Source organism: Barbus barbus, assembly GCF_936440315.1.
Source record: "Barbus barbus genome assembly, chromosome: 18".
Classification (NCBI taxonomy): domain Eukaryota; kingdom Metazoa; phylum Chordata; class Actinopteri; order Cypriniformes; family Cyprinidae; genus Barbus; species Barbus barbus.
The window spans coordinates 15535150-15679328 of record NC_136746.1 but is presented as its reverse complement, the minus strand read 5'-3'; the positions used below and the strand labels follow the sequence as shown (position 1 = coordinate 15679328).

Here is a 144179-nt window from a genome sequence, read left to right as displayed (position 1 = left end):
TAACAACAAACTGTTTTGTATATCATTGTAAAAACACCTCAAAGACATCATCTCACCTGCGTTGCTCGACTCGAGCGACAGGACGGGCCCAGGACAATGTTGACGGAGCTTGAGGACTGCGTATCGCTGGTGTTTCCCCCCTCAGCTGCAGAGAGGCCCGAGATGACCAAGCCGCTGGAGAAGCTCCGCTTGCCAAACAGCAGGCTCAGTGTGGAGCTGGAGGAGGACACCTGGCTGGAGCGATGCTGACCTGTGGCTGAAGCCAGAGGCCCTGTTGTGGACAAACGAGGCACCTGGGAAAAGACGGATGCAATGGAGGAGGTGTTGAAGGACAGCTGGCTGTTGGAAAGGCGCTGCACTAGCCCAGGGCCTCCAGAGCCCGAGCCGTGCTGGCTGTCCAGGATGGGACCCGATCGACTGGTGACGGGGGGCCGCTGGCCCTGAGGTTGCACTGAGCGACTGCGATACTCCCGGTGACCTGTGGAGAAACAAATTACTTTAACAAATATGTTACATTTCTTACAGGGTTTAGGACTGCAAACTGTACAGCTGCATATAGTATGTTCTGACCTCTGTGGTGTCTGGACTGGGAGCTGCGAGGGCGGCCGTGATAAAGGCTTAGGCTCTGGGATGTGGCGGAGTTATGATTCTGACTTAAGGAGGAACCAGCACAATCCACATCCTCCATGTTCATGCCACTGTTACAGCTGGTAAGGTTATCTTTCCTCACCCTAGAAAGTGCAAGGAAGGTTTAGAAAAAGACCTTTTCAGACTAGAAAGAAAAATTTGCTGAAAATGTACTCACCCTCAGGCCATCTAAGATGTGGATGAGTTTGTTTTTTTCATCGGAACAGATTTGGAGAAATTTAGCATTACATCACTTGCTCCTCTGCAGTGAATGGGTGCCGTCAGAATGAGAGTCCAAACAGCAGATGTTCCGATGAAGAAAAAAAACTACATCTTGGATGGAGTAAATCTACAGCAAATTTTCATTTTTGAGTTTAATTCAGTTTCAATTTAGTTCATTTTTCAATTTTGTTTCTTTAATGCCTCATACATACCGAAACCACCTGGAGAGCAGCCAGGTGCGAATGCTCTCCAAACTGAGAGGGCCACCCCATATGTTTCTGATCTGCTTGTGAGTTCCCATATATGAGGTGGTGAGTGGGGACACAAACATGGGGTAACCCAGGGGCTGGTCACAGGAGGAGTTGATCATGTTTCGCAGAGCCTGCTTTGAGTTCTGGATGCTTCCACGCTCAGGATTGCGGTTCCGAAGGAAGATGAGCTCCTGCTGCTGACCTGCCCACAGCCCTCGCACACATTCTTTATTTATCTGAATGAAAAAAAAAGAATAACAATCAGTGAATAGCCTGAATATGTTAATAGCAAATAATGAATAGTGACAAAATGATAAAATAATTTATTTCATTGTTAGGCTTTAGATCAGTTGGTTTATAGTGCATATTCTATTTCATCATGTATGTATGTATGTATATACTGTATATATATATATATATTCTAAAATATAGTTTTGCTCTCTTGCCTTTATAACTTTGAAGCTGATATGTCGCTTGTAGAGCATGATGATCTTGTACTCATCTGCGCCTTCATCTACCATATGCCGTAACGTGAGCAGTGTGTCTCGACTGGACAGTACTGCTCTTCTCCAGGCAGGGTCGCTCTCGTGACATATTACTAGACTGGTTCTGTAGTTGCTTATGGCCTCGTAAAGCACGGCAGGCTCCTCCGTCTCCTCCAGGCTTGTGAAGTGGTCCTGTATAAGTCAGATTATTGAGGTTATACCAAAGGTAAATGTGAACAGTCAGTAATGTTATGCAATATCCAAACATTGTCCAATCATCTCACCTGGTGAAGTTTCAGACTCATTCTCACGGCTGGGGCCACCACCGTCTGTAGCAGGTCCATGTCAGCAAAAACCCATTCATCCTTAGCAGCAATACGGAAGTCACCTTTGAACAGCGTGTTGAAGCCATAGAGGAATGACTCCAGACTGTAGAGGAAACCATTGAAATGTGCAGTCTATTATGGCGGTACAAATACTATTTGGTATTCTTCTTGATTTTGACTGACTTCCATCAAACTAAGAATTATTCTTTATTGAGCAGTCTTAATATGATTTATCTGTTGAGAAGTGTACCTGTTGGATCTGTTATGTGCTGCTGTGCTGAAAGATCTCCGTCCAAGTACAGATAGAGCGAAACACAGAGTAACCAATGGAGAATCTTCATCGCTGTCCACTGGCTGAGGACAAAAAACAAAACTTTAAGATTAAAGTTTAGATCACTTTATTGTGGAAATGCCAGAGCTCAACTGTCCTACTTTGGTAATTCCCAAGTTTTGCACCATTTGGAAATCAGGCGCTGTATTTTATTGCGTCCTTCAAGACTACCTTGTATCAGCTCTACTTTGTATCACTCTAAGAAATGGCATTTGTGTCTCCTCACCTCCTCTAGTTTGTTGGCACAGTATTGGATCCACTCCAGGTAGATGTTACAGTAGCTGGCTCTGGTGACCCCCTGCAGACAGTGGACATAATCCTCATCGATCTTCATGCTGAACACAGCCGGGTCCTTCTCGATGTGATGCCATTTGGTGTATGGCTGCAGGGCTTCCTGCATGGACTGGTCTTTAACCCATATCTGCAGCTTGGGGTTGATCACCAGGTAGTAGATGATACTCTGAAGATAGAAATGATTAAAAATCATATAGCACATCTGTGCTCAATTCCCATCTCTAGGTCCTTTGCCGATCCCGCCCCCCTCTCTCCTCCCTATACTTTCCTGTCTGCTCTCACTGTCAACTGCACACCCCCCCCCCCCCCACCCTCCAAAAAAAAATTATATATTTATATAAAAAATTAATTATTAAAAGTCCAGAGATGTGAGTGTTGTCCATCTCACTAACCACTGATGTCACATGGACTATTTTAATGATGTCCTTACTATCTTTCTGGGCCTTGAACATGGTAGTTGCATTCAGAAACTAGTAGAAAACGCTCAGATTAGTCAGAAAGCTCTCAGATTTCATCAAAAATGTCTTAATTCGTGTTACAAAGATGAACGAAGGTCTTACTGGTTTGGAACGACATGAGGGTGAGCAATTAATGACAGAATTTTTGTTTTTAGATGAACTGTCCCTTTAAGGCTGGAATACACTACAGGACAGATTTTTGCCCTGGTTTACAGTCTGAGGGAGTTGATTCTAGTTGCTTAAAGTCAGAACCAGTCTGCAGATTTGAGTTTGAGACAGATTTCAACACAGACCCAGACACAGACCCTCAGTCGTTTAATATATGATGCCCATTTTTTTCTCTGTAACCATTTACAAGATCAGTACGTTTATGATGCCTAGTGTTAAAAATAAGATGTAAAAAAATAAATGATTGGATTGCATTTACTGTATATCTTTAAAAAGTCATTTAAAAAGTTTGTGTAAACACCGTTTACAAGAACGATTTTAAATGTTATCTCATTTGGCTTTGAAATTGCATTTTTGCCCCCCTAAAACATAATTCTTTACAGCTAATAAAAGGACTGTTTATTAAACTGTCGTTAAGATTCATTTGAATGTAACAATTCTTATTCCTATTTGTATATAGCAAAAGTATACTGAACTATTACAACTGTTATACGCAACTATTACATCTCTTCTAAAATAAAGAAGTCTCACAACAGTGATAGTGGTACCTTAAGGTAGTAAGTGATGAGCAGCTTGCGCAAGTCATAAACTTGCAGCATGGTGGCAGCGTTGTTCTCGCTGATGCTGTAGCCCTCCAGCAGATACTTAGTGGTGGTCACCTCCCAGGCCAGCCAACGGAGGTTGAAAGCAGCATTGCAGGACAGCACATGGGGCAAATGACCCGGCTCACAGCAGCAGCAAGAATCATCCTCCTCTACACCCTCTGTGATGGCCTCCACCTCCCGCTGCTGACAGTAAGTACCTAAAGAAATGAGAAAGTCACTGTGATGAGAGGGAACACTGACATCAGTGTGACAATATAATGTTAAAACCATTTACCCCTGAACTCCAGGCCTCGTAGCTGGAAGGTGACCAGACCGTTGCCAACTTCGATGAGGTGAACAAGTGCATTAAGGTAGTCAGAAGCCAGGATGAAGCAATCCCCAGCACAGTAATTCCCCCAGCGGCCCAACATCAGGTCTCCACATAAAGAATGCTGCAAGGAGCGCGTCAGGTACTCGTAGAAGATTGAGTTGAGATTGTTGTCATCACAGCCTACATGGTGAGCGCATAATAACTGAACATTTTTATTTAAAAATGTATGAGGACACTGTTGGGTCTTCAGTAATAGTAGAGACATGGCATCATAAAATAAAAATGTCTAACATACTGAAAATGTTTGAACAGTGTTTACAATGAAACTGAACCTTCATGCATTATCAAAATCAAATCCTAAAAGGATAGTTCACCCCAAAATAAAAACATGATCATACTTTACTCTGTATGACTTTCTCTCTTTCATGGAACATAGAAGAATATTCTGGCCATTCTTTTTCATATAATGAAAGTGAAAGGTCTAGTAAAAAACAATTTAATAAAAAAAACAACAACAAAAACAAAGCAAAACTCTCAAACATCATAGAATATATTAAGCTTATAATATTAACAATTGAACATTATTGATAGGTAATGTATTTATCTATTTTATCAGTTAGAAATGTAGAATAAATAAAAAACTAAATAAATGTGAAATATACTGTAAGTAATACATACATAACATAAATGCATGTAAATAAAATATAAATAAAAGTGAGTAAAAATAAAACGTATATAAAATTTTGTCAAATAAGGCCAAAGTACTTTAGAGTGTAAAATATACTGTAATATATACATACATAAATACGTCTAAATAAAATATGAATAAAAGTAGTATAAAAAAAATAAACATAAAATTTTAGTGTATTTAATGTGACCAACTTTAAAACTTCCCTGAAAACAGTATTTTTGCTAATGTTCTCAGTAATTGCATATACGCATGTAACTTGGGAAAAAAACACAAAGCAATAATACAATTTTTAAAATGCAGTAATGCTGCATATATAATAAAAAATAAATAAATCAGTGGTTCTTAATCAGATGGCAGAATAGGTCTAAATTATTAAGTATTAATTATCTCAAGTCTTAAATAAAATCCAAAAAAATTCTAAAAGATGCATAACATTAAACTGTTGTATTTATTTTTTACATTTATTTTTGTTACAACAGAAGTATTAGAGGTAAATATCAGCTTAGATAGTGGCATCTTTGAATACTGTTCAAGGAGTCAAAAATCATGTAGTCATGTAGATCACTTTTAAGATGCTTTTGGAGCTTGACACCACTAGTGCTTACTCATTTAAAACAGTCATACAAGTTTAGAACATGACACAATTGTCTTTTTGGGATGAACTATTCCTTTAGCACAGATGGAAATTTTTGATACATTTTTCAAAGCAGTCAACTGTTTATTGCGTGTGTTAAAAGATGTGTATCATAGATAAAGACAGTATTTACCAGTCTCTTTGTCAACCTGAGACACCAGTCGGCTGTTGGAATTGTCAATTCGTTTGGTGCTGAAAAACCAAATGAAAAGTTCATGAAGTGAAATATTCAGTCATGTCAAACAACCCATTTAATCTGATGCCTGTGCCTGTACCACCATTCAAGTTTAATATCAACAACAGAAACATTCTGTGTCATCACATTTGTGGTTGGAAACTACATCAATAATTCAACATGGTTTTCTCTCTGCTGCTACAGACTGTTGGACTTCAGATAAAGCCCATCAACCATGAAGGAACTTTGTCCCAGAGGAAACAAGGCAAGTACATGCCAAACATGTCCAGCCTCGACAGCTGTTCTCAAAACAGTGAAATATGCTCTTATTCTTTCTAGTGCCCTAGAAGACAGAACCCTGCACTCAAGTGCATTACGTCACTCTTAAGGTTGAATGCATATTTCATGTACATGTGAAAATAACAGGCAGCTTACTTGTAGTTCCTCTCCCAGAATTTTACAGGCCGTGGATAAGAGGTGATAAAAATGGCGCTCCCGAGAAACGGGCTGAGCGGTGTGTAGAAGAGAGTCGTGATGAACGTCTGCAGCAGCAGCATGGCAGAGTCTGAGCTGCTCCGTCAAGGAACAAACTAAATATTTGTGCAACATTTGGAGGTATGATGACTGTCCTTAAAGATGCTGTAATCGTCTTATCTGACACTCTAATAGAGATCATGAGAAAACACACCTGACTCAGAGAAGAAAATTACATTTAAACAAATTTTACAATAATATTATTTCACTCTGCTTTGTAAGCACTGCCTGGAAATCATGAGATTAATGACAAATTATGTAATTACTGTATGTTGACAAAGATGAAATGTTAATGTAACATAAATATTATAAAATATTTTCTAGATAAAATTTTAAATTTGTTATGCTTTTAAGTTTTAACATACTACCACAGTCCTTTAAAGGCGATTTATTTCCCAGCTACCTGACACTAGAAGAAGTATTATGTAAAAAATTATGTAAAAATTGAAACTAAATATATAAATAAAATAAAGGGAATTACATTTAACTGAATTTTAAATTTTGAATATTACATTATTTTCATTCTTCTTTCTAAACACTGGCTGGAAACCAGTGTACTATATAGATTATATTATTATTATATTTCTGTGACTTAAAAAAAAGTTTGAAAACTCCTAGTTTATAGCACCTTTACTTTAACAGATTAAAATTAGGAGTGAACAAAGTACTTGGGATGTACTACCAATATAAACACACAAACTGGACAGATTGTAAGGATATGAGGTACAGCGAAGGGTTGTGCAAATGCATGAAATGCACTACCCCATGCTATCTGCCAGGGGGCGATATACACCAGAATGAAGTGTAGCTTGTGGAGAAGATCCCAAAGCTGTTGAGAAAACAAAGAGCTGTTGTAACAGTTCACAAAACAACAAAGGCAGTTATTTTGGGACTAGTTACTAAATGCACTGTCTGCTGTGAGCTATTTTAGACAATAGTCTGGCACAATAGACTTTTTTTTTCTCGAAGTTAGATAAAAAAATGTTACAGACTTTACTTTGATTCTTTTTTGTATTATTGTATTTTCTTATTATATTACCTATTTTACTAAATGTATCTAAATGAATGCTGAATCAACACAAATGTGTGGGGCCTTGTTTATGATGAGTGTTTCATTGCACTAATGTCCATCCAACCCTTAGCACTTACCTTGTTGAAGGCGATGGACATGAGGAAGAAGTTGAGCAGGAATGTCTCCGAGGCACTGCTGCAGTCGAACTCAAAGAAGATGATGGTGAAGATGAGCGTGAGGAACTGGTAGCTGGGATTGCAGAAGGAGGCACGAAGAAGCTTCATCCCAGCAACTGTCATCAACAAGACATCACAGCTGGAGCGAGACACAGACACCTGAGCCACTCAGGTGCAGAGGCAGCATACAGCCAAGCACAGCAAAAACCAATCAGGGTGACTCTGACTTCTGCTAACACCACCACAATGCTCAGTAACGTCTTATTAGGTACCAATTCTGCTCACCAAGGCAGCATTTATTTATTGAAAAAATACAGTAAAAACAGTAATACTGTGAATATTATTGCAATATAAAATAACTGTTTTAATTTATTTTGAAATAAATTATATGAATCTTCAGCAGCCATTACTCTGGTATTCATAATCATAGTCATCTTTCAAAAATCATTCTTATATTCTGATGTGGTCCTAATTTTTTTTCAGTGTAGTTTAGATTAGTCATTATCAATCAGTTGAGCTGCTTTTTTTAGCAAACAATTATACATTTGACAATTAAACATTATCCTTTTGACAAATATATATATATATATATATATATATATATATATATATATATATATATATATATATATAAAATACTGTTCAAAAACTTTTTTTTTACAGTTTTAAAAAAAATTATATATTTGAAATAGAAATCTTTTGTAACCATGTAAAAGATTTTTGATGAATGTAATGCATCGGATTTATATTTCAAATAAAACACTATTATTGGTTTCCACAAAAGTTTTAAGCAGCACAATTGTTTTTAACATAGATAATAATAAATGTTTCTTAAGCACCAAATCAGCATTTTAGACTGATTTCTGAATGAGACTTTAACTGTATAAACACATTAGCATTATATAATACTAATGCCAATATACAGTTAGGGTCATTTAATATAAATTATGGGATTGACTAAAGAGTAAAACATAAAAAAAAAAATTCAAAATCTTTGTTAAATTGTCAACAAGAATAAGGAGAAGGATACTTACTGTATTCCTAATTTCTTACGATGGCTGAGGGCGAAGCCATCGTTGGTAAGTGCACTGAGGACAATGGCTGGGTAGATGATATACTTCTCAAAAGTCAACAGCCCCACATAGAGACGCTCGAACCACATCATGTGAGCATCCTCTGAAAACATAGTATACTAAAATGAATTCATATTAATAACACAATATATTACAGCAGGCACACCACAGAAGTGCAGGGAACTGACCTCTGGGTTCAAACTGTGAGTACTCCTTACTCTTTAGCACAGGATGAGAGATCCACAGCCAGGGATGGTGTTTCCGTAACTGAGGGATGAGATAGTGGGTGACGAAGCCCACAGTGGCTGCTAATGCATACAGCACTATAGATACGAATGGCTGCATGTGATGAAAAAAATTGTTTGTCGATATGTAAACTGCAAGCTTTATTGAATATGTAGTCATTGTCTCATTATGTATAGGAAATTTAAAAGGAAGACAAACTTACCCGTAAAGAAAGAAAAACCGTGCTGGCTGTTATTGCAAAGGTCAAAACGGAGGCGAGAATACAGACAACCAGATCTGACAGTAAAATCTCTTTCTGCAACATAAAATATAAGCCATTAATTATAACTGATAGAAGATTCCTTATATGCAAATATTAGGCAAGGCAAGGCAAGGCAAGGCAAGGCAAGTTTATTTATATAGCACATTTCATACACAGTGGTAATTCAAAGTGCTTTTACATAAAAGAAAGTGAAATAGACATTAAAAATCAATAAAAACATGGAAATAAAAATAATAAAAACAAGGAATTTTAAAATGATATAGAAAATGATTTAAAATAAATTTAAAGAAAATGATTATACCTAAAATTTATTGCAGTCAGTTCAGACATATAGCACAGTGCTCATTCAACAAATGCACAGTTAAACAGATGAGTTTTGAGTCTTGATTTAAATGTGGCTAATGTTTTAGCACATCTGATCTCTTCTGGAAGCTGGTTCCAACTGCGGGCTGCGTAATAGCTAAAAGCAGACTCCCCTTGTTTTGTGTGAACCCTTGGTATTTCTAACTGACTCGATCCTAATGATCTGAGTGGTCTGTTCGGTTTATATTCAGTGAGCATATCTGCAATATATTTAGGTCCTAGGCCATTGAGTGACTTATAAACGAGTAAAAGTACTTAATCAATCCTAAATGTAACTGGAAGCCAGTGTAAGGACCTGAGGACTGGTGTGATATGCTCAGATTTTCTGGTTCTAGTCAGAATCCTGGCAGCAGCGTTCTGGATGAGCTGCAGTTGTCTAATGGTCTTCTTGGGACCATTACAGTAATCCACCCTGCTGGTGATAAAGGCATGAACAAGTTTCTCCAAGTCTTGACTGGAAACAAAACATCTAATTCTTGCAATGTTTTTGAGATGATAGTATGCTGATTTAGTTACTGCTTTGACATGACTACTGAAACTAAGGTCTGTCTCTAGAATCACCCCAAGATTTCTGACTTGGTTTTTAGTTGTTTGACCCCTAGAGTCAAGGTATGCATTCACCTTGAGAACTTCATCTTTGTTTCCAAATGCAATGATTTCAGTTTTCTCCTTGTTTAACTGAAGAAAGTTCTGGCACATCCAACTGTTAATTTCATCAATGCATTGGCAGAGGGAGTCAATGGGGCTGTAGTCATTTGGAGATAAGGCTAGGTAAATCTGGGTATCATCAGCATAGCTGTGATATGCAATTTGGTTCTTCCTCATTATCTGACTTAGTGGGAGCATATACAGGTTAAACAAGAGCGGTGCAAGAATTGAGCCTTGTGGGACTCCACATGTCATGGCCGTCCACTTAGACTTATGCTCTCCTATACTCACATAATAACCTCTCCCTTCTAAGTATGACCTGAACCATTTGAGTGCCATCCCAGAAAGCCCGACCCAGTTTTCCAGTCTCTCTAGAAGTATGTTATGATCGACAGTGTCAAACGCAGCACTAAGATCTAGTAGTACCAGCACTGATATTTTGCCAGAATGAGAATTGACGCGAATATCATTTATTATATTACAATTCCATTCGAAAGAAACTAATACTTTAATTCAGCAAAGAGCCATTCAATTGTTCAAAAACAATAAAAAACAAAACAGTAAAGACATTTATAATGTTACTAAAGATAAATAAATACTGTCCTTTTGGACTTTCCACAAAAATATTAAGCTGCACAGCTGTTTTCAACATTTATAATAAGAAATATTTCTTGAATATCAAAACTGATATGAAGGATCATGTGACACTGAAGAGTAATGGCTGCTGAAAATTCAACTTTCCCATCACAGGAATAAATAACATTTTATAGAATATTCAAACAGAAAACACTTTTTAAAAATTGTAATAATATTTCAAAATATTACTTTTTAAATCAAACACATGGGAGACATAAGAAACTTCTTTTCAAAACTCACCACTGAGCATCTGAGTTTCTCTGGAAGAGGGTCTGTGCTCTCAGCAGATATTTCCTCCTCCTCTTCCTCAATATGTCCAAGTGACGGCATCAGCTTGGACTTAATCAATGAGCTGAGATAAAAGAAACAAACAAATATGTGCTTACAAACCGAGTACTGGCATATTTTGAGGGCTTCAATGTTTGGCAGCAGTTCAAAATGTTCCTAACCAAATGATCTGTGGAAAGTGCATAGTGTTCTTACCATAACACAGATGGATCACTGCTTTGTCGACTAAGATGATAGGTCAGGACCACTAGCAGGGCACAGAAACCAGAGAAAAGTGCTGGAATATGCTGTTCATCCCAAGGCTCCTACACAGAAGATGCCATTACCATTACAAACTTACAATCTAGCTTGTATTGCATTAAAAAATAAACTATTCATACTGAAGATCTACTCATTTATGAAGTATTCTGCATCATTTTATTCCAGCAGATTATGCATGTTGGCATTTACAATACATAATTCCAACAGATCTTACCTTCAAAGCGCCAAGACAGAATCCGTAGAGTAAAGATAGCGCTATAAGACTCCTTACTATGCAGTACACCGCAGATGGGAGCCCAGTTGCAGCTAAGCAGAAATCAGAAACATTAGTATCCTCCAGTTCTGACTTGTATATTTATTTTGAATTATCCATGTTTGTCAAGAAATTGTCAAAAATTATTTAGCATGGATACGTACCTGTACCTCCAAAAAAGTGCATGTCGATTTGTTCTAAAAAGTATATAACAAAAGTGTTGATTTGCGGAAAGAGGCCAAGAAGGAATGTTACTGGAAAGCAGTGTGTAAACCCTGAAAAGATCAGATCAACATCAAGTCAAATGTCTGTCAGTCACATTTGAGTCCATCTGTAAATGTTCAAACATGCACAAAAACACATACCGACTAAAATGTCTTGCAGGTACTGAAGGGCATCTGATGTTACTATTGTGATGCCATAGACGGTGGACACAGGGAGGTCTGGTGTTCTCAACAATATCTCCAAAGTCCAAATAAGGCCACAGAACACACAGAAATATGCAGCACGACTGTAGATGACAATTTGATTATGGCCCTGTTAAAAAATAAAAATAAAGACTGTATCAGCTTTCTTCATCCTGTTAAACATAACTATATGAAATTTTCTTGAATGCTTATCTAGGAAACTCACATGAGTAGGTGAAGCTGCATCTGGCTGAACACTCTATAAAACATAAGAGGCTTTAGCAGGCAGCCTAGCAGCAGATTCATTTTCAGCAAAAACAGGCTGTAAAATGAGGAACACAGTACCTTCAGCAAGGAATACTGACAGCTAGCAATGACCAGGCAGAACTGAAAGACCCAGATGTCTTTGAAGCAGCCCTCATTTAGAAGCACAAACCCCATAAAAGCCACCAAGACAGCTAAGAATACAGCCACCATGTTTTCAGTCATATCCTCGTTCCTGCAAAAACAATGTGCATGTATTTGTTCTTAATGTTGTTTGAACAGCAATGCAATGTCTAAAAAGGGACACTTTCATTGTCACACTCACCTGTCTAGCAATGCCATCAAGGTTAAGCGATCGTACAATATGTTCACCCATTTCCCAGGAAAAACCTTTAGTTTATAGTACAGCTTTCTTGAGGGTTTCTCTTGGGTTGATGTCTCGGATGATTCATCTAAGGAGTCCTCCTCCTGTGTATGAGAAATATTTAAACCCTTGGTAAATGTAGGCTGAATTCTCGTTTTTGGTTGAACTATTGTTTAAGGGTTAGTTCACCCAAAAATGAAAATTCTGTCATTAATTACTCAGCCTCATGTCATTCCAAACCCTTAAGACTTTCATTCATCTTTGGAATACAAATTACGATATTTTTGATGAAATCTGAGAGCTCTCTGACCCTGCATAGACAGCAAGGCTATTACTATGATCAAGGCACAGAAACGTAGTCTCCCCGAGTTACCATCTTTCGCCATTTTGGAGAGTCACAGAACGTAATCAATATAATCAGCGTTGTTTATGTTCAGCATGTGCGTGCTGTCTACTGAATGTAAACAATGCTGATTATGTTGATTACGTTCTGTGATACTCTCCAAAATGGCAGAAGACGGTAACTCGGGGAGAAGTATTGCTGAATAAATTGTTATTATTGTTTTCTTTGTGCACAAAAAGTATTCTCGTAGCTTCGTAAAATTACGGTTGAACCCCTGATGTCACATGGACTATTTTACTGATGTCCTTGCTACGCTTCTATGCGTTGATCGCAATAGTATCCTTGCTGTCTATGGAGGATCAGAGAGCTCTCAGATTTCATCAAAAATATCTTAAAGGGGTCATATGATGCTATTTTAAAGATCATTATTTTGTGCATTTGGTGTAACAGAATATGTTGACATGCTTTAATGTTCAAAAAACACATTCTTTTTCAAATACTGTACATTATTGTAGTTCCTCTATACCCTGCCTCTCTCAAACGCGTCGTTTTCTACAAAGCCCCTCCTTCCGACAAGTGCAGTCCGCTCTGATTGGCCAGCTGACACAGTCCATTGTGATTGGCCGAACACCACAAGCGTGCGTCAGAAATGTAACGCCCCTTACCATAATCTATCGTGAGCTTCACCTTCCAAAGTAAATATAAAGACAGTTAGTAATGTCCTTAGTTTTAACATCAGTTCAAGCCTGAAAGGGCAACAGAGTCGCGTGACAGACACAGTGATGATGCTCGCATGTATTTGCAGTATACAAGCCGCGGTTAAGACAGCTGACTCTATTGTGATGTGACCCTGTCTCTCTCTCTTTCTCTCTCACACACACCCAAACACAGACGACGCATTACTCTACGCTTGCACAAAACTCCGCATTTGAACAGTAAATAACAAATACTTGAACTAATAACAAAACATACTTACAGTCGCTGATTCAGAAGCACCAGATTGTCATGGCAAAGTAGGAATTTACCCTTTTTTGTTTTTTTAGAAATAGCCTTCATGCATAGTCAGCCTTGTACACTCCTAGATTCACGAAACTGTCGTCCATAAAATGCGTTGCACAAATTCGACCATTTGGTTTGTACAAATCTTAACAATGATTCCTAATTGCATCTACTTTTGGAGGGCCAAATAAAGTGCTTTTTCTTTCGCACAGAAACACACAGCGTCTCCCTGACATGGCTGCATCAACACTACTGCAGTTACTGAAACCTTCTTTCTTTGCGTGAACATTTGGGCGGCATTACGCAAATATTTCAACATCGTGATGTAGACATGTGGGGGCGTGTTTCAATGAGGCGTTTTAGCCCGGTTTGGATCCGCCTTCTCTTTTAGATAGAATAAATCCTTTTGTGGGAGACTTTGAGCTTTGTAACTCTGAAAATTGTATACATGCACAAACAGCTACATAACACACTAAAGAAAAGGAAAACAAGAAATTGCATCATATGACCCCCTTTAATTTGTGTTCCAAAGATGAACGAAGGTCTTGGTTTGGAACGACATGTGGGTGAGTAATTAATGACAGAATTTTCATTTTTGGGTGAACTATCCCTTTAAGATACAGTATTTTAACCAAAACAACCAACATGTTTTCTGTGTTGTGTATTGTGTTTATTTAGAGCCAGCTTAATACATGGAAAAAGGGATTCTACACCTGGAAAATTTCTGGATGGGTTCTCCTGGGCCGGAGTCGGCGAGTTGGAAGGATGCGTCGCTGGAAGGGGCATTCAGAAGGACCTCCCACTAACCCGTCCTGGCACTCAGAGTTAGAGGATGTGGAGAGGAGATCACTAATGGAGAGATGGTAACATTACAACTAAATTCTGGTGTAGTATTAATTGATGTGATTGTAAAAGAGAAGTAGAATAGGATACTGTACCATATGTTGCCCGTGATGAGCTCTGCACCAAGGGGTAAGTTTAGAGCTCTTTCATTGTACAGTTTCCGAGGTCTCTCTCCTGTAAATATTATACATGTTAAAAGCCCAGCTCTAAATGCAAAAACACCAGAGAGATATGACACTGCACATAACAGACTACAATGGTTTCTGTAGTTGTCTGTCATTGTACTCACTGTGAACAGTGTGAAAAGTGTAAGCCTCCTCTTTGGATGTAGCCTCCGGTCTACAGATGACCTGAAGCATAGAGCTCTCTGATTGGGATGTTTGTGAGGGCAGAGAATCATAATCAGGGTCCCTCTCCTTATCTGTCTGTGGACTGTGAGGATAAAGAGAATATTAACCCTAAAGTGAAGTGAATTTGTATTGATAAATGTGTTTTTTATATGAGGTACACACACTACCATTCAAAAGTTTGGGGTAATATATATATATATATATAAGTCTCTAATGCTCACCAAGGCTGCATTTATTTGAACAAAAATACAGTAAAAAACTGCAATATTGTGAAACATTACTAAAATTTAAAATAAGTGTTTTCTATTTGTATATATTTTAAAGGATTTTCAGCAGCCATTACTCCAGTTTTCAGTGTCACATGATAGTTCAGAAATCATGCTAATATGTTGATTAATTATCATGGTGGAAAACAGTTTGCTGTTAAATTTTTTGTGGAACCTGTGATACATTTCTCAGGATTCTTTAATGAATAGAAAGTTAAAAAATAACAGCATTTATTTGAAATAGAAATCTAACATTCTAAAAGTCTTTACCATCACTTTTTATCACTTTAATAAAGAGCTCCTAAAGCTAATTTTCCTCCTATCCCAGTTTTTTTTTTATCACCATATGTCTGTCCTTGCTAAATAAAATTATTAATAATAAAATGTATTATTAATCAAATTAAGAAGGTCTACTGACTAAAACATTTGAAGAGTAGTGTGTACAGTATGTACATAATATTATACTTTAATATTATTGTCATATGTATTTTTTCATATGTTCTCTATATATACAAATGTCATGTTTAAGTTCAGGTTTAAAAAGAAAGTAAATAGCAGCAGCCATTTAGCAGATGCTTTTATCCACAGCAATTTACAGTGTGCCAGATGGCACGATACCCACCTCTCTGGAGAAACAATAGGAATGAGAGTTTCTGGAATGGTTTTCATTGTGTCTGTAGCCAGACTGTTTGGGGGATTTGGACGCTCATGTTGTTGTCCTGTGGATTCCGACACATCTGAGTTCTTCTCTGCCATCATACTTTGCTCTGAAAGTAGTTGGACCATTAGTCTGAGTTAAGATATTAAATCCAGTGTCATAAATCAGCACTCACCATTTCTCTCTTCATTCTCCTTCTCAGCCTCATTTCCTCCCCCAAATCTGGTGCTATTGATTGATTCCAGCAAAGACACAAACTCAACAAAGTTGGACTCATTGGGTATCTGTCCCTCCTTGGCTTCTAGGTCTGATTTAGAGGAGGTCATTGTACCGAGCTTATCTTTAGCTCTGTGGGTAATGAGGACAGCATCTCGTCCACTGTCGATACTGAGTCCCCTAGCATGTGCCCTTCCACTCTGAGTACACCTCATATACACTGGGGGGATCTGCAAGAATCCATCAGCATCCACTTTAAGCTCAGATGGGTCGTTTTCTTCAGTGTGGGAGTTCACATCAATGCCTGAAGAGCTGTTATTGGTCACTTGGGGGCTCAGGTTGGGCATCTCAAGCTCATTGCTCTCTATTTCTTTGCATTCTTGAGCAGAGTCAGAACTGATTGGCTCTTTGGCAAGAAGACTGTCTTGATGTTCGGACTTCTCCTGAACTGAGCTGTCTCCTGCACCCGGTGTATCTTCTTGTTCATCACCTGCGGAGGGGTCCTCCACTTCGTGAGGCGAATCGAAAGTGATGACAGGAATTTTGACAGGACAGTTGGATTCTCCCTGCTGGGACTGAGCCGACTCTAAAATGCTCTGTTTGACAGACTCCTCCAGTTCGGCTGCTGTCTGTGGGTCACAGCTCATTGTGATAATGATCTTCACCGTATCACACTCGTCCAGGTGGACCGAGGGACTCGAATTGTCAACCAGCACCGCGGAAATTTCATCTGAGCAATAATTCTCCTCGGGTGTTTCTCCATCATCGGCGTCTCGTGTGATTTCTAGAGAGGTATTATTGTTGTTGGGGTCTGTTGGGGGTTTGTCTTTCTCCTCTATGCTGTCTTCTTCATTCACAGGGGAAGGTGGTACATTATCCTCAGCTTTGTCCCTGTGGGCTGAAGGAATCTGCTCTCCCTGCAGGAGGGGGGCAGACTGGTCAGTGTTGGGACTGAACACATCCTCAGGTGTGAGTCGCTCCTCTGCCTCTGGCCTAGATCGTTCATCTCTCTGACCTGTAAAAGCCAGTCAGTACACAAACAGCATGTTTAAAATGTCAAATAGACATATGGTTTATGAAAGAATTTAATTCAATAGCTACCAGATAATGAACCCATTGGTTGATGTCACAAACTGCTTGTTTAGTTCAACCAAAGATTACATTTCTGTCATCATTGACCCAACCTCATGTCGTTCCATTAGATAAGATTTACTAAAACTTGAGATTTCTGACTCCATTGAAAGTCCAGGTAACCAAAACTTCCAAGAAGGAGTCAGATTAAATTACATAAAATGCATACACAAGCTTCCATGTTCACTATCACTATGATCATTATTTAGATGTAGGCAAGGCAAGGCAAGGCAAGTTTATTTATATAGCACATTTCATACACAGTGGTAATTCAAAGTGCTTTACATAAAAGAAAGTGAAATAGACATTAAAAATCAATAAAAACATGGAAATAAAAATAATAAAAACAAGGAATTTTAAAATGATATAGAAATTGATTTAAAATAAATTTAAAGAAAATTATTATACTTAAAATTAATTGCAGTCAGTTGTAAACAAAAGCCTAACTTAAATCTGTTCAACATATAAAGTGATCACATCACCTCACAAGATATAAAACTGCTTGATTCATATGGATTCATTTTATGATGCCTTTATAACCTTTTTGGATCGCCAAAGTTTTGGTGACAAGGACTTTCAATGAATGACTTTCAATTTATTCATATATTTATTTTTAATTTGAGTCTTTTGGGTTTGGAACAACATGAGGGTGAAGAAAGGATGACAGAATTTTCTTTTTTGGGTGAAAAATGAATAAATCCCTTTAGCCAAATGTCCTTAGTATATACTGCTGTATAATTTATCTCATTTATCTTATAAAATTATATTAGATACAATTTTTTTAATAATATATTAAATGAACAATTTACACTTCTTCATTAAATTCAATAAAATATTGTAAAAAAAAACAAAAACAAATGTGTGTTTTAGATGCAGTTGGAGACCCTCACAATGTAAGTGTGAAGCTGTGTTTGGGCTTTCTGACAGCTCTTTTTGAGAGGTCCTGGCAGGATGTCACACTCAGTGTGACGTGTAACTGAGGCAAGATAGAAAGTAGTCAAGTTATTCCTCAGTTCATATATGCAAGGCTCTGTGACAGAAACGTACAGTGATGTATCTGCACAGCATGTTCCCAGAATTGTGAGGATCTCTTGCACTTCAGTGAAACCAGGCCAGTGCTATAATTAAAGCTGGTACATACCCTCTATATTCTTCAGCTCCTCAGATTTTGGACACTCCTTCACAGTTTTGTAAAGCAGGTTAACAAAAATATATTATTTAAAGTGCACAAAAAGTTGTATACAAAACAATATCCACTGCAAGATTTGTGTAAAGCAGTTAAGTGTTGCTGTTATACTAATTACCATTAACATATTTGTGACATTCTGTAAAAATATGTATTATGCAAAGTAAATGTAAATAATTATGGTACATAAATTCATGAAAGTATTACTCACTCCAATCAGTCCAGGGTCTGTTTCAGTCTGTTTCACTGTGACTTGTATTACTGGACTCAGTCTGTTTTTGGTCAATACTGATGTGGCAACACTGTCAGGAACTGTGCTGCTCTTCCTGTAGATTAAAACAGTTCAGACTTTATCCTGGTTACGATACAAATACAGTCAGGTCCATAAATATTGGGACATCGACACAATTCTAACATTTTTGGCTCTATACACCACCACAATGGATTTCAAATTAAATGACAAGTGGGAGGCACATATGCAAACTGTTGTAATTCCTACACCGTTCACCTGATTTGGATGTAAATACCCTCAAATTAAAGCTGACAGTCTGCAGTTAAAGCACATCTTGTTCGTTTCATTTGAAATCCATTGTGGTGGTGTATAGAGCCAAAAATGTTAGAATTGTGTCGATGTCCCAATATTTATGGACCTGACTGTATATGACCCTGGACCACAAAACCAGTCGGGTATATTTGTAGCAGTAACTAAAAATACATTGTATGAGTCAAAATTATCGATTTTTCTTTTATGCCTGTCCTAACAAACCATACTTCAATGGAAAGCTTATTTATTCAGCTTTGAGATGATGTATAAATCTCAATTTCGAAAAATTGCCCCTTATGACTGATTTTGTGGTCCAGGGTCACATATATCAAAGTACTTTCGGCAGTAGAGTTTACATGCTTTGAGGACAGGAGGCATAAGACAATAACAGAAAATGACACTGCAAAAATAATATTGAAATCAGTAAATGGCATAAATGATTTTGGATCTTACCTTAGAGATGGAAGACAGGAATCAGATGCGTTGCTTTTCTTGTCTACACCTTTGCTGATGTCAGGCACACTATTCTGGGCTACAATGTCGCCCTGATCGAACATCAGATGGAGGCGATAATTTGTCATCTTAATGACAATAAAGAAAACTGTCACTGAGGTGCAGTAAATACTGAGGGTAGTAGTGGTGGGTGGAAGAGCCTGAGGAAAGAAGAGAGGGAAAACACATCAGAGCCATGACATCTTTGGAGCTATTTTAGATAGCCTAGATCAACTATAAAATAGTAAAGTAGATTTTTGGGGTTGTATTATTATTATTATCTCAATGATACTATTAATAATAGTAATTTATTTATTGTAATTTCTTGACCGCTGACAAAAACACCTAATATATCCTATGCACATATTCGTATACTGTAAATGCAAAACAATTGAGACGTTCATCACCTGTACAGGAGGCTATACAGAAGAAAACTGCGACAGTGACAGCACCAAACAAACACCAAAATTGATATAAAATACAATATATTTAACGCGTTATTCAGTTTTATTTATTCAGCGAAATATTTCGTGTAAGGTTTCTGCAGCTATAACGCACTGAATGCTTTCTAATTGCAGAACCCATATTATCGGCGGCCTGCGGCATTGTATCACTCACCAAATGAAGAGATAATGGAAGCATGAGCAAAAATATCCATAAATACAGGTGACATGAATTGTTGAATTTATTCTGCTCTGGATCATGATACCATCCTCCGGTCAGTGAAGCCCAGACTCCTTGGCGTAGCGTTTGCACAACTTGAGAGCCCATATTTTTGCAATAATGGTCGCTACAGATATGTCATGCTGCAAGCTGCAAATTCACACCACTGCCGTCCTCGACTCGCTACCCCTGCGCGCGATTACATATTTACAGAAGCTGCCTCTACATCCTTCCTTGAAGCCGTTTACTTTTCTTTTTCATCGTCCGCGTCTTGGCTCCCCGTTTCCCAGCATAGAGGCATTGGTTTTGTGCGGTGAAAGGCGCCTAGCAGCATCCTCCTGCGCCAGGCAGCTTCACATGAGCGGAGAGGAGGGAGGAAGGGACTGATTCATAGCGATGCTCTGCTGCTCACTGAGTCACGCGCGGCGCCCCCTCCCTGCGCTGCCAGTCCAAACACAAGAGCCACGGAGAATCAGCTGAACTGCAGCCAGACAAGCGGGACAGCATCTTCAACTTTTACTGAGAGAGATAGCCGTTCATTTTGACACGCACGCCAACATTTTAAGCCAAATTAACATATCGATTACCGCAATAAATGTGTGCGCAAAATTGAAAACGTTAACTTGCCTCACCGCCGCGCAGTTTTTTACACAGTAACAACAGCACTTTGGAAATATTCATGTCTTCATTACGGGAAGTGCAGAGGCCTATAATGTTTTTAATACTAGTATGTGACTCTGTACATCAATCATATTTATTTAATCCCTTTGTCAGAATTAAGTGAATAAAAATAAAAGTGAATAGGAATTACGTGAATAAGAAATACATAGGCTACATAAAAATACACAATAGACAAAATCGACTGTATATATATATATATATATATATATATATATATATATATATATATATATATATGTATGTACAGATATGCTATAAACAATTAGGCTATGCAAGGGAATGTGAATAAGATGATCCATTGTGATGATACTTTGTAATGATGTGCTTTAGATGCCATAAAGTATGCCAATAAATGTATGCGTATATATATATATATATATTGTATAAAATAAGCATTATTAATTATTGATAATTCTGCTTTTTTGCAATTTTATTTATTGTTATGTAGGTAACAAAAATATATCTTGATATATTCGTCATAATGAGATGAGGCATTTGCAGGGTGTATTAAAGTTTTGGGAATTGTATGTTTGTTTGTTTATTTTTCTCATTTGAAATCATCTCATTAATGTAATATACAGGTAGGCAGAATTGTTTAACAAGGCCAATCGGGTGCATACTAACATATTGTAAGCTGTATGTTGTAAAGTGTAGGGTAAAGCAGATTTAACCAATCAGACTCAAACATAAATCTCCAGACGTAGCATAACACCACAGATAAAAAAAAAAAGTAAAGTTCCCAGTTCCCACTTTTGTTTTGCGCTTACGCAGAGTGTCACGTGAACTCCTGTAACCAATCCATTTCCACCTTTTCCTTCTCTCCGCTGGGGTCAGTCGACTCGGAGGAGCGGAGAAGCGATGGCGGTGCGCTCGTAGACTTTGCCAAGTAAAGTTTTAGCTGCTCTGAAAAAGTCTTTGGATCTACCCGAGGGGGGAAAAGCCGTCATTTTAGTAATGCTGGTGAATGACTGAAGTGCGCACTGGACTGACTCTGCGAAACGTTTCCTGCTGCGCGCGCGCGACGAGACCTTGGCGACGGCGGAATTTTGGGACCGCAGTTACTGGTTTGTGAACTTCTGAGAGACAGCTAACGCGTTAGCACAGCTCTTTAGCCTGCTCGTGTAAAGTGTTTCAACTAGCCAGAGACTGTCTATGTGGAGGTTTTGTACATGTAGACACGCAAGTTAATTAGTAACTTATCTAGTCGTAGGTAGTGAATTAATCGTGTGTATGTTTAGCTTGATTCATTCGCTTGGGATGAGCAGGTACTTTGCACCTGTAGCCTCACGGCTTGAAAACTCTCGCGACTTTCCCGGTTAGGTATGTTGTTTACCTTCATTTTTACAAAGATTAAATTCGTTTGTCTATCTGGTTGCGCTTAAATCGATAAACTAATAATGTAGCGTTTACTCTCAAAAGTAAACAAAGTTAGCGTCGTAAATATACCGGCGAATGCTGATGTCCCAGCTTCAGAGGCACTTCGCACTCCCAGACTGGTTATCTGGTTTATGTGGAAACAAAGCAATGCGTCCCTTAACCTCGGATTTAACCTGACCGACTCTTCATTAATGATATAAAGTGACCTGGCTGTGGTTCCTAGGAACTTTTTTGTGTGTATGTGTCATTGGGGAATACGACTACAGGACTAGTTTACTTTGATTTGACACCACGGCATCCTATGGTGCTCCTGCAGGCGCCGAGACATGGATGTTCCCCAGGCCGTTTTCCCAAACGGTGAGGGGCGCCCGAGCCTCCAAGACCATGTCTGGACGGAGTCCTCCAGCTCGGGGACTTGGGCTCACTCTGCCCACGTGTGTCCCCGCTCGCTCTGGACCGCGGTGTTTGACTACGAGGCCAGCGGGGAGGACGAGCTCAGCCTGCGGCGAGGAGACGTGGTGGAGGTCCTGTCTAAGGACTCTGCCATCTCGGGAGACGAAGGCTGGTGGACTGGTAAAATTAACCATCGCGTGGGCATCTTCCCATCTAATTATGTTACTTACCAACCAGTCATTTATAGAGCGGTAGGAGCTCGCGAGAGTGACCCGTCCGCCCCTGTTCGCATACCGTTTTCTGAACTTGTTCTACAAGAAATCATCGGCGTCGGTGGGTTTGGCAAAGTCTACCGGGGGACCTGGAAGGACCAGGAGGTCGCGGTGAAGGCAGCTCGGCAGGACCCCGACGAGGACATTAAAGCGACTGCAGACAGTGTTAAGCAAGAAGCCAAACTTTTCTCGATGCTTCAACATCCCAATATTATTAAACTGGAGGGGGTGTGTTTGGAGGAGCCTAACCTGTGTCTGGTGATGGAATATGCCCGAGGAGGGACTCTGAACCGCGCTTTGACGGGCAGGAGGATCCCCCCTCATATCCTCGTGAACTGGGCCGTCCAGATCGCCAGAGGCATGCAGTATCTCCACGAGGAGACTGTGGTTCCCATTATTCACCGAGACCTCAAGTCCAGCAACAGTAAGAGAGAGTTACCACACACTCATTAATACCTCCTTATCTTGACCCATAATTGCAGGTATTTGCTCTACTATAGAAGCACACACAAGCTTGTCACCTTGGTATTTCCTTTTGCAATTAGCACGTTAATCATTAATCGTTTACAAAGCTCATCATTAGCACATCAACCATATATGCCTGTGTTTGGACCCGAATGGAGGGGAACAGATCACCCTTATAACTCATCCCTATAACATGGATCAGCTAGGAATATTCTGGCAATCTAACTGTATTTAATGCAACCTGTGTGTAGTGTAGTGTAGGGAACTGTGGTCTTCTAGCTAAAAGCAATATGATTCTCAAAGGAGGCCAGTAGCTAGTGAAATCTAACCCCAGAAGAAAAGCTATAAAATTGATGGATGCTCTTAGATTGAATGGAGCCTTTGTAGTTAATGTTAAAGACACTAGATCCGTCCAAGTCCTTCTGGCAACTTTAGCTTTCGCTCATCTTAGAGTACAACCTAAGCTGCAAGTTTTTAAATATTAAAAAAAACTTCTTTGCTTACCTTACACTATTTCTTAAATCGATAAGAAATAGTGTAAGGTAAAAGCAACTGCTAATTGAATAAATGTGTATTTATATTGCCAAATTTATTGCATTATCACACTGCTCTTTATAAAGTTGGATATATAATATCCAACTTTATCTGCATACATATCGTCACATACAGCGACATATAGTAAATCGCATTATATCTCATATAGTAAATAAAATAATAAAGCTGTTTTGAAACACTGTGTATTGTGAAAAGCACTATTAAAAATCAATTTGACTAAAATGTAAATTTTGCACATTTAGTATAAAATAACCTGTGGTTAAATGGCCATTGAACCCTCATTTCCCATCATATACATGTGGACCTACATCTGGGCTAAAATGCTTGAGATGGTGAAATTACCTTGCTTTGTAAATCAGAAGATTTAATGTTGCTTTTTTTTCTCCACACCCTAATTGTCACTGACAAAAGAGCAGGCTGTTTGAAAACTGCACCTGCACTTCAACGGTGGATTCGAGCCATGTGCATTAGCAGGGTTTCTTGCTCTAGAGTTGCACAGGCAACAAGTGATAAGCCACTAGCTATCTTCAAGCCTAGGAATGATTTCTTCTGAATGAGTGGGACACTGGGCAGGTTGTGAAGTTAAGAGGTTAGAGTTTGAACAGCTGCTGTGCTCTTTGAGAAACTGCTGACAAGGTTCAGAAAACTCTGATCTGAAAATTGGTCTGCATAAAGAGGCACTAATCTGAATATAAATGTTTTTTGATAATTAGATAATTAGTGTGTTAGTCTTTTAAATCATGATTATTTTTTTTTTGCATAATGACTTGTGGTGAGTATTGTAATGCATTACCTTAATGTTTTGCGGATGTTTATAAAGAGAGTTTCTTTCATGTAAATGGGGATATTTGCTTTTTCTCTAAAACAAAACTATAGCTGCAAGGGATACTGCATGACTATGGGATTGTCCTATCATGTTTCTTAGTCATAGATGGAGTTGGGAAAGACCCTAATGCTTCTAATCTGCCTCAGGTATGCTATACATTGGTTAACCAATACCTAAAATAGGCATTCAGATGTTGTTTAAAGTTAAGTAACTTGTCTAAGCCTCACAAAAATCTGTAAACTCTGTAGAATTTAAAGCTGTAGAAATTTGTTCAGTTAGTAACATTGACCTGATAATGTAAATCTATTCAGCAGCCATTGCACCAGTCTTCAGTGTCACATGATCATTCAGAAATCATTCTAATATGCTGGTTTCATGCTCAAGAAACATTTCTTATCAATAATGTTGAAAAGAGTTTTGAAGGATTGTTAACGATTATTTATGTTTAAGTGATGAATAGAAAGTTTAAACAGCCTTTACACACACGCACACACACACACACACACACACATATATATATATATATATATATATATATGTATGTTACGTTGTGTCTTTACATTGTAAATATAATTGTTACAAGGTAAGTGTCTTTACAGTCATTTTTGATTAATTTAATGCATCCTTGCTGCTTATTTAAAAAAAAAAAAAATTAACATTAGTTTAGTTGATTTCGGTATGCAAATCTGCAAATGCGTTATGTATCATTATTATTATTATTATTGTGTCGTTCTCTCTGTTAAATTAGCATCGTATATCCAGGACAATAAAATAGACCGCTTTCAACCATCAACAATAGATGCAATGTGGCACCCTGCCCCCGTTCAGCATGGCAGTGCTACTGTTAACGCAACTCAGTTTGTTCATCTCTCCACAGGATTGTGACAAACAACACTGGAAGCTTCCTGACATTAATTGAAAAAATAACGTGTTTGCTCAGTGCTGCACTCAAGGCATCCACCCATCATGAGCCAGACCCTTTCTGCTGTGTTCTTAAAGGGTACTCTTTGCCCATTCAGGTTACAGTACATTGTTTAGCAGGTTAAAGGTAGAGGGTAAATTTTTAGGGAGGCACAAACAGCAAAGTCAAATAGTAGTCTCTCAAAAAGTAAGAAGTGAAATCAGATTTGCTTTGTGCCCATTCTTGCTTATCTGATCAATGATTATGTTTAAGATATAGCAAATAGTGAGTGAAATTATGTTTTTGTGCCCTAATCTTTTAATACCTCACTCAAAGGAATGTCGCTAACGAGGGGGCAAAAGCTTAACATAAGTTTGCACAATGGAATGGTCAAGCACTGGTTGCTAGGTGACTGCCAACCCGAGAATGCTCCGACTCCTGGGCCTGAAAGGCTTATTTTCATTATTTTTAATCTCCTCAATGGCTGCTGTTTTCTCTCCAAGACAGGGCGCTTCCCCTGATTGGGGGTAAAGAATATTGCAGAACTGTAGCCAGCAGCCCATGTGAAACTCGGCACTGTGCCACACTTCAAAACTCAGTTTTGTAATTTCAGGCACATGAAGTGAAACGTTAAGGAATCTCAAGCATGTGTGCTCTCCAAAATACACACACACTCTCTTTCTCTCTTTCTGACTGACAGTGTAGAGAACAATGGCCTTGTTGGAGGGATTGAGAGGGACCGTGGCGAACATACTACAGGCAATGGTTATTGTCTCATGATCTAAAAATGATTTTCTGCCCCATAAAACGGACACCATAGAAATCTGAGCAAAGAAAAGACTCGTAAGAAAAGTGGAGGCAAATCAGAGCAGGATTGTTTTGAAGCACTATTAGTCTTAGAAGTTTTTAATTTTTATTTATTTATATTAATTTTTATGTTTATTTTATGTTTCAGGTTCACAGAAAAAGTGGATGATCTTTAGTAATAAGACAGCATTCATATCCAACCAATTGGTTTACTGAAATGTATAAAATATTAAAACTGATTGTGTAATAGGTTGTGGGCATGTAATTTCATTACATTTTAAACAGTTGTTTACTCTTGTGTTGTTACTTCATGGAAAAGAAACCTAAAAGTGCATGAGATTAACCTGAAAGCATCAAAACTGGTGAAACCTGTTCGAAATGGAATCCCAATATTCATGTTTGTCCCAACATGAAAGATTTTGTGAATTTTACATGAGAATTTTCTAACATGAAGGTCTTTTATCTTTTAAAAGACACTGTCTGGTTCTTTTAATTTGCAGTGTCCTGCGTGTTTATATATTTAAAGGAAATTAAGATAATTGTAAAGGAACTCTAAATTCTGATTATATGGCTTCCTATGGCTTATTGCATGCATAAACATTGTGAATTCTGATAACTGAATGAGTGAAAATGTTATAATAAAAATGCAAGACAGTTATACTAAATGTCTTACTTTGTAACAAATGCACAAACTGGGAGTGTAGTCAAGGCCAGTCCTCGCCACTGTACGTTAGGTAAAGGCTGGAAAAATTAGAACGTGTTTAATGAAATGTGTCCACAAATAAGAATACTTAGTTACCCCCTCAGGTCATGGTGGAAAGGGAGCCAAGGTCAGATTAATCAGACATGTAGTTATCAACTCTATTTATTACATACTGCTGTTGATAAAGGTCTCAAGTTGGATAATTGTCAAGGACAGAACTGGTGAGAAATAATACTACTCAAGACCTCAGGATCTCAGTTCCTCACTTCAAAGCGAGCTGGCCTACATTCTCATGTTGTTTGTCATTTGGTACGAGACTGTATTATAAACTAGAGCGACTTGTATGTCTCTTAGAGTTCTTCATGTAGGCCTCTGTCCTTGAAGATTCCACATGATAAAAGAGTGGAAATATGAGCATCCTCTTAGCATTCTTGTATTGTTATTCATTGACATAAATGCTCAAAGGCTAAGGCTCACACATTGAAAACATTCCCATCATACCTTAAAGTGGCTGATCTGAACAGCCCAGTCACTTCTTTTTTTGTGTGTGTTATTTCAGTGCATTTTTTTCGCTGCATAATATTACAATTATTTTATAACTAGTATAGCACAAATAACTAAAACATTTCTCCTTTCTTTTTTTTTTTTAGTTCTATTACTTGAAAAAATTGAGAATGATGACATTGGTCGAAAAATCCTGAAGATTACTGACTTTGGCCTGGCCCGTGAGTGGCACAAAACGACCAAAATGAGTGCTGCTGGCACTTATTCCTGGATGGCTCCTGAGGTCATCAAGTCCTCTCTGTTTTCCAAAGGGAGTGATGTCTGGAGGTAAGCTGTTATTTTAACTTAATTGCAGTGTTGAGCACAAAGCCTGTTATTATAGTGAATTAGTTCCTTGAGGTTAGACACAATCACTCGGGCATCATAGACGGTTTTTAAAAAATGCAAGCAGGGTAATTATCCTTCAATGGCACATCTTTTTAGCTGTTTTAATATATTTATTGTTCTTGATGTAATTAAGTACTGGCGTAATTTTACCCAATGTTTGTGTGCCATGATTATACACTCACATTAGAATATTGTGTCTTTAGCTTGCCAGCTCCAAACTGTATTGTTAGTGTTCCAAATCAGTCACTTAAAATAATCTGTTTTAAAAGGAATTCCGCATTAAAAGGAAACTCCCCATGTAGGCGGGTAGGTTTTGGAACACAGCTTATATGGAATGTGTAGTGGTTGATTTTGTTTTTAGGTTATCTGAAACGTTAGGTCAGTTGAATTAGAACAGTGTTTTGGAGATGATCCAGCTGCCCTTTTACCTTGTTTGTGAAAGCTAAATGTGAAGACTCCTCTTTCCAAACGTTCTCATGTCACTTTGGTCAAACATTGCTTACTGTATGCCAACACATGATTCGTTTCACTTCTCTCTTCTTTCTTTCCTGACATTGCTAGAACATTGTTTTTCCCAATTCTTGTTAGTATTGTGCATAAGCACTGTTCATTCAGCCCATTGGTGTGATTGGTACCAATCCATACCACACTGACGCCTCCCTAATGTATTCTGTTCTCTCTCCAGCTATGGAGTCCTCCTTTGGGAATTACTGACTGGAGAGGTTCCTTACCGTGGCATCGACGGTTTGGCAGTTGCCTATGGAGTGGCTGTCAACAAATTAACCCTTCCCATTCCATCTACCTGTCCCGAGCCTTTTGCCAAGCTCATGGAGGGTAGGTCTGTTGGTAGTTTACTGATGGTGCTCATTTGTGGCTCACTATATGTTATTAACGTTGCAAGACATTTTTTGACGTTTGAACACTGATGCCCTGTTCACACCAACAGTGTGTCTTTGTGCTTTAAGTTGCTTCTGTGGTGTCACTCTAAATTCATGGGTAGACTGCATATTGATGTATGTTGATGGTAAAACTAAGATATTCTAATATGGATAGGTATTTTCTTGTCGATCCTGCTGTTGTTACTTCTTTAGTGCTAGTTCATTAAATCATTACCCAGATGAATGATCAATTAAAATACAGTTTAAATGGGCTCCTACTGCCAAGAAATTGTCATTTGATTGTGTCAGTTGATATCAGTTTGTCTCTGATAATGAACATTATGCAAAGGAAACCGTTTTACCACAAACTGCATCAATACTAAACAGCTCATTGCAATGCATCATATAATCATTGTATCGATCAAACTCACTGAGTCTGCAGACAGTTCCACACATTATTTTATTATATCTATGTATGTTTTTACACACAAATCATATAGAACAGTAAAATTGCTCCATTCTGTCCTGTCTTGCTTGCAATTGAGAGAGATGTTCTGAGCTCCACTGGCACAGTCTTCATGTCTATTGGTTGTTGTTCCCAAAAGATGCTCTTCATTTGCGTAAAGTTAAACATTTCTCAACTTTGTCGTAACATTGGACATGCTTACTTTACCTAAATCGGCAGCTCTTGACATGAATAGGATCATGTTACTGTGTGTCGCTGGTGGTGTGAACGGGCCTTGAGTGTGAACAAGTCCCACTGCATTCAGCAATGAAAGGTGATTGTAATGACAACCAATAGGATTCTAACATATTTTGTGCTTCTAGAATGCTGGGAGCAGGATCCCCACATCCGTCCGTCCTTTGCTTCTATCTTGGAGCAGCTGACTGCCATAGAGGAGGCTGTGATGGCCACCATGCCGCAGGACTCCTTCCACTCAATGCAGGAGGACTGGAGGGTGGAGATCCAAGAGATGTTTGATGAGCTACGCACTAAAGAAAAGGTCAGTTGATCACGATTTTGTTGGCTTGTCTATTTCTGAGCTTGTTTTACATGTACTGTATAGTTTTGATTTGTGTGCCAAAGACTGTTTTGTAATGAGACAGTGGACCTATTTTGTTTTCAGGGTTACAGATTTTAACAGGGTAGCTGTGTTTGGTTGAACTTATCCTCTTAAAGCCATCTATTACCAATGAAATGGATTTAAGTGTTTCATAAAGTTAATAGGATAAGCTGCTTCCAGTCCTAGCAGCTTGCTACATTGAAAAGAATTTGCCGTTGGTTGATCAAGAAGGCCTTTTTCTGCAAGTCAGCTTAAACTTCATGTAGAAACTCTGACATTATGTTCCACATACATTCTTGATCAGTGAATTATTCCACTGGTGTAAGTAAAGCCTTCTTCCATAAATATTTACCTTGTTACATGAAGCGCCAAACTTTTCCTCATTAGTAAATAAACAAATTGTTCATTCATTAATGAATTGTCTAAATCATCTGCCCAAGTGTGTTTCTTGGCAGACTGCCCCAAAGCTTCTTACAGAAGTTATTCATAAGAGATTAGGCTAAACGGCTTTACTCCATGTGGCCAGAAAACTGTTTTGATTAATGCTTAACAATTCTGCCTGCAAGTTTTATACATGTGGATTATTCTGTTCAAAAGATTTGGAGAAGTAAACTAACTCCTCCATAAAAGGTGATTGAACCAAAAGGCAGATTTCCATTGCCATATCCAAGTTTAAAGTGTAAGCCAGAGCAAAAATGAAATGTAAAGAACGAGAAAACAAGCAGTTTTTAAGTATTTATTTACTATATGGCGCCATTGTTGTGTGAATAACTCACTCGCAGGTCTCGCATTATAGTATGTTTGAGGTGCTCAAGGGTAGAAGCAAGAAAAGAAGACTGATCTGAAATGAGCTGTTTAAGGCAGAGAGGAATCTGACCTGTGTCCTCCAAGGCCACAGGAAGTGAAACTGGCATTCATACCATTGTTTTTGTTTTTTTTCCTTCCTCTTGCAGACAGTGGAGTCATAAACATGAGAACTGTTCAATTTTGCTTCCCTAGGCAGTAGTTCAGTATATCAAAAAAACTTAACCATAGTTTGCTTGGTCAGAATTTCAAGGAACTGTTAAATCGAAAAAATAAATTATATTATTATTCCCAACCATCATGTCGTGTTTAGATGAACTGTTTACAGATTCTTTACCAAATCACGAATGTTCTTCACACCAACAGGAGCTCCGTTCACGTGAGGAGGAGCTGACGCGAGCGGCCCTTCAGCAGAAGTCTCATGAAGAGCTGCTGAAGAGGAGGGAACAGCAGCTGGCTGAGCGGGAAATTAATGTGCTTGAACGTGAGCTCAACATCCTCATATTCCAACTTAACAAGGACAAGCCCAATGTTAAGAAACGAAAGGGCAAGTTCAAACGCAGCCGCCTCAAGCTCAAAGATGGCAACCGCATCAGCTTACCCTCAGGTTAGAGCTGTATGAATTTGTAGTGTAGCGTGAATTTTACCTTTAGGGTATTAACATTAGGGGTGTGAAATACGTTTATGAGAAATGTTATTGTAACATTTGGCTGAAGTAGAAATGTTAAAAGTGATTTAAATACTACTAAGGGACAACCTTATTTGCATTCAACAGATTTTCAGCATAAAATCACAGTTCAGGCCTCTCCAACTATGGACAAGAGAAGAAGCCTCAACAGCACCAACTCCAGCCCTCCCAGCAGCCCTACACTGATTCCTCGCCTCAGAGCCATTCAGTGTAAGTACCTACTGTTTTACGCATTCATACAGCATCTGCTAGATTGATATTTTACAATCGATCAAGTTTTTCAATATTTTTGAGATTGAGTTAAAAAACATCAGATGTATCGCTGTTTGCAATAGGTTTAGAAGTTTAACCTTTTATTCTTTATTTTAATGGGAAGTTCTACCATTTCTTCTTACAAGAAACTGAAAAAGAAGTTGTAAACTAATATCAGGACTGGCCCATAGCCTTTCTCTTTTTAAATATTTGCCAGTTTCAATACAACAAAAATAATTAATGTACCAAAAGACCAATCCAGGTCATTACCAGTCTGAATCCTATGTCTGTCACACATTTGTAACATATTTTCTTCCCATCAGTGAGCCACCCAAGTGACACTAGCCAAAGGGGCAGTATGTTTGTGTATCACCAGGATGTGGATATCACAAGCGAGTGTAAACCACCTAGCGGGTTTAGGAAGAAAGGCAAGGACACTGTGGTCCTGTGAGACAAAGCCACCCCATCTAACTGTGTGTTGGTGTGATTCCTGATCACTACTGCTCTGGCTTCACAGCATCTCTGTTTGTTTTGATGACCTTGGGATACGAATGATTCTCATAACACATTGCTTGATGCTTTTGAAGTTTTAATGGTTTATAATGAGTTTGCTTCGACTGCCTTTGGGGGTCAAGTACATTTTGGTAGACCTTGAGCTGGTGCTTTAATAGTTTAAGGTCAAACCAATGATCTTCCTGAAGCTCCATTAACCATTTTTGAGCATGATTGCAATAATCTAACTCTTGTTCACAAGTGATAATTCCATCTCCTTGTTGCTGGGTGGTGGAGGTTGCCTTTATTCACTAAATAAAGCTTGTTGCTGATCTGCTGTGGAGGACTAATATATTGAATCTCATTCTATGGTGTGACAGATGCCGGGACTGTCAGTTAAGAAAGTTTATGTTAATATTAGCAATTCTGTTTCAAATTCATTGTGTCTTCATCTCTAGTGACCCTGGATGAGAGCAACAGGACATGGGGTCGAAGCACTAATTATAAACCCGAGGAGTTTGAAGATGTTAAGAAAGGGTTTAAGAAGAAGGGCCGCACATGGGGGCCAAGCTCTGTGCAGACCAAGGAAAGAGGAAATTGTGCTGAAAGGTTAGAACGGTTTGTTCATTTTTTTGAAGCAAAGACAAAAAAATCTTGTTTTTGTGTGTGATTCAAATGTGTAATGTTATCTTTTTTAATAATTCAGTGAATCAGATGATTCAGATGTGGTCTTATGAGTAATAAATTGTGGGTGTCACTGTCATTTTGTCTTCAGAGTTCGACCTCTTTCAGATGGAAGCAGTCCCTTGTCCACTAGTCTAATGAAGTCTCAGAAATCTGTTCCATTGGCCACATTATTTGCAGAGCAGGGTTTGTAAAGAAGACTCATCTTACTTTTTCCATATACTCAATTTTCATAACTGTTGTATGTTTTAATCATGTTACAAAGAACATGACATTAATCATCTGCTGTGTTCGAAATCACCCCCCATACCCCCATTCACTATTCCCTGTTGAAGGTGTGAATGAAAATGAGTGAGCAAATTCAGATGCTGAGTGCACCAGGAAGGGCTGCTGCTTCTGCATAATTTGTACTTGCCGTTTAATAATCATTTGAAAGTTACCAAACTGGCTGCTCAAGGGGTAGCAGAGATTTATCTTGAACTCTGTCATGGAAACTAGCATGTATTAACCTTAATTAAAATATTTAATACTCGAGTAAAAATACATTTGTACCTGTACCATATTACACTGAACGCACATTGGACCAGCGGTTTAGAAAATGGATGGATGAATAATTCAGCTGCAGGCGCCATCTTCAGGCAAGGCGTTGGAATTTCTTTCAGCACAACCCTCACAGTGCAATTTCGGTATTCTGTAGTTGTTAAGTGTACATCGGTTGTACACTCGTTATTGTGGTGCATTATGGGATTGAATGAGTGCACTCGATAACAGTCCCCTGTGGTTTCGGACACCACTACGAGTGGCTGTTCCCTCAAATAGTGCCCCGTTTAAGGGTGTAGGAGATTTCACAAGCAGCCTCTGTGTGACGGCACCCATTTATCTGCAGTGTTCTGCTATATTTTGGTGAAATGATTTAACTACTAAAATCTGCACAATTGATAAATCTGCACTTTTTAGATTCTATCTAGTCTTGTTTCTATCTAATCTTGTTTCCAAATTGCTTGTTCACGGCAGTCTTTTATTCATTTTTTTATTTAAAGTGTAAAACCCTTATAACCCTTTTTGTCCTCTAAGGCTGCATTTATTTAATCAAAAACGTAGTAAAACAGTAATATTGTGAAATACTATTTTAAATGTAAATTATTGTAAAGTATGGCAAAGCTGAATTTTCAGCAGTCATTACACCAGTCTTCAGTGCAATATACTAATTTGGCACTCAAACTTATCAATATTGTGCTACTTTTTGTGAAATTTGTGAAAACAGTGATTATTTTTTGCTGAATAAGTTTTTTTTTTTTTTTTTTTTTTTTTTTTTTTTTTTTTTACTTTAACTGTTCTCTTTATTAGCTTGTTTTATGTTGTTTTCCCAGGAACCAATAAAGATGAAGTATGCTCTGCTGATGGATCTGACAACAAACCAAAGCAACTCAAGTTCCCCAACCAGGTGTATATTGATCTACCTCTGTGGAAAGATGAACAGGGGGAGAGCCAGGGGCCAGCTGGTGGAGGTGAGAACCAGGAGGACCCAACAACCTCCACCAGTTCCACCAGCACCACACCGCAGCACACACCCACCAACAGCCTAAAGCGCACCACCACACGCCGACGCACAGACACTGTTCTCTTTGGCTGTGCCTCCATCCTGGCATCTGTCGCCTTCGGCTTCGACCTGCGGGAGGTTTGTAAGGGTGCTCCTAATGAGGAACCAGAGCCACGTGAGGAGAAGAAAAAACGAGAGGGCCTGTTTCAGCGTGCCACTCGCTTCCGCCGCAGCACCAGCCCCCCCGGTGGCCGCCCACGCAAGGATGAGGTTAGCCCAGGACCCGTAAACCTACTTGCCATGTCATCGATTTCTGAGTGCAACTCCACCAAGTGCCTCCTGCAGTCAGATTTTGAGGGGTCTGGGTATAACCTAGTGAACGAGACTCCAGCTAGCAATTCCCAGAATACAGGGACTAGTGACGTTCTTCCCTCAGCCCCTCTACAAGATCATCCTTCTGGATCCAACTCTCGTCTTAGGAGAAAGAAGTCCAACCCTGCTGTGTGTCAGACCAGTAAGTGATATGTTATTATTTTAGGAATGATCACAATATTATCATTATTTCTTATAACTGATAAATGGCCCATATTAAAATTTTATACCATTTTGTCAAAATAATGTATATATGTGTGTATATATATATGTGTGTGTATATATGTATATATATATATATCTATCTGATAATTTTAATTATAATTTAAACTATGAAAATGTATTTTATACAGTTTTTATATCATTAGCGTCTTTATTAGATGATAGCAAAGGTAATCTAAATAAAAAAGTGAAACACTGAATATCGGCCAATACAGATACATTTTTTTTTTTTTTTTAAATACCTAATATTAGCTGACAAACACACATTTTTACATTTTAGAATACCTTTGCTGTCATCTAATACATCAAATGCACCTAATACATAACTCTGCTGTTATCTAAAATAATTCATGTTTTCATATTTTACATTATAATGTTCACTTGTAGCATTTAAAATGATGAATTGTATATTTTACCTATAAAAATCAAAATTTTCTAAATTGTAAAACAGTTTGAAATGAGTATGTGAAATAAACTGTCAATACAGGCAGATAAAGATAATAGAAATATCAGCTGATTAGCAATATTTTGTGCATCTTTAGTGCATTTTATTTTGGTTGTTGATTTATGGGATTACAAAAAAGTAGAGGTTTTACTCTGCTCATTACTACATTAGCCCATAACAGTGTAGTTTTGTTTTCAGACATTGTTTATTAATGATGTTCCTTTCTTTGCTTAAGTTAATGGCAGCAGTAACTCCCAGGCTAGTCCAGTTGATTTCTCTACTACTTCCTTGAAAAAGAAGGCTGACAGAGAACCTGCTCAGGAGAAGCAAGCCTCCAGGGAATCAGCATCTAGACCCAGGCCGCTTTCCCTAAGAAGCAAACCTCACTCCTGGGGTCTTCTAAAGAGCCGCAATAAGAGCTATTCTCTCGGGCACTACTCTGGGGAGAAGAGTGCTCAAAACTTGGACATGGTCCTCCCCTCAGAGGTCAAAATGGGCCACTCTTTGCTGGATATGGACACAGAGGGTCAAAAACGAGACTGCACGGTTCCCCTCTGTCGAATACAGAGCACACCAAGTCGACCGTCTGTCTTTGAACTGGAGAAAGAGTTTTTATCCTGAAATAAGCTGCATCTGGAACAGTCTTAGTTTTTTCTTGATTCTGTCTGTTCAACATGACATTTAGTTGTTTTTATTTTTCCCTACGATTAACATCATGGCCTTTGATCAATATTTGAGCCATTGCTGCTGGAGATATTCTGTGGTACTTTTATTTATATGCTGTTTACTTTGATATGTAATTTAATATGAAGTGACATATATGAAGTGAATGATCAACATTCCATTGAATTTACAGTAGAATTGCTGGTTTGTAGTTTTTACAAAGTGACTTGATTTGTAAACCTTTTACACTTATGAACAAGATCTCAGATTCTGTTAGAAACTACAGATTTTTTTAAAGTGTTCAGGCATTTTTGTATCACGTAATGTCATATGAAAGGCATAAACAGGGCCCACAGTGTTTATATAAATAATAATATTTGTACAGATGAAGTGGCATAGCTAATGTGATTGACCAAACTAACAGACCTCATGTTTGCCAGCTCAAACACCGCAGTTCCCTACATAGCTCTTTATTTTTCCTGTACTAATACATTGCATTTTCAGGGTTTTGTCTATTTGAAACTGATTCCTACTCATTTTTTTTTTTTTTTTTTTTTAAGTTATATTGGAGAGAAGCCTTGTGGACTCTTTCCTTTTTTTAGCTTTAAGTCAGATGCATTTTATCTAATTATGTCTTTTAGAGGTGTACACATGCCTGTAGCTTTTTAGGTTGCATAACCCAAATGGGAAGCAAATATATATATATAGATATTGCATTATGCTGCCAAATAGTGATGAATGAATTAACTATATTGTTAGTGTCTGTCAATATTGCTATTACTCGCAAATCTTTCCAGTCTATACACAACCTAAAAAATGAATTTAATAATATTCATAAAGCACCAGGATGCTGCTTAAAGCTGTTACCATCTGAGTAGCTTGATTTTGAGATTTAAGCTGCAGTAGGTTCACTAAAAATTGAAAGCAGAATGTTTAGAATTATAATTATGTAACATTAAATCAGGATTTGGTGCTTTGAACTGTGTGTAAGTGATTTAATCTGTTTCTGCAAAACCCAAATGCTTTTTTTAAACTTATTCCATATATTCAAACTGTTTTCTCTATCGTTACCCTGGGTAAAAGACTGAATTATTAACTTGTTCATTGTCTGTTGTGGACTTTAGTTCGGTATCTTGCTTTTCCGTTTTCTCATTCTGTCACTTAAAATATTGTTTTGTATCTGTGGAGACTGTGATTTGAAACATACTTAATTGAACAAATTGAAACACAATTTTGTGGTTCTAGGGTGTCAAATACTCTTAGTTTGTTGGAGAAGATGTGTTTGAGAAACAACTCAGTATTGAAAAGGTTATAGTAGGGATTAGCATTATTTACTGTAATTATATCAGTCGGCATAAATAATCTGAGTTTTTCCCACTGACTCCTGTTCAGAAACACCCATTATGTGGTGCTGTTTTGAAGAAAGAAGAACAAAATATGGAATTTTCGAGTCATGATGATTGTTCATTACATTTATGCTGTTATTGAATTAAGACAATGATTACTGTTAGTTTAGATAGACAATTGCACATTAGGATTCATAAGAACAAAGGACTTGGAGAGACATTGTGGTGCCTCCTTTTTATGTCTTGCAATGATCATTACTAGATAAAGTAATAATATGATGCCTGTTTTTAAGGAATTCATCTGGTGTTATTGTCTAAGCACAATCATTTCTCCTATTATGGGAGAACTGCAGAGATCACACTTTTAAAGCAGTTTTATTTAGACCGATTTCCAAACGTGAAGGACACAGATGTGTGAATGACAGAAAACAGAAGATTGATGTTTTCACCAAAGTTGAAGTCTTGGATTGTGAAACGGTTTTGAAAGATTGTTACATGGTACACATGCACTGCTAATAGTTTTACTGGTTTTGCTTTTTAGTGTCTGCACAGTGTATGTTGTATTGAGCTTTGTTCTTATCCAATGTTTTATACTACCCATGTGACCAATTTAATGTTAAATGCTGTTCGGATGTGGACTGGTTATTTGCTCCAGGAGGGCTCAAAGAAAAAAGGGCTGAGCCCAGAATCATCTCATTTATATCAAATTCTACTATTTTACTGTACACAAGTGACCAATAAATACTTTATACAACATGTACGTATTGTTTTTCTTTCATAATTTATTTAGTTTAACTTAGTCATTTGTTGTATATTTATTGAGTTCCAACTCTGTGTAATACAAGATTCAACACCTGTCTGGTGTTCAGTTCTCAGCCCTAAACATCATTAGCCTTAAAGCTGAAGTGTGTATATATTTTAATAATAATAATAAAAAAAGCTAACTTAATACTAAATATCTTCAAGTAAGCCATTTGTTGATTTCCTTCAGGAAAAAAAAAAAAGTGTAAATACTTTCCGCTGCTGTTGGCTCAAACCAGTGGTGTGATTTGAGGGCGGCACTATTTTTTTGTCCACCCAATGAAAGATGAGAGTGTTCAGGAAACCTATGTGCAAACAGTCATTATTTTGCTGATGGTGGTGGTGCTAGTGGTGCAGAAATGACACACTTCAGCTTTAATATAACAAAGGCAAAGCCAGGCTTGACCTTGATGAAAAATTGTAGACATTCCACCATGTAGTGTGTATGTGTGTAATTTTCATGGTGAACAAAGGTCCAGAAGCAGCCTCACCCTGCAGGCAGATAAAACAGAAATGTTATAATCGAAACCAGAAATAATACGAATACTCTAAAAATACATGTGCATCTTGCATGTGCTCAAAATTCTCAGAACTGATACTCTTAGCAAAGTAGACAATCGGTCTAATTTATCCCAAGGTGTTTGGAACTTGATCTGAGGGTGTCTCAAGAGTGCAATCTCCGTCTCGAATAACAAGTAGCGTGTCTGTGCTCACTTTGTCGCCTTTTTGTTTTTTCTTTTGGTTCTACCAACCATCAATGCCCGGGAGGCAACTTGGAGAAAGCACAAAGGCGGAAACTTGTCATGGACACCATCATTTATCTCAGGTGTTTCCCTTACTAAAGAAACCATATCACGTGTTACGTAAGGCTTACCTGTGGGAGACACTAAGCCTTCAATGAGTGCTGATGCAGGTGCTGGGACTCCGTAAGCTTTTGCGGCCTGAGCGAGGGGTAATGGACACAGCCTGAAGGCAGTAGGTGGTTTTCTGACGTAAGCCCTCGATCACAAGCTCTTTGGAGCAACTGTCTGTTTCATAAACTTCCTATTGGTGAGAAATGGGATTGGTGAAGGTTTAGCATGTTGAATTTGAGGAATTAGGCCTATAATAATAATAGTAAATTTAGGATGTGAGCTGACAGGGTTATTAAAATTTCAAAATATTTTGGAAAATCTGCCAAATGAAGTGCAATTTGCTCTGTGCATGTCTTCATAGGCAGATTATTTCCTACAATGTAACAAATTGCAAAAAATAAATAACTATATATATATATATATATATATATATATATATATATATATATATATAATGGCATCAATCAATCAGCAAGCTAATTACCTAATCCAGTCATTTGCTCTCTCAAAATAATCAACAAATAGCTATTTTGAAGAACCATGGTAACCAAAAAGTTCTTTGATCACCGACTTCCACCGTATAGAAAAAATACATTTCTTAAAATATCTTCTTGTATGTTCCACAGAAGAAAGAAAGTCATTCAGTTTTGGACATTGACATGAACATGAGTAAATAATAAAGTGGTGGAACTATGATGTCACTTTGTAGGCGAAAACCCGGAAGCGAATTAGCATTTTAGCACTTCCGGTTCCATCATCCCAGAGTCAATGGGTTTTTTGAATGGGATTTTGGTTAAATCCCTTAAATAAGGTCCGTGGTTCACACAGGCTCAAGATACTTTCACGTTTTATTCTACGACATAAAACACACCAGTTACACCCCACTCGTGATTTTTTAAAGCTGTTACGTTTCTTTAAAAAGACGGTTGCTAACAAGTTGCTAAATGGGACTACAGGCGCTGTCGGAGACATTTAACGTCATCACGCCGAACAGGAACTCATTCTAGCCCGCTTTTACAGTCTCGTGCTCTTTTGGATTAGTTTGTTTATCAATTTATAGTGTTTTTTCAATTGTAGTGTTTTCTAATTTGTAGTTCAATAATTTGTAGAATAACCAATTAATAGTTTTCAGAATTTTACATTGTTCTTCAACAATGGTTTTTTGCTTTGCCCCGAATTGCAACCACAAGTCTTCGGATGGAAGATGCTCGTTTTACCGCTTTCCTACTGATGTAACCCAGCGGAGACTCTGGGTTCGGACCATAAGGTAAACCATATTACGATTATTCCATATAAAGCACATTTACCGGCTTTACGTGGTCACGGTTAAAGTGAAACTTTAATGATGCATAGTGCTTAAAGCTAACGTTACGTTCAAATTAAAAGTTTACGGCCATATGAAGCTGTTGGAAGGCAGAAAGCTTGAGGATTTTCTAGAAGCAAGGATAAAATACATTTTGTAGAACCACCCTTACAAAATGATAGCTGAAATGTGGTATTTTATTCACTAAAATAAATGTAATATTACCATATCCAAAAACTTTCTTACTGTACTAATTATTAGATTAAAGGCACTAGAATTGTATTAAATACTACTTTTTTTAATGAAAATATTCATATTAATCTAGGTTTATTTTTCTGTTAATGCACCTTATTTAGAAATGTACAGAAAAGGGTTTGATCCTACAGTACTTGTTGCAGTCTTAGATATGTGTGCTCCTATCAATATTAATTTGGTTATGTTAAATATACTATTATAGTTTTAATTGATGTTGATTTTGATAAAATTGAGCTTTTATTTTTAATTATTTTGTTAATTAGACAATACACAATTAAATGCTTTATTAATGCCTCATTCATTCATTCATTCATTCATGAGGTTTAATTATGAATATTTCATTTATTCACAACTTACTATTTATTATTAATTTGTTTCATGTACGTTTTAGTTTGGCTCTAGTTTTGTATTTTTTTCCTGTTTTTATATGGAAATGTTCATCTTTCATGAAATTAATATTGTGTGTTTTGTACTTTTCCCGCAGACGAGCAGACAGGAAGCCCAGTGCTCATTCCCGGATCTGTAGCTGTCATTTTCCTTCAGGGAAAAAAAGGCCCCTGCTTTGTTTGTAGCCCCAAATGATCCCACTAGATGAATTTTTGAAGATCATTCCTACGTACTCCGAGAGGAAAGCACTGTGAATGAAACCGTTCCATTTTTCATGGATGAAGGAGATATTTCGTGTAGTGTCCACGTGGGCATTCACATTGTGTTCATCACCTGTAGAGACCTGTGTCATGGCAAGATTAATGTTAATTGTTGACAGAATATAATTTATTTTAATAAAACTATTTTATGACGATGTGTCAGTTTTTTACTTATGTATTTTTTAACATTTGAAAATACTGATTGCTATAGTGCATTTATTCATCTCTGGTCAGCTCTCACTAATACAAATGTGTGGTAAAGGCTGAATTTTTATAAGCTACTTGTGCTATTATACCACTGGTTCTCATGTTTAGGGGTGTGGATAACCAGTCGAAAAATAGAAAACAAAATAATATTTAAAAAAATAAAAAACAGGAGAAAACAAACTTTAGAAAATATAGTTACTGTTGGGAAAATAACTTTGGTGATGATATTGGCCTCAACTGGATCATTTTAAATTATTATATTAACCTATAATTCTAAGTGATTGTTCATCTTGTTTAACAGCCTTTTATATATAAATTCAGTTATACACATTCAACACGTGTAACTAATTATTATAATTTATTCCTCCCTCCCTGACGGCACTTACCGACACTTGATAGACTTTGTCCCTCATGCTAGCCCTGACAACTCCGATAAGTAGACCAGCGTGTAGGCTGCAACGCTCTACATGCCCAGATTTATAATGATTCTCGCCCCTCTCTATGCTCTTTATATCATCTGTGAAAAAGGACATGAGGCTGTAAATTGACAGAGCCATAGCTAGGTTTCACAGAATTTTTGAATATTATGTTAATATTTTAATATTTGTATTCTATATAATTGCACTGTCCTTGGAGCGGACCTGACCTACAGTTCACTGCTGGTTATACCCTGTATAATTTTGTATGTGACAAATAAAAATCTTGAATCTTGAATTTTAGCTTCAGAAGAGGTAAGCGTGCTAAGCAGGAGTATGCATGCGCGCCATAAAATCATGCATATATGCATTATGATAATAAACTTAAGGATCAATTATAAAACATATGTATTTTTAAACGTTCATAACAACTGTAAAGCAAAATAAAAATTATTTTTTACCCAAAGGAAAACTATCTAAAAGCGCACGTATAAACATGTTTTTGTTTTTTATATATATAATGTAATGTGGATTAAAATTCATCCAGAGTAAATAATTATCATGGAAAATGTTTCTAAAAATAAGTTTAAAAGTGGTCGGAAACATGGTGGTGGTGACGTTGAAGGAGAGCGACCGTGGTGCTGTAGTTCTTTTTGTAGCCTAATGTTAGCTTTTTAGTTCTGGCGCTTGTATTTAGGCTTCAAAATTCATAAAATTTGTATTACTTTGTAAAGATTATCTCGATGGTCAAAACGTGTAAGTTTCATGAACTATGATTGAACACAGAGCTTATTTTTTGCGATTATCCAAAAGATATGGGAAAATCCTATTGGGTTTTTGTCGAGGGAACCAGTTTCATGCTAACAGCCGATCCGCCTACAGAGTGATGTCATGTGGGGGAACCGCTTCCGGGTTTTCGCCTACAAAGTGACATCATAGTTCCACCACTCTATTCCAGCATTTTAATTTTTGGGTGAACTATCCCTTTAAATTTAATATTCAACAGTTAGTTTCTGTCCTCGAATCTGATTGGCCGAGGAGCGTTCCAAGAGCACTGAGCCTACAACAATGCAAACCTTTCACTTGTTTTATCACTCGGTTTACCAGACAAACTGCCTATGTATTAGAGGTAAGGATTTTACACTGAGTATTTCTGCAGGTTAAATCCTTCCACCAGAAGTTGGCGACAAGTTACTGGCTTTATGATTGTGTTATTGAATCATTTTCTTAACCGATTTGTTCATTCCTTGATGTGTAGAGACATGCGACGGAACTCATAATACCGACTAAAACAGACGAAGAAACTGGCAATATTGTGTTTAAAGTGTGAGATCTTGTTTATTGAACTGAAACCCATATAATCTGAACAGCACCACTCTTGACCATGTAGTATTGTTTAAATCTATAATTTCACATTATAGACCTTGAATTTGTTGAAGGGTTTTCTTACCTCCTCTACATCATTGTGCATTAGGTATATTCTAAACGTCAGTTTCTGCAGTTTTGTCACTCGTATCCTAGAGCCCCTCTGTCCTCGCAGTGGAGTCCTCGGAGGTCTGATCTGAACTGAAATGGTCCTTCCTGTCACAGTCACCTTCATCTGCGGTGGGCTGAAATTGGCTGTAATTCAGAGGAAATTATTTGGTGATAAGTTCCACAGGAAGAAAAACCTAAATAAAATTGTGCAGTTATGCCATCACAATCACAGTGTGTAATCTTTCTTCCTCTTCGATTGGCAGGCACTTCCATATCAAAATCAACCATATGCAAATGGAAGATCATTTCAAATGTGTTGAATTATAAGTTTTTCTGAAGAAAAATCATAATTAAAATGATGCAGTATACTCACTTTCCCACTGAGGGTAAAACCTGTGGCTAAGAACCCAAGATGAGAAGCCCTCGGAGGACAAGGAACGGACCCTGGCATAGTACCACTCTCTGGGATCTGACGTTGCCTGGCTCAGGTCACACTCCAGCACCCGGATCCCCTGACATTGTTCAGAGATAGTCCACTCCTTGTCTCCGTATCTGAAATCAAGAGAGGTCACCAATATGAAACGTTTCATAAATACAGAAATGTGAGGATTCAATTTGGGTGGTGCAGCAGATATTGGCAAGTTAGTTTACGAACATAATTTATGTTATTTGACAAGAACTTTGTGCACTTACATTTTATGCTGAACAAAATATGTCAGATTCTTGACAGCTTTGTGTGGGTGTTTCCAGTGTAAGACATTTCTGAAGTCCAAAGAATGGAACTGCAATTCAAGGGGAGCCAAATCATCCTGCGCAGAGGGGCTGCCTTAAAGACAGTACAAATGAAACTTTACATGGAAATACTGAACATGTTGATGTTCATTGTTTATGCAGGCTGCCAATTATCAAGTTAAAGGCTTGTATCAAAGTTTATAATTTAAAAGATAATATTAACATATAAGATAATATTAAAAATATGAACAGTGCCATCATCGAATTTCAGTGCAAGAGACAAGCTATTACTTACAGTCTGCCCAACAGAGAAGTGACATCGCAAAAGCCAGTTCCAGGCATTTATGTCCAGTCAAGGCATACATGTTAACCAGTAAATGACATTGACATTAACTCTGAGACCTTTTAAACCTTATCATTGTTCCCCAATTTCCTGGAGAGCATCAAGATCCTCCCTGTGCCAACACCTGTCTCCACCCCCTGATCCCTAAACCCACCCATCCCCACCCCTAAACCTACCATCTTCACCCCCTGGAGCCCCAGGGTTCATTGCTCTGCTTTGAGGGGCCACTGCAATTTTTTAATTTATTTTTTCAGCTCTCAAAAATCAATTCATTGCTTTTTCTTAATTTGATTGAAGAAGGTTTTTATACACAATTTAATTTAGTTCATTCATTCAAAAAAAAAAAGTTGGGTCCACAATTAAATTTATTTAGGTCAACTTAATGTTATTTTGCAAAAATTATTTGTGGGACCATTTTTTTTCATTGATTTATTTTAGCTTAATTAATTTTCTAATGTTCTAATGCTTAATCAATCAGTTATGTATATCATTATGAACAATATTAATGAACAAACAAAAAGACTAGTATCAGCACTGACACTAGAATTGCAGTTATTCATTGAGTTCCCACAGCTTAAGCACAGGCCACACTTTTCTGCATAATGGTAACCACAAAAGGCAAAAACATTACAGAAACTCCTCTAATGTCAACATAACTGAACATTAAACACTTACATGTCTTTCCCTTTATTGAAAAACACTCCCTAAATTTACTCTTCTAATGCAGCCCCTACAGATCCACTACCCAGTTAGTTATGTCAACCAAATGATTTGTGTAGGTTTAACACTAATTAATTAATGAAACTTTTAGGGATGTAGCGATATTATCAATATCGCGATTGCAAAACTGCCTTGATATTATCATGGTCACATGACGATATGAAACGATAGGTGTAGTTTTTAAATATATTTGTTTTGGGCAATTATGCTTTGGCACTGTATCTGTCAAATGAACTAAAACCGAAAGCACAATAGGGCTTAATCCATTTTTTGCTCAAGCCCGTTTTTGCTGCGTGTTTTAAAGCAAAGTGCACATATTGTTCACGTGATTAGCTCGTGATCTGGTGTTCCCTATCAAACGTTCACTTCACATTGCATTATGGGTTACACTCCTGTTTACCCTGTTACTGAAGCTTGATTTGTTAACATTTGTGTAATTGCACAAACCAATGGCGCTTTAGCCCACCAGAATGGGCAGAGCCGACCTGTATATAAGTCGGCTCAGAGCGCCATTCATCAGAATCTTCTCCTTCAATGACGAGACCATCTCTTCGGTGACCCTACTACAAAGAAGCCAAAGAAGCTGCTACTCACCTGCTCTCCTCACTCTCTACTGTGGAAGGAGCCACCAGCAGTGGAAGAAGATGCTTCCCCTGCGGCCATCCAGCTATCTAAGAGCATGTCCAGTGCAAATTTCCAGTGTCATTGTTGCAAATGTCACTCCGCGAGTGCAGCGCCTGCAAGGACCCCTTGCAAGACGCTGATGGGCACAGTGAGTGCGTTGCCTGTCTGGGTAGCGCCCACGCAGAGGCTGCGCTCACTGAGACTTCATGTTCTCATTGTGGGAACATGAGTCTCTCCCTCCTTCACTCACACATTGCCTTCTTCCACGAAGGTGGTCCTCCCCATTCTGCTCTCCCGTTTTCTTTCTTGCCCAAGAGGAAGAAACAGCAGAGCAGTGGGCCTCATCCCTCAGGCTCGAGTGAGATTGCGTTGGCCCAGCGCCCACTTACCTCACTTTTTCTGTGGCGCCTCAGTTTGCTAGTGTGTTTCACATGTGAGGATCAACGCCCCTTGTCGGTTGCGAGTGGCCTGGTGTCTTTCGGTGCTTCTGAGGAGGAGGTGATCGCTGATGACTCTCTGTCCTTCACGGCATCTGACGCTGAAGAATGGGTGGGTTCCGGCGAGTTCATGACGAGCTCACCAAACCATGGCGGGCTCCCTACTCGGTGCGAGTAAACCCTTCTGCTGCAGCTGCTCTCACCACCATTGATGGGGCTGAGGAAAAAGGGTACAGCAACCTCCCTCCTTCTCGAAGAGGCTGTGGTGGCTCATCTGTATCCACCATTGACCCGTGATCTTAAGTCTGCAGCACACCCCTCTAAACCTTGCAGGATGATGTCAGCTCTGGCCAACAGAAACTCATAAGCCCTGGCAAAGTTGGACGAGTCTAGCAGAGATCCGGGCACCTTCAAGGAGCTGTGCACGGCGACTGATCTGGCTCTGTGCGCCACGAATGCTACAGCTCAGACAGTGGGCAAGGACATGCCCAATTTGGTGGTGTTGAAGTGCCACTTGTGGCTGAATTTAACAGAGATTAGGGATGCTTTCCTCTTCGTCCCGGCTGTGGACAATTTCACAGAGCGCTTCACCGAGGCACAAAAGACGTTGCAGGCACTGCATCATTTCTTGCCTTAACATCTCAGCTTGGTGGCTGTTTCAATTTGACCCAAGACTGCGTCCACTCATCAGCCGACAAAACCGGTGCCGCTACAGCCTCTGCCTAAAAAGGAGCCTGGGCTTCAACAGTGCCCCTGAACAGCTAGGAAGTACCCCTTCCCGAAGCGCCAAGGTCCCTGCCCTCGCGTAGTGTTGGACCCAGGGCCTCAGAAGCTGTCCTGATCTGCCAGACAGGAAGAGGAGAGGGCTTGTTCTAGTTGAAGCCGGATCCCCCTCGAAGAAAGCTCGCATTCACTCCTGCCTCTTCGAGCATCTCTGGGTGGTGGAGGTTTTCTAGCAGGGCACGTCCTGCAAGCTCAGCTTGCGCCCCATCAATTTAACACTGTGATAGCGGACCCACATATTATAAAGAGCTAATTTTCTCTCCCTGCACAAACAAATGCCAGTTCCGCGCTTTCACACGGTGAGCTGCCATTCATAAAAATAGAACATCTTGCCACCCGGCTGTTGGCTTAGAAGACCATTCCCGGCGTGTCAACTTGGAAACAAGACAAAAAAATCTAAGTAAGAAAAGCTTCTTTTGCAGTGTAATATGCAAAAAAAGCCCTCCCTACAGTGGACGGTGAACAGGATCAGAAATTATTGTGCCTGAGTTTACTTTGAGCGCTCTAAGTCATTCATTCGTTCAGTCTGAGCAGCTCTTTGTGTGCTATGGAGTTCTAAAGGGCTGCCAGTCACAAAGCAAACTTTACATTTTTTCCCAATTCATGTCTTTTTTTCTTTTTAAATATCGCAATAATATCGTATCGTGAGATTTTGATATTATTACATCCCTAAAAACTTTCATTTTAAATACAAGTAAATACAAATAAGATGGTGCAAAATGTTCAAAAATCATGTTACTTTATCTCATTTTAATTAATTAAACTGAACAATGGTGGTTGTATTTATTTAGTCGTGGCCTAATGGTTAGAGAGTCGGACTCGTAATCGAAAGGTTGCGGGTTCGAGTCCCCGGCCGGCAGGGTTTGTAGGTGGGGGGAGTGAATGTACAGCGCTCTCTCCACCCTCAATACCACGACTGAGGTGCCCTTGAGCAAGGCACCGAACCCCCAACTGCTCCCCGGGCGCCGCAGCATGGCTGCCCACTGCTCCGGGTGTGTGTTCACGGTGTGTGTGTGTGTGTGCATTTGTTCACTACTCACTGCTGCGTGTGTGCACTTGGATGGGTTAAACGCAGAGCACCAATTTCGAGTATGGGTCACCATACTTGACAATACGTCACGACTTACTTACTTATTTATTTATTTTTTACAATATTTTACTTGAATAATGATATCTAAATACTTCAAATATGTAAATCAAATGAATCTATGTATTGTTAATTACGTTCAGCTTTAGTTCCCAAAATTAAATAACTAACCCAAAATATGATCAAATTTGCTTAATGGAGATCTAAAAGCCACAATGATAGACTCACAAAACCCTTGAAGAAATGTGTTTTTTTTTGTTTGTTTTTTTTTTCTCGGCACTTTATTTTAAATAGTTCGTCTGTAAGGATATGGAGAACATGCTGAAGTCATAGGAAGTCAGGGAATACCTCTCTCACACTCACTAATCACAGGATGCACGAGCTGACTGCATGGAAACAAAAGTAGAGTGGTTTTATCTTGTGCTTGACAAACACATCTGTTCTTTAAATCAGATAAACCTCTGGTTCATTCACAGGAAAGAAGCAGAGGTCTACAGGAAAGAGAAATGCGTGCACTATAAAATTGAATTAGCTTTGACACCAAGGCAAGATCATTTGTTACCCTCATGACTTTTGGAAATGGTCTAACCACATTTCCTCTTTCGTGTGTGCTTTGAAATGTATCTACCTGCCTGTGTAACCCAGCTAAGACTCTGACCTTTCACTTTGTTCCCCAGCCTTTGTTTTTTCACATTTTCACTTCACTTTTATCGTTAATAGAGCATTTACATGTCTGATATGATGAACAATGTCACGTATTACCAGCTAAATGCCACATTTTCTAACCATTGTACCATCTTGTCATGGTTTTTAATTTCCGCTGAAAAAAATGTACGTGCATCTAACATCTTTATAAGGAACAATAACAGTTTGAGAGTGGAAAACGATTCCATACGTACCACTCACAACTTCTGTTTATCCAAAAATAGGGAAAGAGGTTTATTAAATATAGGTCGGTAGCATGCAATATTTTAATATTATTTTAGATTACTGCCATGGCCTTTTAAAAAAAGAAGTACATTTAGCATATTTCTTGACACTTCATTGCAATTCAATTCAATAAAATGGATTATAGATTAAATTTATATTGAACATAGATCGCTAAACTAAGCTTATGTTTTTGATCCACCTAAGTGGGACCTAAATATATCTTTATTCTATTGTCTTTGAAATATGGTTAAAGTGTACTGCTAACAACCATTTATGGTAGACTAAGATATAATGTCATTTCTATGCTATTCTATTCCAATTTAATATATTTAAAAATTTTTAAATTAAAAAAAAAAACTAAAATGATAATAAAGTACTTTACATGTGCTTTAATATTTATGTATTTATTTTTTGAACAATTGAATTTTTTTTGAACCAGAAGAATGTAATGGCTCAAAACAGCAACAACAACAAAAAACACTTTTATAATAGACAAAATGAGTGCTATTTTTCTTTTCACTGATGCTTATCTCAAAATATGTGTTTTAGGGTTTTATGACCCTTTTAAGTAAAACATTATTACAACCGTTATTATAAAATGTACGGCTCTAGAAGTATTTTTCATTGTTAGTTTTAGTTTTATTAGTTTTTACTCATGTTAAATGTAAGCTTTTTGAAAAGCGTTATGAAATGTACTTTAAAATGTATAACTTTTAATTTGACAATATTGCAGATCACACTTTTTTAAAAATGTACTTTTATGTGTTGCAATGTCAAGAAAGTGTACTCTTTTTAAGTAGACTTAAGTGGCCTTTAATTTTATGACTATATTGTCTGCAAGTAGAGTTTTTCAAAAACATTTTAAAAAGAAAACTTTTAGGATTTGAAATTCAATACAATTAATCACACTTCTTTTTCACAAGGGTCAAGAAATGCTGAAAGTTTAGTAACTGTTTATATCGTTTGCATTTAGCTAGTAACTGATAAAGTAAGACTAACAGTTGCCTTCAAATCTCAGGTGTCTTTCAGCTCTTTTGTGTGTCCAGCACCATGTGCTCATCGACTGGGAGTCTAAAGGCCTCCAGAAGGGAAGGGTCAAGACTGCTTTTGTTGGTCTCTCAAAATACCTTTGACCCAGTTGCCATGGTTTCATTATCATTCCCAACAGCTGTTCAGACGACCCTTGCCCACGCTGTTGTTCTCACCATTTTCCTCCATCTGATTTACCCTCTTCTCTTGTGAGGTCTGTGCACTCACGGTGAGCAGTTTTCCCTCGCCAGGCTTCTCTTGACATCATTTCCTAGGAAGAACAAAGGATGTGTCCCCTCACCTTTAGTGAAAGAATCTCAAAAGAAAGCTGGCAAAATGATTTGTGCACTGCCTGTGAGTCATGCATTCAGAGAAAGTGCTGCAGAAATGATGACCCAGCAAAGAAAAACCATCTGAAACACTTAGTTTGATTTATTTCTTCAGGAGATGAACAACAGAAAGAGCTCAAGATATCCACCCCTTTCTTTCTGACTGCTGTTTGCTTTTGTCAAGGATGCGTTCAGTGTCATGTGTTCTGAGACTTTCCCAATCCATTAATTGAAAAATGCAAGTTCATTGAGCCAAGATAATTACATGGCTCAAATTAGAGCAAACTGGTTAATATTTTATTAACTTTTAATAGTTATATTTACCATTTGTTGACTAATAAGAAAATAAAGGTAAGAAATAGTAAACATGCACTTTAGCTGTCACTGGGGCGGTACCCTTTCAAAATATACACATTTTTACCAATTTGGTATTAAATTGTACTAATATGCACCTTTTTGAGACTACATCTCATTTGTATTAATTTATCAACCATCACATGAGGAATAATTTATGTTGGCACAAATAGCCATTTTCAAATCATTTTTGTCATTTATACTGTACAGTATAATTGCATCTTTGCATAATGTCCCTTCTTTTAAAAATATTACCCCCCATTACTAATGAATGCACAGAAAGTAAAATAGCTTTAGCTAAATCTACTTGACATTTAGAGATTTTTTGTGCTCGTACTTCCTTGTTCTGTGCCCTTCCTCGCTGACTGACAGACAGAGGTGTAAAAATACTGACAAACTATACGAGAATGCATATTGTATCAAAATGATCTAGCCAAAGCATACTTGAATACAAGTCCACACTATAGTGCTCTAGGACCAGATATTAAACTGAAACCTGTTACCAGAAATTGCATTTTAATTTCAGAAAAAGCTGGTTTTTAGTTAAGAATTGAGATATAGACTGATTGTCGACCACACTTAAGTCAAGTTTGTCCATCTTCAACAAAGTCTGTAAAACATATTGTTTTAGGTCACATTGTGTTGTGATGAATGATGAATGATTCTTGTGTCCAGATACAGTTTACAAATGCATTGATGTCATTGGCTGCAGTAGTTCAGCCTGGAGTGTAATTTGAACAGATTGTTAGCTTAGTAAAAGAGGAAAGATTCTAGTCATGATGACCAGCAAAAACCATTTCCACTGTGAAATGGAAATGCAACTGAGTAGGAGTATTCAGTTTCACTGGAACTCAAGTTCTTAATTCTTTTAAGCATTAATTCTGCTATGCATTTACACCTCTGCTGTTTAGTCTTATTTGGAAAAATCGACCACTTCTGTGTTTTAGATAAACTTACACTAGTGAAAAGTAAGAATGGACTGAAATGTATAAGACTTATTCAGCAAGGGTGCATTAAGTTGATCAAAAAACATATAACATGTTATAAGACTTCCATTTAAAAAAATCTGTTTTATTTTCAACTTTTTATTCATTATTTATTCTAAGGATCATGGTTTTCACAAAAATATTCAGCAGCACAACTGTTTTCAACACTGATAGTAATAACAAATGTTTCCTGAGTAGCAAATCTGCATATTAGAATGACTTCTGATGGAACATGTGACACTAAAGACTATGACTGCTGAATATTCGGCTGAAAACATTTACCAAGCCTAAACTTCTGAACAGAAGTGTCTAAAGTTGAATCTAATGTGTCTAATTTTCTCACCATAACGAAAGCTCTGAACCTCATTTTGACTTTGATGTCTGTTACATTAACATATATTCAAACAATGCCAGCATTATTTACTTCCTATCTGCATTAACAATGTTTAAAATAACATTTGTTAATAGAAAATAAACACTACTAGTACATAGCCAATGGAGGGCAGTATAAGCAAAGAGCTGCTGAGCTGTTTCTGCATGCTATCAAACAATTTGGGTAGATGGCATTTTTAGTAGGCTATCATTTATGAACATAGGCCTACTTATCCTTTTGTTTTTGGATATTCAATAACATTAAAAATGACTATACTAATAATTTGTGCATGTAAAACTGCCGAGGGATCAAATAATGTGGTTTAGATGGAGCAGGGCTTGCAGGAAGAAGGTGTTGAGCTGTTCTGTTCTGAGAGGTGAAAGCACAATGTGTTCTCTCACAACAGCCCTTAACGGTCCATACAGCCCAGTCACATGTTTACAGAGTGGTGTGTGGGTTTAATGAGGAAATACACACATCTCTGTAATGCAGAATGAAGTCTGTTACCAGTATATTCTTGTGTAGAATGACACGTGCATATCATAAACATTAAGATGAATAGAGCTAGAAAGAGCTTATTGACCACAAAATAAATAAATAAATGAAACAGAAGGTCAAATGGATATGACAATTGTCTATAACATTACTTAGAATATTATTGTGGGATTAAAATGGAAACATTATTCAGGACAAATTTTCTTGAAAGAAACCTTACTCAAGTTCATCTTGTTTTCTACTCTAAAATGAAGATAAATGCATTTCAAATTAATTGTTTTATATGTAGTGCCAAATTATTCCTATGAGTTGCAATGCAAGACAGTAAAAAATGTATTATTAAAGGTATTTATTTAAGTTCTATATACCATTTTAGTCAATTATAATAAGTGTGTTCATACTAGAAACAACAACAAAATGAAATTAAACTGCTGAAAATGAAATAAGAATAAAGCAGGTTTTTTTGTGTGTTGTTGTTGTTTTTGCACCACTTAGGCAATAAAACGCGTTCTTTTGAGTCAAATCTTTTAAATGGATCATTTGAGCCTGTTACCAAAACCAGTCTGAACGATTTGTTCAAGAGAATCGTAAGTGAGTGGACCGAGCATTTGACTGATATGGAGAAAAGTTCTTTTAATAGCCGATAAACAGAAATAAAACGTGCTGTACCTAATGTGTTTACGACTTAATTGTACGACAGTTTTATCAACGCGCACGCGCACACACAAACTTTTAAGCCCGAGTTTTAAATGCGTAACCAAAAAAAGAAAAACATACAAAGCAACAATATGTGCTTAAATATAAATTTTTGGAACATCAGGAACCACATGAAAAAAGTAATGCGTTTCGATGTAGCCTACAAGAATAGTTGAACTGCCTGTTTGAACCGGTTCTTTGAAACGAACTGTTCAAAAGAACCGATTTTGTGGAATCGATTCAGACTTTTGAACAGAGCACAAAACCATAGACTGTAAAAAAAACTAGCCCCCGGAAACAGCCTTCGCGCAACACGATTGGTGGATTTTCAGAGTGGCGTCATATACCCGCGCTTTGTTTGGAACGTCAGCTCGTTTGGCGGGATTTAGGCTCCGGGAAGAGACAGGCAACGATTGTTTTGAGATGTGAGTTTTACTATTAGATGACATGTGTAGTTAAGACACCTAATATTATTGTAATTTATGCAATTAGTGATAAATACGCATGAGGACTGGTGTCAGAAAGCAAATGATGCTACTTAAACTATGAACTATGTTAGTTAACCTAGCATTATTCAAGTTTAGAACTTCTAGTTACTGTTTATGAGCTCTCATGAGAGCGGTACTGTAATATCTCTGTGTATTTATTGGTCGTCAGTTATTTAGACTCATCATAATAATCGCTGCTGCTCAATCAATGGTTTTATATGGATCAGATCATAATGATTTTAAAAGACGTCACATTGTCCAGTTTTAGTAAACCTATTGTTCAAAACTCTGTCTAGATTTGCAATGCAGTTTCCAGGCAGAAGAAAGAAGCTGATCGGCAGCTCTCAGAATGATCTGTACGATCACTGTCTTCAGTTTTATGGACAGCCTCCTCTGGAGAACATCTCTCTCACTGAGTTTGAAACATTTGCAGTGGAGAGATTGAAATGTGAGTCATCTGCATGATTCAGGTGTAAAGAGCCTTCTAGTGAGAATTATTTTACTATGCTAATCATATATTTGTATATATAATTAATTACTATGTGCTTTTCCAAGTGCTCAAGACTGTCGAAAACCTTGGGGTGAGCTGTGCGAAAAATTCAGAGCCATACTCCAAGAAATTGGATGCTGAAATTTTAAGCCTGAACTTCCCACACAAGGCAGAACTGGTGAGGACAACACATTCTTCATATACACTTTTTTTCTTATGCTGCACATTCACTGCATACATTTTGTTAAAATAAACATTTTCAAAATCTTCAAAACGAATTTGTCTATAATGAAATGATGGGTAGGTATTTTGATTTTACTATATCTTGCTCATAATTCATTAAAAAGTTATTAATGTTATGTTTTCCTTATGCTTTTGAACCCTTTAAATGAGTAAACTCCATTTATTTTATATCACATTTTTTTTCCCGTTCTGCACTAATGACTCAGGGAGGAATATCCGAATATGAGAAACGAAGAAAAGACCACATCTCTCATTTTATTCTGCGCTTGGCTTATTGCCAGACGTAAGTATTCTTAATGTGCAGTCCAGCATGTATTTAAACAGATTCATTAATTATTTTGTTTTGGTTATCTTTTTTTGTGAATGATACTAATCTGTTTTTTTTTTTTTTTTAAGCGTACTGAAACTTAAGCTATGAATTTGCATATGTAACATTTTTAATATAAGTTGAAGCTAAACAGTTTACAGCCCTACATGCAGGGTTTTGCTCAAGTCATATTCTCTCTAAATGTATATATTTAGGATCATTTATTGGCAGTTTTTTTTTTTTTTTTTTTAATGTAAGGTATAAATGAAAGCATATGCTTTTATTTCATTTTAGGGAGGACCTCAGGCGATGGTTTATCCAACAGGAAATGGATCTTTTCCGCTACCGATTTAATTACCTTCAATCAAAGCACAAGACTGACTTTTTGCATAAAAATAATTTGAAGTATGAGACGGTGAGACTGTTTTAAATATTAATTTAATTCTTGAAACATCCCCCAATTCCCTTTCTTTTGATGATATCAGAAAAATCTGTGTTTTTTATTATTTTAGATGACAAAAAGTGATAAATAACTAACTTAATCTATTTTGAGGTGTTGTTTTCTGCTCTAATCGGATTCAAAACCCTCATCCAGCTTCCCAATACATTGTTGACTAATCACTGTCTAATTATTGTCTTATTTGAAAGATCCCATCATGATCATTGATGTTTTAGATCTTTGATGGTGTGTTTTCACGTACAGTCCTGTAGGGGGCAGTTGTTCAACACTTATAACATGGTTCATCTTTTAGTTCATGTCTTTCAGTTCCACTCTCTTAACATTCCTAATATGATTTCAGAGCTATGCTTGTGTTTTCCAGTCGTAAATAAATGCTAATGTCATTATGTCCCTGAATAAATGCTAAATAATATATTTTGTCATAACCTTTTCACACGATAATTTAATCTGCTGTTTTTCTTTCAAGTTGCTCTCTGTGGTTATAAGTGCTTTTTGCCAAATGTTGTCCCTGCTTCATCTCTTGTAGTTCAATCTACAAAAAGGCCAACTGTGCATTTTCTTTTCCTTTCATTTTACAGGTAAGTTCAGAGGACAAGAAAAACCTACAAGACAAGCTCATTGCCTCCAGTTATGGATTAAGTGGAACCAAAGTGGTAGAATGTGATGTCTACAAAGTAAGTTAATTCTAACATTATAAAAATGATAGAATTCTGGAAAATGAGCAACTTTGTCAAATATGGCCTACTAGAAAGGTTCATTTCAAATCATTAAATTTAAACCAAGTTAAAGTTTATAATTCATGTTCTATGATTTGTGTTTATCAGATTTTTCTATTTATTTATTGACCTACCTGTAAATCTTTTCAAATAAGCATAAACTGTAATACTTTAACATTATGTTTGTGCAATAGATTTAAAATTGATTTACATTATATAACTTATTTTTCTGTGTCAAAGGTGCCATTCCAGGATGCCCTGGATTTAGTGCGCACAAGGAAAGTCTACTTGCTGGCTGGAAATGCTTACATTCCCCACTATGAAATTGTCACGATTGTTCTTAATGACTTCCGAACAAGACTGTCCAAAGCACTTGCGGTAAGTAACAAAATTGGAGCCCCTTCACAAAACATTCAGTGACCTCCACCAGAGGCTCATTTGTAAGTGGTGAGATGGATGTTGTAAACTTTGAAGGAAGGCATTATTAGGAGGGATTTTGCTTTTGATTGGGAATGGTTTCAGAGTTCCAAAAAAAAAAAAAAAAAACACCCCACACTTAACATGTAATTCTTCACTAAAACTCAAAGGTTTCCTATTTTCGAAGGGTTCATAGCGGGGTTATTGTAAGCTAGAGAAACAGAGCTTGTAGCTCTCAGTTAGAGTTGATGGGGGAACTGTGTTAAGGTGGTCTTGGATGACTAGAAAGGTAACGCGGCCGAGAGGTTATAGCAGTCATGAGATTGCTTTTTTCTTTTAAAGGTGTGAAAGAGTGGGCGTAGAGATGATAGTTTGAAGAGGCTTAACGTAAAGTGCTTGATGGCACACACTGAGAAGTCATGGGTCATTTCCACCCTCAGACGGAGATTAAAAGGCGGCTAGGAGATGGAGGAGGTCAGAGGGAGGGTTGTTGGTCAGGAAATCAAAAGCAGCTTTTCTGTTAGCTCCTGCCAAGATTGCTGTAGCCCACCATGGAGGCGTCTTGATTTTTTTTTTCCCAACTCTGCCAAATGGCAGCAAAATATGCTTCCCTGCGATAGGCTATTATCCTTTGAAAAACGATGCTTGTGTTTGTATTCCTACCATTGAGTTTCTCCCCTTGCATCATATTTATAACGCATGTTAATGTGATGTGTGTCAGGATATTCCCAGCAGACAGCACACTGAAGGCATTTCATGCTTGATGTGGAGCATGAGCTTTGCTGCTTCCTTGTTGTCTTTTGTTCAGTAGCACAAGCACATATATTAAAAAATATACAGGATCAAACAGGCTTTAATCTTTTGAAAGTAGTTAGGCACTGTACTTGAAATGCTATTGAAGAAATGTATTACACTATATACAGACCCGTGTGGGGTCAGGATATTTTTTGAAAGAAATACTTTTATTTAGCAAGAATGCATTAAGCTAAACAAACATGACTAATAACGTAAAGCTAAAGCAGTTTAAAAGATCTACAGTGCTCTCTTTTTCCATCGAGGTTTTGTTAAGCACGAGCTCACCGGTTATTTCATTGAGGTTATGTATCAAATAACACTCTAAATGTGAAGTGCAGTTTAAATATTTCATTCATCAGCAGAACGGTGTGGTGGCTGTTAAGGTAATAGCTGCCTGTTTGTCATCTTCACTCCATTAATATCCGAGATTCAAATGAGAGTTCCTGTGATGGTAAACAATGCAGCAGCAGGTTTAATTGCTGCTATAACTGGAGGAATTAAAATGTGCGTAGGATATAGGGAACAATAATAAATCGGGCTGCTTTGTGAACTCAGATTACTTAACAACATTAGTCTGCCCAGCTTGGGTTTAATTGGGCATTTTAATTGAAACTGGGGAGCGGTTGTGTTCGGTTGATCACTTGTAAGTGGAGAAGAGACAGGCTTTGTGCATTTAGTGCTGGCATGTAGTCTGCATAAATTTCCTTGTGCTTCTGGGATTGAACGTTCTTTGTGCTAGTTGAAAATGTTTTGTAGGAAATGTGTTTTGTTTCTGAGTTTTATGTCACACCTGAATGTTGGGCATTATGATATGTCATAGATGGATGATGCAAAATTAAGAAAGGCTGGTCTCGGCATGGTAAATTATCTTTCAGCTTGGCGGATTTTTTTTTTTTTTCTTCTGTCATCTACATGCCATCTCGTCAGGGCTGGCCATCATAGTGAGTCTCCCAGGCAGTTGGACAGCTGGTGGGATGGGTTTTATTTTGGCGGAATGTTCTCAGAAAAGTCATTTGAATTATTATTCGGTAAGCTCTTGTCCGACCAAAGCGGGGAATAGACACTGCTAGTCAACAATCTCCCTCCTGCCAGCATATTGAAGTTGTATAAGCCCGCGCATTAATCCATCCTGGCTAATGAAAACATATGCTGCTTGCACATTTTCTTTTTGATGGCGTTCAGGATGGCCATGCTGGAAGAAAATGAAATGTGTCAATCTTCATAGTCTCGTCGACTCCATAAATCAGGCCTGGAATGGGTTTTTTATGATACTCAGAATCATTTCCATTGAGGCTGTCAAAAATCAATTGCCTGGTTTAAAATCCTTTACCATGCATCACCTAGTTTAACACTGAATGTCCATTTTAGTAGAGCTGTCATTGACCAGTAATTGTTGCAGGTGAATATTTCTAAAAGTGAGGGAATGCATTCATTTGCTACGTTTTTTTTTTAGTAACAATGTTTTTATTTAAGGTAAAGAATGAGAGTATGAGACGTTAGAAGTTTGTTCTGAATTTGTTGCATGGACTGATTTGACCATTGACTCAATTTCCTGGCCATTGTAAAGCTTTTTGAGGTTTTACAAGGGTGGCCTTTTGTCCTCATTCAGGCTAGTGCTGCATTACCATTTTGCCAATTCAAATTTTTACGTTCATTCATCCTGTACATTCATTTTTATGCCCTTTAAACATAAAAGTCGTTGGGGAAGTCGTGGCCTAATGGTTAGAGAGTCGGACTCGTAATCGAAAGGTTGCGGGTTCGAGTCCCCGGCCGGCAGGGATTGTAGGTGGGGGGAGTGAATGTACAGCGCTCTCTCCACCCTCAATACCACGACTGAGGTGCCCTTGAGCAAGGCACCGAACCCCCAACTGCTCCCCGGGCGCCGCAGCATGGCTGCCCACTGCTCCGTGTGTGTGTTCACTGCTGTGTGTGTGCATGTTGGATGGGTTAAACGCAGAGCACCAATTTCGAGTATGGGTCACCATACTTGACAATACGTCACAATACGTCACGACTTTAAAATATAGCACAAAAAGAAAAAAGAAAACATTTATGTTGTTGTTGTTTTCTCACGATACATTATGCTCTTGAAAGCATCAGACTGTGTTTAAAAACTACAAACTTTCAGTAAAATTTTGAATCATTAGTTTATAGATTTATGTAGTAACATAGCTTACATTTCTAGCTTGTACTTTTCTTTTTTTGGTGGTGGGGCCAGTGCAAATTTAGAAAATGCTAAATGAAAAAAAAAAATTTTTTAGCCCTTCAATACTTTATCACAATTATCATTACTTCCCTTGACACTACATCTAGTCAATCTGAAAGAATTATAGACCTATGTCAGAGTAGTGTCATATTTAATTCTTGACAGGAATGAAAACAAGGCTGTGAGTGATAGAAGTACGGATTGTACTGTTGTTTAACAACATATTGATTGTTCACCTGATAAAACATTTTCCTAAATATATAAAAAAAGAAACTTTCAGTAGGCAAAACTCTATATAACAGGAATGAGTATTGAAAATGACATGGTCCAGAACCTTTATGCAGTGTGTGGCATAGTAAACACTGTAATTCCATCCCTCATAGCCTTGTTTTCATCCATGTAAAATTCAATATGGTGTCTAACCTGATTAAGGTCTATAAATAGATCTATAAATGATGCCGATCTGTGTCTGGATGGTGGACATGGCAATGTTCCTGCTTATACCCCATGTTTCATTGACTGCCTGACAAACCCGCTGAAACTTAGTTTCTTTGGAAAGTGTCAAAGGTTCTCCTGGCATGCAAGCTGCAACTGGCCAATTATGATTCAAAAGCCTTTCATCGTGTTCGGTTTTTAAAAGAGTAGTCAGTCACCAGCCAGCACAACGTGGTGAAATACAAAGGTAGTCATGTAGAGTTAATTGTGTCCATGACGAACAAACAGAACGTCTGACATGGCGATCCGTTCTTAATCAAAGCTGAGCTGCGGCTTATGGTCCGACATTTAAAGCGCTATTTCCATCAAAGTCAATGTAATTCCCTCTCGTTGTTCAAAAGTCATCATGGATGAAGCTCTGCAAATATTCAACACTTTGTGAAAATAAGACCTCTAATATAATGAGACTGTCCATTGATGGAAATTATAATTAGCCTGAGCCTTATAAAGCATGTTAAAGACTATACCATCTCACTAATTCTTTTTCTGTCATATTGGTAATGAGGTTTGGTTTAAAGCTTCAGTGTTTTTGACTTTCACACTGTTCCTATGATTCCTTTTGTGCTTTTTAGGGCTCAATTATATATATATATATATATATATATATATATATATATATATATATATATATATATATATATATATATATATATATATATATATATATATATATATATATATATATATATATATATATTTTTTTTTTTGCTGGTCAGGCAAGTAGTTCAGTATTTCAGTAGTTCAAATTATTTATCTAGTCATTTGGTAACACTTTACATTAAGGTTCATTAGTTAACTGTATTAGTTAATATGAACTAAGAATGAAGAATACTAATACAGCATTTATTAATCTTAATGTTAATTTCAACATTTACTAATGCATTATTAAAATCAAAAGATGTGGTTGTTAACATTAGTTAATGCACTGTGAACTAACATGAAAAATAAATTAACAACTGTATTTTTTATTAAAAAACATTAACAAAGCTTAATAAATACTGTAATAAATGTATTGTTCATTTGTGTTAGTTAATACATGAACTAATGTTAACAAGTGACACAATACAAAAATATACAATGGAAGACACTTTTTCTGGAAAATAATATACTGTCACATTACTGATGTCATTTTAAACCCATCCAGATACTTCAAAGACTATTATAAATTCATACTTTCAACAAAACCCAGACCTGCCAACCTGTACGCATTTTGCGTAGCGGGCACGCATTTTGACCTCAAAGTACGCAGGTACGATTTGTCACTTTAAACTACGCAAAAACCTGCTGACGCCTTTGTGCAGCACAAACCAATCAAGCCACCGCAATGAAAGAGCACTTAGACCAATCAGAGCGCGGGGTTCAGTCCCCATCTAGCAAGTGGGATGATTGACAAATGTGTAGACCTATCATTAAAAAGAGACTGCAAATAGACAGCAAAACAAAATCCCGCTCTGTCTCGTACGTTTTTTTTACTCCCGCCGTCTGATTTCTTAAGAGGACAGTACACACGGTACTTACAACTAAGGGAAACGGGTTGGGGTGGATGTGGAAAGTTACAATATTGAGTTGAGTTAACTTAATCCTCTGGAGTCGACATGATCGCATTGATATTCTAGACGAACTGTGAATAGAATAAAAGCACACATTCATATTCAGTCAGATCTGCTGCGGTTTATTTGTGTTCATATAGCTGCACTCACTGAACAGCATCCTAATATTAGGGCTTTTAGTCCAAAAAAAGTGCACGTACTTGGATAAATACTGATATATTTGCACTAGAGCTTCGCCCGTGTCTAATAAACCTTTAAAAAAGTCTTACTGGAACATTCACATCTGTGTTCAGCTGCTGACAGAGCAGACAGTTACTGTGTTTGAGTAACAGCTTCACAAACAGCCTTTTCAACTACACAGCATTATTTCTGTATTACAGTCATTCATAAGTTAATAGTTCAGATATAAACACTGATGTTTATGGTAGCGATCAAAATAGACCTTTTGAAAGTTAACTGGCGCTTCAAATAACGTTTGTGTCGATTGCATTGTTTCGCCACTGTGGCGAAAAGTGACTTAAAACATGTATTTGTGATTGAATCAAGAGATTAAAAACGCTGATTCATCTAGTAAAGAAACAAGTGAAGTATTTATGAGTGAGACATTAAATCATTCAAACCACTTTTTCATAATTTTAATATGAACTAAATATATTAAATGCATATTAATTTAAATGTTTAATAATTTGTTCAAATTAAACACTTTTAAATAGACTGCAGCAATGATATTTTGCCACACATTATTTTGTTTCGTGGGAGAATCGTGATCTCTGTTTGAGACAAAAACAAATTGTGATTCTCAATTTATCCAGAATCGTGCAGCTGTCATATGTGACTGAATGCAGACCTTTGGGAAATATCTAACATGAATAACGTTATCCTAACACTACATCATTTTCAAGCTAGTTTGCCTATTCACCAGGCATTTAAGTTGGCAAAGTAGTGTAAATTTATGTGCTCGGTGACAGAAAAGTGTTTGTGTGTTCATGCCTTGCAGCTAAAAACACAAAAACATGACATCAGATGAGGAAACTTACAGGGAGAGAGAGAGCAGAAGACCTAAAAAGAAACCAAAAAGAGTCCATGCCCCACAGCAGTTCCTCACAAAATATCAGGATATATCTCATATATATACCCCCCTCCCGTTGCCATCACACAAGTGGTACTCCAAAAAAATTTCAAAGGTTGGCAGGTCTGCATAACCTCACATATCTTAGCCAGCCATTTATAACATTATCTTGGTGGTATTTATTAGAGATGCACCAAATGCACAGCAACTGAAATTATTCGGCCAAAAATAGCAAAAAAAAAGCCATTTCGGTGTTCGGCTGAATAAGAGAAAAGACCGAATAAATTATACCGAACAATGACGTGACGCGATCAAATAGAGGTGCGCACTAATGCAGCAGACATGTCGGCAGTGTGGAAGCATTTATAACTCAGAGAAAGACGAAAAATGATTACAAGCACCGACAGCGAGAGAATGATTAGTGCGGCATCTCATGTCTCCGATGAAAAGAGGAAGGGGTGATTGTTACTGGTTACTGTATGATGATTGAAATCGCAAAATGGCCTAAAACAATTAGTAATAAATAAATAAACTGCAGAACGTTATGTTTTCAAATACAAGCACGAATTGCATGTATTCTGCCAGCGCTGCACGAGCTCGCAGCGCTAACGGCTTGTTAGCCAGGTTTCAAAGTCCAAAGCACAAGGAAAATCTGAGCTGAAACGGTGTTATTCGTCAGTTGCTCATTAACATTTTTACGAATTTTTACAAGGCATTTGGCAATGCGATATATGCGCCAAACATCTTCGCACATTTGTATTGAGAATAATTAATGAATCTGCCGTTGTCAACAAAAAGAAGCCCTGAGGACTTCTTGCGGGTTTCCGCCAAGCTGAGAAAAAGCAAGAACTCCATCAACATCCATAAACGTTAGTATTGTAATTTTACTGTTGTTCTTTAAAATACAATAAAATGACAATAACGATAATAATAATTGCGACAGCTCTATTTATACAGTTTTTATAATAGTGTTCAAATTGGGATCTATATTTTCTAACCTTTTAAAAAGTCCGTAGTATTTAAATGAGTAGTGTTCACTTTATCACCAGAAACTAAATGTTTTCGTTTGTAAGACATAAAAGGATGCCTAACAAACTTATGATGTAGTGACATTTCAGCACTGGCCCGGGCAAGTGGCAGTTTCATCAACATGCTGAAGATCTCTTACAAGCTCAATATGGTTGAGCTTTGCTTCTTTAAAAATTGGCGCTTGCACTCCAGAAAATGAGAGAATGAATTAATTAGTTATGTTTTCTCTGGATGTTTTATAGATTTAATCACCAGCCAAGTTTGCTGACTTGATCACGTCAGTGTTCTTTTTCTCATTAAACAGAACTAGTCCTAATTACGAATCTAAAAATATCATAAGTGCCCTCTCTGTGCTGCCTGATCTTTTGCTTTTAACTTGATTTGCAGGATTTTGACTTCCAGAACTAAACTTGACTGAAAGAAAAGGCTTGTCTTCCACTGAAACAGTAGAAAGCTTCACATCTTAAAATAGATACTGGCAATTTGGAGCATGCATACATCTTTCATTGTTAGAAGTGCTTGTGAGAGGGGAAACTTTGACACGAGTTTAAGATATTTGAAAGTTAGATTTTTATGTTCATTGGAGAGTTATTACTTTAATTTGGTGCAAAATAATACGTTTAATTAACTCCGTTTAAATATTTTGGAAAGGAATCAAATAAGTTCTAAAACATCTTTTTCCCTTAAGATTTTCTTCTTTTTTTTTTTAGTCTTTGTGAAACAAAGAGAAGCTATACACACATACTGAAGACTGCTGGATGAATTCAGTTCTGTCATCTATGGGTTGCCACTAAAAACTATTTTTATTTCGTTTAATCTAAACGATTAATTTCCCGCAAAAAAATCAACAATTTTACTTAAAAATATTTTATTAAACCAAATGAAATCCAAATTTCTATGAAATCCTTTTTTAAAGTGAAGTGCAACATAGAGTGCAAGAAGCAAGTGTCCATCTCAGTCCAAATCACTGAAATCAAAGATCAGTATTATAGTGTGAGAATGACAACATATCCACACATTCTAGTCTAATAATAATGAAATTATAATCAAAAAACACTTTTTAAAGGATTATTTACCAGAAATATTATTTACCATGTGCAGTATTTCTGAAAAAATACTTTTTTAAATATAAAATCTATTAATTGGAGATGCTTTTTATTATTAAAATTTAATGGAACAATTTAAATGGAATCCAGAAAATAATGGAAAACAGAATTTGGTACAGATAAAACTGTAAAACTCAATTAATTAGACAGGCTTTTTGATTAATAAAATTTAAAAAACTGAATTTGGAAATAAAACGGATTTCATAGGGCCCTATAATTATTATATTTTTTGTGGTAATAAAAATGGATTTAAGTGAACAATAGCTTTTAAAATGACTTCAAGTACATATATAATAGCAATGATGCAATAATAATTATCAAAAGTCATATGGTTTTATTGAACAAAACTGTTAAAATACATAATGTATTATAAACAACAGAGCTAATGTAGATTACGTGTTACAACAAAGGTCTGCAGGGGACGCCAACGGCCTGACGATTATTTTTACACATTACTGTTGAATATTGACCAAGCACCATTTAATTCAAACGTACACTTAATCTTTAATATTTGGCCATTTCTTTAGGACAGATTACATGAATATGTGGACATCTATCCGTGTAAACTCAGAGTGAGGGGTTGAGCTTTTATTTTGAAATTGTGATGTATTCTCCTTTGTTTGTGTAGATTTATAAATGATTTACATTACAAATCTGATGAAATGGGGCGCGTTACATTCTCAGATGAACGTTATAATAAACACAAACCCACAACAGCATGCAGAGATGAGTTTGAGACGCTCCACATGTAAATGATAACAGTTTCTGTGGAGCTACTGTGAACGCAGCCGCTGTGAGACGCACGAACTTAACCTACACGCATGGAAATAATTAAAGAGCATATACTGTGTGAACGGCATCGCATATAATTTAATTGAATCATAGCGTTTGTGAATTCACAATTATGCTTAATTATGATTTTTAAATGGGTTTAATATATCATGCAGCCTTGGAAAATAGTCTAAAAATGTGTATCTAAAAATTCTCGTCCGTGAAATGCACCACTTCCGTTATTTTGCCGGTTAGTCGATGCAAGCAAAATGAAGTCGACGACATTTAAAAATCGACTAGTCGACTAAAATCGACAAATCGCGACAGCCCTACAGAATAGGATTAAAAAAATTCTCATTCGGTATCTAAGGCTCTCATGTAAGTCGCTTTGTCTGCTTCATATACACTACCATTCAAAAGTTTGGGGTCAGTAAGATTTTTTAAAAGAAAATGATACCTTTTGTTTAGCAAGGATGCATTAAAAGGATGCACTAAAGCAAAAAACTAAAAACTTCTACATAATTACAAAAAAAATCTGTTTCAAATAGTTGCTATTACATAAATCTTACCAACCTCAAATGTTTGAATGGTAGTGAATAAGGAAATAAGACATTTTATTTGATTTACTTCCTAATCTAATGTCATATGGCACGCCCCTAGATTTTGACTGCAAGAGGCTTCTGCAAATTTGTTGTCCTGTTTTGTGTTTTTGAGCATCAGCACGCATACAGAGGTGTGTTTGTCATATCAGCCATAAATGTGACCTCTTTTTGTGCTAATGTCATCCATCATCATTTGTGTTTACATTAGAGGCAATTAAACCGGATCATTTCACATACAACTTTTCAGACATGTTTTTCTTTTTTGACTGTCAACCAGAAATGACATTATCAGTTTCTTTTGGCTGAAATCACGGTGCATCTAACTGTATTTACGGTAACACAGTAATGTTATGCCACCAATATAGCAAAGGTATTGGTGGCATAACATTAAATAGGAGGATACTGGAGGATGAAAGAATTGTTCGGAGGGTTGTTTTGTGCAGTTGAGGCGGTCTCGGCGATTCCATGCGGAACATAAATACAAACTAAAAAACCTGTGAAATCCAAGTTGAATGGTTCTGTGATATGTGATAAGGTTGTAAATGACCTCCAACGATACTCACTTGTAATCAGTTTTTCCACACTGACTGACTCGAGGTTCTTCTGTTTAATTTTGTGAAGTGTTTCTTTTTATCACCAGGTTGTGAAATATTACCTTGTCGCTAGGCATCACACACTTTTCGAAAGTAAAGCTTGACCTAATTGAGTGTCACCTGGGTAGAGTAGAAAAACACAAGCACTTCCACTCTGCCTGCCAACAATTCAATTGATGCTGTCAATCCAGAGCCCAATTTGATCCATTTGGCTGTAGCTTGCGTGTCAGGCTAGGGCTGTGTGGAGGTGCCGATGGATGGATGGACACATGCTGAAGAACATGGCAATGGCAAACTCTCAATCATGCTGGGTCCTTCCGTAACTGAAAGGCCATCTCGAACAGTTGAAGGTGTATTTTCTCTTGTCCTCTTGGGTGATTAATGAGCAAGCATGGCTGTTGTGTGTCCAGACGAAGGGCTGATGCATTCCTTGCTTCATTATCTGATCAATGCGGAGGGACTAACAACTTGAGTCAACAAAGCTTAGGGATTGGCTCGGATACTCGGAAAGTGGTTCGCATCAGTGAGTAATGATTATAAGTTTCGCTCTGAATAGCCTAATTTTTAACTGTATCTTAATTAAGTCAAGTATTTAAATAAAATTCCCTCAATGAAATGAATCAGTTGGCATATAAATGAACTATATGCAGCCATGTGATAAGGCTGTCTGCTAGTGCATTAAGCAGTAAATTATAACAGGATTGTTAATGGATGGATAAATGCACTTTAATGATTTTGAATAGAACCTTCAATGCAAATCAGCATCTATTGTACTGCACACAAGTATGTAACTATGTATGCAAAAAATACATTGCTGGACTACATATAGTGCAAATGTAAAGTGAATGTAACCTGTTATTTTAAATACTGTGGTCAAAGCTCTGTCAGGGCTTCAGATGCGATAGCGGACTCTCCTCAGGCTCTTAATTATTGATTTGCCATGATTTTGTAAGAATACAGTGGTAACATATTGGTACTATGGTATAGAAAACTAGTATCTTAAACTACAAATACACACAAATATTACAGCTCATCTTTTTTCAGCATTTTCAGCAATAATATGTTTATTGAACACCAAATCAGCATATTATAATGATTTCTGAAGGACCATGTGACACTGAAAACTAGAGTATAGGCTATAGAAAATCATCTTTGCCATCACAGGAATAAATTACATTTTAACTTTTTTTTTTTTTTTTTTTTTCCTGTTTTGTTTGAAACCACTTTGTGCTATAGTTTTCTTGGTAGTCAGACCAGTGCATCCTCTTACAAAATATATTCACACTGCAGGTAAAAAGGTTACAAAACGATCTCTGCCCATCTGGTGTACCGGCCAAATAACAACACTGATGGGAAACTAGAAAGGTTTTGCATTGTATAATGGCATCTAACTGGAGAGGCAGCACTTATGTCAATGAGGTCTTTTAAGCACTGGCTTATTCCACCAAACACATTGAGGCAGTGTGAAGAGAATGTGCAATTAAAAACACATCGGCTTCTGTATTTTTAATTGTCTTTCAGTCTAGCTCTAGACGTTCTACCCACAAGTTTGCAGTCCAGTGGTCTTGTGCTGTTGATTTATGAATGTGTAATGCCAGGCTGGAGATCTCTCCCACTCTGTGCTGTGCCAAATGTCCTGATGAATGCTGGAGGAGAGAGATGACCTCCTTGCGGGATCCAGATAACAAGATTGATATGGGTTCCTTGTCGGCAAGTCTTGCCTGGGATGTAATGATGTGAGCGCTCCATGCATTTATCAAAGCTCCACTTGTAGTCTTGTCTTCAGCGTCTCCCCTCTTGCTTAAATGCAGAACAGGGAGCACTTTAAGTAGTTTCCTGTCTTTAGGGAAGCTGGGAGCCTTCTGGCATGTTTTGTACAAACAGTTCTTCAGTACAACAGCAATAATCGTTTTCTAAATATTTCTGGTATTGCACACAGGTGTCAGTTTCTTGCCAGAGATTTTACGAGAAACAGACGTTGAGAATTATTTTTATTTGTGATTTTATTTTACTAATTGTTTTGCCTGGACGGCAGCTACAAATTAATTGTGAAATAGAGTAATTGAGAGCATGATGCATGGAAATTTGCAAAATAGTTTAGTAATAGGGGTGTAAGAAAATATAGATACACGTGAGTATCGCAATATTTTGTCTGGCGATACTGTATCGATTCTCAAAAACGGAATATCGATATAAAAACACAAATAAATCTGACAAGATTCATGGCAGTTGTTTAGTTTTGAGTTCATATCCCGACCGCTAGATAGCAGTCTTCATCTCTGAACCTAAACAGTGACAGGAAAGTATTAGGGCACACCACTAATGTTAGCGTTAATATAGTTCGCTGCCAGTACTGGAGGATGAAAGAATTGTTCCAGTTCCCGTTTCGGTGTACAAAGTTGAAGCGTGGCGTCATTTGGGCTTTTGTGGTAATTTCCGCCTCTGTTCTGCTGCTTGCCGTATCCCGTGTGAAAAGCCTTCGCGGGGCGCTGCGGGCAGCAAGGTTGCTGTGCGGCTGCAGCTTTCTCTCGTAATTCTGGGGGTGTTTTGTGCAGTTGGGGCGGTGCTCGCGTCACGGTCTCGGCGATTCCATGCAGAACATAAATACAAACTGAAAAGCCTTTGTAATGGAAAGTTGAAAGGTTCTGAGAAATGTTCAACATCTGTATTTATTTTATTGTTTTACAATTGTTTTGTTTTCTTTAGGAATCCTTCAAGCACTTTATTTTTCATTGATATTAAGCAGATGTCATTTTTTGTTCAGATCAAATTATGACATTGTATATTACAATTGTTAACTTAAACTGTGAGCCTTTAAAGCAGGGTCTAAAATGATGTATGGTCTTTTTATAAAATACATTTTATACACATACATTTAACTAAAGAATCCTGCAAGCACTTTAATTTTTCCCCCTTTACTCGTACTGCACAAAAAGTGGTTCAATAACGTTGAATGTTACAGGGACTGATTGTTGCGTATGCAGATCCCAGTGTGCTCAGGTTAAACAATTTTTATTTATTTATTTTTTGCAAAGGTTTGCATATGGTGGTGTGTTCTTAAAGGGATACTCCACCCCAAAATGCTAATTTTGTCATAAATTTCTTACCTCCATGTCGTTCCAAACCAATAAAAGTTTTGTTCATCCTTGGAACACAATTTAAGATGTTTTGGATGATAACCGGGAGGCTTGTGACTGTCCCATTACACTGTCAAGGCACAGAAAAGTATAAAAAACATCGTCAAAATAGTCCATCTGCCATTAGTGGTTCAATCTGAATTTTATGAAGCGGTGCGAATACTTTTTGTACGCAAAGAAAAAACAGATAACATTTATTCAACAAAGTGCATGCGCTATTCTCTGTCATCAGTAACACAACAATGTTTTTTATACTTTTCTGTGCCTTGACAGTGTTATTTACTTGGCAGTCAATGGGACAGTCACAAGCCTCCCGATTTTCATCCAAAATATCTTAAATTGTGTTCCGAGGACGAACAAAGCTTTTATGGGTTTGGAACGACATGGGGGTACGTGATTAATGACACAATTTGCATTTTGGGGTGGAGTATCCCTTTAATGACAGCTTTCCTAAAAATATATCCTATTCCTAAAATAAGAAATATCCCAATATATTTGCCTTTCATACAGTATCGCAATATATCGTATCGCAACCCCTGTATCTGGGGTTGATGGTTCTTGCCAATACACAGCCCTATTTAGTAATGAAGTTAAAGACTCATAATGTTCCATTGGAAATATCAAACGGGTGAATGTTCGAGAAGATTTTACAATGATCTGCTTGCTTTGTTTGTGCCAATAAGCAGTATAATGCGTTTTGAATTATGAAAGGATCTCTTCATTAGATGATAATGATCTTGTGTGAATAATTCATTTTATTATAGACTGGACTAACATTTAAATTTATTGCCTACATTTTATATTGATAATTTCTCTATTTAAGCCTTGAGAGGATGTTAATGTGACATTATGGATCATTAAAGAATTGGAAAGCAGTAGCGGTAGCTTTCCAATGGCAGCGTTAGGGCTTTCTCTTTTTGTGAAGGTGAAATCATTCCAAGAAGAATGCTTCACACACTCGGTGCGCCTCTCAACACCGCCCACTTGTGAAACGTGGTTATCGCTTAAATTTTCCAATTTTCCTCTCACAAAAAGCCAGGGCTTCTGAAAGGCACTTGAATATAAATATTTTAGGGTTGTAATTATTTGAGGGGGAAGCATTGATGTTTAAATATTTAAGGCTTCGTCTTTCAGTATGCTGTGACAGTATTTAGTGAGGCTCTCAAACGGTCTTATTGCACAAAGTCTCAGACGTCTGTTACAGCATCAGATTATATCTCAAGTATGGATGGGTAATTGTATTTTCAGCTGTTTTATTAGCATCTTGATTTCTGGTTTGATGCTGGATCTACATGCTTGACATTCTTCACACTTCAGTGGAACGCTTCAGGATGAATTTGCAGTTTGTTGATTATAGGGTAGTCATGTTATGTAGTTTTTATTTATTTTTCACTCGTAGTGATGGATTCAGCCTTGGAGATGGCGTTAAGAATGGTACGTTCATGTTTCAGGAGGTAGGGGTTTGCATGGGGTTTCAGAGGGGGGCGGGGTGATTTGAGTTCAGGGCTCTCTCAGCCTGGGGAAAAAGCTATTGAGCAGTCTGGCGGAGCGGGCTCTGATGCTCCGGTACCGTCTTCCTGATGGTAGGAGCTGGAAGAGACTGTGGGAGGGATGGGTGGAGTCCTTCACGATGCTATTGGTTTTGCTGGAGCATCGTGTAAGGAAAATGTCCAGCATGGAGGGGAGAGGGGCACCGATGATCTTTGCAGCTGTGTTCACTGTCCGCTGGAGGGTCTTGCGGTCAGCAGCACTGCAGTTCCCGTACCAGACAGTGATGCAGCTGGTCAGCACACTCTCAATGGTGCCTCTGTAGAATGTGGTGAGGATGGGTTGAGGGAGACTTGCTCTTTTCAGCCGGCGGAGAAAGTGTAGGCACTGTTGTGCCTTTTTGGAGAGTGACATGGTGTTGGTGGTCCAGGTGAGATCCTCTGTGATGTGCACCCCCCAGGAAAGGACAAAGGACAAGTTGCTGTCTAATATAACACCCCGATTTTTGCTAAATTTTTAAATAAGTGAATATGTCTGATGGGCATCATGGGAAATGTAAAATTGACCTCCAGTGAGACGTGACCTTTGAGTTTGCTCTCCGTCTGTTCATCCCTCAAGTACCTCTGGTCACACATGGAGTGAAGGCCACTGAACTGCACAGTGTAAGAAGGCTGGAATTGGATCACTGTTTGCTTTTCATATCACACTAAATGCCTTTAAGGATAGAAGATGATGTTAGATAAACACACTAACTCGCCTCAGTACAAACTCTACAGTACGTGCCGGTGTGTAAAAAATACAGACCCAGCACATATCTTTCCAGCAACAAGTTGAGTGAGATCAACGCGAATTTAAAATGGGGAATAAATATTAGTTATAGAATAAAAAAAATAAAGTGTCCAAGGGGTCAATATATGATAACTGAATGGGTCAGTCTTGGGATAAGTGTTAGTCTATGTTTGCTTGCTTCGTCTAGTGCAGGGGTTTTCAAACTTGGGTTCAGAACTTTAAGCATTTAGCAAATATTTCATTTTACTCTTACCTAATGTTTTTCTATTTGTTACTTATAAGAAGGGTTGTTAATCATATGATTTAAGCCTGGAATACACTACGCGATTTTTTTTTTTTACCCTGATTTTCCAGTCTGAACAAGTTGACGCTAGTTGAGGAAAGTCAGAGCCAGTCTGCAGACTACAGTTGACAGATTCCACAGAAAATCGCAGAGTGTATTATGGTCACAGACTTTTTTTAGCTTCAGACTTTGATTCTGTCCAGTCGGAGGATATCAAACATGTTTGATATTTTCAGACGATTTTAGAAAACATGTTTTTGTAGTGATTGGAACAACTTTAGAGGGAAGTCGTGGCCTAATGGTTAGAGAGTCGGACTCGTAATCCAAAGGTTGCGGGTTCGAGTCTCGGGCCGGCAGGGATTGTAGGTGGGGGGAGTGAATGTCCAGCGCTCTCTCCACCCTCAATACCACGACTGAGGTGCCCTTGAGCAAGGCACCGAACCCCCAACTGCTCCCCGGGCGCCGCAGCATAAATGGCTGCCCACTGCTCCGGGTGTGTGTTCACGGTGTGTGTGTGTTCACTGCTGTGTGTGTGCACGTTGGATGGGTTAAATGCAGAGCACGAATTCCGAGTATGGGTCACCATACTTGGCAGTATGTCACTTCACTTCACTCAACTTTAAAGTCTGGTAGTGTCCACTTTTTCTTTGTCACCATTTATAAAGTCGGTAAGTGTATGATGCCTAGTGTTTTAAACATCTCTTCAGATTTTAAATCATGTACTGTATTCCAGCCTTAATCCTGATCAATTAATTCTAGTTTCTCACAGTAAGAAATCTATTTGTGGATATAGAACTAGTCCTTATATCTGAATTATTATTATTATATTTCAACATATCTGTTATTAAGGTTTGCAGTGGGTTGAAAAAGTCACTTTATTTTTTATGTTTTAATGTTTATGTAATTTTTTTTGTTTAGTATTTTTAATGTTACTTACTATTTTGGGTTTGATTTAGTGTTAGTTGCTTGTAATTATGAAATTTTGTAGTTTATGTAATGTAAATATTTAATTTACTATTGCTAGGACAGTAAATAAATGTAACGCATAACAAGGACACATTAATATAAAGTGTTACAAGATATACTTTCAAGTTGACATAAGTAATATTTTCCAGATACATAACCATTTCTTTTGGCTTTAGTGTAGTGGCTGTATACGTTTATATACATCAGTATAATTTTACCAATAAACTGTTGTCTTTATATCGTACTTATGCCACCCATTCAGTATATGACAGTTATCGGATTGCTGTTCGTTTCACACTATACACAACTATCTGTTGTCGCCAATGTCAGTTCCAGTCAAAACACATTTCACACTACAGGCCTTGGGTCGCAGATAGATTAACCTGCGAAATATCTGTCAGTCAGCTGCGCTTCTCTCAGATCGCGTCTTTGAAAAATCACACACATCAATTGTCACTCACGTGAGTGAGCATTGATTTGCCTTTGATTTTAAGCCTTTGTCAGTGATCTCCATTAACGGTTGACGAGTGGTAAATCAGCTCTTAAATGAAGTGTGTGGGTGACATTACTGTTGTCTAAACTCTAAACAGGTCTTTATACATCAAATGCATATAACTGTCTTTATTTTTTTAGAAAGTATTTTAGAGATCTTGCCTTTTAAAATGTTTGGAAACCCCTGCTTTCATTTGGTCTTGCCAAGGTTGGCTGAAAGTCTTAGGTGATGTGCATCGTGGCAGCAGTCATACCCAATTTCATAGGTTTCATCATGCCTTCATAAAAAAAAAAAAAAAAGACCCCTGATCCAGTGTCCAGATGGCAGTACTGTCTCCTCACAAAATGTGAAAGTTGAAAACCTTGAAGTGTCTCCCAAGTATCTTTTGTGTTGAAATACTTTGGATCCTTTTTGGAAAGGCAGTCAGTGATCTATGCGGACCAAAGGATAGTAAATGATCCTGCACCATGCATCAATTCGCAGCAGTCAGCCGGTTGTACGGTGTGCCAGGTTTTAACGCCAACTCTGCAACTCTGTCTGTCCCTGAGCTCCGGTGAATTTGCATTGAATGACATTTTGCTGTAACGCTAACAAGAGAAGCCGGTGTTTTCAATCAATCAGCTTGTGAAAGGCTCTTGAAGTCAGCACAGGTATTCTGTGGGAAGTGCCTGAGATTATTGTGCTTACACAGCAAGTGTGATGCTGGTCACCAAGGTTTCCGCTGAATTATATCTGCGTCTGTCTCAAGGACCCTGCAGAGCTTAAGATATAAAGCTTGTCATTTTGGAACTTGCCTTTGGGGTTAAAAGTTTTGTCGCTCAATTAAGAGAACTCATTGTAAAGTAATACTTTAAATAAAGAGTCCAGTTTTGCAGCCGTTGTAGGTTTCCAGTGTTTTTGTGGTTTTATTTCCTCAGGCTTTTTTTTTTTTTTTGACAGGATGGAAAAGCAGAGGGCAACACTCTCAGCTCACCTGTCACTCCTTAAAGCAAAATATTCCCATCCAAATGCTGTTAGCACTTGACGGGTATGAGTGAGCTCTCCAGACCACGCATTAAGCTGTATTTCAAATCAGTGTTAGGTCTGTTGGTTCCAGGCATTCCTACTTCTATTTCTAAGCATTTCTAAGTTAATATTTTGAGGGCTGAAGCAAGCGTTTGGCATGCTGTTGCTACTTTGGTCCATCTAACGTAATGCTGGAAAAACATGTTTGGTTACAAATTTGTAATATATTTGCTAAAATAAAATCTGTGATTATGATTTTATTCATTTCATTTTCTGAAACTCTGCCATTTATGCAAATATTATGCCATTTTTTCCCTTTATTTAAAAAAAAAAAAAGGTTTTGTACATGCTGCAGAGATACACTATTAAAACATGTTTTGAGCCAATTCTGTTTTCATTTTCAGTTTGAAGTTGAATGTCACGCAGTAAATATTCTACAAGAATACTCATTTACACTGTTACAGTGTAATTGTACATTTAACTACTGAGTAATATTAATTAACTGCATATACTTACTATATGGTCAGAGCTAGGACTAGGGTTTGGTTTAGGGTTAGCTGCATGTAATTAGGCATAATTTATTGTAATTATTATAGTTGTCACATGTGTAATAAGGACACTGTAAAATAAAGTGTTACTTAATACTATTTGGTAACACAGACGAACATTTCACCTTAACTGGAAAAAAAACTTAATTACCTTATTTATTTATTTTATTTATTTATTTATTTTAATTACTAAATTTCAACTTACAAATACCTACATTATTATGCTACACACAGGGATATATATTTTATTTAAATGTGTATAATTATTATAATTATTATAATTTTTTTCTTATCGAGAACCAATACACCCCTAGTATGCAGTGACGTATAAAGCAGTTCAATAAAGTCACTTTCAAACCAAGCAGCTTTGTTGGTCAACGAGGCAAATCCGCATTGGCGATTTAACCCATTGCTAAAGTTCTGTTGGGACATTTTTCCAAGTAAAATTTCTGATTACATAGATTCCTGTTGATATTTAAATGATCTGCCAATGAAAATTTCTTTAATACTGATGTGACCAAATTATCACTCACCAGCAGTGCTTCTGAGAATAGAGAAAAACTGAATAAAATAATATAAACAAAAAATAAATAGGCCTACACTAAATATATATAAAATACATAATGAACAAATTAAGATGACAAAACTAAAACACAAACTGAATCCTTCTATGCGCTTTGAAGAATGGCATAGTCGTTTTCCCGTCAGACATAAAAATATATAGCAAGCCTACTTCAGTGTAGCCTGTGTGTCTTTTTTCAAGTAACATGTCGACATGCTGTACGGATGCTCCGGTTAGGATTTTTGCAGCCGATACCGAGTACCAATGTCTTGTTATGGTGATCTGCCGATGCCTATTCTGATGCTTCAAGCTTTATATAACATATGTAATAATGTTATATAAATCTCAAATTATTCCTTATACAGTGAACATTACATTTAAACTCCTAAAAGAACTAATTGGAGTAGTTTGATGCAACTCATTAGGTTTAATTTAACATTGTCCAATGTTAGAGAGAGGACAAAATAAATAGAAACATTTAAACTCCAACATGGAGAAGTGTGATGTAACTCATAAGGTTTAATACTGTCCAATATGAGACTGAAGAGGAAAAAATAAATAGAAACTACTGAACTTTAAACTACTGAAAGAACAAAACTGAGTAGTTCGATCACAGTTATATCCACGGGCGCTGCGGATAATTCACGGGTCGGGTAATAAAAAAATGCGGGTGGGTAAAATAATTCAAGTTATAACTGCATTTTTTTTAAATACATTTTTTCATCAGGCAGACGATTTAGTTTCTGTGTGTGTGTCTGTATGTTCGCCTGATCGGGAAGTTGCAGTGACAGACATTCCAGATAAAGTTTGAAAGTTGTAAAGCCTGTGTTAATGCTATTCAGTAGGCTAATATGGCCAAAGAAGATACTTTGATTGTGGGCTGGTTTTAAATGAACATTTATTTATAAAACAGTGTATTATGTTACCGTTACTTACCCCTTATGGCTCCGAGGTTTTGTTCCGTCTACCACGTTGTGCCAACTCAAAAAGGCTATTTTTATCTAAGCAGCATGGAGAGCCGCTTCAGAAACATGCTGCAGCGTGGCTGGTATAAACGCAAGCACTGATTGAGTGGCCGCGATCAGCTCCGGTCCCCATGGAGCCGTAACGCGCTGCAGACGTGTGCAGTGATGAATGTCACTGAATCTGCTGTTAAAAATGAACCATCCATTCATCATATCATCATGCAAAACATACATGACAAATAGCAAACTTTTCATTGTTTCTCGAAACGTCATGGCATTTCCACACCGGGGATGACATGACTGTGGCGCCAAATCATTTGTCCTCACGCATTGACGTCATTAAATTGCGATCGGTTCTTGAGATCGGCCAAGTGTAGTGAGTACTGATTGAGTCCTAAAATGTGATTATCGACTGATACCGATCTCTGGCCGATTGATCGGAGCATCTCTGGTAAGTGTTGGACCCACGGAATAAACACCATCACAAAAATCCTGTCAATTTGCGGTTCGGGACTTTTCATCCACTGATCATATGTGTCTATTCGCAGGGTGTTTGCAGCAGTGTTTAACAATATAGCCAATCACAGACGTATCTGTTGATTTCATGAATGAAATCCACTCACCCCACCCCAATGTGGTGTTCTGCTGAGTTCTACATGTTTGCAAATTCTCTCATTAAAACAAAGATGTGATGTAGGAATAAGAGAGTGTGCCGTGTAGAGCTTCGATTATTTTTAATTAACTTAATTGTGAGATCGCAATGATCTGCAGTAAGATGAGTGACAGATTTCCACTGACTTATTAAGGGGATGCGCCCATTGTGCACTATATAATTAATTCAGAATTTACATGCATTCACTCACGGATTCACTCTCTGATAACCATTTATCCAATATTGCCACTTCCATTGTGTTACGTATACTACATCAGTTAACTAAGTGAAGGTGAAGCGGGTGCTTGCTCTGCAAAATATGTCTATATGCATGCTGCAGGTGTCGACAAGCCAGTGAGTAAACGAATACTGTGTATAGCATTATTTTTTCGTTCACCATGCAGCAAACTGAAATATTTTTAAAACCGTTTAACTGATTGGTTAAAAATTCTTACTTTAGGTTAATAGTTAAACGGTCAATACGAGCATCCCTTTACTACAAACAGCCACAGTGTTATATTTTGATACAATCAATAGACTTTACTATTATGACACCGTAAAATAAAACACTTTATTTTACGGTGTCATAATGCATAGTAATTACCTAATTAAGTACTTAGTAGTAGCCGTTGTACTTGCATGAAACAAAATGTACTTACCATGTATCTAAGTTATGGAACTTCCTGTAATTACAGTTTGTAATTATGTAGATGTAATAGGCAGCTACTGTTACACATATGTAACAGACAGAGTATGTTACACAGCTACTTGTACACTTAAGTACAATCTTTATGCACTTTATTTTAAGTAGCTTATGCCTGTGTAATATTCTGTAATTTTAACGTTATTAGAGAGGTATTACATAGGCGTGTAAGAAAATATCGATACACATGAGTATTGCGGTATTTTGTTTGGCGATACTGCATCGATTCTCAAAACCGAAATATCGATATAAAGAAAAATTAAAAATCATACTGGATTCATGGCAGTTCTTTCGTTTTGAGTTCATATCCCGACCGCTAGAGAGCAGTCTTCATCTCTGAACTTAAACAGTGACAGGAAATACTAGCATTAGAGCACACCACTAATGTTAGCGTTAATATGGTTCGCTGCCAGTAATGGAGGAGGAAAGAATTGTTCCAGCTCTCGTTTCGGTGTACAAAGCTGAAATGTGGCATCATTTGGGCTTTTGTGGTAATGTCCGCCCCGGGACCGCGGCGCGGGTGCCACCTTGGTCCCGCTGCTTACCGCGTCCCGTGTGAAAAGCCTTCGTGTGGGGCACGGCAGGGTTGCAGCTTTGTCTCGTGTTGGGGGGTGTTTTGTGCAGTGGGGCGGTGCTCGTGTTGCGGTCTCGGCGATTCCATACAGAACATAGATACAAACTGAAAAACCTGTGAAATCCAAGTTGAAAGGTTCTGAGACTGTTCAACATCTGTATTTGTTTTATTGTTTTACAATTGTTTTGATTTCTTTAAGAATCCAGCAAGCACTTTATTTTTCATTAATACTTGGCAGATGTAATTTTTTGTTCAGATCAAAATGCTATGACATTGTATATTACAATTGTAAACTGGTCTTTTTTTATCAAATACATTTTATACATTTAACTAAAGAATCCTGCAAACACTTTAATTTTTCCCCCTTGACTCGTAGTACTGCACAAAAAGTGGTTCAATAACGTTGAATGTTACAGGGACTGATTAATTGCAAATGCAGATCCCAGTGTGTTCTGGTTAAACTATTTTTATTTATTTATTTATTTCTAAGGTTGGCATATAGTTGTGCGCTCTTAATGACAGCTTTCCTAAAAATATATCCTATTCGTAAAATAAGAAATATCCCAATATATCGCCTTGCTTACGGTATCGCAATATATTGTATCGCAACCCCTGTATCGTGATGCGTATCGCCAGTTTCTTGCCAATACACAGCCCTGTATTTAAGCTGTGTACTGGTGGGTTAAATCAAACTAAGGTGCAGCTGGATAAGGTGTATAGTATAGATACACACAAAGTACACTTAAGTATAATCTTGATGCGCTTTATTTTAAGTAGCTTATGTCTGTGTACTTTTATAATTACATTGTATAAAGTCTGCAACACATATCTATATTTTGGTTACATAAGTAGCTGTGTAACAGACTCGATCTGTTACATATGTGTAACAGTAGCTGCCTATTACATCTACATAATTACAAACTGTAATTACAGGCTGTTCCATAACTTAGTTACATGGTAAGTACATTTTTTTCATGTAAGTACAACGGCTACTACTAAGTACTTAACTAGGTAATTACCGTTTTTTTTTTTTTTTTGCTTGTATGACCTATTAAAATGTAATGGTGATGAATCTGTAAGTTGTCTAATATGCAAAAGGGGAAAAGCAAACATTTTAAGGTTTTTTTTAAATAAGATTTTTAGCAAAGGCAAATAAAAGCTAAACTTGTTTTTTGACAAATAAAAGCATGACTTGTTGTAGGAATGCTTTCATTTTTAACTAAATGTACAATGCAACAAAGCATCATTTGTTTTGTCTGTTTTTAAAAATTCTTTCTCTTATACGCTGCACACTATCTGCCTCGTGTTAGACATGCATCCTGCATCTCTGTATCTTTGTTGGGCAGATTCCCCTCAGTGGTTCCAGTTAATCTTGTCGGTTTTGGTATTGCTGATTGCTTATCAAGATGCTGATGTCTCCACCAACAAAGGGGAGATGACTTTTGCAGCCTCGTTCCAGACTATGCTAATCCAGCACTCAATATGGCCTATCTGGGGATTTATGAAAGCAACAGTGGGCTTTCTGATTTACGGCTTTACACAGATCCATCTTCAGGAACACGCGGAAAGGTCTGTTCAATATGTTATCAGATCCAAACCTTTAAAGCTCGGAGCGTGGTGGTTTAGGATTTAAGGAGGTTGCTCAGAGTTGCTGGCCGTTCACATAAACGTTGTTGTTATGGGCTTATGGGTTTTGAGAGGTTTGTCTTCTCCAAGGTCTTCTGTGCCATATAAAGACATTTAGGACATGAAAATTAAGCCATTTTCTCATGTGTTGAACCACGTGATTCTTTCATAATGTTCGGTCTGAGTTTCTGCTCTCAGTAATGTATTTTTGTAAGCTTCTTATGAAATTGTATGAAATGGCAGTCGTCCAAATGCTTCCCTTTAAACCCAAAGCAGAGTTTAATGAGTACCGTGTGTGTGTGTGTGTGTGTGTGTGTGTGTGTATATGCACACACAGTGGTGTTGAAAAGTGTTGGCCCCCTTCCTGATTTTTTTCTTTTTTTGCATGTTTGTCAAACTTTAATGTTTCAGATCATCAAACAAATTTAAATATTAATCAAAGATAACACAAATAAACACAACATGCAGTTTTTAAATGAAGGGTTTTTTTATGAAGGGAAAACAAAATCCAAACCAACATGGCCCTGTGTGAAAGTGTTTTTAAAACAACTGTGGTTTATCACACCTGAGTTCAGTTTCTCTAGCCACACCCAGGCCTGATTACTGCCACACCTGTTCAATCAAGAAATCACTTAAATAGGACCTGCCTGACAAAGTGAAGTAGACCAAAAGATCCTCAAAAGCTACACATCATGCTGAGATCCAAAGAAATTCAGGAACAAATGAGAGAGAAAGTAATTGAGGGTGCTTTCTCACCTGCCTCATTTAGTTCGGTTGATTCGCACTAAAGTTCGTTTTCCCTCTTGGTGCGGTTCGTTTGGGCAGGTGAGAAAGCAGCAATCGCACTCTGGTGCGCACCAAAAGCGGACCAAACAAGCGTACGAGACCTCGTTTCCGCGTACCGTGGTTCGTTTGTGGTGAGAAAGTGATCCGACCTTAAACAGATCCAACTGCAAAAAGAACTGCGCATTTTTGGACTAAACCAGCTGCCGTAGTCAGCTGCGCTGTGCATTATAGGATGAGGAAGTGTTTGTTGACAGTTTGCAGTTTAGCATGGCAGGTCGCGGACAAACTTAGGATTGTGAGGAGGTGCGGAGCATCAAAATAGCAGTGTGCTGTCTGCTGCATTTTACTCCTGTCTTTGTTTACTTCCGGGAGCACCGTTGGAATTTTCCCGTATGCTATTTCTGACCAATCGAAAATCAGTTTAGGGAATGCGTTCAAAGACCCATCTAGCCAACAAGTGAAGCGGATGTTGTCACGTGACTGCATTTTGGTTCGTTTCAGCTGGTTCGGACCAGAGCAAACAGTGTGGTGTGAAAAGGAACCAAAACGGCTAAAAATAGCTACAATGTATAATTTTTTGCCTTTGGTTCGAACCAAATGATCCGAACTACAGATGTGAAAGCACCCTGAGATCTATCAGTCTGGAAAAGGTTATAAAGCCATTTCTAAAGCTTTGGAACGCCAGCGAACCACAATGAGAGCCATTATCCACAAATGGCGAAAACATGGAACAGTGGTGAACCTTCCCAGGAGTGGCTGCCCGACCAAAATTACCCCAAGAGCGCGGCGACGATTGTTGTTTGTTTTGGGGAGTTTCGGCCTTTACTCTCCTCTTCAGCTGGTGAAATTCATGTTCAATCAGACTTAAATCTGGAGATTGACTTGGGCAATCTTAAGACTTTCCATTTCTTTGCCCTTATAAATTCCTTGACTGAACTGGCAGGGTGTTTTGGGTCATTGTCCTGATGCAATATGAAGCACTTCCCAATGAATCTGGTGGCATTTTCTTGAATATTGGTAGGCAAGATGGTTTTGTACCCTTCCAAATTCATTCTGCTACTGTCATCATACATGAAGTTATCAGTAAAGTTGAGAGGGCCTGTTCCAGAGACAGCCATACATGCCCATGCCATGACACCACCTCCACCATGCTTTATAGATGAAGCTGTATGCTTGGGATCATTTGCAGTTCCCTTTTTTTCTCCACATTTTTGCTTTCCCATCACTTAGATAAAGGTTCATCTTTGTCTCATCGGTCCATAAACACAGTTCCAAAACTCTTCTGGCTCACCTTTGTGCTTTTTTGCAAACTCTAATCTTGCCTTTCTATTTTTGGTTTGCATCTTGCTGTGTAGCATCTGTAATTCTGTGTCAAAGTCTCCTGAGGACAGTAGATTGTCAGAGCATCACCTCAGCTTTCTGGAAGTTGTTGGTGATTTTACAGTCACTTCTTTTAGGGTTCATTTTCACAGCTTTTATGATTTGTCTGTCATCAACTACTGTTGTTTTCTCAGCCGATCAGGTCGTTGTTGGTTGCTGGTGTCACTGGTGGTTTCCAAACTCTTGATTTCTCTATGCCCTTTGTTTTTGCAATAGCTCTAATTGACTTCCTCTTTTCTTTTAGCATCCAAATTGCTTGCTTTTCTCTCAAAGGCAGCTCCCTCATCTTCATCCTGGTTTGTGTGCGTCTTCATCAAATGCAAGATTCAGAATGCAGAAGTAATGGATATAACTGATACGACACATTCCCTGCTTTTAATATCTGAATAATTAATGCAACAGGACACAGCTGATCACTTAGAAAGACCTGTGAGACAACTGTTCCAATACTTATGCTCACATCAGATAGAGGGATGAAACTCTAAAAGTGCTGAACGTTTTAGCTGGTAAAACATGTATGAATCACCCAATAATAAAATGTGACATTCTGTAGTTTTGTCTCATATTCATCTTTTAATCATATTTGTAAATATCTCGACTCCACAGCCAACAGAGCAATTTTGTCTTTACTGTTCCAATACTTATGGAGGGCACTGTATGTGTGTGTGTGTGTGTGTGTGTGTATATATATGTGTACATATGAAGTTTAGCGGAGAATCGCAAAGCAAAAGCTCATGCACTTCTGACAGCAAAATTAAAATATTTCCATGGCCTTTTTTAACATTTACAGATGCAGAATATACCTGTGAAATGTAAGTTATGCATTAAGGAAAACATCACATCTCAAGCACCTTAAACAGCGTGAGTAGCGTCTCTGTCAGCCTCACACGCAGCCTTTCTGTCAGAGCATCTGACGAGCCGCTTTAAACGGAAACTATAGGCTACTATATTTTAAGAGTTTTTCAAAGCCATATAATATTTTCATATAAAGCTTGTCACATGTTTAGAACAAATTGTATTATGCATTTTCTCCGCAGCAGTTGCGTCTGTCCTCCCTAGATATTTTTTCAGATGCGCTCGTATCAAACTACTGTATATCGATATTAACAGCATTGCTTCATACAGTATTGCTTATAAAAAATATATTGATATACAGTATATCATACAAACTCTATATACCGCCCAGCCCTAATATAATGTGTGTGTGTGTGTGTGCTGTCAGTCGATTAAAAAGAAAAAACTAATTAATCGCACATTCTTTCTGAAATTAATCCCACCTAACATTAAAGTTTTTAAATATACTTTTATATTGCAATAATTTCTCATTCAATCTTCAAATTAATGTACAAAGAGCATAAAGACAGTATATTTTTAATATTTGTTTAATGTCGTCTTTTTTTATGGCTGAAGGCCAGTATCAATTCATACTGATTTCTAGGTGTGTAACGATTAACCGTGGGCCGGTTGAAAATCGATTCATATACACTATATTGCCAAAAGTATTGGGTCACCCCCTTCTAATGAACATGTTTGACTACTTTAGTAATTTCTTTGAGTACAAATCTTAATGTTTAAGCATATAATGATATTCTACGGAATTGTGTGCTTCTAATGTTATAGCAAGTTTGGACAGGACCCTTTTCTAGTCTAACATGACAGTGCCTCTGTGTGTAAGGCACGGTTCAAAAAGACATGATTGATTCAGTCAGTGTGGAAGAACTTGACTGGTCTGCAGAAAGCCAAGTCCTGATCCCAGCTGAACACCTCTGGTGTGACTTTAAATGCAGACCTTGAGCCAAAAACTCATCACCAAACACCAATGACTTGTATAGACACTATAAGGACAAAAGTGTTGGGACACCCCCTTCTTTAGAACAGAAAAAGGCACTAACAAAACTGTGGCAACAAAGATGGAAACAATTCATGTATTTAAAAATTGTATTTCCATCTCTGTTGCAAAAGTTTTGGACGTGTCTAAAATGACAGTACCCTTATGTACAAGTCATTGGTGTTTGGTGATGAGTTTTTGGAAAATTAATCACCTGTGTTAATGCGCTAATTTTGACAGCACTAAAAAAATATATATATACAGTGGGTATGCAAAGTATTCAGACCCCCTTAAATTTTTCACTCTTTGTTATATTGCAGCCATTTGCTAAAATCATTTAAGTTAATTTCATTTTTTTTTCCTCAATGTACACACAACACATATTGACAGAAAAAACACAGAATGGTTGACTTTTGCTTTTTATTAAAAAAGAAAAACTGAAATATTCCGCTTTCATTCAAAACTCACTTTAAACCACCATCGAGTGTTTCCGATTGCTGTCTAATGTGTTTTGGCCATGTAATGTAATGTTGGCCATGTAATGGAGTCAGAACAGCGATTGCAGAAGAGCGAATGCATATAACGTTATACATACTGGCTGACAGCGCTGGAAGGTGCTAATGCTTTTCAGTAAATTAGTGGAAAATTAATAGAAAAGAGGATTCTGTCTGAGCTATGCGTTTTAAAACGAGCACGGACTAGTGTAAACGTAGCCTAACAGATGGTGTAAACTGAAAACTATTTGAGCTTTAGTAAAATTATTTCCACTCTATAGTGTTGGATATATTTTGTTCCTTTGTGCAGTGGCTCAGGAGTCTTTGAGTCTGTATAAACATCAAGAAGCTGAAAAAGTAAAACCAATTATTTTTATTTTATTTTTTGGAGATAACGTAATCTTGTTATAATTTATTAGCTAGCACATGTCCAGGCCCGTCTGAAGTTTGCCAAAGACCATCTGGATGATCCAGGGGAGGCATGGGAGAAGGTCATGTGGTCAGATGAGACCAAAATATAACTTTTTGGTATAAACTCCACTCGCCGTGTTTGGAGAAAGAAGGATGAATACCATCCCAACCGTGAAGCATGGGGGTGGAAACATCATGCTTTGGGGGTGCTTTTCTGCAAAGGGGACAGGACGACTGCACCGTGTTGAGGGGAGGCTGGATGGTGCCATGTATCGCGAGATTTTGGGCAACAACCTCCTTCCTTCAGTAAGAGCATTGAAGATGGGTCGTGGCTGGGTCTTCCAGCATGACAATGACCCCAAACACACAGCAAGGGCAACTAAGGAGTGGCTCCGTCAGAAGCATTTCAAGGTCCTGGAGTGGCCTAGCCAGTCTCCAGACCTGAACCCAATAGAAAATCTACAGAGGGAGCTGAAACTCTGTGTTGCCCAGCGACAGCCCCAAAACCTGAAAGATCTGGAGAAGACCTGTATGGAGGAGTGGGCCAAAATCCCTGCTGCAGTGTGTGCAAACCTGGTCAAGAACTACAGGAAACATCTGACCTCTGTAATTGTAAACAAAGGTTTCTGTTCTAAATATTAAGTTCTATTTTTCTATTGTATCAAATACTTATTTCATGCAATAAAATGGAAATTAATTATTAAAAAATCATACAATGTGATTTTCAGAATTTATTTTTTAGATTTAGAAAAATCGGCAGTGTATCAAATACTTATTTGCTCCACTGTGTGTATGGTATGTATGTATGTATGTGTGATCATTAAGTCAACAAAACCTGCTCTGCTCTGTATATCAGTATGCACAGTACAAGCTGCTAATCTCGTTAGATTGGCCTCTTGTGCTCATAATGCAGTGTGGTGACTGTACCTTTCCTCTACTAAAGATCACCAGACTTGTTTCTCGTTTAGAGATGGACTAAGCTGTTGGCGCTTTTGCTAACAAGCAAAATATAGAGTGCCTGCCATTCCTCAGAGAGTCCAACAAGCCTCCGTAGGACCTCAATGATGCCAATTAGCCACATCGTTTTCTCGCCATTTTGCATAGCCTCTAGCAGTGTGTGCAAGGGCTATCTAGGAGTTAAAGTCCCTGACAAGCATGCCTCTCAATTATTTCTTGTATGTTTCATCACAGTTGAATCACCATCTGGACCAGTCCGCTCATTACCTTTTCCTGTCTGGACAATTTCACATGTTTTCTGTTGCCAGCTCTTGAGTCAGTATGACATGTTCAGAAGGGAAGAAAAATAGCTGTTTTTATTATTCTGTTGGTGAATAACAATTGATTTTGAGGTTTTGATACCAATGTTGATACAACCTATTTTATCAAAATAGTAAAAATAGTATAGAACTGTTTTTTATTTAAAGGTATAGTTCACCCAAAAATGAAAATCCTGTCATTATTACTCACCCTCATGTCTTTCCAAACTCGTAAGAGTTGTGTTTTCCGAATATGAACGAAGGATTGACAGGTTTGGAACGACACGAGGGTGAGTAATCAATGAAAATTTTCATTTTTGGGTGAACTATCCCTTTAAAGATGTTTATGTAAATAAATAATGTAATTTATTCATGTGATGTCATAGCTGAATTTGGCAAAGCTGTTGCTCACAAAATGTTTCTTTTTATTGTCAGTGTTGAAACAGTAATGCTGCTTAGTATTTTTAATAATAATTAAAAATAAAACTAAATTGATTGTCATATGGTTTAATGCATGGTTATTAGATTTGATGCATTTAATACAGGTCAGATACAGTGCTTTTTCCCCCTAACTCTTGACATTCATAACTTGAACGAATGTGTCTCTTCAGGTTTGTTCAAACCTTGACATTGGGTAAATGTACTGCAGTATGCATAATATAGATGTGTCTGCAGAGTCATTGCTTTGCTCTTTTCTGCTTATCTCTGAAGTGACACCAGCTGAAGTAAATTCATTTTCATATCAAGCTTAAAGCTTCAAGTTGGCATGTTTGATCAGTTTCTTTTCTGTCTCAGCAGCCTGTCAGCCGATGATGTTGTATCCAAACATAAATGGAAAGGTAGCAGATATGCTCTGTTTGTGTATGAAAGGACACACTGTACAGTATTTGCTCAGCTGAAGTGTAAGGATGTCTTTGCATTACTTGTTTCGTCCTGATGGGGGAGTTGTCTTTCCAATCCTCCCTTATTTGTCTCAGCAAGCATATTTTATTGCGACATCTGTTCCAGGCTAGTAATGTGTCTTAAGCAACCAACATGATAATCAGTTAAAAAGGAAGTCTCGCCATACTCTCCAAAAGTGTTTAATTTGTACACACTGCGTTTCTGATTTGTTAGTCAAGTAACAGAAAATGAACAAATTAGGTTCTAGTTTTAAGGGGACTGACATGAATTTTATTCTTTGAGATGTCCCGATTTCCATGTAACTATTAAGAATCCCCTTCAAAGAAGATAGAGATGCTGCAATTATCTCTTCGTGGGAAAAATTCCTGTGCATTTCTTCTTTTGTCAGTATAGCAACACTATAACTAATGGCATTGGTTTAATACAGACAGAAAGATGCTAAGCATATGTTTAGCTTTGAAAAAGTTAAATATTGGTGAATCTTACAGTTTCCTTTGCGACTAAGAATATTCATAAACCACATGTCATTTACATTCCTTATAGCCTAATCGTGCATGTTATTGTGTGTATGAAAATATATATATATTTAATAAAATAAAGCTAAATTGCATACTTAATTTATTCTTTTGTTCTTTATTACTAACTGTTTACTTGAGTATTTACTTTAAAAAGCATTTAATTGAGAACTACTTAAAAGCTAAACCTCAGTGCTACTTTTTAATAATTATTTGCTGTGGAAATTCAGTTTCATGATTTTGTTACAGTTGAAAAGGCAGGTATTTGTATGTCATTATTGCAGATGTAGCTATTTTTACAGGATGTACAAAGTGGAATCCATGAACAATCTCTCCAAGTTTAATTGAGTTGCTATAGAGAAAACTCTTTATGATGTTGATCATGTGGCAATGTATTCCACAGTGTCATATGTTTGGGAACACTGTGAAGAGAAGATGTTTAGCTTAAATTAACTTTAAGGTACACTTTTGGTTCCACTGCATATGTTAATGCAGCATGTAAAAGTTTTTTTTTTTTTTTGTGAACAATTATTTTTATTAAGCAGTCTTTTCAGTACAACACAAAGTATAACACCAATCCAGACTGCAGCCATACCCCCCACCCACCAACCCACCAGGCAGACCCACACTGTGCCGAGAAAAACAAGACACTGCAGTGGAGAAAAGTACAAAGTACAATACCCAATCACAAGATAAATAATCCATTCAAAATAAATTATACATCAAAAAGAATAAACAAAAGATTTAACAATGTCAAAAATAGCATTCCAGGTCTTCAAAGTTTTTGTCTTGCAGCATGGAAAAGTTTTAATGTACTTGCCTGTCTTTACGGATTGGATTGCTTTGAGTTCCAGTAGTGAAGTGACGAGTGCGACCTTGTGAAAATCACATCAGGCTCCAATCTAGCGTCCTTTCAGTGTATTATATACCTGACAGGCTCAACTGAAAGTGATTGTCATGCTCAGGAATGGACAGAAGTGATCTGGCTCAGGGCCGCTGCCACCATGTTCCTCATCTCTCTGTTGGCTCTCCACAGTGCTGCACACTGACCCTCAGCAGGCCGGACGTCTATGCCACTTTCCTGCTTCTGACTTCTATTTCCTGACAATTATCTGGATCACCAACATGGCTGTTGTGGCGTAATGACTGTGCCTCGTTTTCTCTGCCGTTAGTGAGCCGTCATGGCTGATGTGTGTTGCTGTAATGGCTTCTCATGGCCATGGAGGACAGATAGGAGACATTACTGGGAGTGTCTCATTAAATGAGCATGAAATTGAAAGCTGCTTCCCATCTGACAAAGACTTTGTGCTGAGCTTTTATCTCTGATGACATGTAGTTGGGTTTCACTTGATAATACAAAAGGATAAAATGATTCCTCAAAGTCTCCTTTATGGAGTTTGTTTGTTCACTCTGATTTTCAGAAGTGTCACAATTGCACAGAAATAGACAAATAAAAAGATAAACGAGTACTTTCCTGGATGTTTCATAATATTATTCCCAATGCTGGAATTCTACAAAAATATCAAGTCACCCATTACGATATTAAGGTCTAGAAAGGATGATAGTGGAACATGGTCTGGCTTGGTTATGTCTTATATTCCGTTAATTTTTGGCTATTGTTTTGTGGCTGAAGGGTGTTCTGAGCTTAAGAAGTTCAGCGCCCCACCAAAAAATATTTATACATACCCTGGACAACAAAACCAGTTATAAGGGTCAATTTCTCGAAAATTGAGATTTATACATCATCTGAAAGCTGAATAAATAAGCTTTCCACTGATGTATGGACAATATTTGGCCGAGATGCAACTATTTTAAAATCTGGAATCTGAGGGTGCAAAATAATCAAAATATTGAGAAAATCACCTTTAAAATTGTCCAAATGAAGTTCTTAGCAATGCATAATGCTAATCAAAAATTAAGTTTTGCTATATTTACAGTAGGAAATTTACAAAATATCTTCATGGAACATGATCTTTACCTAATATCCTAATGATTTATTGCAAAAAAGAAAAATTAATAATTTTGACCCATACCTTGAATTTTTGGCTATTGCTAAAAAAATATACCCCAGCGACTTAAGACTGGTTTTGTTGTCCAGGGTCTCACATTATTATTTAATATTATTGTATTTTTGAAATACTCTCATCTATGATAGCCATTTTTTTCTTAGTGACTTATTAAATCTGCAGCATTTTAAAATATATATCAGTCTGGTCCCCCAACAGAGATAATCAGCCCAAAAATAAATTCATGTAGTTAAACAAGTAAATTCAAATAATAATAAAAAAATTAAAACATTTTGCAATACTAGAACTTTTTTTTTTTTTTTTGCAGTGCTTGAGATAATTACCATGGATGGATGAATGGATGGATGGATAGAAGGAAAATTAAAAATAATCAAATAACCTCCGTTGGCCCACTTGAGATGGACTGACCCACATGAGTATTCTTGGTGACTTAAGTCTCGGTGCTCTTATTTTTATTTGAGAAATGTTTCTTATTTTTTTTGCTCTGCTGAGCTTTTATCCTTTTTATTCCTCTAAATCCATGCATGTCGTTATTGATAATTGATACATTTGTTTTAATGAAACATTGTTGTGGAGTTGGACGGTGGATGATCTAGTTTTAAAGGTTGTGTGTCAGTGGTCATTGGACTGGAAAGTTTGCTGCCTACGCTGCAGTTTGTCAGCGTCTCGAAAGCTTGATCATCCTCAGACCTCCGCGTCTCTTCATCATTGTCTCCGTTTTGCTTCAGTTAACAGATATCCTGCCACTTTAGCACCAGCGTTGATTTATGATCTTGTGCTGAAGATATTTAAAAACATTATTTACTGAAAAAACTGAGATGTGTTTTGACACTATTTCAACTACTAAATACTTTTTTTCTTTTGTGTTTATCATTTGGTTTGGAAATAATGTTTATATTATGTATCTTTTGACCATCTAAAAGACTTTTAGCTGATTGGGTACCGTTTATTACCCCAGGCAAATTATTCATTATGCTGTTCGGATAAATTCACAGTGCATGCTCTAGTTATTGACTTTTTGAATTTATCTTTACTACACCACTGTAAGAATTACTTTAACCTCTGACCCTAAACATATACACACACACACACACACACACACACACACACACATATATATATATATATATATATATATATATATATATATATATATATATATATATATATATATATATATATATATATATAATATATATATATATATAATATTTTTTTTTTTTTAAATTTCCTTCTAGATGACTGCACGATCCCTGCCAGCGGTACAGTCTGATGAACGACTTCAGCCTCTTTTGAGCCACCTCAGGTAATTGATGCCATTGGAAAATGTTTTGACGTAAAACTATATTCTACGTTCTTTATTATTGCATTGATTATTACAGGAGCTTTATTAAAGCCAGGTATTTTATTCAGTCATATCCACATGGGACTTTTCTTTTGTTTCTTAAAAAATAGTAGGAAAAAACATTCATACAATAATCCTTAGTTGTTGTTTGCAGTTTTCTTGGCCTACTGAGGATAGATCAAACGGTCCACTCGAGGCCAGACAGTACCCAAAATGACTTTTACCAAGCTTTCCTTTATCTCTCGCACTCGCTTTCATTCAGTCTCTTTCATTAATGCTCTGGGCACAGTCCCATGATGATGCGCCAAGGGTCCTCCACGTGTGAACCTGGTCTTGCATTTTGGCTGCAGCCCAGCGGGGATACCAGTGTAGATTAAAGCTGGGCCTCTCAGTCATTGGCCACACTGCATGCACGGACAACCATGTCCCTCCACTTGCTCGCAGTGAAGGGGAACAATGGCAGCATTCCCAGCAGTCAATTCATTTGCTTTTTGATGGACTCTGAATGAGAGCATTTTAATTGGTTGTGTCTTTAGAGGCGACAGTTGTGGCTGCGGAGGATTGGTTAGTAGACTCTTTTACTTTTTGTCAGCACTGGGCAAGCCAGATAAGAGGGTTTGAAGGGCCGGTGTGGAGCGGAACACTGAAGGAGTGTAGAAGAATGGGAGAACAGGGCCTGGAAATGCTTAATTATTCATTCCATCACACACGGCCTCAGCGGATGTGGCACTGTTTAGTGGGACCAGACCAAAAGGAATCTGCTTCTTTGCAGAGCTTCTCTTGAAAATGTTGTGTAGTATTTGCCGTCATCATGTTCTCACTACTTCTGTCACTGGATGTCAGTGGATTCAGTAGAACAGTCTGTGGCTTTGAGATATAACAGGGCTGCACAATTGGTATTTACTTTTTTCTATTTGCGCTCTGAGAATCACAATCAGAATGAGCTTTATTGCCAGGTATGTTTAAACATACAAGGAATTTGTTTTCGTGACAGTAGCTTCCACAGTGCAACAGAATACATTTCACTGCTGGTCCTACATTTCACTGCTGGTTATACTCTGTATAATTGTGTATGTGACAAATAAAAATCTTGAATGACAGTGACAGGACAAAAAAACATAATAAAAGAATAAAAATAGAACAAGTGAATAGTGAATAACAATATACAAATTGACAATTGTATTTACAGTTAAATTACAATAGACCAGTTTTGTATGTACAGATAATTTTGAGCAAATTCGAAATGTAAACTAAGTATGTGTGTTAGATAAATAAGTGCATAAGTGTATAAATAGTATTGTGTGTTCCACAATTATTCTCAAGTGTTCATGAGATGGATTGCCTGAGGGAAGAAACTGTGCCTGGCCATTCTGGTGCTCAGAGCTCTGTAGCGTCGACCAGGCGGCAGCAGTTCAAAGAGGGAGTGTGCTGGATGTGAGGGGTTCAGAGTGATTTTGCCAGCCCTTTTGCTCACTCTGGATAAGTACAGTTCTTGGTGAGTATGGAGGGTTGTACCAATGATTCGCTCAGCAGTCCGGACTACCCTCCGTAGTCTACTGAGGTCAGATTTGGTAGCTGAGCTGAACCAGACAATAATTTAAGTGCAGAGGACTGATTCAATGTTGGCGGAGTAGAACTGTTTCAGCAGCTCAAGATGGTACTTTTTCAAAGGAGAGAACGCAGCCCTGAGGGGCTCCAGTGTTGATTATGCGGGTGCTGGATGAGAATTTTCCCAGCCTCCCTAGCTGCTGCCTGTCTGTCAGGAAGCTTGTGATCCACTGACATATGAAGTTGGGCATGGAATGCTGAGTTAGTTTAGGCAGGAGGAGATTTGGGATGATAGTGTTAAAAGCCGAGCTTAAGTCCACAAACAGGATCCTCACGTTAGTCCCTGGTCTGTCTAGATGTTGCAGAACATAATGCAGTCCCATATTGACTGCATCGTCCACAGACCTGTTTGCTCTGTAGGCAAACTGTAGAGGATCCAGCAAGGGTCCAGTAATGTCCTTCAGGTAGGCCAGCACCAGTTTTTCAAATGACTTCATGACCACAGACTTTAGAACCACAGGCCTGTAGTCATTTAGTCCATTAATTTTGGGTTTCTTTGGGATGGGGATAATGGTGGAGCGTTTGAAGCATGAAGGGGCTTCGCACAGCTCCAGTGATCTGTTGAATATCTGTGTGAAGATGGCCAGCTGGTCAGCACAGGATTTCAGACAGGTTGGTGTAACGCAATCTGGGCCTGTTTCTTTCTTTCTCTTCTGCTTCTGGAAGACCTGGCACACATTATCTTCACTGATCTGAAGTGCAGGTGTTGGGGAGAGTGGGGTTGCAGGAGGTGTTAATGGTTGTTTGTAGAGGTGTTCAGAGCGGGTGTGGGGTGTTTTTTTTTTTTTTTTTTTTCAGTCTTGCAATAAAATTCAATTCAGATCATCTGCTAGTTGTTGATTCTCTACAGCACTGGGGGATGGTGTCTTGTAGTTGATGTCTTTCAGACCTTTCCACACTGATGCGGAGTCGTTGGAAGTGAACTGAATCCTTAGTTTTTCAGAATAATTCCCTTTTGTCACTCTGATCTCCTTTTCCAGTGTGCATTTGGCCCGTTTATACAAGACTTTGTTCCCCTTCCTGTAAGCATCTTCTTTGGCCTGACGAAGCCGACTTAACACGCTGTCTGGAATGGCGTCATTCAGCCAGGTTTCCGTGAAACACAGAGCAGCAGAGTTTGAAAAATCTTTATTTATCTGGGAGAGCAGGAGTTTGTCCGATTTGTTGGGTAGAGAGCGGAGATTTGCCAGATGGATGCTAGGTAGCGCTGTTCGAAATCCACGCTGTCTGAGCTTCACGACCGCGTCTGCGCATCCTGAAGCATTTGATCAGCACCGCTGCTCCGCCAACTACAATGTCCAGCAAAACATCAGAATAGTCGAAAACCGGTGATATATCGGGTGATGTGTACTCTCTGGTGAAACAGATTGCAGGGATAGAACTAAAGACAGGACAAACTAACAAAAACATAAAACCAACTGCAGAGCACGCCACGGAGTCAGCCATCAGCAGCGCCATCTTGAGACTTATTAATGGGAGTACTAACATTACTATTTTTGTCCCTAATGTCATAATAAATACTAACTTTCAAAAATAGAGTAAAAACAGTAATGTTGTGAAGACGTATTACAATTTAAAATAACTGTTCTATTTTAATATATGTTAACATGTAATTTATTCCCATAATAGCAAAGCCATTTCAGCAGCCATCACTCCAGTCTTCCAGTGTCACATGATTCTTCAGAAATCATTCTAATATTCTGTTTTGGTGTTCAAGAAAAAATTCTTATTACTTATTCTGTCTTATTGTTACTTACATTTTTTTTTGATGAAAACAAAGTTCAAAAGAACAGAATTTATTTGAAATATAAATACATATATTGTAAAAGTCTTTTGTGTCACTTTTGATCAATTTAATTAATCCTTTCTGAATAAAAGCATACAAGTTTGAGTGGTAGTGTATGTGTTCCAGTTAAAAAAAAAAAAAGAAATCTTTCTCCATTTGCAAAAACATCTTATGCAACATTCTTCATTCTTGCACACTCTGTGCTTTAGGCCATTTCATTTAATTTCTTATACTTTTTTTTTTATGTAGGCAACGTCATTCTAATTCGATATGTGTCTTGCTTCCTATATTTAGTCCAGAGTAGAGGGTGAATGTGTTAGGGATACAATGGACTTTTTCTGCCACTGTATATTATGAAAGTGAGATTAGGGCATAACCATCTTTGAGGAAAACGTGCAACAAATTATATAAAATTTGCATTAGTGGGCTAAAACTTTAGCTTGCCCCCAAAAAACCCTACTTCAGTGTCAAAAATTGCTTCCAAGTTTGGTATTTTTAAAGAATGTGGCATTGCTAAGAAGATATCACGTCTGCATCTTGCAGAGTCTGTATTGTTTCAAGGTATGCGCTCCACTTGCAGTGTTTTGTTCCTCCACCAGAAAACAGGAATGCATTTGAATAATTTGCCTGTTAGTCAGTGTTCTACTCTGACCTTGTGATTTATCTTCACTGTGATTGGCTCTCATCATTTGTTCCCTTATTCTTTTGTTGTAGCCATGCTTATGTGGGTCAGGACTACAGCATTCAGAAGAACATCGGGAAAATTTCTCTTGAGCAGATTGATGCGGTAAGTAATAACCAAACTTATTGAGAGAGTTGCATTAATTCTCTAAAATGCTAGCTATCTATATATATATATATATATATATATATATATATATATATATATATATATATATATATATATATATATATATATATATATATATATATATATATATATATATATATATGCGCAAAGGAGTATTTTTATAAATTTATTTATTTAAAAAATAATTTGGGCTGCGTAGGATTTATTGGGAATTTAACAGATTTATTGGGTCTCAGGAGAGTGTCCTTCACTACTTGCTTTATATTTGGCTCGAGACTTTTATTTTTTCCTTTCCCTGAATTCTCAAGTTACTAGGACATTGAGCATGTCCTACTTTGGTGGTTGGAGTGCATGTGCACAGATGTTTCCTGGGAAGAAAGCTGTCTGTGGAAAGATCTGCTAAGTGTGTGTGTGCGTGTGTGCCCGCGCGGTGTGCGCCATCTCAGGGCTGGTTGCTGTTCCAATTAAAACATTTTGTCCTTCACTTTTTGCTTTTATTTGAACATTATTGGATGCACAGAAGTCTCTTGTAATTAAAGCCTTTGCATTAAAACAAAATGCCTCTGTTTTGAATCCTCATGTCAGTATTTCACCACATTGTAACCATAAAACTATTCCATGTAAATGCAATTTTTTTTTCCCTAATCACACATAATTGTACATTTAAAATCAAATATTTCTTGATTGACTGTGATTGTGTCACAGTTGTTTACAGTGGACCTTTGGACTCTGTGTTTGTCGTCTTTTAAGGAACTGATACTGTAGCTGTCTGCACCTCAGAATTGGCTAATTTATAAATCAAGCCATTTTTAATAACCACTCTTCTCTTTTCTTCGCTTCCACCAGCTCTCGGGCAAGTCCTATCCTCTGTGTATGAGGCATCTCCACAAGGCACTGAGAGAGAACCACCACCTGCGGCACGGTGGGCGCATGCAGTATGGACTCTTCCTCAAGGGCATTGGTCTTTCTCTGGAACAGGCCCTGCAGTTCTGGAGGTCAGAGTTTGTCAAAGGGAAAGTCGATGCAGACAAGGTAACTCTTCATCTTCAGCTTGTTCTCCCTCACATTGTCCTGGTTTTCCACAGGTTTTTGTCCCCAGATGGTTACTTTAGTATATTTTTGTGTTTGTAGCAATTCTTTGTTGTTCTACTTCTTTTTGCTGATGTCATTCTCTTTCTTCATCCCTCAATAACTCTTAAAAGGGTCACCCAAATGAAGATTAATATCTTCTCTCATTCATTTGGGTGACCCTCTTAAGAGGCCAAGTTATTCAGCTCTCTTATTTTGATGCTGGAGATAATTTGCCGTCCTTCCATCGTGTCCTTAATTACAATTCTAGAGGACCACGTAAGATCTTATTTTTTGTGCATGGTACATTAAACAAGAAGATTACACTCCCAATCTCAGACCTATGTTTCCCTCCCTCCCTGCACTCCGCAAATGAATGCTTATTCCCAGCTGATGCTCAATCAAGGAGAAACAAATGAATTTCAGATCCTTACCTGAGAATGGCCATCCTGACGGGCACGCTTTTGAATTAATTGTCAGTCTCACGAGAGCTCAGTACCAGCTCTGAAATCACTTATTACATGCTGAATTTCTCTCTGGCTACTCCAGCTGTTCTGGAACCCCCAGTTTTATTTTTTCCTGTTTCTTTTGGGATTATAGCTGCTTAGTTATTATTTTTTAGAGATGCACCTACATTAATTTTTTGGGCTGATAGCAACCAATAATAAAAAAAAGAGTTTGTTGTGACCAGTAACTTATTGTTAAAAACCTAACTTAACACAAAATAGGTGTTGATTAAAAGTTTAGAATATGGACTTTGCATATTGGTGAGCTGACCAACACAGAGTAAATTAAATACATTTTCTTAGTTATTAGTCAATACTTTATGAGGTCTCTGCAGGTCCTTGTTCTGGATGGATATATGGTATTAATTTTATTTTTACAGGTCTTAAAAAACAGTTATAAAAAGTCTTGCATTTGATTTTATTAAACACTGCAGATGATTTAAACTCTGATTTATCATATATTGTGGACATTTAATATTTTGGTGCTTTCTTATTTTTATATTGACTCTCATTTATTGTCATCTGTGAATAAGGAATATCTTTTGGTCTTATCGAGCTGTTGTAATGCTAACCATCCAGAATTTTTGCCTAAATGTTTCCTTTTTTTTTTTTCTCCCTAAAGCATTACAAGATTTATTAGACTGTATTTGTGTCAGCAGCTCAGATATCGAATACGCAATTGATCTACTTTTGTGCACAAGTGTTTGACTGTCCAAGAAATTTGAAATGACGGAGCGTTCTTAAGCGCTGGCATATTTTGTGTGTCAATGGCAGAACTTCAAGGGAAATCTCCTCAAACTCTCTGAAGCTCTGCCTGTTTGGAAAGATGTGACATATTCATGACTGGTGCAGGATAGCATTTTGTTATAATGTAATTTATTCAAATCATACTATAAATCATCCATACTATTAGCAGCTAATACTCAGTTAATTTTTGGATTGAGGCAACATGATTCAATTGTACCACCGTAGTGAATGCAAACAAATTTTAGTTTTTTGTCATGTTCTGATGAATGCATTATTCATGAGCAGATACCATGAATGAAGGACAGCACAGCCTGTGCTAGCTGTGCTAGAAATAATACGGTACTAACAATAACATGGGAGTTTTTGAGTGGTCTGCAATTGAGGTGACTATCAGCATCTGAAGTAATCTAAAATGAATAAGCTGCACAATGGATCTGTCAATTTCTGCATTCACATGGGCACAGATGAATGGTGGGCAATATTCTGTGACATCATTGTGAAGCAAAACAAGTGAAAAATTTGGGTCATTTTCTACAGAATGGTGCTTTTTGTATTTTGGAGGAAATAAGATGTCAGTTTACTTCGAAAAAGCTATGCATGAAGATCAAGAGGATCTGGGGAAGATGGGGAAATGGAAATGTATTACCAAGCACCTGCAAAGCAAAATGGAAAATTACCACAAATAGCTGGACTTTAAATAGGTTAGACTGACATTCTTAAATATTAAGATAATGTTTAACAAATTGTTGACTTTTGGCATTTACAGAAAATTGAAAATTGTGTGCGTTCATACCATCACCAATGAAAAACTTTAGAAAATAGCTGGAATAAGTTTGATCTTAATAAAAGTGCCAGTCCACTTTTTCACCAGGGGTGCTCCGATCGGGATTTTTGATGCCGATCACAGAAAGCATTATCTGCCGATACGATCACAGATACCAATCATTTTAAAGCCTTCTTTATATCATGTAGAATTATTTATAGTGATGATCCAATCAAGATTTTTAGACATTTATTTAGGGCCTGAATTTCATTTTTGAAAATGAATTCCCCTCTAAGGTTTTTTTTATTTGAAGGGTGACGGAGGGCATTTTTTAGACATTTTTCAAAAATAGCCTGTATATTTATCTCACCTAAATATTTGAACTTACAGTGCATTTTTGTTTTTACAATCGTGCAATTGTTGCGCAATAGCTTGCACACAGCACAAGCCTGATTTCATGAGCTGTATGTGAGGTGGCCTTTTACACCAGGTTCACACATACTCCGTTTGCAGTGCGTATGCAGTCCACATGCGGTACAGAATCAGCACGAGTCCATACTGATCCATTGCGGTTCACCACAAACACATTTATCCTTTCATTTTTAAAAAAAATTTTTTTCAAATACAAACATTGTTACTGAATATGCTTTTTCAGCATTGTGATTCTTTTCTTACACAGTAAAGTAATACAATTTTTCATAGATGTTTAAATGCAAGTGGCAAAACATTTAAACTACATTTCGTACGTTATTACAAACATTAAAACTTAAAAAATGAACAGAAACAACTCTACTGCCTTATCGTTTGCATTTAAATCTTTATTACAAACAATCCAAACATAAAGAACTTTGTTGTACTATCTCCACGGTTGCCATCTGTTATTGCCTTCTTTATCTAAAAGTGCTGTTTTCCTTTAAACCTAGCCAAAAAGCCATAGCCTATGTGATGACTGTGAAACTTTATTTATATGTATTTAAGGTGTAATTACTACATTTTAGTGTCAATACATGTTCATATTTACTGCAAGCAATGCACTGTCACTTTAATTCAGCGCATACTGCATAAACGATCTCTGCACTGCTGCAGACGCACCGCTCCTGGAACGCACGCCGGACAGAGACTGAGACGGTGCAACTGCGCGTCGTGCCAAATCTTAGCCTTTATAGAGACAGCCAATCAAACATCCCAATGCGATTATCGGCCTATAGCGATCGGTAGCCGATCATTTGGAGCACCCCTATTTTTCAGGAGCCTTGTTTCTGGACATTTTCCCATAGGGCTTCAAGGACATTGCAGAACTGTTTTGCCACAAATTCCTTGTAGCAATTATCTGATTGTTGTTTTTTTTTTTTATAGAATTATGGGTAATTGTAGTTTTTCAACAGGAATTCCGTTGTTAAACATGATTATTTAAAAAGTAAGTTGAAATAATATAGACTGATTGATTAAGAAAAAAAAACTTTTTTATGGTAATGCCATTTATTAACAACCTAAGAGATCACAACAGGTCTATCTTTAAGTTATCATTAAAAATCAACTCCCCTAAGTAGAGAATTTTTGTGGTTTTTAATTCTGGAACCCTTCTATTGCATATATACAATGTAAATTCATTAGACACTTTTTTTTATGGTCCTCTACACGTCCTTTTCAAGTATGTAGATAAAGTCAGCGGACACGTGCCACCCTACATGTAAAGACCAGTGCCCCTGTGCAAAGCAATTACATTTTCTTGTGGTATAATGCCCTGGAGCTGTGTATTCGAGCACTATCCCAGTTCTTGCTGCTTCACTTCCACACTTGCCTCCACGGCAGTAGCTTAAAATAGGACTCGCAGGACAAGAATGGTTCGCAGTGGCCAGCCTTCAGAAAATCTAAATCCAGGCCAATTTATTTCTATTAGAAATGCTGCGGCACAAGTCCATCTGAAACTTCTGTGCACAGTCGAGCGGAAAAATCTAATATTCATATCCGGTGTGCCCTATTCTTTGTTTTTGTCCTTCCTCTTAACATGTTCCCTGAAGCTAAATTGAAGTACAGATATAGTGAGCATGGAAATGAATGAGTAAATTTGGATGGGCATGCCAAAGTAGTTTAACCCTGCAATGGACCAGCCGTCTGTCCAGGGTGTTTCCCTGCCTGCGGCCTGAGTTGGTGGGATAGGATTCAGCACCCTTGTGTCCCTACAAAGGAGAAGTGATTTGAAAAATGGATGTATGAATAGAAGTATTTTGAACCTATATTATGTAACATTTACATTACTGCTGTCAAGTTTGGGGTCAGGATTTTATTTTAAATTAACTTTTATTCTAGCAAGGATAGATTAACGTTGTAATCAAACGCATAAAGACATTTACATTTTTACTTTTTTAAATTTCAAATAAATGCTGTTCTTTTGTTCTATTAGGGCAAATTTCACGATTCGATTTGATTCCGACTCCTAAGATTTCGATTAAAGTTGATTTCCAATTTGATTTGATTAAATTTAATATAAATTATTTTGGAACAGCTAATCAGAGGCGTTTAAGTTAGAATCCACTCACTGCTCAAATCGCCTGAGATTTTGTTCAGGTGTTGTGTTCAGTAGGGCTGCCCCCTAATAGTCGACTAAACGTTAGTCGACCAGAAGAGGCTTGGTCAACCAAAATTTTATTAGTTGCAGGAAAAAAAAATCCAGAGGCGAAGGCATGCAGTCCGTGACTAATGGCTGGTCTATGTGGTAATACAGTAGATCAGGCAGGACATCCAAAAGCTCGCCTATCATTCATCGACCTCAAATATGGCTTATCTGAAATATGTAAGTATTAGCAACTTTACATGGCTGCTCAATGTAATGTTATCCTAGAGAAATGTGCGCTGTTCAAGTGTCTGTGCATAGTGTGGAAGCTGGATAACGCTCACTGCAGGACAGATGGAGGTGCCGGTGCGCTCACTTACTCCTAAAATACTGGTCATTTTTGGTCATACAGATAAGAGTGATACGTCTTTCGAATCTGTAAAGACTATTTGTTTTTTTTTGTGCACTCTCAAAAACAAATCGCGCTTTTGTGAAATAATGAATGCAAACAGGATGCGCTTACTGCCTTCTCGGCCTGTGAACTTGAGCATGAAACTCTGTGTATATCTTTACCTTACAGACATTAAAAATATATACAGTCAGGTCCATAAATATTGAGACATCGACACAATTCTAGGCTCTATACACCACCACAATGGATCTATCACATAATGCTATCTCTCTGATGGGTTTGTTTTGTTTTTTCAGCCTAATGATGGCTTGCTTCACTGATAGTGACAGCTCTTTGGATCTCATCTTGACAGTTGACAGCAACAGATTCCAAATGCAAATAGCACACTTGAAATGAACTCTGGACCTTTTATCTGCTCATTGTAATTGGGATAATGAGGGAATAACACACACCTGGCCATGGAACAGCTGAGAAGCCAATTGTCCCATTACTTTTGGTCCCTTAACAAGTGGGAGGCACATATGCAAACTGTTGTAATTCCTACACCGTTCACCTGATTTGTAAATACCCTCAAATTAAAGCTGACAGTCTGCAGTTAAAGCACATCTTGTTCGTTTCATTTGAAATCCATTGTGGTGGTGTATAGAGCCAAAAATGTTAGAATTGTGTCGATGTCCCAATATTTATGGACCTGACTGTATTTACAGAGAGTGAAATGTCTACTTTCAAATTAACCAATTCAAATGGAAAACAAAGATTTTGTAATCCGTATGAAACATGCATACAGGTGCATCACTACTGCGGAGATGAGTCGGTGTTGCTGACTTCATCTCTTAAACCGAGAACAAACAAAGTACTAGCTTATTAAAATGTTTCCTTGCTGTTTTTCATTGACACATTCATAATCATTACTTCTGCCGGTAAGTGCGCTGTGGCAAGCTTTATGCGTGTGCTTGAGCGCTTAGTAGGCTATGTAGGCAATTAAAGGCTCATATTTAAATGGTTTATTAATAAACATGCGATTAGTTGACTAATGCTTAAAAGGAACGACTACTAGTCGACCAGAAAAATCCTTAGTCAAAGACAGCTGTAGTGTTCAGCACAAATTATCTCATTAAAACAAAGTGTAGACGTGATGTAAATAAGAGATCCATTGTGCAGCGTTGAGTACTTATTTAAATATAATGCAACTTTGTGGGATTTGAGATGAACTAAGCTTAGTGACAGCTTTTTAGTGATTTTATTTTTAGTAAGACGCACCCTTAGTGATTTGATTCTGGAGCCAGGCTTGTTCAAAAGTAAAACAGCACAAAGCTTACTGCGATTTATTGGATGGGAAGTGCACTACAGTGTTCTATTCAATAACAGGCTAGACTTAATCGATTCTTGGAATTTAAGAATCGAGATCGTTTTGTAAAAACAAGATTTTTTTACCCATCCCTACTATCTCTGTCTTTCTGGATGGATGGATATATTAGTTGCACATTTCTCCTGTTTATACATTTAATCCCAAATAAATATCAGCAACAGCAAATCCCAAAATACATTTTTGTGCTGTACATTGTAATTTTGTGATGCTTAAATTTTCAATTATAGCATTTAAATGATTGAGTTTAGTTTTTTAGTGTTTTATTTCTTAGACATTGGTATAGAATTTTATTACTATTACCGTAATGGTGTAAATTGTTCAAATCTTTTTGGAAATGGTCCTTGTGTTAGTAAAAACCTTTCACAGTTTGCCGCCTCTGCTAAAAGTTGAAGCAGCTCTCTTAAGCACCAAACATTTACTATGCTGCACTGCCGGCACCGAACAAGCTAGAGTTCAAAGAGGTGCTTTTGCTTTGACTAATGCTAAGCCACTTTCACAGACTCAAAAGCAGTCAGAGGGTGTCCATTTACAAATATTCCTTCTCTTAGCCACCAACCATTCCTCTGGAAGAAGTCAGGAGGTGAAAAAAATAAATAAATAAAAGAACACATCCAGACAAACACATTCTCTGGTGGTCACGCACCGCCACTCGCAAAAGTGCCCCATTTCCAGGGTGGCTGCGTCCCCCTCAGTCTGTCCTCGCAGGTGGGACTCAGTCCACCCACTCACAGCGAACACAGCCTTCTTTACGAACCAGCGCATGGAGTCGGTGCTCTGTGAGTGATGCATGCGAGGTGTCAAGGATATCAGATGACACAAAGCCCCCATTAGCATTCCACTTTCACTGGCAAATAAACAACTGCAGCAACATCTCAGTCTGGACCGCTTGTTTTGATTTGGTAGTGGGTGTGGGTGGTCGCAAATAATATCTCGAGGAATAATCTATGCATTTCTTTATGAAGGAATTGGTTCGATGTTGTTTTGCCTTTCACAGATTTCTGTTACTTTCTACTTTGGCATGCGTGAAGGGATGCCGCCATTTAGCACCTAATGTTCAGATATGCTTCTTGTTAACGGTAGCTGTGCATTATACATACAGTTCAGCTTTTATGCACCCTGATGAGTTAAAAATCACTGCTGTTTTGATAAAATCCACTTTTTTTTTTTTTGCTTCCTTGGTCCAAGGTTATTAGTCTGCAGTAAGTTGTCTTTAGTTGACAGTAAAGCAACAACAATAATCATAATAAATGATGACAGTAATTATAGTACAAGCAACTGTGAGTTCTGCATTCTGTATGCAGTACCAAAATGGTTTACATGCAAAATATTGTCACGAGTCATTGATTTTTGGATGAATAAATTACTGTTTACCCCGAGGCTGATCTGTCTGATTGCTGCATGAAGCGCGGGACCCTGATGGCACCTGCTACATATCAGTGGCATGGACTTTGTGTGGTGTCTCATTCATGCAGAGGGCCAGGAACGGCTGAGGGCAGGCAGCTATGGCCTTCCATGCTCCTCTCTGGCTAAATGGTTGCTGTTAACACTCATTTTGATTGAGTGAGCACAATGTCAGGTGCGCCGGGGTGACGCTCATTAGACTCTCACATACCGCTCCACTCTCCACTGCCGAGGGACATTTCTTGAGCACAAGAGATTCTACTCTTCAGCCATAAGGGAGTCTGGTTGCATTAATATGGCTTTACTGGTTTATATAAACTAGATTTTTCATATTTAAGGTCTCTTCACAGCAACCAAGATCTTCAGCAAAAATTTGGGCCAATTTTTGTATAATACCGCTCTCTGTATACAGCCGCTTTCGTACTGTATAATGACAGCGGACTCTTCTCAGCTGCTCCAGCAATGGATACAACCCGGAAAACTATCGGCGTGGATTTTTGCCGATAGTTCCAGCAACCATATTGGTGTCGATTAATCTGCAAAACCAATCGTTCGACCTCTAGTAAGGACGTTGTTAAAATAGTCCATGTGACATTAGTGGTTCAACCTCTTCTGTGTCAGACTTTGCATGTTCACAACAGTACCACGATGCAAGCGTGTGGTGCTGCTGACACAGGATCCGGCGTTCTGACATAGAACCCGATTGCACTGTGACTTGTTTGCAAAGAGAGCAATGCATACGCATATGTTGTGGTACTGTCCTGAACGTAGGGGTGGGCGATATGGGAAAAATATCATATCACGATTTTTTATAGAAATATCACGATTCACGATTTTTATCACGATTCTTTGTTAGTTTTACTATTTTGGTTTTACAAGTTGTCTGAGCATTACAGCCAAACTAGAAAGACAAAGATGCATGGCAGATATTTAGGCCAAAGTGGGCGAAGATAAAAAATCTTTGTCATTATTTTATTTTTCTTATTAAAAAATAAGAACAAAGATGCACATTACAAATACACATAATATACAAATAAAACAAACAGTGCTTTATTTTCAGGTACAATAGGTGCATTTAGCAGAGCATTCAATGAAATTGAATGAACAAGTATAAAAATAAAACACTAGATAGACTGATTCCTAAAGCAACTGTATTAAAGTTTTTCAGTCAAGAATAGTGAGTGATTTTTCTATTTTGCGTTTTGTTGTTTTGTTAACGTTAAATGAATAGTTCCCCCACAAATTAATATTCTGTCATCTGTCTGTCAATTCTGTCATAATGTTGTATTTTTATACCATCATTTACTCAAAAGTTGGTTTTAAACCGGAATGAGTTTCTTTCTTGTGCTGAACATTTATAAATGCTATTTTGAAGAAGGTGGAAAACCAAACAGTTGCTGGTCCTCAGTGACTTCCATAGGATGTTTCTTTCCTACTATCAAAGTCAATGTGGACCAGCAACTGTTTGGTTTTCCACTGAGTAAATAATGACAGAAATTTAATTTTAGGGTGAACTATCCCTTTAATGACAGTCGACAGCACGTTTAGTGTCCTGTCCCTTTAAGAGCTGCAAGCATCTAACAGGCACGCATCCGTTTCTCTCTTAACTATTTACTTTCATTTTAGAGATAACCAACTCAGTCTGTATGTAAACCTTGTGTGTTTTGACAGTATTAGCGCAAAATATAACTTAGTTGAGTAATCAGGCGCTGTTAGACAGGCGTTTTAGTGCGCGTGCTTCAGGTGTATGCGCTCAGAACAAGCGCAGGTCAGACCAGCGCGCGAATTAAACATTTAACCAGCAAGGCTTGTATGCAAATAACGTTAATGTACTTTTGCGATCGCGAATAAGTGCAGTGTCCTGTCTGAGTAACTCTACTGCTGTATGTCGTGTTGTACAGTATATAGAGACGGCGGCGCCAGAACTGTATTTGACAATGTGCGCTGTAGCGCGATACTACGATATTTCTTAAAAAGCAGATCGTGGAGACATTTTTATCGTCCACGATCAAAAATCGTCATATCGCACACCCCTACCTGAACGCACATCGAAGTGTGACACGGAAGAGAAGAAATTGTTGAACAAAGTTATTATTTTTGTTTTCATTGTGCACAAAAAGTATTCTCGTAGCTTCAGCAAATTATGGTTGAATCACTGATATCACATGGACAATTTTAATGGTGTCCTTACTATCTTTCTGTGCCTTGAATGTGTCAGTTGCCTTGCTGTATATGCAGGGCCAGAAAGCTCTCGGATTTCATCATAAATATCTTAATTTGTGTTCTAAAGATGAACAAAGGTCTTAGGGTTTTGGAACGACATGAGGGTGAGTAATTAATGACACAATTTTCATTTTTGGGTGAACTATCCCTTTCAGTTTCTGACACGAGAAGGAAAAGTTATACAGTATTTACATGTTTTCTCAGAGACACAATGAAATTTTATCAAACAACACCGAATTCAGAGAGCCACATCTGGATTTGTCCTCTGCTATTCACTGTTATTTGAAAAAATAATCATAGTTTTAGTGTGAATCGTATTGGTGGGCCAGCTGTATTCACAGTGCGAGGTAAAAGATATTACAACCCCTCTCTGTACAAAAAATCTGGTGCATTAACAGCATGACAATATTTGTCTCCATCAGAACAGTTGCATTAACAGCTGTTGATTCAAATTTAAAATGTTTATTGCACCAAATTTTGGCACTGAACAATCATCTCTGTGTAAACAGGCCTATAGAGTTTCAAAACTCAGGCTTTTGTTATAAGAGTTGTGGATGGTTAGCAGGGCATTGCTATGCAGTTTCTAGCATATTTTAAGTGTTTATAGTGTATTTCTCAGGTGTGTGCTTGGCGGTTGTTCACTGCCCCAAATTCCTGTGATTATTCCAGTCTCTAGATATATTCTTGGGTCCAGTTGTCAATGTGATTTCACAGTGGGTGGGTCTGTCCTGCTTGATGCCACAGAAGTGAAAGCTAAACTTGACAAAATGTCCTGCTGTGGATCGTTAGGACAGAAACTCAGGTTTACGTGGAAAAAAAGCTTTCATCTCGTAGCTTTACCACAACGATCCTGGTTAAGATAAATTGTTAAGGGTGTCGGTTTTTTCAATGCTTCCCTGTTGAGTATGATTAAAGAACTGTTCCTCATTATATGGATTTATTAAATTAATTGTTAAGCAACCTAATTGAAATATTCATTCCCCTCACTAATTAGCAAGTATCAAGTAGGTTTGCATTTGTATTTTATTCAACAAACTTCAAAAAGGAAGAAAGAACTTATAAAGCTTTTGTCTCCAGAGATTTTCTGTTTTCTGATAATAGACTTTAATCAATAACAAAATGCTTTTGCTTTGAATAATCCAGCCACAAGTTACTTTAAGGATGCGTAGCATTTAGAATAATTACATCGCAGGTTATCTCGATTCTTTCTGAAGTACGTTGTAGCCACTTTTAGTCTTTACACAGCGCTGAACCATTTAACATTCGCATGGGGTGAATAATCTTCTTCAAAAGAGCATTAGCATGCAAAATATTCCATGAAAAGACAAAGGTAATTACAATACGTTTGAGCATTTTGCCAGTAACCTTTAAGGCGCATGAATCACTTTTTGGCTTATTCACCCATGCTGAGGGGGGCTTGAAGGATGGATGTGGGGAGCGGGGCATCTCACACCTCACTATTTCTATTTAATTGAACCATGATGCCTATTTATTATTCTACACCAATGGTCTCAGCGCTAGAAAGTACAGCTTGTGGATTTGCAGCACACGGGAACGATACCAAAGCCACAGATCCTTTGGCTTTGACACTTGTGGGTAAACATTTGATTGTGTTGTTTTTGAATTAAACCTGTTTATTATAATCATAAAACATAAGAAATCCTCTGGCCAGAAGTATCATTTTGTCTCAGATTGCGCTTGACATCAAAGTGTTTTGTGAAGGAATAATGGGAATCTTCCTGAAAACGGTCTCTGTACCTATTTATATTCTCACATTCTTTTCCTCACCGCCGTTTCTTAATGTTTTCCTCAGGGAGAGCGAGGAGGATAATTTATGGAAAAAAACTGATTCCCCTTCCTAGTATCAAAAAGGTAACTGCTCTACAAGGAACTGTGATGGTGACAAGTGGCTGCGTTGTTTACCGGTCTGGCTGTCTAAAACGTCCACCACGCCCCCACAGCAGCTGCCTGGTTAATTAGAGCACCAGGCCCCCAAGAGACCAGCAGCTCCTCCTGCACACTGTATAGAGAGAACCAGACCCTCTCAACCACTCAGGCCCCTAACTGTTCACGCTGTTTACTCAGCCGAGTCTGCGTGCACCACAAAAGCTTAATGCTGCTAATTGACATAGTAAAAAAGCCAGTGAATAACAGAGGAACATGCAGGACAGTAACTGTGAAGAGACATCATTATGCATATAGACAGTGGAGAACAGTCATTGGCTAGGATGTTATTCTAATCCACTCTTGGGATGTGTGTAAATATATATATATTTGTATCACAGTTTCCCCACAAATATTAAGAAGCGCAACTTTTTTTCAACATATTAATAATAAAAAAAACTTCAATTCAGTACTACATAGTTCACAGTCTTTGTAATGTGTGTTTCAGCAATTTTCCCATGTCAGGGTTTTTCGTTTTTTTTTTACTTTCCCCTTAAAAACATACTACCAAGTGTGTAGTCGGCACTATACTGACTTGTATGAGCATTGCACTCGTGTCTTTAGCAGCATCACGCACATAAGTGGTGCATTAAAATAATTTAAACTTTTACACGCAGCGTCGCTCATCAATGTCAGTTTCACAACAGTGGACCAATCAGAAGACCCCAGAGGCGGGGCAAGCGTTGCAAGCTTTTGTTTGCAGTAGCAGTTTGGCATGGCAACTTTTGTATTTGACAGCAACATGTCTGAGTAGGCATTCTGCGCTGTGCTTATTTTAAAAACCGTTCCTGAGCACTGCGTCTCGTGGTTTTAGACGCAAAGACGTGTTCTGTGTGAACAGCCAGTAAGAACGTAGAGTAAATACTTGTGCATGTAACGTGACAGGACAAGATCACTGAGATCGCAAGATCGTTTGCTCTTAATCAGCATTTACCTTCATTCAAATATTTGTTTACTGGAGTTATTTTCTACTTTTCACACAACAATATTTAAAACTTTTTTGTTTGTAAGAGATGTTGTTTTTTTCTACATTTGACATGGCAATATTCATTTTGTTTACAAAAAATCAAAAGTTATTTTCAATTTTTTTTTAAGAAACTTGAAATGTGACTTTTTAATAAGATGTCTTCATTTCAAGTAAGCTTTAATTTCAATTGTTCAAAATATTCAACAAATAACCATAAATAGTTTGGTTCCTTCAATTATTTAAAAATCACAAAGATAAGAAATGCACTCTTTCGTTAGAAAAAAATATCCCATCTTTAGTAGTCGAGTATATTTACAGTACAAACCTATAATGAACTACGAGTACCAAAAAAAAGTAATTCAATAATCGTAATCGAGGTAAAGCGTTCAATTAATCGAGGTTTTGAATTTAGGTCATATCGCCCAGCCCTAGTGTTTAGAAACAATTCTCTGAATTGCCTTTATGTGGACTTTAAATTGTAATACTGTAGGTACCGTCTACAGATCTATCAGTATAGATGGATAGATCTATAGATAGCTATAGATATGCAGATATAGCGATTACTGTTTGTACATATAAAAAAATTATAAGATGCTTTAAAAAAAACTTCCTATGTTATTGATTTATTTTTTGTTTATGAATTAAAAATTTTTTTTTATATATATAATATTTATATATTAGTGCTGTTAAATAATTAATCTAGATTAATCGCATCCAAAATACGTTTTTGTTTACATAATATATGAGTGTGTAGGCTACTGTGTATATTTATTATGTATATATAAATACACACACATGCATGTATATTTAAGAAAAATGTTACATTTATATATTAATTATTTATATATGACATAAATATATACATGTATGTGTGTGTATTTTATATATATTATGTATATAAAAACTTATTTCAGTTCATCGTGATTAATCATTTATATATTGTGCACATACATATATATTGTGCAGTCAGACAAATAACAATTGTATGGGACAGCAAATAATTACGATTGTGTTCTTTAATTGTCAAGTGTATCTTAAGTACAGCAACAGTTTATCTGTGGCACTTCATCTATTGTTGTCAGTGAGACTCAGAGCTGGCCCCACAGACTGGCAGAGAGCTGTGCCCAACCTCTCTTTTCATCTGGGTTTGCGTTTAATGCCTCTACCGATACATCAATCTTTTGAACTCACGTTTTGCCTTCCTGTTCCTTCTTTTGCAGAGCAATCTTAAGAAATTGTAGTGGTTTGCACTCCTTTCCACACTCTATTCTTTAAGAACATAAAGCATTGCCTTTTGTCAGAAATATGAAAGGCTGATTGTATCACCCTGAGCAGTGATTTTGGACTTCAATAGGTTTATATATATTTTTCAGTGTTGCCATCCCTGACATGCTTTACATTTTCACAGATTATTTCATATTAGCAAGTAAGTATCACTTTATCACTCTTTCCACACTTTGGCATAAATGGCATCAATTTAACATGGACTTTTACTGCAGTCACAAAGAACTGCTTTGCCGATGGTCATACTAAGATCCTGCGTCTGTCTGTGGCACGTACATCTGTGTGCTGCTGACAAAAAGAGAGAGATTTCCTATGATGTTATCTGTATTCCCACAGGGTACAATATGAATTCAGTGAGCTGTGTTTTAGCAGCTTTGCTCTTTTTTTCTAATATAATCACCTACTCAACACTCTCCTAAGCTCTTCAATACACTGCCGCAGCTTAAATCGAGTTTTACTAGCTTTTTGTCGCAATGTGCTTAAACTTCTATTGTTTGGCCAGTTCATTTTAGGTGCCGGTCGACTGTTGAAAAAATGGATGCAATAACTCAGTGCCTTTATGACCATATTCAGGATCTCTCAGTCGTGTAGAGTTGTGAGAACTGAAAAATACTGTTAGAGCACAAACACTATAAAAAACTTTACTCCTCTTTTTTTTTCAAAATATCATATAATATAGTGTTTACATACAGTATTGTTTATATATGTTGTAAATTGATTTTTAAAAATTAAAATTTGAATCAGCTTTTTTTTAAACCTCTAGAAAAGTTTAAATACATTGTTACAATGCTTACCCTGCAAAGACGGTAAGTGATATCTTTTGATGTACAGGGTCAGTAACTATACTGTTTTAAATATACCGTGCAGTACAACCTTTTATATTTATATTTTTAATTAATAGTTTCTTGTTTTCATAGAGGAATCAAATGATAATTAGCAAGAAAATGCACAACAGAAGCATTTCACAACAACAGCATTATGAAGCGCTGGAGCTTTCAAGTGTAATAATCTAGCAGTCAATTTCCAAAAAACATCTGGAAATGAGACGAGCCTGAATCCAGCGAGGAATGGGTCACACCAGGAGCCTGTTTTATAATCTGCAGAAAATGACAACAGATTAACTCGCCGTTTATTTTGGTACAGATTTTTCTCCGTGTTTACTTTGGAACGGATATGAAATGGCTCAGATGTGCATTTGCATACATTAAGGGAGAGGCTGTTGACATTAATACAGTAATTAGTTGCATTCTAATGAGCTGACGGTGCAGCCAACAGCAGCGAGTTGTCTGCGGGTTACTGCCTGACAGCGTTTACTGTAAGTGGGAGTCAGCGGCAGAGTGCTGTGAGCCGGGGGACCCTATATGATGATTGTTTTGCCACATTACAAAATGTACTTACTGTGTGTGAACATTTAGGTCAGGGTGAAATCAAAATTGACCCCATTTACTTTCATAATGCACATTCTTTATGACTTTCTTTTTCTGCTGACATTGCTTAGGCAATGTGGGCAGTTGGATAATGTTAAACGATAGTCAAATAGCTATTCAGGCATTGTTTATATTAGCAATCACCTTTAGGTATGCAGCAGCTTGTCACTGGGGCAGAACCTTTATTTAGTTACTGTGATGCACTAATATGCACATTTTAGGGATAAATAAGGTGCAAAGTTGTCCCTTTTAAGAGTACTGCCCCAATGATAAGCTGTTGCACCACTTAAGGTACCTTTTTTTTTTGACAGTGTAATGACCACATTTTACTATCCAAATCTGTTCGCTCTCTACACCCCCCACCTCCCCAATCAAATATCCTGTTTCACTCAAAAATACATCACATTATTTAAGTGAAGTGGTTTTCAAACTGCAATTCACATTGGTTTTTTTAAAAGTACAAATTATATTTGGTCGTTTGCTATTTGACTTTGAGTGAAAACGGGGAGAATTTCTGCTCCATAAAGGCAGATTAGATTTAAAGCTTGCATTCAGAGCAGATCAAGCATGGCTCAGGCTGTAGTGAGATTGAAATGTAAACATGGATCGGATCTGTCAACACGGACAAAATTCACAGGTTAAAAATGAATTTAAATTGGACAAAATAGATTACAAGAAGAGTTGAGGAGTAGTGATATGATATTAAACCTGAAGGGCTTTCTTGAAACTATAAACCCATCATGTCATTAATTTGTGATTGAGTAAGTTGATTTTATGGCCTGTTTAATTGCAGCCTTGTAGATAGTCACCTTGTCAAGTTCACAAGTTTATTATGATGGTAATGGCATCAGACTGCTGCAGGTAATTATCTCTTTGTCTCCCTCCTTTGCTCTCTTTTCTCTCCCTCCTTTGCTCTCTTTTCTCTCCCTCTCTAAGCTGAGACATAACCAGCTCAGGAGGCTAGGTTACCCTTTTGGATAGTTACCAGTGTGTACATGATTGGTGTATTGAGTTCAGACCTGAGATTGAATGCACTGACCCTCATCAAATGCAAACACTTTAATGGTTTCCTAAGCATACGCCATATTTCTCAAGGTGGACGGTGATGTAAGCACAAATAAGACCCCGGTAATGCTCAAAGGTGATTTCAAGTCACTTTTAATTTGTATGATAATAGCCGCATGAGACAACTTCAATGTATTTATTACTTTTTCTTGTCCTACCCGGGCCCTGCGCAAACAAACATTTCCACATTGAAAATCTAGGATTCAAAATATTATTTAAACCTGGAAATGTAGTTTAAGGGTTCTGCACTATTTCTAGGTCACTAATCAAATAAGCAAATTTGTGACATTGATCATGTGACTCATTGCACAGATGGACAGATGTTCTTTTTCCATTCCTGCTCTTTAGATTATAGAGAACATGTTCATCAGAATTAACATTTGTAGAACTGATACATCTTGAGTGCTGCTGTCATCAAATTGAAAGGGGGACAAATCTTTCTATAACTCTTAAATGATCTATTTATCTTTTTTTTGGATTATGTTTCTAGTTGTAATGTGAACAAATTTTCTAAAGTTTAGGGTCAATCAATTTTTATTATTATTTTTTTTTTTAAGAAATTAACTTTTTTTCAGCAAAGGATTCATTCAGTTGATGAAAAGTGACAGTAAAGACATTTAAAATTGTAATACTATTTCACAACATTACTGTTTTTACTGTATTTTTGATCAAATAAATGCAGCCTTGTTGAACAAAAGAGATGTCTTTTCAAAAACACACAAAAAAACTAATTTTTAAAATGTTGCATAATATTTCTTTCAAATATAATATGTAATACTATTTCACAATATTACTGTTTTTACTGTATTTTTGATCAAATAAATGCTGCCTTGATGAGAATCTTCTTTCAAAAACACAAAAAATCTTACCGACCCCAAACCATTGAATGGTAATGTTACAATCACGAATTAGAACAATGCTGTTCTAAAAATCCATTGCTCTGTGAATATTTTGCAGTGTTATTTTTATTTCTGCTTGAGGTAGCGGCTCTTTAACACGGGTTTCCTTTGCATGTTAAATTTTTTTAATTTGGTTTGATGGCGAAGCCTCAGAGACATGAGATTTGTGTGTAAAGAGTGAAACAGAAATGGGGGAGGGGAGCAAGAAAGAGAGCAGCTACATTATCCATAATCCAGTCACAGTTGTCTGCGGTTTGGCGACACCGCTACAGCAGGTCCCTGCTAATAGCTCTATATTTCAGAGCGGAAAACGCCCTGCCACAACCCACTTGATGTACGACAGTGTCTTTGTTTCACCCACAACCTCCCCACTATTCCTACCCTCTTCTAACGTGCTTCACTGTCCTCTCCCTCAAACTCACGTTCTCTTTCTCTCTCTCTCTCGTCTTTGTCTTGCTCTGCAGTTTGATAAAGCATATGCCTACAGCGTCCGCCACATGTTTGGGAAGGAAGGCAAGCGCACTGACTACACCCCCTACAGTTGCATGAAGGTGATTTTGTCAAACCCACCCAGCCAAGGCGACTACCACGGTGAGTCATACTGAGCCAGACTGTTGCTTTTAAATGCGATCGGTCCCCCCGAGGCCCGTCTTTAATTCTGTAGCAAAGAGAATTAAAAGACTGCTTAGTACGCAGGTGGTCTTGAATTAGCTGTATAAAAAAAATGCAAGTCCATGCAGCCTAATTGATAACACCTGCTTTTCGCAATGCACATAATGGACAAAATGCATACGAATGTGAACACATCACTATGACCTGCTCACTATGAAGATCAGAAAGCTTATACTATAAGGCTGGAGGGCATTACGGTCTTGCATGCTTCAATACACCATCACAAAGATATTTAGTATTTGAAAAGATATATTTTTATTCAGCAAGGATGCATTAAATTGATCAAAAGTGACAGTAAAGACAGATTTCTATTCTAATAAATCATCAAAGAATCCTGAAAAATATCATGGTTTCCACAAACATTTTAAGCAGCAAAACTGTTTTCAACATTGATAATAGTGAGAAATGTTTCTTGAGCAGCAAATCAGCATATGTTTCCTGAAGGATCATGGGATACTAGAGACTGGTGTATTAATGCTGAAAATGCAGCATTGCATCATAGGAATAAATTACAAAAAATATTCAAAATATTGAAAACAGTTATGTTGAATTGTGATAATATCTTACAATATTAGTGTTTTTGCTTAAATAAACACTGCCTTAACGAGTCTACTTTCAAAACCACAAAAACTTTACTAAAAATTAGTACCTTCCACCCAGGATCACATGATCATAACTGCTAATTTACTTCCTTGAAGTGGCTGTTATAAAGTATGTACCCTTCACTAAACAGCCTTGTGGAAGAGCACTTAAGATTTAGTTGCTCACTTTTGCTTGGAAACACGACCCCACAAGTAGTACCCCTTCCCGCAGTGGCCTTCAAGGCACAACAAAAAAAACACATGGGTCGTGTTCCAACTGTCCTGTTGGACATTTTTTTTTTTTTTTTTTTTTTCAGACACTGGTTTGTGATGCTTGTAAACCCATTTTCTTCTTCTCTTCGTCTTCTTCACAGGGTGCCCATTCCGCCACATCGACCCTGAGCTGTTGAAACAGAAGCTGCAGAACTATAAAGTCTCCCCTAGTGGGATCAATCAGGTTTGTCTGACAACTAGCACACACTTGACCAGGTTCAGCACTTTGCGTGTAAAGGGCTTTTTAAAACATAACTTGGCATCCATTAAAATGATTTGCGCAAATTCACCTCTCCATGACCACAAACCAAACAAAATCTACCAAATAATGAGTAGAAAGGATATTAGCTTGACAATTAAAATGATACGACTGTGTAGTAATCATACAAAAGTGGTGTGATTCATTTTTAACAAGGCATCCCTGAAAGCCCCATCCTGCAGTACTTCTGGAATATTAATGAATCTGCTGTACTTCTGGAATATTAATGACAAAAAGAAATAACTCTCAGGATTCTCCAGTGTAATGACAGCTTCAGCTCTGTGTTGATTACCTTGACCTTTGCTGTATCTAGTGATTTGATGCGTTCTTTAAAGTACTCTTAAAAGTCATTTCAGCTGATTTTCTTTTTCACACATTAAAGCAGCTGCAACTTACCAAGGCAGTGAAATGAGATGGACCAGCCTTGCTGTAATGTTCTCCTGGAGTTATAATCCTTTGCCGCTAATGCAATTAACGGGCTGGTTTTAATAAGGCCATTAAGTTCAGCATTAAAAGGCTCTTAAAAAGATATATATATATATATAAAGCCAAATCTTGCATACTATCTCTGGTTTTACTGTTAAGACTTCTAACTGATATGAGTGAAGCTAACTCTCAAAAATTAAAAGATATATTTTTATATGACAATTACATTTATTTTTATATTATTATTACTATGTTTTGTATTATTTTGGGGGGTATTTGGACTATTTGAACTGGTAATAAATGTTACACATAATGTTGAAATATATAATACATATACTAATAATGTTGAAATAATACTTTTGTTATATAAAGCATGTAGTTTGAAGTTCATGAAAAATCATCTTCAGCTATTTGAGAAACGTTAGCTTGTTCCCACTGTAAGGTGTGCTGGATTTTTTGTTTCCTCTGTCTCTCGCATGCCTCGTCCACTACCACCCATCGTGCGGTTGAGAGAAATGGCTGATGGCTGCCTAATGCAGTCCGACATGCCAGCCCAAGGGTAGCACATTTCCAATCCAATTAAATTCATAATTTCATTGGAGACCCCAAGCAGTGTCCTTATACACTCTCAGTGTTCAGAGTCTTAGACCTGTGGGCGTGTGAAGCAACAGCTTGATGTTCACCCCAGGAGCTCTCGCAGCACGTGGCCCTCTCGCCACAGCGCCAGCCCAGTGTGCTGGATAATTAAAAACCTCAGAAAATGTGAAAAGCCTGGGTAGTAGGGTGATTAAAATGCAGAACGTCAACCTTCTCAGTCAACCTGTCTATTGACAAAGTGACATTACAGTCAAAAGGGCGAGACTCCAGTCTGGAAAGAGAACTGCTGTAGAAAAGTGAGCTCACCTCTCTCTCACTCGCACTTAGAGCCCGTCACAGCGTGACTCTTACCTCAGGAAGTGCAGATTAAAGGATCACATGCTTGGTTCACTGTTCAAACAGTGGAAAAAGAAGCGGGAACATGTAGAGTCACACGTAGCATATATGTTACGGCTTTAATCCCAGCATTTTTCACTTTAGCATCCCCTGAAATTATAGTCTTATGTTGCGCCTGTTTGTTTGCTATCAAGATATTAAGCCACAGATATAATAAAGCACTCAGAACAAAGTCAACTTGTGCCCAGTGTTGCTTCAAATGTATAGAAATAATTTGTTTACTTTTTATTATCAGGGTAGATGTTTTCTCACCTAAGCAACACATATGGAATTACATTTGTAGTGTGATGATAACTTAAGCAGGTTGCAAGGCTATATATTGGTGACATATTGAATATTCATGTTATATTAACAGATTTTGGTTAAGGAGCATCTTGAATGTTGCAGTTTCAATGTGCTTTTTTTGACAATTTAGCTTCTTTACAACAATGCCATTTTGTAATTATGTAATTATTCCTTGACGTGTATACATTTTCAGATTTTAACAGATTTTAACTTCAGTGTCAAAAAGAATGGTAGTTTGTAAGTGGCAAATACTTGGTGAATCAGTTCAATGAACCCATTCAACGCTCAATTCAATGACTTATTCACTCATGTTCAAGGATGTCCTGTGGGATTTTTCATGTTAAAGTGTTTGACTTAAGTATGCAGATACATTTGCTGTCGATTACTATATAAACTGACTAAACTAAATTGATGTAAATTTTAGTAAAAAATATCCATGTGGAAAACATCCCTCAATCACTTTTCCATATTTTATCATTTTATGTTTCTTCTGATTTGAAATAATAAAATAATACAAATTATGTGAAAATATATACATTTTTAGTGCTGTCAATCAATTAAAAAATTAACAAATGAATCGCTAATTTTTTCTGAAAATAATCACTATTAATCCAACCTAACATTAAAGTTTTTAAATATAGTTTTATATTGCAATAATTTCGCATTCAGTCTTCATATTAATATAGAAAAAAAAAAAAACCCTGATTTTTTTTTTTTTTTTTTTTTTTTTTTTTATATATATATTTGTTTGTTTGACTAAGGCGAGTATCACTGATAATGATACTACTCTAATTAGTACTGGCTAAAACAGTACTAATGTCTCTAGGAAATTGTTCTTTTTTTTCCCCTAATATTTAACCTTTGACTATAGCCATTCAACATTACAGTATAATTGAGAGCTATAAATTTGAACATTTATTAGACTTGAAAAATTGCAACAACTGATTTAAGTGAACTTCGAACAATCTTCACATAAACCCATTATAATTAATGTCATATTTACCTGTGCCCTTCAAGTAGGAAATATACAGAAATTGAAGTTTTCAACACTAAAATCAAAATGAGTAATAGATGAATCCTTAAAGCTACAAAAGTTATTGATTTCCTTTATTATTTCCTTAGTTATGGCCTGACAATGTCTCATCTGACCGCAGTTCAACTCAAGCTCCTCGTTACCTGTACCATTTCTGCATTATTGCCTGGAATTGGAAATGGAGTGCGCGTCTGAAAAGTTTTCTGTTTGTGTTTATAAAGACGTACTGCATCTTAATAAACACAATTCGTGTCAAGAAAAAAAAAAATCGATTGACAGCACTATATATATATATATTAGTACTGTCAATCGATTAAAAAAATTAACTAATTAATCACACATTTTTCTAAAATTAATCGTGATTAATCACGCTTAACCCCACCTTTATTTAAAAACATTCAAGTTTTTAAATAAACAATCTTCAAATGTACAAACAAACAACATAAAGACAGTATATTTGTAATATTTTTTTAATGGTATCTTTTTTATGATTGAAGGCCAGCATCACTGATATCAATACTACTGATGTCTCTATAAAAAAAGAAATTTGGCCCCCTGAATATTTAACCATTGACTGTAGCCATTCAGCATTACAGTATAATTGAGAGCTATCAATTTTAACATTTATTAGACTTAACGTCTAATTTAAGTGAACTTAAAACAATCTTCACATGAACCCATTATAATAAATTACATATTTAGCTAGCTGTGCCCTTCAGCAGAAATATACAGAAAATGAATACTTACTAAACACTAAATTCTAAATAAAATATAGATGAACCCCTTAAAACTATAAAAGTTATTGATTTGCTCTTTTTTCTTTTGTTCTTGGATTAATAGACATCACAGCAGCTGGTTATTAACGTATTTGCCTGCTATTGCTTTAAAAGCTGCTGCTGCTGAAGGTGATGGGGATCTGACATGCATCTTATTTTCTCACAAATCTCTTTACATTTTCTAACTCACTTCAGGTCTGAAAGTCTCAACTAATGAGCGGATGAGTTGAATTGGGTATTTTAGATGAGGGAGACAGTGCTGGGGTGCCTCAGGACAGTTTTTAAAACCATTTCAGAGACATGTAGCTACTTAAATGTGACGCATATATAACAGGCTATTGCATGCATGCAAACAGTTTAAGGCAGCTTTAATCGCCTTTTTGGTTACTTCATGCCTTAACTGACGGCATAACTACGACATTGCATGCACGTAGTTTCTTTCGCTGTATGATATGAAATGATATAGGTTACAGGCTACGAGCACAGTATCTTTTACGCGCTTGTTTGACTCGCGTCTGGTGTGGAGGCGACGTATAGAGCACATGTCTGAAACTTCTCCCGTTTGATGTGGTCATAAAGACATTCTGCATCTAAATAAACGCAATCCTTTGCAAGAAAAAAAGAGACAGAGGCAGCAGTTGCGAATGGGGTGGCCAACCCTAGCCCCGCCCCTGCGTTAATTGCATTAAATATTTTTAACGCGTTAATCTGAAAATAATTAATAGCATGCGTTAACGCGCTAATTTTGACACCATATATATATATATATATATATATTAGGGCTGCCACTAACGACTATATTTCGATTGATCTATCGAATAATTTTTTCGCTTAATCTAAATGATTAATTTCCCACAAAATAAAATCAACAATTTTACTTAAAAATATTTTATTAAACCAAATGAAATCCAAATTTCTATGAAATCCTTTTTTATTAAAGTGAAGGGCAACATAGAGTGCAAGAAGCAAGTGTCCATCTCAGTCCAAATCACTGAAATCAAAGATCAGTATTATAGTGTGAGAATGACAACATATCCACACATTCTAGTCTAATAATAATGAAATTATAATCAAAAAACACTTTTTAAAGGACTATTTACCAGAAATATTATTTACCAGAATGTATTTAGGTGAAAAATGTAAATGTGCAGTATTTCTGAAAAAATACTTTTTTTAAATATAAAAATTATTTAGATGATTATCAATTAATTGGAGATGCTTTTTATTATTAATATTTAATGGAACAATTAAAGTGGAATCCAGAAAATAATGGAAAACAGAATTTGGTACAGATAAAACTGTAAAACTCAATTAATTAGGTAGGCTTTTTGATTAATAAAATTAAAAAAACTGAATTTGGAAATAAAACGGATTTCATAGGGCCCTATAATTATTATATTTTTTGTGGTAATAAAAATGGATTTAAGTGAACAATAGCTTTTAAAATGACTTCAAGTACATATATAATAGCAATGATGCAATAATAATTATCAAAAGTCATATGGTTTTATTGAACAAAACTGTTAAAATACATAATGTATTATAAACAACAGAGCTAATGTAGATTACGTGTTACAACAAAGGTCTGCCGGGGACGCCGACGGCCTGACGATTATTTTTACACATTACTGTTGAATATTGACCAAGCACCATTTAATTCAAACGTACACTTAATCTTTAATATTTGGCCATTTCTTTAGGACAGATTACATGAATATGTGGACATCTATCCGTGTAAACTCAGAGTGAGGGGTTGAGCTTTTATTTTGAAATCGTGATGTATTCTCCTGTGTTTGTGTAGATTTATAAATGATTTACCTTACAAATCTGATGAAATGGGGCGCGTTACGTTCCCAGATGAACGTTATAATAAACACAAACTCACAACAGCATGCAGAGATGAGTTTGAGACGCTCCACATGTAAACAATAACAGTTTCTGTGGAGCTACTGTGAACGCAGCCGCTGTGAGACGCACAAACTTAACCTACACGCATGGAAATAATTAAAGAGCATATACTGTGTGAACGGCATCGCATATAATTTAATTGAATCATAGCGTTTGTGAATTCACAATTATGCTTAATTATGATTTTTAAATGGGTTTAATATATCATGCAGCCTTGGAAAATAGTCTAAAAATGTGTTTTATGGATTCTCGTCCTCCGTCCGGTTAGTCGACACGAGCTAAATAGGCAAAAAGTGTCTTTAGCTACCTGCAAAAATATATTTTTAAGAAACCCACAAATTGCTACAAGTCAAATAAGTGCAGTGTTAATGTGTAATGCATGTTATTGGCTGTTCTTGGCCGTTATCCGCAGGCAATATGTTAAACCAGTTATATTTATCTTGTTTTTGCAGCATACATTGAACCCCTAGCTGGTGTCTTGCTGTATATTTTACCATTTCTTCCCAGTAGCGTTTGTCTCTGGAGCTTTGAGTTAGGTGTTGGATGGTGTTGGCTCTCACCTTTAAGCCCATGTATAATACATGTCAGCTCTTGCCGATGCTAGCTGAGGTGGAATGCCATACTTTACCACAGGGAATACATGGTGTTAAAAGCATCACCTGAGGAGAGGTCTGAGCAAAAAAGAAAAGGAAAGAGAAGCAGAATGTGTAACCACTTCTCCTTCTCCCTTTGATGGCATTTTGCTGCTGTCTCTCACCTGAAATGTCATAAACGTGTGCTGTGTCAGCGAAAGTAGCACAATGCATTGTTAACAGCGTTATTAATCTTTATTGCTCATCAAAGCCTGCTTAGATATTGATTTGACATTCTGGCCCCCTTTACACCTGTCATTAACATGCATTGTCAGCGATCAGCTTGTAGTTGGATGTCACATGACCACATTAAAATACTTTCAGATTCATTGTATTTGGATTTAGAGGTGGTCAGGGATGGTTTCTGACCATATTCTTCTGTGAAACATAAATACTAATGTATTTGTGTTATCTAGCTACACAAGTAATATGTATATACAGACACTGTTTGTACTACACACAATCATCTGTCACTTTGATGGTCTTGGGTATAAATTTTCTGTCAGGCTCCATTTTTATCTTGTTGTAATGCTTATTAATATACCATTGATATCACAAAAAGCAAGTGTTGTGTTGTGGCTTGTTCTTTTTTCTCCTAGCATCCTTTACTTTGAGGACCATATACCTCATTTTTTTTATCTGTCAGAATGGCAAAAAGCATTTCAAGCTCTCGGTTGGTGTTTTTCAGTTTACACAAGCTCGACAGTGTAATATGTAAGTGGCGTTTTCCATCTGGTCATGCTGGAGACATGAACGAAAGTGTAAATAAAATGTTATTAAAAGAACATTGTTACTCTTTGGATATGAAGTGCATGTTAATGGCAAGTTTAAGGTGGCTTTGACATCTGATTCTTTTTGCTGTTTTGTGGAGCCAAGAAGTGTTGTTTTTCTCTTCTTAATATTTGGTCTTTAATAATTTACACAGATACCTTTTTAGAGCATACATGTAAACGTATTATAAATAATTAAGGCCACTCTATTACTCTTATTAATTGTCACTCACTGTTTTCCGCTTTTTTTATGTCTTCCTATTCCTTTCTCGCTCCCAAATGTTCAACCCTTTCCTCTCTCTCTTTTTCACAGATTCTGGAGCTGGTCAAGGGAATGCACTATCAGCTGGCCTGCCAGAAGTACTTTGAGCTGACACACAATGTAAGGATGCTTTTCATTTTGGCCTGCTGTAATTGGGCCTGCTTTTGTCAGCTCAGGGAAAGCTCTGCAAAGTCTTTACAGAGGCTGACCATTGTAGTCACATCTGGCATTAGCTTAAAATCCAATAGAATCTGTTTTTTGTAAACTTGTAAAGTTTTGTATAGCACTTTAAAATGAATGAACCCACTGACACATGGTGTCTGCTACAAGGACAGATAGTTTTTAACAGTTTATGTTCAACATGGGTGATTTAAATTTGGTTCTTAGCTATAATTCTATATGACTGTCCTTTTTGTCCTCCCCAAATGGCACACTTGATGTGCATTTGCAGACTTAAGATGACCGTTGCTTGTGTCAGTGAAGTCCACGGACCCGTAGGGTGTCGTATTTGACATTTGAGGTCTTAGGGTGGCATTTAGGACAGGGCCTTTATGTCATAGTGTTGTTTTATTTATAACATCAATTCAGCATGGCTGACGGAAGTGGTAATGCATCAGGTACTGTATCTCTGGAATATCTACATTTTATTGCAATGGACAGATGTGTAATTCTTTCAGAAACAGTTACAGGTTGGGAAATTTTTTTTGTTTTTTTGAAGTAAAGAGACATTTATTTTTTTTTGTTTTCTGATTTAATAAATCATGCATCAAAGCGATAAACCTTCAATACGTTTACAACTTTTATCATCTAAAGCTTTTTTGGTGAAGACTAGATCAACATTCAAGGTCATTAATATTTTCAAAGTGTGTTTAAGGCTAATGTTGTTGTTATATTTTCAGGGCAAGTGAGCACAAACTCTTATTAAATGATAAATGTGCTGAACCCTTACTTTTTCTATTTGGATCGCCCTTTAAGATTGGGCTTTTCAAGGGCTTTGCGGTTTCAATATGCTTTCTTTTGACAGGAGCATAATAGCAGTGGATTTGTGTGTCAGAACTGGTTGAGAAAGCAAATGATTACAGCTTTATTTAAATGGTTATCTAATGGAATTCTTCTGATTCCTCCTTCGTATTTTTATATTGGTGTGGGGTGGGTATGACTCTGGCAGCAACTTTTCTGCATTTTTTTTTTTGAGAGGAGAAATATTTTAGAGCAATGTCAGTCAAGATTACCTGTGTGCACCTGTGCCCTGTCCCTCTGCTAAAAACGCAACCCAGCTGACAGGTTGAGAATGAACGTGCACACACCAACGCCACGCAATCGTGCGCTATCTGTTAGGTGACAGGTTATTATGAAGAGGGGGAAAAGACGGACTTGGATATGAAAGAGATTGGTAATCCTTTCAGATGTTTGTCAGCAGTGATAGGTGGAATTTAAAAAGGGAGGCTTAAGTAACAAGTAAACTCATGAGATTTATTTAAAAATATACCAGAAACTTGTAAATCAGAACTACTTAAGGCTGATGCGAAATAATTTAAAATTAGTATTATTAATTAATTGACTTTGCAAATTCATTGTAAAAGAATTCATAGTAGGTTATTAGATGTTTTATACTTTTTACTTAGTATTTACTTTTTTGTACTTAATTTGTATTAATTTAAGTAATTTACATTAATTTCCAGTACTTTAAGAGTAAGTGTGCACCTCCATCTGTCCTACATATTTCTAAGTGAACATTACATTGAGCGGCCATGTAAAGTTGCTAATACTTGCATATTTCAGATGATAAGCCATATTTGAGGTCGATGAATGATAGGCGAGCGTTTGGATGTTCTGCCTGATCTACTGTATTACCACATAGACCAGCCGTTAACCATCTGTTAGTCACAGACTGCGTGACTTCGCCTGTGGAATTGAATTTTTTTTTCTGCGACCTAATAAAATTTTGGTCGACTAACAATTAGTCGACTATTAGGGGGCAGCCCTAATAAAACTATTAATAAAAAAAAATCATATTGACCTCAAATGTTTGAACGGTTGTCAACTGTACGTGAAAAGTATTTTAGTTTAGTTTTCCTCAGTTATATTGTTTTTTTTCTTATTATTTTAATCTGTGTTCATAGTTTTAGTTCATAGTAAAATCCCACACACATCTCTGTAAACACTTCAGATCATATATGCTGCTGTTCTTGCTGTTGTTGATGCTTTAGCTCAATGTCAAGATAAGTAAATCAAAGAGCGTGTGTATAAATTTCTAATCTCTTGCATGTCTAGATTTATTCCCTCAATAAGAAAGGTTTATAACAGTGTTTGTGTCTGCGCCTTCCCTCTTTTAATGCCGTAATGCACTCAAAGTGTCATTGATAGGATATAATGGCTTTTAATGGCTTCCGGTGAAACACCAGCGCCTTTGCAGTCCAAGGGCATCATTTAGCTCGTGGCCCCGGGGCGCTCGGTACTGGGGTCATTGCTGATGACTAATAGCCCTGAGCCAAACAGAGCGAACGGCTTATGATGCGGGAAAATGAATAAGACGGCTTCCCTGATGAACAGCCTGCAATAACAGGATTTGAAAGATAAACTGCCCCCTCCCTCCTACCAAGCCCAATGAAAATCACATCTCTGAAATTCATGACTCATATTTTAGGGAAGGTGAATGAAGAAACCCCCGACGTTAACAGGCACAATAAAACATTCTTGTTGGAGCATCAGTGGATCCGCAGCACCTCGTCTTCCCTCCATCTGATACGGGACAGAGCAACCATCTTGGCCGCAAAAACACGCTTGTTGGATTCGAGCGTAGGAGACTTTAATCACTGCCATATGCGCCCTCTGCTTTCACATCCGCGACACATAACAAATAGACGCTTGCATTCCTCCCTCCCTGGCTGCATTTATTTAAAGGTCAAAATGTGATGCTTCTCTGATGAAATATTTACACAACCACAATAAATCAAACAATAGAGAGAATAATGAAAAGGAGGAGGGGAGCCGAGAGAGGCGGACCTCGGAAGGAGGAGAGCTTGTTGCGCATCCGCCGGATTGATCCGTCTCTATGCCTCGCCTGGTATTGTTTCATGTTTATGCATATTTCATTTGGCGCAGAGTCGGCGGGCGAGGGTAGTCCACTGTAATGTGTCAACTCCAAGATGAATCCATGTAATGGATCTGTCTGTCCACAGCTTAACTACCGCAGGGACCCCATGCACTCGATTCAGAGAGATGGGTTTGAAAGTTTGATTCATGAGGAGTATCAGGGGCGTGCTGTGATTGAAGCATAATTAAACAGCCATATCCTCTGCACTTAGAAACAAATGCATTGCGCAGCGTTCTGAATTAGATGCTGCTTTCAGGAATCCATCAGCGAGAGGCTGAAAGAAAGGAGAGATTGCATAGAAGCTACCAGCCTAAAAATCCCTGTGTAGCCTGGTTCAATGCAGTTATTAAAACCTGGTTTCATAAAAATGCGCTCTTTCAAATGCAAGTATAGTTATTTGCTTACTGAACTTGTTTTGTTTGTTTCAGGTTGAGGATGCTGGGTTTTCTCTCAATCACCCTAACCAGTACTTCACTGAGAGTCAGAAGCTTCTCAGTGGAGGCCGGGACATCAAGAAAGAAGTCGATGTATCACAAAAAAGCCAAGAAAATCCTGCCAACGTGACCCGTCTATCTCAGGCAAACTCCAAACAGGCCCATGAGGAGATGGGAGATTTAGACTCCTTCTTCCAGGATGAATGATTTTGTAGAAGTTAAATCAAATTTGAAATGAATAGACCATATAGGGCCCATACTTGCGTTCACTGTATTTGATATTAATTGTGCTTTCAATACTGAAAGGATTTGATCTGGCTGTTTTTCCTTGTCCTTTTGGTGATGAGATCTTTTTCATATGACCTTTTTATAAAAATAATAAAATAAAAATAATTTTCACGTTTCATAAAAGCCATTTTCATTTTTACTAATCCTAACAATCTGTATAATGATCATCTGTATCGGTATATTAATCGCTGTGGTTTCCAGTGGTACAGTGATGTCTTGACAAACTAACCGAATATTTTTTAGTAAATTAATACTTGCATTCATCAAGGATGTGCTAAATTGATCAAAAGTGACACTAACCATATTTATAATGTTACAAAAAATATTGTCTTTCTATTTATCACAAATCCTGGAAAAATTATATTTCATAGATTCCACAAAAATTAAGCAGTTTTCATCTTTAATAAGAAGAAATGTGTCTTGAGCAGCAAATCAGAATATTAGAATGATTTCCGAAGAATCATGTGACACTGAAGACTGGAGAAAAACAAATATAAATGACATTTATTTAAAATCTATTAAAAACAGTTGCTTTAAATTGTAATGATATTTCACAATATGTAAGCAGTAAAATTTTAACTGTAGTGAATTCCTCCAAAAGGGAATTTCAGAATTTACATTTGCCTTTAATATATTTGTCAGATGCTTTCCTCCAAAATGACTTTTGGTATCCAAGCTGTAAATTTTCCGTTTCCAGTGAATCAAACCCATGACCTTGATGGTGCCATGCTGTACGAAATTGGTCAAGATAGACAAAAGTATACAGGCGGCTGTGAGGGTACTGCTGCATTTGATCGTCACTGTAGAAAATAAAAACAATACAGTAGGCGGTTAGTAGATGAGGTGGGTGACATTTAAATGCCAAATACTGAGTTTTTCCGACTGAACCAGCTGCACTTTTCTCATTTAAATGACAAATCTGAAAGTAAAATGGATTATTTTGGAAATGAAAAAACCTTGATTTCTCTTTCTTGCTCATCATGCTGGAGCAAGAAGTAAAGCGGAGTCATATTCTATTACAGTCTCAAGGACATGAAGGATGTTGAGTTTGGCCTCACAGGAGGTGCTTTCCATTCAGCTCTCACATTAAAGCTATCTGTAAACCCTTCATCCTCACTTCTGACTCTTAAACATAATTGCGCTTGAAATGAACATTTATTTTGAATGTCAAGCATCGTTAAGTGGAGCAGCATTTGTTCTTTGTATGCCGCAAATGTTATTTCTAAGTGTCTGTTGTGGCGGCATTGCTATGCAGTGTCACATTGTTTTCTTCTGAAAACGTCCTTGAACATTGAAATATGCCCTTCGCAAGATCAAAATCCTCCTCCTAGGATTGCCTTACTTCTCACTCCATCCATAATGGTTTAGTTCTTGCCTTCTCTTTCTTACTCTGTACCCTGGACAAGCTAACATGCTAAATTTAGAGGCACTGTGGAGTTAGACCTGCATTGTGAATGCAAATGCATCCCCTTGGTAGGGCAAAGACAAGTAATATAGTACCATTAAGGGACAAATTTAATGAATGCTCTTACCTTTGAGTGTGCATATGGTTTCAGCACAACTGTTATTCTCCACACTGTTATTCTGGGTTGGTTAGGTGAAACCAAAAATCTGCTGTCAGAAGAGTAGCCCGCTCTAGTTCAGTCCAATGCTTCTTGACACATAATGATCAGTGGTGTGACGCATCTTTATCCCTTTTCATTTTGAAAACTCAACCTTTGTTGCTCCATTCATATTGTTATCTTAAACAACCATAATGATGTTGAATGGAGGAAGCAAAAGAAATTGCATTTCCATGCTTGATGACAGACTGACTGGATATGAGGTTCATTTTATATGACCACGGGCCATAATGTTGGTCTATGAAGCACAGTGGAGCCGCACTGCCGGCTGTGCTTCAATCCTTCACCACATCACACTAGCGGAATTAAATTAGCTTTGGAGTTTAAAAATGGAGCTTGACAGACAAGGGATTAGTGGAAAATAATATGCATCTGGATATAAGCAGTGCACAGCTGGGGTATTGACAGCAAGAGGCCTTCGTGTTTTATATTTGGTAGAGCTAGACTGCATTTGACAAAGCCCTGCCTCCTTACACCAGTTCCCTGGTGTTGCTTTTAGCTTTGACGCACTAGTCCTTTAGCCATATTAAAGCAGGTTTGGACTAAATTCAAAATTGAAAAACTGATTTCCTATTCATTTATGTCTTGGAATTTGAATCACAGGATGTTGAATTCAACAGTCACACAACAGAAGAATTTAATTAGTTCAACATAAGAGTTACAAAACATAACATCATTCGTTCTGACTAATTATTCCTATTTATATTCTGTTATGTAGAACACTTTTTCCGCTTATTTGACACATTAATACTGTCCAAACATTTAATTAAAAAAAAAAAATTTAATTTTGCAACAAAGTGTCTACCACATTCTATTCAGATAATTTATTAACATCAACATTTTAATGTTTATATTAACCTATTTTTTTAATAGAAATCTTAATAACATTAAATAATTACTTTTGACCAATTTAATATATTCTTGCTGAATAAATTTATTTCCTTTTACAGTTACTTTTGAAAGTTAGTGTACAATGTTTATGGGAAATTAATCTTAAGTTTTTTTTTATTTTATTCCGATTTAGAAGGCATTCTTAATTTTAATTGTGAATGCATGGTGCACAACCCTGTATTATGGAGCATATAGTCTGCACATATGCTTCTTGCTTCAATTGCTGTGGAAGTGAGGGTAGTTTAGGAAAGCTTGTTCGGTGGAGGAAGAGAGAGTCTAATGTATTAAATGACGTGTTCATACGTGCTTAAAAGCGTTGATGCATTTTACCTGTGTGCATATAGGTATTATTTCTGCCCATTTATCTTGGGGAAGTGAGATAAATGGGGTTTTGTCAGTTTGTGTGTATTTACTATAATGTAGTGTATAAAATTAAACTATTTTAATTCTAATTTTTTAGAAGCACAGGTTTATTCCTATGATTTTCTTTTTTAGGTACCTATTTAAATCAGTTGTCATTCATTTGAGTGCATTAGCAATGAGACATGCTGTATTTGATAGGAAACTTTTTGTAAAGAGCCCTGCCCTGGTGGTTTAAATAAAACATGACCTTGATGAGTTGAAGGGTGCAGAGCATGTGGTCCTCCTTTGTGGGCACCAAGAGGTCTCATGCCACTGGATGGTAATTAGTTCCATTTGTCAGTCTTTCATGAGGTTAATATCTGAGAATGGCCAGCCTGAGACTGGGACAGATGCAGCTGGCTGCATGGGGTAACAGAAGTACTTACCGTAGCTTTACACTTTTGAAACATGAGCTACCAAATCTATTCAATCTTCAACTAATGTTTCTTTCACTTTTTTTTAGTTTAAAAGGGATTATTCACCCCAAAATTAATATTGTCATCATTTACTCACCCTCATGTCATTCCAAACCTGTATTACTTTTTTGTTCTGTGGAAAACTAAAGATTTTGAAGTTTAGTTCTGTAAATGAAGACAGATTCTTCATTTTTGGGTGAACTGTCCCTATTACAGAAGTGTAATATATAAAAACGTGGCAGTACTTTTGTTTTGCTTTTTTGAACACATTTGACAGAAATTACATCTTAATTTGTAAATAAATTCACTGATATAGTTTGCTTGAGGACGTTTATCTCCGTTTACATACAAAACTGTCAAAAATTGTGATAGACAAACAAGTTCAGGTGTCTTATTAAAGGAAAAAGAATCTGCTTGATGAGACACAGTGTTGATTGTTTTGTTCAAAATGAATAAAATTAGTTATTTTGAGGATGTAATTTCTGTTGATGGGGTACTTAAGATGTACTGACAGGGCTGTGGTGGTACATGCGACAAAAAAACCTTGGGGGTTTTCTTATGTTTGGAATTATTTAAATATTGATTTAGATTAAGTGGGATCTCATGTTGTGTTTTATCATTTGAAATGGCTTTTGTTTTTCTGAAAACAACTTTTCTTTTCTCCAGCTCAAGAAGGGTATAACACTAATGAGTAAATCTTCTGTCTATCTGTGCAGCTGTTTACTTTGACCTCATGACCACGAAGTCTCCAACTGTGGCTCCGTCATTTAAAGTATTATTTTGCATTCTCTTATTTTCATGGACAAAACCCTCTATGGTTTCCTAAGCTCCGTCAGCAGCAGCCTCCCTTATCTTGATGTGTTGGGCTCTTTGTGGTAGCTTTTATCGACTGGAAGTGTACTTTCTCCACCTCTTAATCTTGCTTCTGCAAGTAAGCTTGAAATGTCATAGATAAGCACTTTTTGGAACTTGTTTGTGGCCTAAAGGGAGTAATTTGGTATTCTCAAGCATTCCACCTTGGCGTAAGCAGTGTAAGAGATGAAGTATAAAGACCGGCATTCGTACAGAAGCGTTTTTGATTCACTGTGCTTTGGCCGTGCTCAAATATAGGACATTCGGAAAAGGGTACAGCAGTTTCATGTAAGTTTTTGTCTTTTGAAAGAACCGTCCTAGAGCTATGAATAATAAATACGGGTGTGTAAACATTTCCGGATTGGAATGGGCTGGGAGATATTTGGCCCTGTTTTCTTTATCTACAGTTTCTGGGTATGGAGGAGGGAAAAAATGAACAAAGAAATTCAGATGACAGATTCAGGCCTATTTTTTCTCCCAATTACACTGGTGTATTTTCACAGCTAAATTGCTTTTACTGGTGCATGAAATTTATAGACTGATCCTGGCTTGTCGGAAATGAAGCCAAATATAAAGTCAAATATATACCCATATAGTCTCTGTATAGTGTTAGATTTGGGGAAAAAATTAAATTACACTGATTTGAAATATCCTGCAGCTACATTTACACTCCACCTTGTACCTAATCTGTCTGGACATTGACTAATTAGCACGGGCCTCCGGTGCATTTGCCGGATTTGTCTGGAATGAATTGTATGCATCCTGCTGATGTTCCTTCTCTTCCTGTGGTTCCCCGTGAATTTATTCACCTTTTCTCTGCTCAGAATCCATGCATAACAAGTTTGCTGTGAGTTGCATCTACTAATCTTTGGTTCTTTGACAGTTTGTCTCAATGTATGTGGGAGCTGGGAAGAGAAGTGTGCTCGCATGTGCGTGTGTGTGTATGTGCGTGTCAGGCAGCAGAGTGGAAGAGTATTTGATCATGTCTTTGACAATGCCTGTGACAGTGACAGCCTGCACTGCTGGTGGAAAAGCCAGTCTGACTAGAGCCTCTGCCAGCAGTTGTGGTTGCTGGCAGTGGGGGGTGGTGGGTTAGGCGTGTTGATCTGATCTGCACAGCACATGGATGATGAGTCTGAGTCTTTGGAACAATCATAAATGTGTTGTTGCCCTTTCCTCAGCCACACAGAAGTCTTACCATCCATTGAGGTTGGGCATTAAAGAGCTGAAGGTTACATCTGAACCATTGTAGAGGCCTTGAGTTACAGCTACTGCGAGTAAGTAATACAATCCAGTATGTAATGGAAATTATGTTGCAGTCTAGCTGCTCATCTTCTCTTCTTTAGAACAACTTAGGAAATCTAGTCTTGCTGTAGTGCCTATTTCTGCACATTATATGCAGAATCCTGCTCATTATATGTCTACATACCCAAGAAATGAATTCTAGGACATGATATATTGATTTGAGTTGAAATTGTTTTATCATTTTACCTGCATGATATCTTAAAAGCATCCACTAAGGGAAAAACAAAAGAGATTAACACTATACTACAGTATATTACAGTTATATTAACACTGAAGTCAACAGTAACTGCAACAAGAGCGGCACTGCAGTGTGATACAAGAAACATGAAAGTAGTGCTGGTTTGTTGTCTGCATGAGTGGACATATCATCAATATATGGCATTGCCATAGTCAACAGTGAATAATTTACTCCATCTAATTAAAAACAAAACTTGTCAATTTTGTAAGAAATTCATACAGATTTTTAGAAATACATTAAGGATGAAGGTCCTCTCTTAAATCTAACCCTCTGTGGGGTGTAAGCAGATTGTACGAAAGCTTGCAAATGAGATTGTATGAATTAAAACGAATTTGCTAAATCTTAAAAAATGGTCACAAATTGCTGTGAGTGTCAACATCAGACCGTGAATCAGAGTAAATCATTCCACAGAACTGTATCAAAGTAAAAATATACCATTCTGAATCCAAACTTGCTAGCTACGTGATTACAATGGAGTAGTTTAAATTACACGCTCTTACAAAGCTGCATTATTACATACTTTTCTCTAATCTGTTTCCTCGTGAAGAGCGATCAGTCCATGGCATCCTCATTCTTTCAATAGCAGCATCATCTTGTTGCCTCAAAACAAATACATGCCCAAAGAATATCCATTTACTTTGATTTACTGGATGAAGCGCATAATGAATTTTAATGCAGTGTTGTTTGATGTCATTATCCATGGATGCACATGCTGTTTCCATTACCATAGAGATGCAGGTATTATAATAAGCAGCTGCATACAGTAGCAAAAAAAAAAAGTTAATCAACATACTTGTGAAATAAAAACAATAATTACAGCTACACTGCAGTCATCCAAACTTCAGCAAAATCCTTATCCAACTACAAAACATTGTACTAAATAAGACTTTTAACAAGAGACCAGTCATTCTTTACTTTGTCAACCTGGGCATTTCTTGACTCCCAGCTGAACTTGTATCTACTTTGTGAAATGAATGAACGGCATGCACTCAAGTAGAATATAGGCCATTATGGTGCTTTCCCTGACAAAGAAAAGCCTTGGTAATACTTGGTAATAGGACTGCCTCTTTGTGTATCAGTTTCCCCCCCCCCCCCCCCCCCCATCCATTCCAAAAATGCAAATGAACTTGGGAGACAGGGGCACTGGGAACTTATTAACGCCCTGGATTTTTTCCCCTCATGTCTCAAAGGATACAAATGAGTGGTCCGGACAGAAGAGGAGAGTGTCAGTAACCTGTACTGCTGTAAATGAGTCACTTACACGTCTAATGGGAGAGCTCTGAGCTACTGCCTTGTTGCTTCAAACTCCCTCCCGGCACCTCCAAGTAACACACTCAATTTTTCATGACATCCGGGACGATGAGTTCATCAGTTTTAAATGGGACATTTCCTCAATATTACCTCTTTTAACCAGGCTGCTTTTTGCAATCTCGCTATGTGAAGATGAGAATGTTTAAAGAAGAATGTCAACATTTTTCAGCTATCAATGAATATTCATTGTTGTAACTGAATTACTTGTGCTAAAATTGCAAATGCAAAGGTTCACTGCGGTTCAGAAGTAAGAACCTCTGCCAAACAATTTCCAATCGCATTTTGAGAAGGCAATCTGTTACCTGTTCTGCCCAGATCTAAGGAATGGTGCAATTGGACAGGAAGTGATTGGCCTGTCCAGCAGGGGTCATGGGCTTCTGGGCTGGAGCAATCTATTTTTAGACTAGTTCGATTCACAACACTCATTGAGTGAGGGCCAGTTCGACCTTGACTGGGTTCACAGTGTTCTTTCTATACGTTTATATCATTATTCCTGTTTCAATTTATTTTCTCAACTATGGAGACCTTTGCAATTACCTTAATTGCATGCAGCCTCTGCTGTCAATATGCAAATGTACTGTATCTGAATAAACTCAGTGAGGGTGTCATTATATGCATACACTATATTATCTTGCATGCTAAACAGAATTTCTTGTTATATCTTATTACATAAATTTAGGCAGCGTATGAAAGGTTAATTAGAAATGCAACAGGTTATCTTATATGCTAGCTTAAAAACAACATAAGGTCATATCACAAAATGTATGTAAAATGTGCTTTTAGATAATGTGCCATTTAGATCTGAATTGTGTTATGATGTACAATGACAGATTTCTTTTCTTGCATTCATTAGCATTGTACCTGTTGTTCACATACTGAACAAGCTTTCCTGATGACGAGCAGCATAAAAATGTGATATTTTGCACCACGAATGATGAAAGATATTTAGCAGTTATTTTTCATCACAGATAATATTCATGTGCAACATTTAATAGGCAGCTAACGCTCAATTATAGGTTCGGATATGCTAATGATGAAATAATTAGTTTCAAAATGACAGGGAGGAAGTCGTAAATTCACAGGACGAGTTGAACGGAACGATTTGGATTCTGACGGTAGTTTGTTTCTTAATGATAGTGCAGATTTTAGAGGCATAAAAACTCTCATCTCATCCTCAGAGGTACGTTTTAAAGTTTCCGATGAGATTTATGTCTGAAATTAGTCCTGCAATAAAATAATCAAGGGATGTAATTAGATTTCCATATCCATAAGCCATTTTAAAATACGTTCTGTAGACTGAGCGGAGGTCAATAGGGCATGGTGAGTGTTTTTGGGAAAGAAAACAAACAGCCACACATTTCTCCATCATAACACCTCGGCATCTACAATGCATCAGGCTGGCATTGGTCGTCTCTGTCGATCCTCCCACACATTTCTTTCTAAATTTGTCTTGTGGGCTCAGAGCTAGACACTGGCAATTCATTGCAGACTAGAATCATTATCCCAGTTGTATATGGCTCCAATAACTTTAATAAGTTCGGGCAGTTGTGTGCCAGTATCACAGTGGTGTCACGGTGAGAGTAGGGGTGTCTGTGAGAGGCCTGAATCCCCAAGATGTCCTGCCATGGCTGCAGGAACAAGAAAACAAATGAGCTACTCGGTGCTTCCCCATTCATCAGGAGCATGTGCTGTTGCTTTCTCTCTCTGTATTTGTCTTTCTTTCTTTCTTTCTCATGGGCTTTGGTTTACTTGTCATCTCAAAACCAGCCCTGCACAGACTACGCTTCTCTCATGGGAGTCTTCTTAAAACTATTTTTCATTCAGCGGTGCACAAACAAACAGGTTTTTTTCTGCATGTTTTCTGCACTTCTGGTCCAGTAAACACAACAAACATTAGCCTGCTTTAAACTGAAATTACCACCATTCGACCTATATGCTTTAAATGTTCATCTTTTGTTTTTGTATGCATTAATGTGACGATGCCTTTCTGTATTGTTCCCTGCATCAAATCAAATGTTGGCCTCAGGTGAAGATGCTCCTGTAATAGCACTCTGTAATCCCAGAGACATACACAGTTTGCAGCGGTTGTACTTATTCATCACTTACAAATTACTCCAAGGATGTTCCTGGCAAAATCAAGACCTAGTTACCCAAAATGTAATTTTGTAAAAACAAAGCAATAAAAGTCTTCACTTTATGGTAGGGTGACCATACATCCTCTTTTTTTCTGGACATATCTGGGATTTCTAAATTGCCTATAATGACCAGGTTTTGGCTTTGATTTCCTATTGACACGACAGACCGCAAACATTACATGTACTCGTATTTGCATTGCTCTGACTGTTCTCTGTAGATCCCACCTTCACGCATGCACCGATTAGTCAATTATGTACAATGCCTGCATGCCATTGGTCAAACTACTTTTGAGTCATTACCTTCAGCAAGTGTAGAAATAGGAAAACAAAGCCAAAATCCAGACATTTTATGCAAAAATGGACATAAGTTCACCCTACTTAAGGCCAATTTAATTTAGACCTATAAAAGCATCTTGAAAAAGCATCTTAAACGTAATTGTAATAGTAATTGTGGCACAAGTGTTGAAGAAGGGTTGTACACCCTGAATTACGAACGCCTGTAATTCTAATATATTGAATTTGTTGCAAACAGTATGCAGAATTGCAGTTCAAATTTGAATGTAAAACCATATGACTATAATCTTTACCTAGAAAAACAGATACGTTTGTCACAGCACTGCTGATGTTAAAAATTGTTACAATTTGAATGCATGCTTCTACTGCATGTTTACGTACAAAACAGTTACACTACAGTCCAAAAGAACATGTTCCAGTGTTTTCCAAAAGTAAATACAAATACTTTCCTCAATGGCAAAATGGAGGAAATCATTTGTACACTTGTCCTCTAGTCTGAAAAGCCCAATAATAGTGGCGTACAGTATTTCATCTTGAGTGAGTTCCTCTTGTATTACGGAGAAGAGCTATTGCAGTAGCAGATAGGGCATAGGTCTGATATGAATCTTATCCACCTAAAAACACACAACCTTTTTTTGCTGAGCTTTACTTTATTCCATAGCTAAAGGTTAATTATCTGCCCTCGATTTGATGTGCTGAAGTATGCTTGCTCCTGCTGATTTATGTATGATTGTCTGCTGATCGACATCTCTGTATCGTTCATTATAGGAGCTGGTGGTGCTGTTTTTAAACCACTCTCATTTGACAGCACAATTTCCAGTGTCTGTGGCCTGTTTAGCAGAATTTCAAGCACAGCAGGGAGGATGTTGCAAAAATAGATCAAGCTGTCAGTATACTGCAAAGAATATACTGCATGTCAGTAGTTGTGAAGCAAAGTAAGAGGAGGTCATGAAGGCAGATAGAAAAGCATTTGAAGAACAAAGTAAAAGAAACAATGTAATTTTGTTTTGATGAGACATTCTAATACTTCTTTTTTGTTGTTGTTGTTGCTTAATACTAAAAAGCCACAAAGCAGAAACTTTTAAAACACAAGTAATAAACACCAATGCACCATGATAGTCTTTTACTAGCATCAGCAACTCTGCTTGCATATAACTAAGGCAGTGAAATCCTTCAGTGACTCAGAGTAAACAGTGCCTGTGAGCCGCTCTGAAGATGATCACCTCAAGTTCAATGGACCAATAACATTTCTCATACATTCTTCTCACCTTTAGACACTGCTCTGGGCTGTAGAGACAGACTGCTGTGATTTAACACAAAGGATAAAGAAATGAATAACTGCTCCAGCCAAAGAGCACAGCTATAATCCTCACTAGCAAAGCAGATGTTTGTGCTGCATTCAGATTAATGACTGTTACTGTATGTCCTACTGCAAGATCATCTGCTGTTACCTTAATAAGAGCTGCACAGATCACCTGAGAAATCTCTAATCTCATTCTTTTCTATACATTTATTTTGTTTGGTTATTTTTTTCATTTACTCTATACTTTTATATCATTTTCAATCATTTTTCACATTCTGAAATGTATTGTTGCAAAGACTATAGTTACAAAGTTAGTAAAATATCAAAAGTGGTCTATCGAATAAAGTGTAACTTTCTTTCTATGATTTTCTTTTTCCTTTAACAATTTCAGAATCTTTCTTTATAAATATTACCATTCAATCGTGCAGGATCTTTAATAGTTCTCTATATAATTAGAACAACGTTTCTTATACTCCCTAAGGCTGCATTCATTTGACCAAAAATACAGTAAAAACAGTAATATTGTGGTAATATTATTTGAAACAGCTTTTTCTGTTCATATATTTTCAAATGTAATTTATTTCTGATGGCAAAGTAAAATTTTCAGCATCATTCCTCCAGTCTTGTGTCACAAGATCCTTCAGAAATCATTCTGATATGCTGAACCTTGATGTTTTTCTTTGAGTAGAAAGTTCGAAAGAAAAGCATTTATTTGAAATTACTTTGTTTTTATAAAATTGTAATTATTGTTATTTTTGATCAACGTGTCCTTGCTGCATAAGAGCATTCAATTAAAAGTATAAACTTTGAATATACTTTCATTCATTCATTCTATATTTTTCTTACAGTATGTCTTTCTTTCTACTCACACTATATTGTGTTATCAGCAAGCCATTCTAATATCTGTATCTAAACGCTAATTTTTTGATTACGGTCCAAAGGCCAAAAAAGTCATTTTTTGCTCTCAAATTGCATAAAATGCTCATAGCTCTGACGTCCTCTTGACAATATTAGAAAGGGCAGCCTGGCACTTAAAAAAAACAAACCCTGCTGGTAGTAAAAGTGGGAGTGGACTTCTTGAGGCTGTATGTAAACTATTCATTATTCCACTGGGGTTCGCTTCATTAACCTCTCAACCATATGACCTTCCCAGCACATTTGATTAACTTCACTCCCTAACTCCTCTCATTTCAGTAAGTCTCACCTGCAGCGCTGCTGTCAGAAGCCATTAAACCTGCAGAAGGAGAAGACATCTGGAATAGAGATTTGAGAGGAGTCAAACTTAAAGAAAAGCTTGTTTTTATTATTGGAAAAACACAGCCGTTTATAAAGGTAAACCGTTTATTCCATGATATGGACCAGGGATGGTTGTAACACCTTTAGCTTTTGGAGCATTTTTTTTTTAAATAATTTTATACCACCCCCCCCACCCCAACCTATATTATTTTAAGCATTTTAAAATGAATCGAACAAATACATAAAACATGGACTAAGCATTAGAAACATAACAGAAGGAGTGTGTATTGTTACAATTGTGCCAAAAGCTGGCTTAAATAATGTCTTCTTTTATTCAGTCTTTGTGGGTCCAGTGTGCTGGGCTGAAAATCTGGTGTTCCTGGACAGAAATGACTGGCCTTGTAAAAATAGTATTTCTTTTAATATGCTATATTATCAGCAAATCCTGAATTCAATATTTTTGTCAATTTATTATTATTTTTTTTCTATTTGGAACTTGGAACTAGGCCTCATTGATCTGAGCTTATGTACCTCAGTTTTTGAAAAAACACCAAAAGTACACAAATTATTACAAACCCGATTCCAAAAAAGTTGGGACACTGTACAAATTGTGAATAAAAACAGAATGCAATGATGTGGAAGTTTCAAATTTCAATATTTTATTCAGAATACAACATAGATGACATATCAAATGTTTAAACTGAGAAAATTTATCATTTTAAGGGAAAAATAAGTTTATTTTAAATGTCATGGCATCAACACATCTCAAAAAAGTTGGGACAAGGCCATGTTTACCACTGTGTGGCATCCCCTCTGCAAACGTCTGGGGACTGAGGAGACAAGTTGCTCAAGTTTAGGAATAGGAATGTTGTTCCATTCTTGTCTAATACAGGCTTCTAGCTGCTCAACTGTCTTAGGTCTTCTTTGTCGCATCTTCCTCTTTATGCGCCAAATGTTTTCTATGAGTGAAAGATCTGGACTGCAGGCTGGCCATTTCAGTACCCGGATCCTCCTCCTACGCAGCCATGATGTTGTAATTGATGCAGTATGTGTTCTGGCATTGTCATGTCGGAAAATGCAAGGTCTTCCCTGAAAGAGACAACGTCTGGATGGGAGCATATGTTGTTCTAGAACTTGGATATACCTTTCAGCATTGATGGTGCCTTTCCAGATGTGTAAGCTGCCCATGCCACACGCACTCATGCAACCCCATACCATCAGAGATGCAGGCTTCTGAACTGAGCGCTGATAACAACTTGGGTTGTCCTTGTCCTCTTTAGTCCGGATGACATGGCGTCCCAATTTTCCAAAAAGAACTTCAAATTTTGATTCGTCTGACCACAGAACAGTTTTCCACTTTGCCACAGTCCATTTTAAATAAGCCTTGGCCCAGAGAAAACGCCTGCGCTTCTGGATCATGTTTAGATATGGCTTCTTTTTTGACCTATAGAGTTTTAGCCGGCAACGGCGAATGGCACGGTGGATTGTGTTGTGGATTGTCGGAAACACCGACAATGTTTTCTGGAAGTATTCCTGAGCCCATGTTGTGATTTCCATTACAGTAGCATTCCTGTATGTGATGCAGTGCCGTCTAAGGGCCCGAAGATCACGGGCATCCAGTATGGTTTTCCGGCCTTGACCCTTACGCACAGAGATTGTTCCAGATTCTCTGAATCTTTGGATGATATTATGCACTGTAGATGATGATAACTTCAAACTCTTTGAAATTTTTCTCTGAGAAACTCCTTTCTGATATTGCTCCACTATTTTTCGCCGCAGCATTGGGGGAATTGGTGATCCTCTTGCCATCTTGACTTCTGAGAGACACTGCCACTCTGAGAGGCTCTTTTTATACCCAATCATGTTGCCAATTGACCTAATAAGTTGCAAATTGGTCCTCCAGCTGTTCCTTATATGTACATTTAACTTTCCCGGCCTCTTATTGCTACCTGTCCCAACTTTTTTGGAATGTGTAGCTCTCATGAAATCCAAAATGAGCCAATATTTGGCATGACATTTCAAAATGTCTCACTTTCAACATTTGATGTGTTATCTATATTCTATTGTGAATAAAATATAAGTTAATGAGATTTGTAAATTATTGCATTCCTTTTTATTCATAATTTGTACAGTGTCCCAACTTTTTTGGAATCGGGTTTGTACATTTTTGGGGGGGGGGGGGGGTTGTTACACCTTGTGTAAGCAAAGTCAGAAAGTCCAATATGATAACATTACTAGCATTTTTGGGAAAAAAGACAATCCTCTCTTGGTCAAAAAGACCAGAGCAAATGTTAGCATGTATATACTGAATTAAACAGCAGAATTTGATACCAGTGATACCAGATCACAGATAAGCATCCATTAACCTGATCACAAATCAAATTATAACCCACAAGTGAAATTGATTTTCTACCTCAGAATAGTTTTTTGGAGGCTGTTTTATCTATTTTTGCTCCCCTGAGACAGTGTTTGCAGACATTAGATTCATAAGAGCCGTTTTTTCCTCCTTCGCTCTCCTTAGTCTAAACCAGCTGACATCATGAAACCTTGAATGTAAATGTGCTAATTTGTTGCAGTCAAACAGCAATACAAAGCCACACAAAGGAAGTTCCTTTCACTTTGTAACTGCTGGAGTTCCACAGCTCAAGAAAACACACATGAAATTGAAAAGGCTCTTTTCCCTAAAGATTCACTTTTGGGCATGTAATTAATTTTAATTGGAATGTGATGTGACATACACAGAAATAGCGGCGGAAGAGCGGGCGATGTAGCAGCGGTCTGTTTGCCCCCGATTCTTACCCGTGTGTGATGCACGCTCGCTTTAAGTATTCCCACACTGATGAAGATCTGCCTTTAAAACAATTTAGCCCATTTCAAACAACTGTACACAGAGTAGATGCCTTCTATCCGCATAATGTTCCATCCAAAACACCAGTATAGAAAATTAGCTTTCCTGTTTTTCTTTTTGCAGTGAAGCGAATACTGTCACATGTATTAAAACAGGTCTACATCAGAGTGTGACATATCAAAAGGAAGAAAATGGAGGGTGGAAAGACTCTTTTTAATAGAGTGAATTGCAAGAGTGGAGTCCTCAGAGGATGCTGGGAAGACATAATGGCACTGACAATCAACTGGCTGAGTGCCTTCCTTGTTCTCTTTTCATCGGCTGGGATTTGGGGGATGCCTGTGTCTGTGTCTGTTTGAACCCGACACAGAGCTGGGGAGTCAGACTTAAGTGGAGCAGAGATAAGCACCAGGAGGCTGTGTGGAGACCCAGTTACCCATAATCCCACAGACCGCCCTGTGACATTGATAGATTAAAAGAAAAAAAGAAAGCGCATCAGTGCTCATACGTTCAAAGCTCAGCGTTGAGCTTGTGGCCGTAAACGAATACATCACAATATAAGTCTTAAAAAAAATCACACACAGTTCCATGGCAAGATGGCAGCCATCACAGCTCTGTCTGATTGGAGGTGTGATTGCTTTTTTTTCTCTCTTAGACCTTGCAGCTTTAACAAAGTAAACAACAGGTTTAAAATCACTTTTCCTTTCTGGGTACTTATTTATCTCTGTGAAGGAATCTGATTGCAGTGCACATTGCAAACATCCAGGATTTTCAACGGACGTCACAGCCACTTCATATCAGGATAGATGCCTAATTAAAAAAGAAAATGAACATCTCAAGCTAATATTATTGTGACATGTAAAACATGGTGCAACGCTCATAAACATGTCCAAATCTCCAAATAAATGAAGGATACCATACATCCTGCTGTCAGCTTTGATATCATAATTATAGGATGCAATACTGCAAAACATGTGTATGTATGTAATGTGTATTATTTTTTGTTGATTAGATTGTGTGAATGCTGGAAATCAACAGCTTTAACAAAACTGGCATCTGAAAGCATGTGTTGTGATGCATTAGATTCATTTTGATGTTTTTATATTTAAAAAAAAAAACTGTAATTAGCCCTTTGACAAACAGGTATATGGTTTCTGCCACTATATCAGTCTAATTCTATCTTCCCCTCAAGGACTCTTTTATAATCAAATACCTTGAAAAAAATAATATTCAGAGTTCAATACAAGTTATCGATCTGTCTTGCACTTGTGGCATAATTATTATTATATAAAAAGTAATTTAATTGATTTGTTCCCTTAAATATATGCATGACTAATTACTAAAAATACAAACTCTTGATTATCATTGTCAAATAGATAGATTCTGCAGCTTGCACAGCAAATGTTTGCAATGAACAAGCAGGAAGTTACTTGTCACTGCACTGACTTTACTACAACAATTGCTCATTAAACAGCACAACATACACTTAAACTCAGCTGAATTCACAGCCACCCACAACCAAACCACAAGCCCCACTCTTCAGCACAGTGGTACCTCAACATAACAGGAACTCTTTTAAATATCAAGCATAACTGAACACTAGCAGCTCTTTCACTTTACCCAAAACATAAAATAGCACTTCATTTCCAACTCCAGATTTACTCCCCTGATTTATCCCTATGCAAACAAGCATGGAACTAAAAATCCACTGCCCGGTTCAGGGAAAAAGCATTCAGGAAAAAAAAAGTTCAGTTTTACATATAGATTTATATTTACCTGTTATATATGAATACTAATTAATTTATATAAATAGATTGGATACAAAGTAGAAACAAAATGACCAGCAATTGGGTTGCTTTAACTCATATTAATTAAATTGATGAAGTAGTATAAATATATTTTTTACAGTGTACAGCCACAGGATTTCCAATGTGTTAACATGATTTTAGTTATATCCAGATTTATATTGTAAATATTGTAAAATAATTTTACAGCTTAAATGATAAAAAAAAATTAAGAAAATGAGAGAAGTCATTTTTTTATGAGGGTCCAGCACTATAATTGAGAATTTGTATTGAGCCTGACTGTTGCTTTAAGTTTGCACAGATTTAAACAAATAAGTGTTCTTGGAAACAGACATTGTGAGGGTGAGGAATACGGACTTGAGAAAGCATATTATAATATCTTGACAAACTGCTGTTGAATTGAAAGCTGCATTGCTAACATTACAGATGGAGAACATCACCTTCACAACCTTTACAACAACCAATTAAAGCAGCATTACAGACTCTGCACAAGAGTGCCAGTGCTCCAATTAACAAGATAAATAACGACATTTGGATTTCGTCCCCTCGTCTCAGAGAAATGTGCCCCTTCTAGACACAAAAGTAAATCACAAATTAAAAAGCAAACAGAAAACACTACAAAAAAGAAACTGAACAATTACTATCAATCACTCTTGACATATTTTATCTGTCGAA

At 37.3% G+C, this 144179-nt stretch overlaps 4 protein-coding genes across 4 annotated transcripts in view; 2 read left to right on the top strand and 2 right to left on the bottom strand.

Annotated features, from left to right (window-relative positions):
- Nucleotides 1-20163, bottom strand: part of LOC306884083 (pecanex-like protein 2) — a gene marked incomplete at both ends in the record, with an annotated part of 22178 nt that extends 2015 nt beyond the window's left edge. Inside the window, 33 exons of the mRNA XM_079439738.1 lie at nucleotides 57-478; nucleotides 571-731; nucleotides 1062-1336; nucleotides 1547-1777; nucleotides 1870-2014; nucleotides 2162-2265; nucleotides 2469-2702; nucleotides 3711-3964; nucleotides 4042-4257; nucleotides 5536-5594; nucleotides 6013-6142; nucleotides 6808-6940; nucleotides 7261-7438; nucleotides 8334-8475; nucleotides 8561-8711; nucleotides 8821-8913; nucleotides 10768-10879; nucleotides 11011-11120; nucleotides 11291-11382; nucleotides 11494-11604; nucleotides 11695-11866; nucleotides 11963-11995; nucleotides 12082-12235; nucleotides 12326-12468; nucleotides 14420-14555; nucleotides 14645-14723; nucleotides 14839-14981; nucleotides 15788-15932; nucleotides 15999-17054; nucleotides 18312-18348; nucleotides 18568-18682; nucleotides 19354-19553; nucleotides 20011-20163. Of these exons, the coding sequence (XP_079295864.1) occupies nucleotides 57-478; nucleotides 571-731; nucleotides 1062-1336; nucleotides 1547-1777; nucleotides 1870-2014; nucleotides 2162-2265; nucleotides 2469-2702; nucleotides 3711-3964; nucleotides 4042-4257; nucleotides 5536-5594; nucleotides 6013-6142; nucleotides 6808-6940; nucleotides 7261-7438; nucleotides 8334-8475; nucleotides 8561-8711; nucleotides 8821-8913; nucleotides 10768-10879; nucleotides 11011-11120; nucleotides 11291-11382; nucleotides 11494-11604; nucleotides 11695-11866; nucleotides 11963-11995; nucleotides 12082-12235; nucleotides 12326-12468; nucleotides 14420-14555; nucleotides 14645-14723; nucleotides 14839-14981; nucleotides 15788-15932; nucleotides 15999-17054; nucleotides 18312-18348; nucleotides 18568-18682; nucleotides 19354-19553; nucleotides 20011-20163 (5919 nt within the window). The remainder of the gene's footprint in view (nucleotides 1-56; nucleotides 479-570; nucleotides 732-1061; nucleotides 1337-1546; nucleotides 1778-1869; nucleotides 2015-2161; nucleotides 2266-2468; nucleotides 2703-3710; nucleotides 3965-4041; nucleotides 4258-5535; nucleotides 5595-6012; nucleotides 6143-6807; nucleotides 6941-7260; nucleotides 7439-8333; nucleotides 8476-8560; nucleotides 8712-8820; nucleotides 8914-10767; nucleotides 10880-11010; nucleotides 11121-11290; nucleotides 11383-11493; nucleotides 11605-11694; nucleotides 11867-11962; nucleotides 11996-12081; nucleotides 12236-12325; nucleotides 12469-14419; nucleotides 14556-14644; nucleotides 14724-14838; nucleotides 14982-15787; nucleotides 15933-15998; nucleotides 17055-18311; nucleotides 18349-18567; nucleotides 18683-19353; nucleotides 19554-20010) is intronic.
- Nucleotides 20164-21568: 1405 nt separating this feature from the next.
- Nucleotides 21569-38134, top strand: LOC306883900 (mitogen-activated protein kinase kinase kinase 21-like). The gene is made up of 11 exons (XM_079439405.1): nucleotides 21569-23202; nucleotides 27686-27866; nucleotides 28612-28760; nucleotides 29633-29808; nucleotides 31039-31279; nucleotides 31448-31570; nucleotides 31936-32040; nucleotides 32563-32713; nucleotides 32880-32974; nucleotides 34159-34842; nucleotides 35603-38134. The coding sequence occupies exons 1-11, from the start codon at nucleotides 22440-22442 to the stop codon at nucleotides 35986-35988; spliced, it is 3054 nt and encodes a 1017-aa protein (XP_079295531.1). The 5' UTR covers nucleotides 21569-22439; the 3' UTR covers nucleotides 35989-38134.
- On the bottom strand, nucleotides 37736-44443 carry LOC306883899 (interleukin-22 receptor subunit alpha-2-like). The gene is made up of 6 exons (XM_079439404.1): nucleotides 44363-44443; nucleotides 44029-44161; nucleotides 43709-43887; nucleotides 43310-43479; nucleotides 39052-39221; nucleotides 37736-38669 (listed from the first exon to the last, which is right to left on the bottom strand). Exons 1-5 carry the CDS (start codon nucleotides 44430-44432, stop codon nucleotides 39072-39074), a joined length of 702 nt encoding a protein of 233 aa, XP_079295530.1. The 5' UTR covers nucleotides 44433-44443; the 3' UTR covers nucleotides 37736-38669; nucleotides 39052-39071.
- A 9138-nt stretch (nucleotides 44444-53581) lies between these two features.
- LOC306884764 (DNA primase large subunit-like) lies at nucleotides 53582-127163 on the top strand. Its single transcript, XM_079440949.1, has 14 exons — nucleotides 53582-53678; nucleotides 54038-54189; nucleotides 54297-54409; nucleotides 54681-54757; nucleotides 55076-55196; nucleotides 55820-55915; nucleotides 56198-56335; nucleotides 91220-91287; nucleotides 95435-95507; nucleotides 96378-96563; nucleotides 114625-114751; nucleotides 115788-115870; nucleotides 123082-123150; nucleotides 126556-127163. The coding sequence occupies exons 2-14, from the start codon at nucleotides 54045-54047 to the stop codon at nucleotides 126766-126768; spliced, it is 1509 nt and encodes a 502-aa protein (XP_079297075.1). The 5' UTR covers nucleotides 53582-53678; nucleotides 54038-54044; the 3' UTR covers nucleotides 126769-127163.
- The last annotated feature ends 17016 nt before the right edge of the window (nucleotides 127164-144179 follow it).

Coding starts and splice junctions, on each gene's coding strand:
- LOC306883900 (XM_079439405.1), top strand. CDS start 22,440: ATGGATGTTCCCCAGGCCGTTTTCCCAAACGGTGAGGGGCGCCCGAGC. Junction 28,761..29,632: donor TTTTGCCAAGCTCATGGAGG/GTAGGTCTGTTG, acceptor TTGTGCTTCTAG/AATGCTGGGAGCAGGATCCC. Junction 32,041..32,562: donor TAGCGGGTTTAGGAAGAAAG/GCAAGGACACTG, acceptor CTTCATCTCTAG/TGACCCTGGATGAGAGCAAC.
- LOC306883899 (XM_079439404.1), bottom strand. CDS start 44,432: ATGTATGCCTTGACTGGACATAAATGCCTGGAACTGGCTTTTGCGATG. Junction 43,888..44,028: donor TATTTTGTTCAGCATAAAAT/GTAAGTGCACAA, acceptor TCTTGATTTCAG/ATACGGAGACAAGGAGTGGA. Junction 43,480..43,708: donor GTTTTACCCTCAGTGGGAAA/GTGAGTATACTG, acceptor TCTGAATTACAG/CCAATTTCAGCCCACCGCAG.
- LOC306884764 (XM_079440949.1), top strand. CDS start 54,045: ATGCAGTTTCCAGGCAGAAGAAAGAAGCTGATCGGCAGCTCTCAGAAT. Junction 95,508..96,377: donor CTCTTGAGCAGATTGATGCG/GTAAGTAATAAC, acceptor CGCTTCCACCAG/CTCTCGGGCAAGTCCTATCC. Junction 96,564..114,624: donor GGAAAGTCGATGCAGACAAG/GTAACTCTTCAT, acceptor CTTGCTCTGCAG/TTTGATAAAGCATATGCCTA.